Below are 144179 nucleotides of genomic sequence, written 5' to 3'. Positions count from 1 at the left end.
CTCAAGGTAATATAAAAAATAAGACACGTAACGATGGCTACCACACAGAGAATCTGGATTATGTTGTCTTTGATATTCGTAACTGAAGAAAAACATTTGATTACAAAAGCTGTTGAGTTATGCCAAAATGTATATTTTAAAAGTACCTTGACTTCAAAATTTGGATATAAGGATATGTTACTTTGGAAAAGAAGTTCTGCTTTTGTCTCCACAGAAAGCCAGAGGCTGTGGACTTGTTCCAGATTAAGATACATCAGGTTTCACCAGCCAAGACCCCCTGAAAGGTCTCCGATGACACCATGGCCCAGATGATCCAACATCCAGACCGGTTTCAAGGCAACTGGTTCACACAATACAGCCTCACGGACTACCCCATAGGTCTAAAATTTTCTTTGTATCCCCATAAGATACAGCGCCCCCCTCCAGCAGGAAGTAGTAAGAGATGCTACGCCCAAATTCCCAAATATACCAAGCTGGCTTTAGAGGTGGAATTGGCTCACTCCCCCTCTAAACCCAGACATATTGCTTTAAAAAAAAAAAATGGTTAAAAGATTCTTGTGTCCCAAATCAGAAGAGCCCTCTGGTGTGGGACAGAGAAAAACCAATATTTTTATTTAAAACAGGTTGATTATAAATGTGATCTCTTTCTAAAAAAGAAAAGGGGATATAATATAGATATATAGGAGGATATGGAGATGATAAGATAAAAGGGTAGATTAATGAACCTACTTTTAAAGAACAACTTGTTTAAAATGTTTTACATTGGTATAGATTTTAGTTTATGTTTAAAATGTTTTACATTGGTAAAAATTTTAGTTTATTAATACAAACTTGAAGTTAATTTTGTTATACTGTATATATATATTTCTATTCTTGTTTGAGGTATTATGTTTAACTCATTTAAAATTGTAATGGATGATTAAAAATAGATTAATAATCAGTCATCTATGATAATCATATTTGTAGCCATGTTAGTTAAGTCTTCTAGGTATACATAGATATATTTCAGATAGATAGGTAATCTTCAAACACTTCATAGACCTAGAGAATATGGCATTTAAATAACTTAGAATTCTGTTGACGTGAGACACAATTGCTCCTGGCTGCACCAATTGATCCCGAGAGAATGTTGGGCTTCTAAGACATTTCCATTTGGAAGTTTGTCTTTTTGGCACAAAATGGCCTACTGGGCAAAGAACTGCCCTTGCCTTGACGGCTGACAGTACAAATGCAATGCTGTCCTTTCTGGACAAGCGGGACACAAGGAAAGCGACCAATGTACTCTGCCAAGACAGGGTAAGATGGTCTCTCAGAATTCCTGCTTCTGAAAATGGTCTGTCAGATACTCTAGGCCTGTAGCCAATTTGAATGCACCAACAATGCTGAGAAACATTAGGTGACTGTCCAGGCTGCCAGCTGTCTTGGTCTACTCTTGCAAGATTCCCGAAAGTTGCTTGCATCCATCTACCATTTCTCAGGTACCATTATGTTCCTTCTCAGGTCTTTGATGTGGTTGAAGGCTAGATAGTCATATTTTCCTCAGTTATGATAAAAGATAAGTTAGCTATAAAACCTTAAACTCACAAATATAAGATAGATAGGACATCTTCTTTAATATTGTAACTATAATTCTTGCTCGGTAATTGTTTTGTTATATGTAATTTTACCATGTTAAAGTTAAAACCTTCCTTTTTAAAAAAAAAGAAGAAAGGGAAGTGCTGTGGATATCACTCTATGTAAATAAAACACTGATGGCAATGACCAGGCAGGAGGTAGGTGGGACAAGGAGAGAGGAGAATTCTGGGAAGCGGAAGGCTGGGGGAGAGACACTGCAGCCACCGCCAGGAGAAACAGCATGTGAAGTCGCCGGGAAGCCACCAGCCACGTGGCAAGGTATAGATTTATAGAAATGGGTTAATTTAAGATAAAAGAACAGTTAGCGAGAAGCCTGCCACGGCCATACAGTTCATAAGTGATATAAGCGTCTGAGTGATTATTTTATAAGTGGATTGTGGGGCTGCGGGGCTTGGGGAACCTGGAGAGAAGCCCTCCAGCTACAGGGATCCAAACTCAGGCCCACAAGCTTGCACAGCCATCTCCCTAGCTCTTTGTTTGCATTTTTGAATCAAAGACATGGTTTATCCTGAACATGTGTTGAAGGAAAACAAATAGGGTAATGAAATGATGCAACCAAGAGGCCACAGGTCTGGATTCATGCCCAGAGATCCTCCCAGCTCCCAGCAGTCTTCCCCTAGGGCTGGCCTGCTGACTGGCACTTGGAGATCTTGAGAGAAGCCTGTAGGCAATGTCTGGGATGCTGCATGTGGTGGTCTCAGGTTCTTTGACTACTTGTTTGGTTGACAAGCTGCTCCCATTGACATTGAAAGGCTTAGAATACAGATGCCTAAATCAACATCTGTTGTCCTGTGGACACCGTATGTGTCATGTACAATGCCAGCTCATGAGTACCTGCTCACCCAGCCCTGGTCTCTCACTTCTCTTCCCCAATTCCATGTTCAGGTTAAGAGCATCACCCCAACTTTCACCCCAGTAAGACCACTGCTTCTTCCTCTGATGCTTCTACATCAAATGGTCCAGCCCTGGATCAATCTGTCTACTGCCTATCTCGTGTCCCTCTCTTCCCTGACTCTGCTGACACTGGCAGTCTATGATCTTGTTGAACAGTTCTCATTGGTACCCAAGCTCCCTATCCCTGCTACCCCACTCAGTTCCACCCTGCCTGCTGCCTTCCAGACAATCTTCCCAGCACAGCTCCCATTTTGCCACTGCTTCGTGAAGACTCAGAAATTTCATAGAAGAGTTCTAAAATATCTTTTGAAAATAAAAGCACAACAAGCTGCTAGATATTTAATGTGTAGAGATTTCCACCCATGAATACGAAGGATCATATTGCCAGAGTACTTGTTAGATAACCTATGGTGCCACCTTACAGTGGAAGTCTAAGAGTTATCTGAGTAATGTTTTTTGTTTGTTTGCTTGTTTGTTTGTTTGTTTGCTTGTTTGTTTGTTTGTTTGCTTGTTTGTTTGTTTTTAGTATAGCCAGGGCCCTACACAGGCTGTCTGCTTTCCAATTGAAGGTGAATCTTCAATATAGCTTTCTAATTCTTCAGAGTCTCTCTCTCTCTCTCTCTCTCTCTCTCTCTCTCTCTCTCTCTCTCTCTCTCTCTCTCGTTTTTTTCAAGACAGAGTTTCTCTGTGTAGTTTTGGTGCCTGTCCTAGATCTCACTCTGTAGACCACTGCCTGGCAGCTTTCTAAGTAATGTTAACCAACCATATATTGTATACACCTGTAATCCCAGCTCTCAGATGGGGAGACTTCAGTTCAACACCAGCCTGGACTTATACTAAGTTACAGACCAGTCTAGACTATGTCACAAGACCCTGTTTCAAAAACAAAACAACAATAACAACAAAAGCTAAGAAAAAAATCCCTAAGTCTAGCAATTAAAAGCAACATTCAAGTATTTATACTGTACAATACATATATATGGATAAATTCTTTCTTTCTTTCTTTCTTTCTTTCTTTCTTCCTTCTTTCTTTCTTTCTTTCTTTCTTTCTTTCTTTCTTTCTTTTTCTTCCTTCCTTCCTTCTTTCTTTCTTTTTTCTTCCTTCTCTCTCTCTCTCTCTCTCTCTCTCTCTCTCTCTCTCTCTCTCTCTTTCTCTTTCTTTCTTACATATACAGTGTTCTGCCTGCACACCAGAAGAGGGCACCAGATCTCATTATAGATGGTTGTGAGCCACCATGTGGGTGCTGGGATTTGAACTCAAGACCTCTAGGAAAAGCAGTCAGTACTCTTAACCATCTCTCCAGCCCCGATAAATTGTTTCTGAATAAATAGATAAGATACCAAGCTAATGACTGCTTCCTAGAAAAGTAACTAAGAGTCAGGGATGACAGGGAGAGTTCTCTGTGTATCTTTGCTTCTGCTTACAGGTGTGCAAATGGTGTGCATTGGTTTAAAAGAAATGAAAGGAGGAAAGAAATGAAAAAGGCCTCTAGTGTTTACTACAGTACAAGATCAAGTCCAGATATCCTAGCATGGAATTCAATGGCTTTCCTTTTGATACTTGGGATGTCTTCAGTGGCCTGACATCCAGGCCACCTGCTCCTTTAAACACCTCCAAGTGCTCCACTGCTATTCCTAAATCAGGCCTTGGGGACATGACTGAAGTGGGTGGAGGTAGGTACTACAGCTCAGAAGGGATTCTGTGTTTAGGCTGCCTCCCTAGAAGGCAGAAGGACACTAGCTATTCCTTCCCCAAGCAATCTTTCCCAGAAGCCCCTGCTTTCAGGGCAAGGGCAAGACTCTCCTCCTGGAAGAGAAGTTGGGGCTTGTGGTGTAGAGAGAGGCAGCCTTGCCCCACAAAGCTGAGGAGACTTTGAAGAGGAAGGAGGTCATGCTTGGTGTCCTGCTGGCCAGCACTCCTCTGCCAGTAGGAACATAGCCAGGGCCCTGCACAGGCGTTCTGGTTTCCAACTGTAACATTTCTCTGATAGTTTGTTCTTTACAGCTACTTTTAATCCACATAAGCACCCTCTCCCAAGATCAAGTTGTATTTCTCTCTCAACTTTACTGTCCCAAACTAGCTTAATCTGCTGAGCACTGCCTACATTACATGCAAACTGTGACTCTGGCTATGTGAACTGGAGTGTTTGGGAGAGCCCCACATGACCCCAGGAGGGTCCTCTTATCCTTTCAGAAAACAGATTGTAAGCAGGTGGTGACGCACTTGGGAGGCGGAGCTAGGCCAGCCTGGTCTACAGAGCAAGTTTCAGGACAGGCTCAAAAGCTACGCAGAGAAATCCTGTCTTGGAAAAAAAAGAAAAAGAAAGGGGGGGCTTGCAAATCACTGGGGACAGAGAGCTCAGTTCTCATATGTAAAGCTTTTCCTCCAATGGGAAGAACAGGTCTCATCTATAAAGTGTTATTAGGCTACTGCCCTTCTCTGGCTGCTGTGAGATTTGAATGAATGAACATATGTGCAGAGTACTTTGAATAGTGCCAAGCTTAGAGCTATGTTACTCCAGGAGAACAGTGGGCACTGCTAAGAATTTGTTGGGTGCTGAAATTTAGCAAAGTCAAGCAGCTTGTCCAAGATCACAAGGAAGTGACCTTGATGCACAGCAGTGACAAGAAAGTCTGCCACTACTCTCCCACCTTTGAGACAGGGTCTCTTGTAGCTCAGGCTGCCCTTGAGCTCACACTCCTCCTGCTTCTGACTTCTGAGTGCTGGGATTACAGATGGGGCCTTGTCAGCCTTTGGACTCTTCTGTACAGAGACTTCAGTAGTTCATGGCAGTCTAAGACTTAAACACTGGCCTCTGCATCATCATTGCCTGTGTGAGGGATGGGCCCGGAACTCCCTGCCATGCCAGTCTCTCAGGGGACCTTGTATGCTGCTCAGTAACTTAGATTTCTGCCCTGGACTCCTAACTTGTTAGGTGCCCTGTGAGTTGACCTTGCCACTGTGGTCTCTGTGAAGCCTCAAGCAATGGCAGCCCCATCTGTGGGGTAGTGTACAGAGTGTAAACATCTTAGATGACACTCCAGCCCATCTTGGTGATTCAGCAATGGAAAGGTGCAGTTAACAGATTGAGTCAGAATGAGGCTTAAGACAGTGCTGGAGAAGCCAGAGGACAACTTTGTGGATTTGGTTCTCTTCTTCTACCTTAACATGGTTTCTGAGGATCAAACTCAGGTTGTCTGTCTTGTGCAGCAAGTGCCTTTATCTGTTGAACCATCTTAAGAGCTGTCAATTTTTAATTAACTAAAAATCATTTCCTCCTTTTTTAACTGAGCTAATTTGAAAAGCCTCTTTTAAGTCTCAGGTGACCAAGACTGTGGGCATATGTTGGTCTGTACTGGGAAGTCCTGTCTGCCACATCTGCCTACCTGTTCAGTCACAGCTGCCCACTCTTGCCTTGTAGACATGCTATTTTGGGGTAACTATCTGCATATTGGGACCTGTGGTATTAACCTCTCAAGATCTGGCTTACTGCTGGGAGAAGTGATCTAGACTGGAGGGAAATAATCTGGTTTCTGGAGAAAGACACTGTAGTGATTTGTATGAGAATGGCCTGCATAAACTCATATGTTTGGATACTTGGTCCCCAGTTGGTAGAACTGTTTGGAAAGGATTAGAAAGTGTGGCCTTGGTGGAGGAGGTGTGCCACTGGTGCGTGGGCTTTGAGGTTTCAAAAGCTCACACCATTCCCAGTTAGCACTCATCACTCTTTCTCTCCCTTTGCCTCCTAGTTGCTGAATAAGGATGTAGCCATTCAGTTACTACTTCAGCACCACTCCTGTCTGCCTGCTGCCATGCTCCCCACCATGATGGTCATGGACTCCAACCCTCTGGAACTGTAAGCCTCAGTAAACTCTTTCAACTATAAGTTGCTTTGATCATGGTGTCTCTTCACAGCAGTGGAAAAGTAACTAAGAGACATTAATTCATCATAAAGGCAATACAATGGATCCAATTTCCTCCTATGAGATCCTACCTCTTAAGTCCCAACCACCTTTCAGTGCCATCCTATTGGAGACCAAGCTCCAGCACATGGATGTTTGGGGGTGGGGGACACATCTAAATCATAGCATGTAGAGAATGTCATATGAACTAGGATTTCCTTTGCTGTCTATAGGAGATCATAGATCAGTAAAATATGTTGTGGCTAATTTAAAAACAAACAAATTTTAAGGTTTCCATTATTTTCAAAAATGTATAGGTGGACCCCTGGTTTTCAATTTACAAAGAAAGGGAACACTCCCCAGGAAGGTGAATTCCCATGCTGACTTTTGCTTGTGAAGGGTTGTGCAGTGGTATGGTTGCTCTGGATCCGGACTTTCATCAGGCAGTTCCCCATCAATCGCCTCAAGGACTGCATTTTCTTTCTTCCTTTTTTATTTATTTTCTTGCCCATTATTTTTGCATTTTAGGGAACAAAATATTAGGATTTAAAAAGGCTTAGAAGATAATTCTTGAAAACCCATATACCTACCAAACATATTAAATAATGAAACATTTATTCCATCTGAAGTTGATCCATTCTCCACCTTCCAATCTTTCTCTGTGGCTTGTTTCTGTAAATGTGTTCATGGTTGTACAGTATATGTATAAATCTCCAGGTGTGATAAAGTTCCTTTTGCATATGTTTCAAAGTTTATATATTGATTTTTTTGTTTGTCCTTTGGAAATTTGTCTTTTTAACTCAGCGTTTGAGCTCTTCCATATTTAATACACTTTCTTTTATATAGTTGTTATTTTTTGAGGTCCTTGCTACATCATCTAGTATGGCCTCAAACTTTCAACCTTCCTACCTCCATCTCTAGAGTGCTAGAATTATAAGCATATGCTTCCATGCTTACATTCTGACATGTGAAGATTCCAGAGTACACTTCTTTAGATGAACATGAAGTTGTTCCCATCTTTCTCTTTTACAAAAGCACTTCAGTGTGCTTCCTTCTACATCTGTTCTGTGCATATTAGAGAGAATTTTTTAAGATTTTATTTTTATTTTATATGTGTGTGCTTGCCTCCATGTATGTATATGTATCATGTACATACTTGATGCCTCAGGAGAGGGCATTAAATCTCCTGGAACTGTTGTGACAGATAACTGTGAGCCACCATATCAGTGCTAGGAATTGAATCCTGGTCCTCAGTAGGAGCAACAAGTGCTCTTAACTGCTGAGCCACCATTTCAGTCCCCTGAGAGGCTTTCTAAAAGGCAGTTTTAGTTGAATTGTTGGTTTATAATTATCCAAAAATCTTCTGTATAAGTAGATGGCATCAGATATTCTTTAAGTAGTGGTAGTAATCTACAGCCTCCTTGATGACATTTTTTCTTTCAATGCTAGGATGGAACCCAGAGCCTCACACTCTCCAAGTGAGTTACAGCCCTTAGTATTAGCATTCCACAGCAACACTGTATGAGATGAGTCTTTGCTTTTGATCATCACCAACACTTGCAGTTGCCCAACAAATGTTTGCTAACATTATATTTAAACTCACATTTTCCTAAAGAATAACAAAGTTGAACACCTTTGCATATTTTTTTAAAAAGATCTTATTTCCACAGACTGTCCCATGATTAGTTTTGAGACTGGATCATTTTGTGAGAAGATGGGGATGTCTGTGAAATGAGATCACCCAGAGAAGTAATCCGGTGGGGTGGGATGGGAGAGGTAACGAGGTGGGGATGGAGGCATCTGTTACAGAAGCTTCAGGAGAAGCCCCACAGGTTCCTCTCCTCCCTTAGGCCTGACACCTAGTCTACCAGGCGACCACTTTATTCTGGCTCTCCATGGAGGCCTCTACTCAGGGGACTTTCTTTCTACAGCACCCCCCCTCTGCATTTGCGCCTGGGCTTTCTCTCTAGATGGACTGTGGTGCGCCACAGGAACACCAGAGATACAGGGAGCCACAGACAGGCCCTTGTGGGCAGTGCTGACAGTGGTATAGGAAAAGAAGACCACCGACCCTTTGGAGCTTCTGGCATTCCTTCCTAACCTCAGCTTGAGCAATGTACAAGGTCTTCTTGATCCTCATGTGCACATGGGCAATAGAGAGAGCAGCTGAGCAACCAAGGATACACACTGTAGAGGCTAGGAGGCCTGGAGAATCCAGGAAGTGAATGTTAGGGCAGAGGCCAAACAGGGATGACTTGGGTCTGAGTGGCCACAGATTTCCTGGAAATCCTGATAATCAGGTCAGACCAACATGAATCCCACCTCCACCACTGTCCTTCCTGAGAATGTTAGAAACCTGGAAGGAGGGTGTTGCTAGGACTTCTGACTCCAGAGGGGGAAAGGTTATCAGGAGACATCCATTTTCTTCTTCTTTTTACCCACCTTGTGCCGGAACTCCAAATACCAAAGAAGGGGGCCATAGGAAAATTTCAGAGTGGGAATGTCTAAAACTACCACATGTGGACAGCCAGTGGTAAGTTGGGCCTGAACCAGACTCCAGGCATGGGGCTGTCATAGCTGCCAAACATGGGTCAGACAGAGCATGTGAGGACGTGTGAAATGAGAGGGCTTGACTTGCACAGATCCAGCCACACTCAGGTATAATGCTTTTCCAACTCGAGATCGCTCTCCCAGCCATGTTTTCGCTGGTGCTCATTGAGATGCCACGGTAGCACCATGGTGGGCTTCTCCCTTTCCCAGCCTCTACAAGACCTGAGTTTCAGTTTCTGTTTAGGTCTCATTTTCTGTTTTAGTTTTGGTTTCTGATGAGGCAGGTGAGGGAGATGTTGCATACCAGGCATCATTCAGCACTCACAGCTCCAGCCAATCAGAGGCATACTAGTATAGCTGCTGCTCGCTTGGCCAATCATGTTTAGGATGACATAATCCCTCCTGGTTGTCTATAAAAGGAGCCTGTGAGCTTCTCTGGGGGTGGTTGTCATTTTGTTGTGTGCAGGAGTTCTCTTGAGAAATAAATGCTTTTGCCTTTGCATATGTGAATGATGGTCTTTTGTGGGGTGATCTGCAGATCCTAACATTTGGGGGCTCATCCAGGATTTTCCCCCTGAGACCCACGACATATTGAGTGTTTAAGGAACCTGGCTGTTAAGTGAGAGCTCTCTGTCTTTGTTCATCTCTGTTATGTGTGACTTTGTAAGGCTTGAGCCGATCCTGGAGGCCCGGGTGAGCCGGGTGGACGTGTTAGTGGCACCCATGCCAGGTGGGTTAGTTACGTCTCAGACCCACCCAAGCAGGACTGGGTCCCACTGGAAATTGAGGTGGGACAGAGCAGGTTACTCCTGCCAGATAGGGCTTGCTTACAGAAAGAGAGCCATTGTCCTGATTTGGGTTCTTTTTTGGTGTGCCATACTGGTACATTGTGTGGTGTGTTATGTTGTCCTTCTGTGTTTTTGTCTTATGACCACTTTTATTCTCCTAGAAGAAATGGGACAGACAACCTCAACCCCTTTGAGCCTTTTGTCGAACCACTATAAGGACTTTCAGATTCAAGCCACCGACCTGGGACTTGTTGCCTGGAAAGGAGGCTCTCTATCTTTGCAGGAATGAATGGCCAACACTCAGTGTAGGATGGACTGAGGAAGGGACATGCGATCTCCCCACTATCTACTGGGTGAAGAAGGACATAGTCTATGGGTCACTGGGGCACCTGGATCAGGTTCCTTATATCACTACCTGGCAAATGTTGGTAGAGAAGCCCCCTAAATGGCTAAAACCTTTTCTGCCACCACCCCAGGCGGTAGTTGCAGTAGTGACAGAAAAGAAATGGAAACCGGATGGGGAATTCCAACTCTCGGCTCCTCTTTACCCTGTCTTACACCCTCAGGAGGAGACCTGGAGGAGGAAATTTTCTTAACACTACCCCCCTATCAACCTGAGGGCTGGCAGGGGATGGTGGGGAGTCCCAGGAGGAGTCAGGAGTCCTCCTTACATGTGCACCCATTTGTGGAGGGAGAAGCTGCCAGTAGAGGCTGATTCAGGCAGCAGCTGGTCCACTGGCCCTTTGGAACTAGCGACTTCTTCAATTGGAAGTTGCAGAACTCTAAGTTCTCTGAGAAGCCTACCAAACTAATTGACTTGTTAGTTTCTGTTCTCTTTACCCATCATCTAACTTGGGATGACTGTTACCAGTCACTCCAGGCCCTCTTCACCATGGAGGAAAGGGAATGAATCCTGACTGAGGCCTGGAAATTGGTCCTGGGCTCCAACAGGAGACCCACCATAAACCTGGAACTCATCAATGCCAGCTTTCCTTTGATCTGACCTGAATGGGACTTCAATACTGAGGAAGTTAGTGAGAGGTTGAAGGTCTACCACCAAACTCTAATGGGGGGTGGGTCTCTAGGCAGTTGCAAGGTGGCCCACAAATTTATCCAAAGTAAGTCGGGTATGTCAGGGGCAATAGGAGTCACCAGGGACCTTTCTAGAGAGACCCATGGAGGCTTATTGGACCTATATGCCCTTGGACCCAGAGGCACCACAAAACTGATTTGTGGTTATCCTGGCATTTGTCAACGAGTTGGCTCCAGACATCTGCCATGAGTTACAGAGGCTGGAGGGATTCAAGGGTAACAGACTAGCAGAACTCATAGCTGTGTCTGAGAAAGTATACAACAATAGGGAGACTCCTGAAGGTAGGCAGACTCAGGGGCTGGCTAAGACCCTGCTAGCAGCTTCAGCCAACCCCAAAGCAAAAAGACAGGATCTAAGGAGACTGGCTTTTGGGGGTTCAGCATGTAGGGAGACTGGGCAATAGCCTCATCTACAAAAAGACCAATATGCCTACTGCAAAACAACAACAACAACAACAACAACAAAAAACACCAAAAAAACTGGAATACTGGAAGAATGAATGCTCTGAATGACAGGGCTTGGGGACCAAGGTACTAGAGCTGGGAGAGCTGAGTGATTGAAGGAGATGGGGCTCGGCACCCCTCCTCAAGCCTTGGGTAACCCTAAAAGTGGAAGGGAGACCCATTGACTTCCTGGTGGACACAGCAGCATAAAACTCCATCCTAAAACAACCTCAGGGTCAAACATCACAAAAGAAATCATGGGTAAAAGGAGCCACAGGAATGAGCCATTATTCATGGACTACCCAAAGATTGGTGGATACAGGGAAGGGATGGGTAACCCACTCTTTCATGGTCATTCCTAAATACCCATACCCCTTGCTGTGGAAGGACATGCTGACCAAAATGGAGATCCACATCCACTTTGAGCAGGTTGGGGTCATGGTGACTGACAAAAAAGGGGAACCCCTCTATGTTCTCACTATGGCCCTCATAGATGAGTACAAGCTGTTCAGAGATCGCCCAGAGTGGAAAAGAGATGGAGGGGCAAGGAGCTTGCTACAACAATCCAGGAAATTCTCCAAGCCTGGGCAGAGATTGGATAGTGTCAGGACTGGCCAAACACTGGCCCCTGTGGTGGTACAACTGAAGGTCAGTGCTATACCATTTCACATCAGACAATACCCAATGCCCAGAGACACTAAGCAAGGGATTGCCCCCAGCATTAGATGCCTGAGATGCTAGGAATCCTTGTCTGGCACATCCATATCTGATGGGAACAGCAAAAGTCATAAGGCCAGCACAGCTGCTTGACAAAGATCCAGCAAAGCTGAGGCACATGATAGCTGCCATGCCGCCTTTGGTTTTCATCTCTACCTGTTGTATACTTGGGATACTTTTTTTGCGGGGGGGTTGAGACAGGGTTTCTCTGTGTAGGGATACTTTTAATATTTGTACAATTTGGGGACATTGGATTGATGGAAAATTTCTTATGAATCATTTATGTCTTCTCCCAGGAGTACTGCTTCTACACTTCCACAGGAAAGTCCCGATCATACTATCCCTCCTGCTTTTAGGGAGATATCCTTATCCACTTGAAGGTCTTCCTTATGCTTTGGAGAGTGTGACACCCATAAAGAAGCCAGAGGTCTCTTTATGAGGTTATGATATATTCTTTAAACATCTGTCCCTCAGGAACAAGATACTCAAACAAAGTAAACTTAAAAAGGTCAACAAGATTTGGTGGGCTAGAGGAGTTGGCCACAGATCAGATTGCAAGCCTCTTCCCACTATACACTCAGACAATTACATGGCATATACAGCAACAAAGTTAGATTAGCCGAGGTTACCTCTGAGCTACACAGAGACTTATATTGATGAGTAAAGACTGGAGTGGATAGATGATAAAAGAATGAGGTGTCAGGGCCTCCTTTTCTGAGAAAAGTTAGCACATGCACATTCACTGTAATATCATCTGACCAAAGAACAACAGAATGCCAGGATTATACTTATAAACAAATTCTATACAGATATAAAATAGAAACATTGTGTTATGTCAGAATTTGGATAATAACTGAGCAGCTTTGGCCTGAAGATATTTCTTGGGCACTCTGACCATTAAGAGTTAATAATACAATGATTGGGACATGGCAATATGCCCTGGCTGGCTTGAAGATTTTGTTTTGGTCTAGTGTCCTTGTAGCCACAAAAGCTACTGGCCTGAGAACAGACTGCCATGTGCCTCTACATTCTTAAAAATTAGGCTATAGGATTAATGAGTAAAAAATGATAACTCTGTTTATCAATGATGTCAAAACTTGAGGGAAAATGATTGGAAATAATAGCTCTGTTCTGTCATAATTTATTAATGATGACTAAAAGATGAGCAAGAAGAAGTGAAATATATCACTGCTTACTAAATTCTGTATAAAGAAGCACTCTGGCTGCTAGTCAGTCAGGCTGAAAGATTCTCACCACCACCATGGCCTGGCTACTGGCCTTCCCCCAACAACTTTTTACATCCTCTGCTGGGACCCATCCACTGCTAGAGATAGCTCCTGGCACTTGTCCCCTGCCAGTCACATGGAATACACCCCTGCTGCCAGTCAAAAAGCCCAAATCTACTGACTATAGGTCTATGCAGGACCTCAGAGAAGTAAACAAGGGGGTAGAGGACATTTATCCCACTGTGCTCAACCCATATACCCTTCTTAGTACCCTGCCACCCGAACAGGTTGTCTGTACCAGTGCTAGACCTCAAGGATGCCTTCTTCAGCTTGGCCTTGGCACCAGCCAGTCAGCTCTTTGCCATTGAATGGTCAGACCCAGACAATAGGTTCAACAGACAACTGACCGTAACAAGGCTTCCCCAAGGATTCAAAAGTACTTCCACTGTCTTTGATGAAGCCCTACACAAGGATTCAGGTGAGTACAGATGTGTCTACCCAAATGTCAGTCTGTTACAGTATGTGGATGACTTGCTGATTGCCGCAGACTCTCTAGAGATCTGTGAAACTGCTACTGAGGGATTGCTTAAAACTTTGGGGACTCTGGGGTACTGTATGTCTGTGAGGAAAGCTCAGCTCTGCCAGACTGAGGTAACCTACCTGAGGTGCATACTCAAGGGGGGTAGAAAATGGCCATCCAAGGCAAGAAAAGAGACCGTTCTAAGAATCCTCTGGCCCACAACTGTTGGGAGATGAAGGAGTTCTTGGGGTCAGCTGGATTCTGTAGTCTTTGGATACTTGGGTTTGCTGAATTGGCTAGACCATTGCATGAAGTACCCTGGGGAGGGACTCCTTTAGAACTGACTGAGCAAATGGAAGGCCTTCAACAAAATCAAAACAGTCTTGCTAGAGGCTCCATTATTGGCCTTGCCGGACATCACAAAGCCATTTCACCTATAAATGGATGAAAAGAAAGGAGTAGCCACAGGAGTCATAACCAAGACTCTTGGGCTCTGGAAGAGGCTAGTGGCCTATTTGTCAAAGAAGCTAGATCTGATGGCAATGGGATGGCCCCCATGGCTCCACATAATAGTGGCCATGGCCTTGCTGGTCAAGGGCTCGGGCAAACTGACTCTTGACCAGACCCTCACAGTAACTCTACCACATGCTATAGAGGATCCTCAAACATCCATATGATAGATGGCTGACCAACACCAGGCTGACTCACTAGCAGGCTTTGCTTTTAAATCTCCCTTGAGTCCAATTTACCTCTAGTAGTATTCTCAACCCAGCCACCCTGCTCCCAGACCTGGATGGCCCTTAACATGACTGCCAGGAAATCTTGAGCCACCTTTCTTATTAGGCTCAGAAGATGGACTTGCCTTCATCTCTCGTGTAACCCAAAAGCTAGTTAAGGTTATAGGAAGAAATTGAAAGCTTCATTGTGTCTATCACTCCCAGAGTTCAGGCCAGATAGAAAGAATAAATTGGACTCTAAAGGAGACCTTAACTAAATTAACCCTTGAGATTGACAGTGACAGGTTATCTCTCTTTCCTTTCACTCTTTTTCAGGTTCGCACTTCTCCTTACACCCTGAACTTAATCTCGTTCAAGATAATGTACACCAGACCCCCACCCTTATTACCCAACCTTAAGGCAGAATTTTTAGCTGAATTTGATGACCAACAGTTTATTTCCTCCCTAGGAGTCTTATTCCAGATGCAGAAACAGCTTTGGCCCCATTACGTACAGTCTATGAGAAGGCACCTCTGCCTGCTTCTCATGGGTTCTAGCCGGGAGACTTGGCGATCATCAAAAGACTACATGATAGACAACTAGAAAAGCAACAAAATGAGTGATGATGTGAGTTGCTCTTTAAGTAGTCACCTTGGCTAACAACTCTGATATCTGTTTTGGTCAGTCCCTTGGTCCTTCTGATGCTGGCCCTAACTTGTGGACCCTGAATAATCAATACTCTGGTCAAGTTTGTCAAAAAATCGAACTCCACAGTGCAGCTGCTGGTTCTAAGACAGCAGTACAAAACACTAGATCAGGACCTGGTAGGCCCTGACACAGAGACATCTCTAGGATTTGAGATGAACCTCTACTCAAGGAGGGAATGAGAGGTTACCGTAGCACCATGGTGGACTTCTCCCAGCTCCAGCCTCTACAAGACTTGAGTTTCAGTTTCTGTTTTGGTCTCCATTTCTGTTTCAGATTCGGTTTCTGGTAAGGCAGGTGAGGGAGATATTGCATGCCAGGCATGATTTAGTACTTACAGCCCCAGCCAATCAGAAGCATATTAGCTGCTTGCTTAGCCAATCATGTTTAGGATGACCCAATCCTCTCTAGCTGTCTATAAAAAGAAACTGTAAGCTTCTCTGGGGGTTGTTGCCATCTTGTTGCGTGGATGACCTCTGCATGAAAGAATTCTTCTCTTGAGAAATAAATGCTCTTGCCTTTGCATATATGAGTGGTAGTCTTTTGTGGGTTGATCTGTGGACCCTAACACTCATTATTCCTGTGTTTTCTAGACTTTAGGTCCTGTACCTCTGCTGAGTCATGAAACCCCCTGGACAGATAAGGAATACATGGCATGAAGAAACAGGAGAGAAAAGGTCCCATCCCTGGCCACTGAGGGGCTTTGATTTCAGTGTCAGTTTAGGTGTGATTTAAATGCGTTCAGCTTCAAAAGGAGATGACGTTACCACAGTCAGCATAAACACTTAAAAAATGATTTGCTTATTTTTATTTTAACTGTACTAATGTTTTTGCTTGTATTTATGTATGTGCACAGAGTGTTTGCCTGATACCCATGGGGGTCAGAAGAGGACATCAGATCCCCTAGAACTGGAGTTACAGATGGTTGTGAGCCATGTAGGTGTTGGGAATAGAAACCTGGTCTTTTGGAAGAACAGCCAGTGCTCTTAACTACTGAGCCATCTCTCCAGCCCCTCAACATGAACACTTTCCAGGCATTCCTGGAACTGGAGACTCAGTAATCCCTTGGCTCTTATGAAACTCATATACTTGATGATGATTTGCACAATGTTACCCACAGTGTTTAATGCTTTTGTGCATGTGTTGTCTTGATGCACTGCACAATGAAACTTCATTAAATGTGCATTTAGGGCAGCAATTGTATCATCTATTAACTTTTAAAGTCTTTTATCTCCTTTTGTCAGACATTATCAGTAACTACATCAGAGATGTTGGCAATGGACAAAGAAAATTACTTTAACATAGTTTTTACTACTTCATATAAATCTCTTGTTCTAGTGCCTCTTAATGACACTAAAGAAGCCATTGATTCAGCGACTTTATTATATTCGCCATCAATGCCTTTTATTAGAGACAAGTTGAGCCATCCATATTTGTAGCATCGGCACTGTCATCGGTCATCACAGCACACATTTTAAAATTTAAAATTGGTTAACTTCTTTAATACCTGTTTCAGTTTCCTTACTTTGCCTGGTTGTCAGCCAGTGAAACAAACTGAGTTGTAAAGATAGTTTCCTTTCCCATGGCATATTGCATTGGTTACACTCTCCACAGGTTGCTTAGTAAATTCACCATCACTAACATGCTTTGATTTTTTTTTTGCCCTCAAATACACTAACACATAACTAGTTTTTAACATATTTTTAAAATGTAACTTTCAAATTTTTGTTGTTGAAAAGACAGACTCTTTTGCTTTTCTGCTATTTTGTCCACATAACACAATCCTTGAGACACACTGAATTAGGTGGAATGTTTTTACTTTTCATGCCCTAAGTGTAAGTCTTTGAGAACTGGCACAAATTCATCACAAATTAAGCAGAGTATCTTATGATTTGCCACGGCAGTAGTCAGTCTCTCACTTTCTGTGGAACAATATCTTTCACCTGCAATTTCTCTCATTTGGGGTTCCGTTTTCTTTTTGAGAGGTTGTAGGAGCCATGTTGGTGAGTCAGGAGTTAGCTTTCTGGAGACAGTAGGGACAAAGGGCTTGAGGTATAACTATACACAACTTCTAGAGACATGAGAACAAAGAGAGAATTGTTTATTAACAGTCAGCAAGATGCTAGCCAAAGAGACTGGCAACTCCAGCAAGGTTGGAGACTAAGAAAGCTGGCAAAGGCCAGAGGCCTGCAGGTGAGCCAGGACAGCAGCCAAGAGAACAGGTCAGAGGTGGACAGAGGGCTTTAATGTGTGACGCCCCCAACTGGGTAAATGCTATGAAAGCAGTGTATCATCATCTTGTCGGCTATGCCAGAGGGGCATACACAGAGTGGGCCCCTCAAGCAATTCCAACAGAAATTGTCTCAGTCTTTGTGTAGTTTCTACCATAAGCCTCTAAATAGCCCCGGGTAAGCAACTCTGTGGTTTTTCCCCTCCTTAAGCCCCCCACCCCCCTATTCTCAGGAATTCCTCTCACTTTCTCAGGAGTCTGCTCTGCTCACTCCTCCTCTCCCTGCATCTTTACTCCTCATCAACATAAGATAAGAATTTGAGAGCTATCATCTCTGCTTAACCTTTGGTGATCACAGATCATCCAGTACCATAGTCCCTAGGTAAAGCCCATCTGGGTTGAGAGAGGCCCCTTCAGTGTCAGAGGTATGAATCTGCTGGAATGAAAAAAATAATAATAATTGATGGGCTAGTGGGATTGCTTACCAGGTAGAGGGACTTCATGCCAAACTCATGACCTGAGTTTGATCCCGAGTTCCCATGTGGTGGAAGGAAAGAACCGAATTCTGAAAGTTGACTCTGACATGCTCACCATGGCATGCCTACATTTACACACACACACACACACACACACACACACACACACACACACACACATTCTCGCATGTGCACATATACACACATTATACAAAATAACAGGCAAAGGTCTTTATTTTTTTGGTCAGGACAAATCTCTCCCACTCACATCCCCCAAGTGAGCACACAGAGGCTTATGTTAATTATAACTGCTTGGCCATTAGCTCAGGCTTATTACTGACTAGCTCTTACACTTAATTTAATCCATAATTCTTATCTGTGTTTAGCCATGTGTCTTGATACCTTTTCTCAGTCTGTCTTGTCATCTTGCTTTCTCTGTGTCTGGCTGGCTACTCCTGACTCAGCCTTCCTCTTCCCAGAATTCTCCTTGTCTGCTCACCCCACCTATACTTTCTGCCTGGCTATGGGCCAATCAGCATTTTATTAAACCAGTGTACAAGGCATTATCCCACAGAATTTCCCCTTTTCTGTCTAATTAAAAAGGAAGGTTTTAACTTTAACATAGTAAAATTATATACAACAAAACAGTTATCAAGCAAGAATTACAGTTACAGTATCTAGTCTATTTATATTTGGCAAATTTAAAGAAAATATTTTATCTATCCTATATTTGTGAGTCTAAGGTTTCATGTCTAACTTATCTCTTATCATAACCAAAGAAAATTATAACTATCTAGTGTTCAACTACATCAAAGACCCCAGAAGGCATTATCCCACAGCATTTCCCCTTTTCTGTCTAATCAGAAAGGAAGGTTTTAACTTTAACATAGTAAAATTATATACAACAAAACAGTTATCAAGCTGTTTTGTTGTATATAATTTTACTATGTTATATAATATAATATAATATAATATAATATAATATAATATAATATAATATTATCTAAGTAAACAGGAAGTGCTTTGTAAGCAACTTCCAAAAACCTGGAAATGACAGAAACAGCTACCTGCCTGGATAGTCATCCAAAGTTCCTCTGTAATGTTGGGGCATCCATCTTCAGCCAATAGTTCTTGAGTCTTTTAGTCACTTCTTCCTGTGTCCTGTAGAATATTTGACAGTTCTCTCTGCAAAGCAAGAACCTGAAGGACCATCTTGCCTTGCAAAGTTCAGTGGTCACCTTCCTATGGGTCCTACATGTCTGGTTTATACAACATTTTGTCAAGCAGTCCAGGCAAGAACAGTTTCTTGCCCAAATGACTAAATTCTGCCATGAAGAAGATAAACTTCACCACAATTTATTTATTTATGTATTGGTTTTCTGAGACAGGGTTTCTCTATATAACAGTCCTGGTTGTCCTGGAATTCACTTTGTAGACCAGGCTGGCCTCAAACTCACTGAGATCCACCTGCCTCTGAGTGCTGAGATTAAAAGCATGTACCACCACTGCCTGGCTATATTTTATTATGCAAATTAATTGGTAGGAAGATGAAAATCAGGGCCTGGGTCCCTGTACATATTAGCAGTTGCTGCAGTAAGAAGTGGAGAACCAATTGTAGAGCATGGTGGGTGACATTCCAGTTGTGTCCAAGGTATGGTAATACCTTAATCAAATAAGAATTCTTACCTGTCTTCTAGATAACATGAAATGCCTACCATTCATAATCACTGTAACTTGTTGGTATTTTGGCTCTTTTTGTGTGTGTGTGTGGGTTCCTCTACCCAGCTCCCAAATAAATCACACACGGAGGCTTATACTTAATTATAAATGCCAGGCCTTAGCTTGGCTTAGTTTCTAGCCAGCTTTCCTTAACTTGACTTATCCCATCTACCTTTTGCCTCTGGGCCTTTCCCATTCTCTTACTTCTATAAATCTTACTCTTACTCTCACTCTGTAGCTTGCTGTGTAGCTCCAGGGTGACTGGCCCCTGGAGTCCTCCTTCTCTGACTCCTAGCTCCTCTCACTCCTCCATCTCTATTTTCTCCTCCCAGATTTCTCCTGTTTATTCTCTCTGCCTGCCAGCTCTGCCTATCCTTTCTCCTGCCTTGCTATTGGCTATTCAGTTCTTTATTAGACCATCAGGTGTTTTAGACAAGCACAGTAGCAGAGCTTCACAGAATTAAAAAATGTAACATAAACAAAATTATCACACCTTAAAATAATATTCTATAACAGTGACTCACTTGCCAAGTCATCCCATAGAAAGGGTAGCTGATATTACTATTTCTAACACTGAACCATCAGAATCTATGGAAGGGGAACTCTCCTCTAGAAGTCAGAGTGCCTGACACATGTTATCTCATAGTGTCTCCAGCGTGCTGTGAGGCTGGTATGACTGTCACCACATTATAGGCAAGGAGGAAGAATGGCACAGACATTTGGTAACTTATCTGGGGTCCTACAACCAGAAGCTGGACTCTGAGCTGGGATTTGAATTCAGGGCTCTTTAATTTTACCCAGCTCTTCTCAGTCTTTCAAGATGCTTGAGGTGAGTTCACCCAGTGAGCTAATAGCCTGGGGTAGCTAAGCATCTCTCTCAGTAGCTGCCTTCTTCCTCCTACCTGAGGCACCCATGCATCACTTCGTCTCCCTCTCAGGTTACATGTCCATCGTGACTTCCCTTCCCATGGTGCAGTGGGTTTTCTTGCTCCCTGAGGCCCCATAGGGCAGTGCCAGATCTGAGAGCTATTGGGACAGAGTTATGCCTGGCTTCTCTCCTGGTCCTGGCCTCCAGCTTTGCAGAACAGGCCTCTTGGGATGGTTAGGAGGTTTTTGTCCACAAGCAGTCCCTGGGAACCTGTGCATCTCTCTTCAGGGAAATTTCCCTCTGGCTTGGGCTTTGCCTCTTTAGTGAAGCTTTGTTTAAAATGTGCTCCGGGGTAAGGGTAGAGCCTTGGTGTGCTGCATGTGTTTAGGTAGTTTTTATGTTCCTGATCATACTCCAGGCTAGGCAGCCCTGTTCTCTCCTGTCTAGAGAGGCTAAGGAGCCTAGCCTAGGACCTGAGGAATAGAACACTCGGAGCCGAAGCCAAGTTTTTCTACTTTTTTTTTTTTTTTTAAACTTTGGACTTGAGTACTAAATGGACAGGACAGTGGAAGCCACATTAGGTATTTAGAACTTCCAAAGACTTCATGTTGCCCGTTAGAGGCTTCCATTACCACTGGAAGGGCTGGAAGAGATGGAATGTGGTTATCAGTGACCAGTGGGCAGAATGAACTGAAGTGACACCAGTGGCAAAGCCACGTTTCACACGTTCAGGTTGCTATGAGGGAGTAAGGGCTTCTCCATGACCCTTCACCTTTCAGAGTCCCCATCAGCTCCTCTCCTTGTGGCTCTGACCTGGAGCCAGACTGGCAAGGGCCATAGGGTTTTGAGTTTCTACCTTGCTTGTATCACAGTGAAAGGGAAGCCAGTGAGGCCCAAGGAATGAATGCACAGTGGGGGCCTAGTCCATGGCAGGGCAATGGGGAAGTGAAGCAAGGGAAGACAGCCTACATACTGCATGGGGTCCAGGACATGTATTCACCCTCTACCAGATCCTCTATCTTGCATGACCTCAGGGAGAAGGATTCTCTCCCACTACGTTTCTCTGCATGCATATGGTCCCGACCTCTGTTCTTTTTTTTTTCTTTTTTCTTTTTTTTTTAAAGGTCAATGGCAACCAAGAGAGCAGGATGGTGGCAAACCCAGGTAGCACACTAGCCAATCCTTGGCTGTACAGAGCCTCAGTCTTTTTTTTTTTGGTTTTTCGAGACAGGGTTTCTCTGTGTAGCTTTGTGCCTTTCCTGGAACTCGCTTTGGAGACCAGGCTGGCCTCGAACTCACAGAGATCCGCCTGGCTCTGCCTCCCGAGTGCTGGGACTAAAGGCGTGCGCCACCACCGCCCGGCCTAGCCTCAGTCTTATGCCGATAATCTGAGAGGACCTGCTCCCCAGACATCTTCAGCAAGGCCATGAAAAGCTTGTCTACCACTTTGCACAAGTTTGAGGATGTGGTACAGGCATGGAGCTGGGCCCAGGCTGACTCCCAACCACCCCCAACTTCTATTTTTTAGTTAACACATTTTGGGGGCAGGTTTCGTTTTATAAATAATCTGATTGAAAGTAAAATAATTCCTGTACCCCCTGTCCCACCTTGATCTTTTTGTTTCTCCTATTCTCAGCATCTTGCTGTAAAATGAACATTTGTAAAAATTAGATAACCAACATCAGTATGTTCTTAAGTCCATTGTTTATATTAGGGCTCACACACATAGATTTTGGCTGAGGTACAACGACATGTACCCAGCATTTTGGCATCATAGTGAATCATTCCATTGTCCTAAAAATCCTGTGTTTGACCTTTTCACCTCTCTCTCCTTTCCCTCAGGTCCTTGTCAATCAACGACAGGTTTTCTCTTCCCCACTAGTTCAGCCTTTTCCAGAATGCCACAGTTGTTGATGATCCACTGGGCTACTGGGCAAGTGAGAATGAGGACAGCTTTTCAGCACTCTCTTGCTGCTGGGAGCATGAGTCTAAGAGGTCAGTGTCCCTTGACATGGTCTCCTGCTGAGCACTGTCATGTATAGCTGCTTACAATTGTCCTGAATTTCATTCAAATGGATGTGAACACCTGCATTTGACAACCGAGAAGGCTGACATCCAGGTGTATTATGGTCAGAATTCATGTGCTTGATACGGCCATAGCATCAAGCTGTCCATGGCAGCACACCTTCTCTTGGAACTACCGTTCTTCCCTGACTTATCATCAGCAAATATTACCATGCCAGATTTGTTTGTGGTCATCGGGCTTATGGTTGTGAGTGAACAAAGCAAGAAGGGGTTGGGACATGGTGGGTTTATAGTCAAATAGAGGAGACAGTGTTGACAACAGGCCATTGTACTGTGGTGTATGTTTACCACTGGATGGGGCACAAAGCCTGTAGGAACAGGTGGGGCATTCAGCCTCCATTTGGGGACGGCAGAGGAAATTGTGGGGAGAGCCCAGGATAGTTTCTTGAAGGATAAATTGGGAATCAACCAGCTTGAGGTTATGTCAGAAATCAACAAAAATAAAACGTTTCCTAAGTGAACAGAGTTCAGAAAGGCCGAGACCCAGGGTGTGGAATAGGGTTTGATGGTGTGAATGAGAATGTCCTGCATAGCTCGGGCATTTGAACACATGGTTTCCATTTGGTGGTGCTATTCGGGGAGGTCCAGGAGATGTGGCCTGGCTGAACGAAGTATGCCACTGAGGGTGGGTTTTGAAGTTTCAAAACCTCATACTGTACCCTGTTCTCTCTCTTTGTCTCCTGCTTTTGGTTCAAGATGCAAGCTCTCAACTTCTGCACCACAGCTCTGCCATCATGGACTCTTACCCTCTGGAATACTATGCTCAAATAAATTTGATCCTCTATAACTTTCTCTGATTATGCTGTTTTATAACAGTAATAGAAAAGCACATAGAAGCTCTGATAAGGATACCCAGCAAGAAAGGAGGGACCCATTGTTCCTCACAGTCTGAATGCAAATTATGTTTATGTGAATTTCAGTCTTGGGAGGATGAAGCAAAGATTTTCATCACTTCTCAGCCAAGCCAGGAACAGGAGGAGAGATCCTCTCCAAGGCCTGGGGTTGGCACCTGTGCCTGGTGGCTGAGGTTGACTTCATGGTAAGGGTTAATCTTGCTTGTTAGCATCACTGGATCTGGAGTCAGTTAAAAGGCTAGTCTCTAGGCATACCTCTGAGGCTTTTTTTTTGGGGGGGGGGTTAGGTTAATCTATGTGAAAAGACCCACTCTTCCAGTGGTGGCCCAGATGTAAGGTCTGAGGGAAAAGCTTTTTGCTTTTTTATTGCTTGCCTTCAAGTCTCCTTGGTGGGTTCATTTACCCTGTTTGTGAACTCATCTACCCTGTTGTTGCTGCTGCCCAACTTGATACCACCCTCTGCTGACACCAGGACATAGCTCTTCCAGCCTTCTGATGTGGACCCCAAACTAGTGGTTCTCCAGAAACCATCTAGGCCGTCAGTGCTGGACTGTGCCTGCTGACACATTGAGCATCACTGGCCAAGCAGCTATGGGGTTCTCAGCCTGTCCAGTGTGAAGAGAGCCACAAATCCCCCTGACTACACACCCATTCTGCTGCTTCTGTCCCTCAGAAAGCCCTGGCCACCACACCAAGGTTCTAAAATAACCTAAATCTGTGACACTTGTATCTTAATTTTGAAAAATATTCGTTTCTATTAGAAAATGCTCTGTATTTTCCTTTCTCTAGTTTTCATATGGTTTTATTGATGTTTAATTCACCTTTGTAGTTTTAAATCTTCAAAAGTAAAGACTAAATCTCTGAAAAATCAGCTCACCTCCAAAAACGGGGAGGGGGGGGAATTAACCAACTAACAACCCACCCTGCCATTTGGCACTCAGAAGCAGCGAGCATTCCTCTGCCCCCTCCTCACTGCCTGGGACAATCCTTAGTCTGCCAGGTTCTGCACACACAGAACTGGCAATATTCTTGTGCTTCTATTGCCCCAAGTCCCAGGAGTGCTGGGAATCTCTGAGGGATCGTCCTATTTGCCTTTTAATTTCTTCTGGTGATTGTGAAAATTCTGATTGTTATAACTCAAGTATTTAACAAAAGATCTTAGAAATGAAAACTAAGATTCTAATTAAACTAAATACATTCAGAGGCATCAGAATCAAGGTGGCTTTTAATCTGTTCTTGACCCTCCTGTGTCCCCCTCCCTCCTGAGAAAGCAAACCTAAGGGAGAGCTCTGCTTGGTCAGCAGGACCTGGACATTCTCAAGGAGAGCTACTTGAAGGCGCTCTGTGACTGTAGTAATGTGTCTGTACTGAGTCAACACCCCTCTTTCCTGGCCCCTTTATTATTGGCCTTGATAGATACTCTTCGCTTATATTTGCTCCTGTTTTCTGCTGGGCAGACTTTTTACCAGTGTGATAGAGCATTTGACCCCAACAACTTTAGAGAGGAACTGTTTGTTTTGGGTCACAGTTCAGAGGTTTCAGTCTGTTGTTGCAGGAAGGACACAGTGGAGCAGAGCAGCCCACATCACAACAGCCAGGAAGCAGAGAAATCGAGAATCAAGGAAGGGCCTTTGGTGAGACAGAGCCTTCAAGGACCCATCCTCGGTGACACTCTTCCTTTCGCACCCCCCAACTGTCTACTCAGACTCCATCAATGTATTAATCTATATATTAGATCAAAAAACTTAAGATTCAATCACTTTCCAGAAGCCCATCATCTGGCAGCCAGGCCTCCCACGTGAGCCTGGAAAGGGGATTTTATGTATTCAAGCTGTAGCACTTAAATAATGGATTGAGAAATACTTTCAGGAATGAAGATGGCCAGTCTGTTGGTGCCATGGCCTAGGGTAGGGGAGCCTAGAGATGTGATATTGAGCAGATGATCAAGCCACTTCCCCTCCTCTACTTCAGTGGACCAAGGACACCAAACTAGATGTTTACCTTAGAGCCCTTCTACAGGGAAATGTTCATTGATCTCCCAGCAGCCTCTTGGCTGTTGGCTCTTAGAGGTCACATTGATGTGTGCCTTAAGAAGGGCCAGTCATAGGTAAATTCAGCTTGGAGCCCAGGGTCTGTGAGATTGCAGTGGCATTGAAGCTGCTGGTCTTAAGCAACCCTGGGTAAATTGTCCTATGTGTATGAAATACTGAGAACTGATACTGATGGAATACTTGCCAGGAGAGGAACTCTTCTGAGTCCTTTCCATGTTATAACATATGGCATGCCCACCATAATATTGACCTTTTAAATCTGTACAGCTCCTCGGGCTTTAGTGTATTTTTAGAGCTGTTTAATCTTCCCAATTCCAGGAAATATATTATCACTCCTATTTTATCAGGGGGGACCTGGAGACTCTGAGGGAACACACAATTAGCTAAAGATGAGGCAGCAGCGATTCCTGTAGCGGGCAAGGGGCTGGGTAAAGGATTCCAGAGTCTCCATGGTTTCACCTGCTGCTCTACAGCCAATGGACTTGATCTTGCACCTCTTCAGAGCCTGACAGAACAGGAAGTCTTGTCAAGCCTCAAACCAAGTCTGTGGTCAAGCTCATAGTCCTACTGGGCTCTGTCCCTGCAGGTTTCCAACCTTGTCCCATGAGTTACTTGGACACAGCTCAGCACACCAGCCTTGTGCTGCTTGGTGGGGACCTGGCTGAGCTGAGCTAGTGCCTGTTGATTGGTGCTATAAAACACTACTAATACTCCTCTCTGTTCTGCTTTTCATTTTAGATCATGTTCTTGTTCTTAAGACTTCAAATCCTAGCACTTGTGAGACAGAGGCAGGTGGATCTCATTGAGTTTGAGACCAGCCTGGTCTACAAATCAAGTTCCAGGACAGCCAGAGCTACACAGAGAAACTTTGTCTCGAAAAAAACAAAACAAAACAAAAAAGACTTCTTTTCTCTCTCCACTACACTTGGTTGTATGGTGTGCTTTGATCCTGCAAGGAGGAGGTCTTTTGCTCCTCTCCTTGGCATGTTATAAAAGCCCCTTTCAATAAAGGACGAGACTGTTGGGTATTGATCCAGGCCCTCCTGGAGCTATCTTGTATTTCTGTCTTTCTTCTCATGGACTAGGTCTCTCTTTCTACCTAATATTTCTTATCCCTCTCTCCTTCCTAAGAACTCTAGAAAAGGTGGGAAAGGTAGGAGCTGACTGCCATGGACTCCCACAAAACCCCAATGACTTTATTTTCTATTGTGACTTTTTTAACTACTGCCAAAGTGAAAATGGTTTAAATGATGGCACCCAACACAAACATTTTTAAAATGAGTAAGACATTTGTTTTGAGTTGCCTTTTGCCTTTTTTTTTTTTTTGGTAAGGATGTATGTTGCATGTTTAACCATTATTAACTAATGTTGAAGATTTTGGTGTAGTTTGCCGTTGAACTACATCCTGGGCCCTCAATGTTTTGAGACAGGGTCTCTTCATGTATCTCACGATGGCCTCTAACTCTGGATCCTCCCCCTCCCCTCTTCTCCTCTTCCTCCTGAGTGCAGAGATCTTAGCCACTGTGAGCTGGCTATTTCATCTCTGGGAGACCTGGCTTTCAGAGATGACAGCATTTATAACCAGGAGTAAGCTGCAGTAAGTTGCTAAATAAACCATGTCTGAATGGAGGGACCTGCATCCTGGGGTCCTCTGTGCCTGTTCACCTTCCTTTTATGGATGCAACTGTAAATACAAAGTGTGCAAAGAGCACTATAGGTCTGTTCCTGTGGTGCCTGGCTGCCCCAGAAGTGTTCCCTGTTAGAGCCTAGCTACCTTGTCCAGGACTGCGGACTAGCACTATCCGTGCTGGCTGCTTTGGTGCTAGTTGCTGTGGTGATGTATGGTGTATCCTAATAAAATTTGCCTGAAGATCAGAGAACAGAACAAGCCATTAGATTAAACATAGGTACCAGGCAGTGGTGGCACACACCTCTAGTCCCAGCACTTGGGATCTCATGACTTTGCTCCCATTACTGTGAGGCACACACGCCTTTAATCCCAACACTAAGAAGGAAGTAATATGCCTAGGCAGAGAAAGGTATATAAGGCATGAGGAGACAGGAACTAAAGCCTTTTTGGCTGAAGGTGTTTTGGCTGGAGAGCTTCAGAGATGTTCACTCAGAGGATTCGTGGAGTTGGTGAGGTAAGACGTGGCAGTGGCTTGTTCCTTTGTCTCTCTGATCTTTCAGCATTTATCCCAATATCTCACTCCAGGGTTTTTTTTATTATTATTAAAAGACCATTTTAGAATTCATGTACTAAGTTGCCATTTGTCTTTTTCTAGAAAAGCAAGTGTAAGTGTCTTGTGAATTTAGTGACTAGTGTCATAACAAGGATGGTCATTTGTTATTCATCTTAAAATAGCACGCACATTTCTGTAGTGATCCCTGACATGCCCCCTCAGAGCTTTAGCTGCCCATCTGTCTGCTCTACTCATCCCCCTTTGGCTGAGCTGGTGGTCAAAGCTATAAAGCCTTGTATGTGCTAAGTGCTCTAACACTGAGTTACATGCCCAGCCTAAAAGCAACTTTACTTTAAAAATGTGCTGTAAACAAACAAAAAATGTGCTGTCTATCATGTGTCCACATCCTGTGTTTCTTGATAAATGTAACTCTTACTTTTTCTTTAGCTAATATTTTAAAACAATTCTAAGATTATTAAATCGTAATGTACAACTGAGAGTAACCTTGAAGAAGACAAAAAAAAAAATCAGTTAAGACATTATTTTTAAAAAAAGAAAAGGGCAGGTCATTGTGGCACATGCTTTTAATCCTAGCACTTGGGAGGCAGAGGCAGGCAGATTCGGGCCAGCCTGGTCTCTGGAATGAGTTCTAGGACAGCCAGAGTTACACAGTAAAACAGTGTTTCAGAAAAGAAAGCATCTTACAGGGGAACTGATAGAGAGGAGAAGCAACTGGGGTCTGTGCAGAGGGACCAACAGACAAGAGGGAGCAACTGAGACAGACAGTTTGGGAAAAATGGGATGGTTGTTTGACTAATGCTTACGTTGGCACCAACAGGCAAGTTAAAAAGCTCAGCCATTCAGCCAAGCACAGTGGTGCACACTAGTAATTGTAGCATTCCAGAGGCTTCGGCAGGACTCCCAAGAGTTCATGCCAACCTGGACTTTGTATTGAGTGCCAGGTCAGCAAATGCTAAATGGTAAGACCATGTCACAAAACCTTCCCAAATGCTAAATGAATCTCTTCTGCAAAATGGTTGGTTTTCTCCAAGCTATACAACTAACTGTATTAACTGTTGTAAAATGAAGAAAATTGTTATAGTATTAGTAGTGACAGATTATAACATTTTGTATTATAAAGTTTGTTTTTATAATAATTCTGTTTATGAGTATGCATAGTAAAAATGGGAACTCTGATGATAAAAAAAATCTTGTGGTGTGCATGGAATGTTATATATGCATACTCAAGAATGGCAGTTGATAACATAAAATCATATTTTCTTTTCCTTAAAAAAATATTTGAGCCTGGGAGCCCAATGAATTTCAGCTAACCAGAATCCTGGCTCCTGTTCTGTTGCCATAGGAGAGAATCCAGGGTGGGACAGACAGAGATTTATTCATTCTGTTTACAGAGGCCCTGTCATGTGCTCAGCCCCCATCGACAGGGTAGAGAATAAGGCAGACATAGTCAGGCCAGGCATTGGCCTTTGATCCAGGCACCTGGGAGGCAGAGACAGTTTGAAGCCAACCTGGTCTACATATTGCATTTCAGGCTATCCAGGGCTATAATGTGAGACCCTGCCTCAAAAACAATTAGGCAAACCAATAAGCAAATAAGCACAATCCTTGGCCTGAGGCATAAAGCAGGAGGAAAGGCAGAGACAGGCTGGAGAAGGGGACTGGAGTTGTCATGTCGGGGAGGACACTTGTAGAGATCCTGGTCATGTGAGCATGAGCTATGGAAAGAGGTATGTCATGCTGAGGAACTGAAGATGAAAAGACTCATGCGGGGACATAGACTTGAGGGCCAGCCAAGTGGCTTGAAATGGGAACCACACTGTGGTCAAGTACGCTGTTTTAAACATGGGAAAGCCTCAAGATGAGAGTGAGTCATCGTCATGGAAGGGTCTGATGGATGGAATGTGGAGAGGTTTATGAGGAAGTTCAAGGGTTGTGGCAGTGTGCTATATAAGCACCGTGTCTGTGGCTAGTGCCCACTCCAGTGATAAATGAGGTGGTTTTGTTTGGGATGTAAACCAACACTTTCTGTTTCAGTAAACAAAAGACTTTATTTGAATATTTTTAAAAATTTATTTACTTTTTTTTTTTTTTTTTTTTTTTTATGTGAGTGCTCTGGCTAGAGGGCATCAGATCCCATTACAGATGGTTGTGAGCCACCACGTGGTTGCTAGGAATTGAACTCAGGACCTCTAGAAGAGCAGCCAGTGCTCTTAACTGCTGAACCATCTCACCAGCTTATTTGAATATTCTTTAGGAAAAATATATAACTGACACATCAGACTCATTTTTATAATTTGGGGGGAATATAAAGGCTTCTTTTTAATGTTAATTACAGAATATATTAGCCCAAATATAGGAAACACATTATTAATGAAGACATTGGAGCCAGGAGTGGTAGCTGCATGCTCATCATCCCAGAACTTGGGAGGCAGAGGCAGAATAGTGAGTTCAAGGTTAGATTGGGCTACATAGTGAACTCCTGTCACATGTTTTGATTTGGAAAGTTCTGAGGGGTGGCGTGTGAAAACTGGACATTGGTAGGTCCATTGGTAGGTAGAAGGGTCAGGAGAAGGCTAATTCATAGGAGCCTAGAAGAGACTTCAGAAACAGCAAACACATTAGCAATTGCTAAGTTAGACCGAGGTCCTACGATTATTCACTAGATCAGCATTTTAACTCCTCTGAGCTTAACAATGTGGATAACGAAAGGCTGGGGAGGAAGGGGTAGAATGCTTTCGTCGGGAGAGATGATGGAACTTAAGGAGGGGACACACACAGTGAGGACAGACCTTGGGCTCAGCCACTGTCCCCAGATGTGGACGACTCCCTTCTGTGCCCCACCCTGTTTCTTTATCTTCTCAACCTTGGAGACTCCCAGGCAGGCTCAGGGTTCCCCTGTGGGAACAAAACAGCAATCTCAGACCCTCATGCTCCTGCTGGAGGGATCGCTTCCCTCCATGCTGCTCACACGCAAATCCTGGCGCTTACTCACACCGCACTTGGGCTGGGTTGGGAGTGAAGTTTAACTGTGTTTCTTTAGGAGTTAGTTGGGGACTTAGTGACCTCTGTGCCTTGGGGTCTGGGTCTCTCCATGCCCTAGCGCTAGGTAGGTGAGAGGTGGCATAGATTAGAGTGGCCAGTCAAGGGTCATTGTTACTGGGCCCACAGGAGGGTTGTAGGCAAAGCACTGTGGGGTTCTCAGGGCCCCCTCCCTCAGGTTTACTCATTAACTTCCAGTTTGTGGCCTTCCCTCTTCTTGGTGTCTCCTCAGCGTGGAGAAATTATTGGGGCGTGCCAAAGCAGTGTCCTTGCTCTTCAGGATCCCCCTGAGGTGAACTATATTACACTGGTCATGTCTTGTAAAACATGCCTGCACATGCAGAATTCAGCTACATCGATTCCCGTGCTGTGCTTACACACTCATATCTGAGTGTGGCAACATCTACATTTACCAGGAACACTTAGCTCAGTATTTCCTGAGCTTTGATTCCATAAATCCTGCCTGGGTCCTCGTGGGACGCTGCCCCAGGAGGGCAAAGCTCAGGGGCTGGACAAGTGAGCTGGAGTCCTTTGCACACATGAGATCACTCCTCCACTTTGGAGACATGTGATCCCAAGCCAACTAGATCAAAGGCCATAGATTCACAAAAGAGCAGATAATGAGTCCCCTGAAGGTGCCCAGGAACTGTCCAGTCAGGGTTTGGCCTGGTGCAGTTAACGCTAACCCTTCTGCATGACATCCAGCAAAGTGGCAGAGGATGTGTTGTCTGTAATGTACATGTTAAACCAGGCTCCAGACCCGTGGCCAGGTGTTTGACTTGGAGTAAGTTTGCAACCATTCTGTGCCGTGGATCTTTACTATATAAGGATAGTAATTCAAGTTCTGAAATAGCAGACTTGTGAGGAATACATTTAGAAATCAGGTTGGAGCCAGGCGGTGGTGGCGCACGCCTTTAATCCCAGCACTCGGGAGGCAGAGGCAGGCGGATCTCTGTGAGTTCGAGGCCAGCCTGGGCTACCAAGTGAGTTCCAGGAAAGGCGCAAAGCTACACAGAGAAACCCTGTCTCGAAAAACCAAAAAAAAAAAAAAAAAAAAAAAAAAAAAAGAAATCAGGTTGGTACATAAAAAGAACATATACAGTAGTGGCTCCCTGAGACCAGGTGTTCCATGGATAGCAGCCTATAGCATGCCCTTCTTCCAGGCTGGAGAGCATAAGCATCTTTGCCCATGTTTTCACAACTATGAAGACAGGTTGGTTCATGGCAGTTCACATTCATCATCTCTTTTACATACACTGACTCACACATTTGCACACATGAGCACACATATAAATACCACCAGGATGGAGCTGTCCAGAGTCTTTTAGGACTCTGGCGAGATGTGCCAGGACCTGGAAATCCTCCTGGGGCTGTGTGAGACATGGGCCCAGAGGACAGAGATCACAGAACACTGTGCAGCACTGAGGTGGAGGCGCAGGCTGGCAGAGAGGACGGAGCTCCAGTTCCTTCATTTGTTCAGGCTTCTGCTCAGAGGTGCTTCCTCCCTGTGGGATGCCCAAACTGGCTTCTATTATGACACGGCATAAACCAAGTCATGCTTTCCCTGTTCTCCAGTAGTCAGTAGGATATGAAAGATGTCATCTTGTGTCCTGAAGGTATTAGCTAGTTTTATATCAACTTGACATAAGTTAGAGTCATTTGGGAAGATCCTTGAGGAAATGCTACCTCCAGATTGGCATGTGAGCAAGCCTGTGATGCATTCTCTTGATTGATGATTGATATGGGTGGTCCTAGCTCACTGTGGGCAGTGCTACGTAGAGGGCAAACAGTCCTTGTGCACACAGATAAGCACTGGAGAAGCCAGTAAAAGTTAAATACACAAGCTTATCGCTTCAAAGGAAGACGTTACTTGTTCTCCCAGAATGCTGGGAAAGAATATAGTTTCCAACCTGGTGATCCGTTGCTATCTGTAGGGCCAGGCTTCACCTGTATAGCCCAGAATTTATGTTTCATTTATCTCAGACCTTTCCCCCTAAATCTTGAGCATTGCTTCTAGGCCATAAAACCCACTCTTATGAGTGACGTCACTTGTGCTTTACAACAGTCTAAGTGACTTTTATGTTATCTTAGGACAGGCCAGTCCTGACTCCCTCAGGCGTTATGTTTACCTCATTCTTCCAAGACCCTAAATCTTGGGCACAATCTCTGAGTCAACAGTACCTACCCATCTTTGTGAAAGATGTACTTTGTAAAGACTTTCAGTGTAAATATGCCTTAAGCTCTGCTATATCCACAGGACTGAGTCAATTTTTATCAGACCCCCCCCCCCCCCCCCCAACATTGTGCTTGGCTTAAATATGGCTAAAATTAACAACCTGGTGTCAGACTCTGAGTGTTTGAACTAGTGGCTGATTGTTTCTCTGCAGGTTGTAAAGCCTTCAGGGACCCTCCCACAGTCCACCCCTGGGCTGGTCACCCCTCCATGGCCTCTGCATCAGCTCCTGCCTCTAGGTTTCTGCCTTGAGTTCTTGCCTTGACTTCCTTTGATGATGGACTGTGATGTAGAAGTATAAAGTATAAGTCAAATTCTTTTCTCGACAAGTTGCTTTTGGTCATGGTGTTTCATCGCAGCACCAGAAACGCTAACTAGGAAACCTCCCAGGAGCTAGGTGAACTGGAGACATTTCAGCAGACATCAGCTGGGCCTTTTCTCACCCAGATCAGTTCTGAGGTCATCTGCCTGGAGTTAGTGGCAAGCTGAGCAGGTGGAGGACCCAGGCCCGACAGGGATCCCAACCCAGATGCTAATCACAAGCATCATCTGTGACCTGTATTCTGACCAGCCTGTTATAAACTGAAGTTACTTTAAAGTCCTCATTAGGTTTCATTAATTTTCCCAGGGAACTTAGGGAAACACCTATGTCTACCACTTCATAATGAGCAATGCACAGGGCAGGCGAGTGTGATGCAGTGCAGGGCCCCTACACCCTCTCTGGGATGTACCATGCTCTAGAAGTTGCCCAGCTCCACCGTTCCCTGGGAATCCCAGCCTTTTGGACTTCTGTAGAAGCTTTATTGTGTAGCATAGTTGATTCTGTCCTTAGCTCCTGGTGATCAGCTCAGCCCGTGTTCCTCTCCTCTCCCAGGAGGCTGCAGGGTACAGCCGGAAGCCTCAACCCTCTAATCTTGCCTTGGTTTCCCAGTGATCTCTCCCATCTTGAAGCCACCTCGGGCCCTAGACCCTAGCCACTCAATGACCTTCTTAGCACACTGAACATTCTAAAGGGGTTAGGTTTTTTCTGTTCTCCTAGGCAACTCTACAGCCAGTGAAGTTGACAATGAGGATTAACCATCACATCTGTAAAATGTATCTAAGAAGGCCCACCTACAAGGAGAAGGATGGAAGGGGGGGCGCTGCCCAAGGGCTCTAAGCTACAAACATGGGGGTTCTTTTTTTTTTTTTTTTTTTTTTTTGCTACCTATATCTGGATTTGCTACCTATATTCTGGATTCTAGTTATTTTTTTAAAAAACTTTTAATATATATTTATCTTTATTTTATGTATATGGGGCTTTAGCTTGCATGCATGTCTGTGAACTATGTGTATGCCTGGTGTCCACTAAGGCCAGAAGAGGGTGTTGGAACCCCTGGAACTGGAGTCACAGATGGTTGTGAGCTGCCATGTGGGTGCTGGGAATCAAACCCAGGTCCTCTGCAAGAGCAGCCACTTAACCACTGGGCCATCTCTCCAGGCCAAGGACTCTAGTGCTTTTGGGCGGCACAATAAGTTAGCAAAGTGTTCTGTGTTGTTAACACGGGTTCCTACAATGTGTATTTTAAGTGATTATGGGGTGAAAGGTAACTCATTGCGTGATGTCCCTCTGACCACACAACCAGCAGTTTGGCCATTTGTGGGCTTGGCTGGGGTTGGCTACACACCCAGTGGCTGGGAGCTGGCATATCCACAGAGTCTGGGCAGAGGTTTATGTAGCTATTGATTTCCTTTTTTTTTTTTTTTTAAAAACAAGATGCATGTCCTTGTGGCTCCTTTATACATGGAAGGAACAAGTTGTTCACTCAGGTGGTCACAGCAGGAGGATGTCACATTCCAGGAATATCAGCTGACACCCAGAGGTGATACCTTTCATCCTTGATGGCACCATTGATGGTCCACATATGATTTATTCATCCACAGCTGAGAAGCAGTGGACTTTAGTGACTTCTGATCTGGGCTGTAAGACAGTTATTCATGGCTTTGAGTACTCCTGGTAGCAGAGACCCAGCCCTCTTATCCTCTCTGGATTCAATGTGATTGAGAAGGGCCATGGAGGGGTATTACTCAGGTCTGAAGGATAGGGGAATATGGGCTTCCCTGGTGAGGACTCACAAAACGGAGAACCACTGGTTTCTTGCCCAAGGGCAAGTTCTCCTTGGGAGTGGACCTTCTGGCTGATGGGTCCCAAATAACAGTATTGACATCTGCAGCACAGGCCTGGAGTATCTGTGTGTCACACAGGCTAGCTTTTACTATCCAGTTCTGGTCTTGGGGACCATGAGGCAAGCGCATGATCAAAGACAAGTCAGGTGTGGAGGATAGCATGTGTCTCTCGGCTTGCTGGGCTACTCAGACTGATCTGACTCACCTCACTGAGGTATTGTTGAAGATTGGACAAGGCTATGATATACAAGGACACTATCAAATCACAATATCCCAAACAAAATCAAGGCATAGTTCAATTAAAAAACAAAAAGCATTAGAGTGCTCAGTACTCCAGCAGGCAGTGTACTGGGGCACCATCCTCTTCAGTGTTCCCACGTGACATATTCTTGTCTCTTTGGTCGGGAGCTGAGATACAGTTAGGATACTCTGCACAGGAGATGTATTCAGGGTAGGTGGAAGCAGAAGGAGTCCAGGCAGGCCAGCCACTGGAGCAGCTGGCACCGAACATTCCAGTGTCTTCAGCATAACATCTGCTTCCTTGGAGCTCAGTTTGGGGACTGAGTTTTTCCAGCTGAGTGCTACTTCGGATAGTGCATGCACTGTAAAGGGGCAATGGCGGGGAGGCAGGAAGACGGGTCTGATTTGGAGCAATGGCTTGGATTTTAAGAGCACTAGCTGCTTTTCCAGAGAACCTAGGTTCAATTTCTAGCACTCACATGGCAGCTCACAACTGTCTGTTACTCTAGTTCTATGTGATCCCATGCCCTCTTCTGATCTCTGTAGGTAGCAGGCATGCATGTGGTTTACAGACATACATGCAGGCAAAACATTCACATACATAAAATAAATAAAAGAATCTCAGAGAGGGAGAGAGAGAGGGGGGGGAGGGAGGGAGGGAGAGGAGAGAGAGAGAGGGAAGGAGGGAGGGAGGGAGGGAGGAGAGAGAGAGAGAGAGAGAGAGAGAGAGAGAGAGAGAGAGAGAGAGGGATAGGAAGATTTTTAGAGCTGAAATGTTACACTGACTACCAGCCTCCATCTTTCCTCCTCTAGTCTACTTAACTGGCCTTTTCTGAGCTGCTACCAGGTCTAGACACGGTGATAACTACTGGAGATACTTTTATGAAGCACATTTTCTGGATGGGCATGGTGGCACAGACTTGTGATTCTAGCTCCTTGGGAAGCTGAGGCAGGAAGATAGCAAATTCAAGGTCAGTCTTGGCAACTGAGACCCTATCTCAAAATGAGGAAGAACCTGGGGACATAGCTTTGTGGCTGGCACTTGCCTGGCATGCATGACGCCCTAGGTTCAACCCTCTGTACCATGGGGACATTCCCTCTGCTCCCTCAGGAGCTTGTATCACAGTCTAGAAGGGGGGTTCTGTGTAGGTATAAGATCTGGTGAATTACAAGGTAAGATGGCAGCTGTTAGATCATCTCTATGAGACTTTACTTAGGGAACCAGAGTGAGAGAGTGGCACTGTTTAAGTGAGGTCTGGAAGAATAAGCAGGACCTTGCATGTCAGTAAAAGGGAGAAAATCTTCATAGGGGATGAGCAATATGTGCACAGACTCTCTGGGGATTAGATACATCAAAGTCGAACTTGGCCAAATCTATTGTGATTTGGTATAAAGGGCAGTAAAAACGAAAAATTATTGAGAAATTATTTGTGCCATACACATGATTTAATATACTGTTTACTGCCACAGGAGGCTGTTTGGTTTTGTTCACATTTCCGTTGAAGAAAGCGACTCCAGAAGGAGGCACAATAAAAGATTAGGTGCCGGCCTAGCATATTGAATCAGCGCTGATGCACCCCCTTGTGGCAGGAAAATGTGGAGCCAAAGTCGAATCCAAGAGAGCTAGGTGTCTGCCCTTACTGCCTTGGTCTTTGATTCTAGCCTGGCTTTCACATAGATTATGCTTCTGTGACCTCGAGCAAGCCATTTAGCACATATAAACCATCATTTCCTTATCAGCGAGGTGAGAGGGTTGTCGCCATCTTGAGGGAGGGGTGCCCATGGAAAAACACCAGAGAACATAAATAAAACAGCACACAAATAAGGCATTGTGCTTGCTTCATTTTTCAGGTCTCGGAGTTTGACAGACCCAAGGTCCCGCAGAATCACCCGAGTCACTGCTTGCAACCCTCCTGGCAATAGCCAGCTCTTTGCTCACCCAAGGAGACGTGGGAACTTCTTAGAGGCTGGCGGCCAACTGTAGATCCATGGCCTCTTGTCTAGAGATGGAAGGCAGCAGAGCTGAAATGCAGTGAGCGGAGCAGGGATTAAAAAAAAAAAAAAAAAAAAAAAAAAAGGAGAAGCAGGCAGCAAGACATGAACAGACCTCTCTGGGGTTCCTACATCTTAGGACCCCAGCCCTTTTTTTGACACGGCGGGGATCTTTACAATAATGTAAGAGCTCACAGTGTTCTCTGGCTGCATCAGAAGGGTTGCCAATGACATGTTCATTTTGTAAGAAATAAGACTAAGATGGGAAAGCCTCACGTTCTGCTTTGTATGTCCCGTATGCTTTGCTCAGTTTCAGGAACCAGGGACTCCTCCAGGCTGACTCCCAGAAGGACATTTTATTGGCTCATGGAACAGGAAAGTCCAGAAAATGTTCTGGTTTGGGGCAAGTGTAGCAAGGACACTGATCTTGAAGACACTGTCTTTCCTTTGGCTTTACTTCTAGCCACCTTCCACTTCCTGGTGGCAACATAGTGACCAGAAACCCGAGGCTCATGGCCTACCCAGTTCAGCAATTCCTAGTCAAGGTTTGAAGTGAGGATGCATCTTGTTGGGTCAGCTGAATCATGTGCTCTCTTCTGAACCAATCGTATTAAGCGATTAGAAATTGGATTTGCCAGACTCATGTCACATCTTAATTTCTGTGCAGGAGGGTAGGGTCAGCTTCTCCAGGTCATGTGGCCAGGATGGAGGGCTTGCCGCTCTAAATTAAGAGGCTTTTGTTACAAGAAGGTTGAATGGATATGGATGCCAGCAGGCCTCTCAAGTTTGTAGATACTAAAATACAAAAAGAAATGGTTTTCAACTTCTAGATAGATCTCTAGGGAAACACATTTCAAAGCATATTTTAATTTGTTTTCAAATTATGCTCTCCAAATTCCCCAAATACCACAAGAAAAATGAATCCAGTAAGCCAACCATTCCCACAGTTCCCCACACTGGGGATAGAGCTGGGGATAAATGACATCCTTCCTGGTGGTGCGTGGTTTTGGACTCTTGTGGCACTAAGTAAACAGTAAACAAGTCAGCAGGCTATTCCAGAGCGGCACCAGGTGTCGACAAAGAGCTGAGATGAGGTTCCTTAGAGCTTGCTTCCCTGGGGGAGGCGCTGCAGAGGTTTTCCTGGGCCTGCAGCAAACAAATACTTACTTAGATAAGAAAGACGGGGTCGGGGTCGGGAAGCATGCTCAAGGCAGGAGGAACAGCTTTGCAGGAGGGCCATGCAATCTCGGGAGCAAACAGCACCATCCACACCGAAGATGGGGAAAGGTTCTCATCCCCTTCCTTCCCGAGGCGTCTGCAGTGGCACCTGTTTCTCCTTCAAGGCATGTGGACGCTTCTTCTCTCTCAGCAGCCCTTTGCCTAGGTATTTTCTCCCTCCACTCCGCTTTCTTCTTTCTTTGCTTTCTGACTCCTAAAGAGCAACTGAGGCAGCTAGTGCCATCTCCTCTTGCTTCTGCTGGGCCAGAGGTGCCTGTTGAAAATTCCCCCCCCCCCCCCCCCCGGTCCCTGCCCCTCTCACACTTGATGTGTGACTCTAACTTGCTGTACCAACAGGATGCCTTTCACACTTTCACACAGCAGTCCACCTTTCACACTTCTTCCTGGGCTCCTTCCTAGCCTAACGTAGCTGTTGTTTTCCTCAAGTTGACCAGCAGATGGCAGGTTCTTCCCAATAAATGCCTGAAGGCTCCTCTGACTCAGAACTGCAGTGATCTCCAGAGAATCCAGCACAGAAAACCCAGACCCCTGAGTCAGAGAACAGGAAAGAGGCCACTGCCACCGATCCACAGGGTCCCTTCCACCTTCCCACCCCTACCTCCTCCAGCAGCCTCTCTTTCTGGACCCATCTCAAAGCCAACAGCAGCTAAATCAGTAATGGTGAATTTATTTTAATTAATCAAAGTAGGGTCTCATCCTGCAGCCCAGGCTGGCTTTCAGTTTGCTCTGTTGCCCAGACTGGTTTCATACTCACAATATGGTCGACGCTGGCCTTGAACTTGTAGTCTTCCACTCTCAACCTGCCATGTGGCTGAGGTTCCAGGTATGAACCACTACATCTGGCAGATAGCTCTCAAAACCAAAACTGTTTCCATCCATGAGATACTCTGGTGCCAATTCTTAAAACTGTCAAATCCTAACTAGGGTTAGGTGGCAGCCTGGTGGCATAAACATTTGAGAGGCAAAGATGGGCAGGTTTCTCTGAGTTTGAGGCCAGCCTGGTCTACAAAGTAAGTTCTAAGACACCTGGGGCTACTGCAACATGAATCTTAAACGGTCTTATGAATAAAAAAAACCTGGAGCCAGATATTGGGGTGAAAACTGAAAGATCAGAGAAGCAGAGCAAGCCATCCACCAGTTCTTACTTCTACGAAATCCTCAGTCTCGAGACAGTGAGTTACTGTTTCCTCATGCCTTATATATCTTTTGTCCCGACATCTTTCTTCTAGAGATCCAGACGGCTCTCTGTCTCCAGAGTGATAGGATTAAAGGTGTGTGCTGTCACTGTCTGGCCTCTATGTCTAATCTAGTGGCTGACTCTGTCCTCTGATCCCCAGGTAAGTTTTTTTGTTTTGTTTTTGTTTTTTTTTTCAAGACAGGGTTTCTCTGTGTAGTTTTGGTGCTTGTCCTGGAAATCGCTCTGTAGACCAGGCTGGCTTTGAACTCACAGAGATCCACCTGGCTCTACCTTCTGTGTTATCTGCCCCTCCTGTCTTTAGCTGGGGGTGGGGATGGGGTGGTGGGGGTGTGGTGGGAATGGGGTGGGTGTGGGGTAGGGATAGGGTGGTGGGGGTGTGGTGGTGGGGGTGTGGTGGTTGGGGTGAGGGTGGGGTGGACCTCCCACAGGCTTCCCTTCTTCAAGGAAAAAAAATCAGGGTCTCAACTCTGCTCCATGGAGGACATTTTTCAGGGGCTACTTAGCTTGCTGCTGGGAACTTGTAGACACTTGGCCCAGGACCTGGTCCCTTTTTTGGACAGTGTGTCTAGCAAATGACAATTTTTTTTTTTTTATTTTAGATATCCTTGGGCTCGAGATCTTCAGTTTAACAGTATATATTTAGAATTTTTCAAAGGATGAGAAATATAACAAGATTTCCTTCCTTCCTTCCTTCTCTCCTTCCTTCCTTCTCACCCTCCCTCCCTCCTTTCCTCCTCTTTCACCCTAGCATCTTGCTTTGTATCCCAGGCTGACCTGAAGCTAACAACTATTCTGGCTCAGTCCTTCTTGCTGCCAAGTGCTGAGATGGGGTGCGCCACTGTGCCAGGCTCTGTCGAGGATGCCCGGCTTTTCTTACCGTCCTGCAATGCATTCTTGTGCTCTTTCTACTCTCCCAGGTATGCTCATTCAGCTGAGTCTCTGCTCCCTGATCTAGGATGAGCCCTGGTGGGTGCTGTGTGAGGTGGGAGATCATCTCTTCAGAAAGACTCCTTTATGCAGAGACCTACAGCCCCTCTGTATCATTCTGCTCTAGAATCTGACCTCAAGATCCCATCTTTGGTACCCTTTGATGTAGCACCAAAATATTGTCTTAGTAGAAATCCATCTCTGCTCTGCCTCGCATGAAGATGGGGGTTAAATTCAGCATCCTCCATTGGTAAGCATGCTGTATCTGCATTTGTTTTGGAAGACTTTGAAAGAGAGTCTGGCTGGGCTTTGCAGGCATCCTGAGGCTGTTGTGAAGATGAAGCAAAGGGCTTTATAAATGTCAAGTGGTATTATTAGCAGCAATTTGCATCCATAGAGGAATGGGGAGGGGCACATGATGCCAGGCACTCCAGGCATGTGTAAAGAGAACCTGCCTGAGTCCATCCCCTTGGAGAATCCATTTTACTACCCAATTGTCCAGTGACCACATTTCTACCTCCCTTCAGGGCAAAGAGAAAAACATCAGGTTTATTGCAGGCAGAGAAATGCAAGCAAATTTCTTCAGGAACAGCCGGCAGAGGGAGGCAGAGGGAGGAATCGGCAGGAAGAAGCAAAGCTGAGACCTGACAGGTCTAAAATAGAGCAAGCTCCTGTGGCCTGTGGGGAACATATTCCAAGACCCCCAGTGGAAGCCTGAGACAGCACCTGGCCCTGAACGCGCTGTTGTATGATGCTTCCCCTCTACCTACACGTGATGAAATGAAGTGCAGGAGTTAGGCACAGTAAGAGAATAACCACAATAAAGAATAATAAAACGGAACCACTCATATACCGTAATAAAATTGCCAGCATCCCAGCCCTTGCATTTTGGGTTATGATTATGGCGCAGAATAAGGGTCACTTGAATATGAGCACAGTGTTTCTGTTGACAATTGATCTGATCCCTAGCTGGTTCCTAAGTGACTGACAGCGGTGATGTCCAGAGTCAGGGAGTCCAAGCATTGTCACACTCCTCACAATGGGCTCCAATTAAATAAAACCTTCTAAAGTGTTTGCTTCTAGAGTCTTCCATCTAATATTTTCAGTTGTCTGTAGGTGACTAAAACTCGGGGAAGCAAAACCCCAACTGGGCCACAGCAAAAGATGTCCTGCAGGCCAGGTGCACTGGGCAGAGGTCAGTTGGGAGGTCCAACAGCACTTTGAAGCCAATCACGGGTTGCTGTTTCTGAGATCAGAGGTTCCACTCCTTCTGAACTCATTCATGGCCACAGTGGCATCAGAGACTCTGCTCCTTCTGAACTCATTAATGGCCACAATGGCATTAGAGACTCTGCTCCTTCTGAACTCATTCATGGCCACAGTGGCATCAGAGACTCTGCTCCTTCTGAACTCATTAATGGCCACAGTGGCATCAGAGACTCTGCTCCTTCTGAACTAATTCATGGCCACAATGGCATCAGAGACTCTGCTCCTTCTGAACTCATTCATGGCCACAGTGGCCTCACAGACTCTGCTCCTTCTGAACTCATTCATGGCCACAGTGGCCTCACAGACTCTGCTCCTTCTGAACTCATTCATGGCCACAGTGGCCTCACAGACTCTGCTCCTTCTGAACTCATTCATGGCCACAGTGGCATCACAGACTCTGCTCCTTTTGAACTCATTCATGGCCAGAGTGGCATCACAGACTCTGCTCCTTTTGAACTCATTCATGGCCAGAGTGGCACCCTTCTACAACTTTGTGATTGGTCACATACTCTGGGCAAGGTACAGAAGCCACTAAGGAATCAGCCAAGCCCTCTGCCTCCAAGTATGCAGTGCTCACTGTAGAGTCCTGTGCACAAGAGTGAGTTCTAGTCTCAGGCTGAGCATTTGTTCAATGCAAGCGGGGGAGGGGAAGGAACTCAAATTGCCCCTTGATTTCTGTTAAATGAATGAATGAATGAATGAACAAATGAGTTTTTTACTTTGACGTTTGTTTTTCTTACTGCCTTCTAGCCCCTACAGCTGACATTTTCAAGAGGAACACGGGGCCAGAAACGGGCTGGGCCTGGAGTAGCAGTCAATGACCTCAGCTCTGCTGTCCTGTGCTGGAGTCCGCTGTGGGAGGTCTCTGCTCCTCAGTTTCCTCACCCAACGGGATGCGGGTTGGAGGAAGATTCATCTCCTCATCTTCCTCCAGTGACAGGCTGGAGGAAGGTTATGCCAGCAAGCCCTGTGAGCTTTTAACACCCACTGGGAGCGGTGTCCCATGGCTCAGTCCTGGGATGAGGCCCTTTCATGTGGGCCTGAGGGAATGTTGGCTCCCTCAGAGTTCCCTGCTCAGGTGTGGTGGGAGCGGCAGTTGAATGGGACAGTTGAAGAGGAGGCTCCCAGCAGGCGGGACGAGGGGAACCGAGCCTGAGGTCTGCGGAGGAAGAGGCTGGTAAGAGCCATGGCTTCTGGCCGCTCTCCCTCCTCAGCTCCATCCCAGGAACTTGCTCATCCCCCGCCTAGGCAAAGCTCATCTCTCTTGCAATCGGTGCCCCCCAGTTAGTTCTGGGGGCCTTCTGTCACCCATCCTTAGGTCAGGCTGCAGGGACGACATGTAGGACCTTGTCTGGCCCTGTAAGAGGAAGCCTTGGTTTGGGGTTCCCAGAGGGGAACGAGGCCTGGGACAATTCTAGTTTAGGAGCCTTGTGGTATGTGAAAGAAAACAAAGAGAAACAAGACAGGATTTGATCATCGTGATGCACAGAAGCCTACATTGAAGAGTTAGGTCTTTCAGCCATGTGCATGTGCTCATGCATGCTCCCACAATACTGCTCACAATTAACCAAGAGATTGATTCTTTTGAAAAAGATCTTGAATTCACCTTGCATTACTACGTGGCTCTCATAGGTTTAAAACGAGAGTTCTTATCTTTTTGCAGTCATGGTAGACCATCTCTGTACTAAATGGATGACCTCATTTGGAGACACCGCCTCAAGCTATTATTTTAGGCTCTTTAGGGATGAGAGGTTTTGAGCAGACCGCCCTTGGCCTTTATGTTGCTTGTCTGTGACCTTCCCTCATCCCCTCCCACACCCCACAACTCTGACACCGGCTCCTCATCACTCAAGATTAATGTTTTAGGTTGGCTGACCATAGGGTGCTGGGGACAGCCAATATGGCTGATCAGTAGAAGGGAAGGGCCAGACTTGAGGAAAGCCATCTATAGCTTCTCCTCTGAACTAGGCAGCTTAGGTCTTGAAGGAAGTTGGGAGAGGGGATATGACACATTGGATACTTTAATTAATAATGGATTTATTGGGCTGGGGTGTAAAGCCTTGGGTTCAATTGCTAACACCAGAAAATTAGAGGGAGAGAGAGGCATGGAGGAGGGAAAAAGGGAGAGAGAAATGGAGGGGGAGGGAGAAAAAGGGAGAGGGGAGAGGAGGGATGGGGAGGGGTGCGGGGGAGAGAGAGGGTTTGTGGAGAGATGAGGACTGTAGCCTCTTATCTGGAAGGGTTTTTGGTGAAAGATGGAGCTGCCGAGGGTGGATGGAGTCCTGAGGAAGGACAGCCATTGTAGACGGGAAGCAATATCAGACGTCTGATCTGCACGTGCCCTTGTAAGTGTTCTGAGTTAGAGAGGCAAGATGTACAGAGCACAGGAGCAGGCAGAGAAGATGTTTCTTACAAAGCCTCCCTCTAGACATCTTTTCTCCTCCTGCTTTGAGCAGAGTCAAGGACACAGACAAACAAACACAGCATGAGGAGAACAACAGATAAGGGTTAGGCAGCCCAGAAGCTCAGGGCCAGGGGCCGGCAGTGGTGTTGCAAGCTGCCGCTCAGGGGAGCAGGGGCGCCTGTTTCTTGCAGTGTCTGATTACAGCTATGAGAGCTGTTGAGATTTTTTCTTCCAAGCAAGGAATCCTTTAAAGAAAATGTGCTACTCTTAATACATGTTTTCTGTGCACTGGAAAAAAAAAAATTGAACCATGCAGACCATATAAATGGACTTCTAAATTGTGTATGTTTGTGCTCTTTATTCTAAGTGGAGCCCTCTCTGCTTCTGCCTGCCCAGTATATTGAAGTTAGGTTAGGAACCCCCACCTGAAAACAGCAAGGGGCTCCAGGGATGGGTCACAGTCTCTTGCCAATCCTTAGGTGCTCCATCATGAATGATGGCTGCAGGGTCCCTGGCCTGGAAAGCTGCCTATCATCACGCCCTCCACCCCCATCAGCTGCTCCTGCCTCCCTGTGACTGCTGGCAAACAGATTCCTCACTCTAGGCAGCTTCCTGCTCCTGGCAAAGGATGGCGCGCCAGACGGAGAGACGTTACCCAAAGCACACTTCCTGATTTAAAGAGTCTCACTCCCCCCACCCTGGGCTGCCAATTTTAGTAAAATAGCGTTCCAGCTGCAGAGCTTCCACATTATCTTATGACATCTTAGCTCGGCAGTCCCTGTGGAGGAGTGTTCAAGGAAATGGCCTCCCAGTACCGATTTCCTGTGTACGGTCTTCTGTGGTGGGCGTCAGGGAGGTTGGCTTTTTGTGCTGGGCATCTTGGGATGTTTGACACCTTAGACAAGCTGCTGACAGGATCCTTCACCAGTTAAGAGGTGATCAAGAAACCAGAAGTCATATGTGAGGCAGGCTGAGTCTTGTCAGGATGGAAGAGCCAGAAGCTGAGACTGGACAAGGAAGGAATAAAGGCTGGGTGTGAGCCACCGCGATTGCCTTCAAATGGCAGAGGCATGTGTGTGGTCTTTCTGGTTCCTGAGATTCAAGCAAGGTTCACAGGGAAATGGCAGTCGGTTTCACAGAAGGAAAACAACGCATTCCCTCTAGGGTTCTTTCCTCTTAAAATGTTTAACTTTTCATTTTTAGATGATTTCAAATTCACAGAAAGGTGATAAGAATAATGATAAGAAATTCCAGCTATACTCAGACAAAATAACAAGCTGCTAGGATGCCTTTAATATTCTCTGTATGCATTATTTATTAGCACTGTCTGTGACCCCCGGACCCCTGTGCCCGCGCTCTATGCTAAAACTGCAGGTGTGCATCTCCATGCTTGGCTTTTACTATTATTATTGACACATTTGAAAGTCTCAGATAATTTGCTATATTTCCTCTGAATACTTATTTCTCAAGAATATGAATTCTTATATAACCAGAATCATCAAAATGATAAGTATCTTTAATCATTCCACAATCAAAATCAGGACATTCAACTTTAATCTAACGTGACTGCACAACCCACAGCCACATGCAAACTTCTTCGGTTGTCCCACTCATGTTCTTTAATTTTTTTTTTTTCCTTTTCAGCATGCCACACAGGACTGTGCATTGCTTTGAGCTGTCCCGTTTTGGTTTCCTCCAAGCAGGAATATTTCCTTGCTTCCTTTTTCTTCTATGATGCTAAGGTTCTCAGGAGCTCAGGCTAATTTTGTAGAGAGCTCCTGTGGGCCTGGGCTTCCCTTTAGATGAGATGATGCATTTTCTACATAAACACAATGTGAGGGCTGTCTGGAGCGATGGCTGGAGACTGTGGCCATGCTGGTTGAAGCATGTTGTCTTGGCCAGGAGGAGATTCTCATGCAAGAGGCTCTTTGCTGTGCTCAGTGTCTTCTAGATTCTGTAATACTCCTGAGCTCTTCCATCTTTTCTACCTGATTGCGCTCCTCCCTCTGAGCAGCTCACAGTGACCAGGGAGTGGACACGGAAAAGGCCCTCAGCCAGGGAGAGGTAGCAGGTCAGGGACCCCAGTGTGACTGTCACTCCTGCTGTGGCAGTAATGAGGGTGTGGCTGCAGGAGCAAGGCTGTGAATAGCGGCCGAGCCAGGCCCAGGTCTCTGCTTCATTTGGTGGTTGTAGCTGGATCACATTTGGTTGAGGAGACCAAGGTGAGAGACTTGCAGTGAAGGCAGGAAAGCCAGGAGAGGGCTACAGAGATGGAGCTTTGGGTAGAGAAGGCTGCGAAGGGCTTTCTGAGAAGCACCAGGGAAGCCTCATGGGAAAAACTTCCTGTGGCCTTTGCACAGGGACCCTGACAGACCGTTGGGTATTTCCTTTGTCTTATTCTCTCTCTCTCTCTCTCTCTGTCTCTGTCTCTGTCTCTGTCTCTCTCTCTCTCTCTCTCTCTCTCTCTCTCTCTCAGCTTATCATGTGTGCTTATTCACATAGGGTGATATGTGGGCCTAGTTCATTTGCCTTTAGTTTTAAGTGGTAATACACTGTGTTTGGAGTACACAGTTTGTCAAGCCATTTGCTTATCTGTGCATGTTGAAGATATGGCAAACGGCTGCTACAAACATTCTTGGAGGAGTCACTAAAGTATGTTTTCATGAGATTCCATTGTCTGTGGGCTGTTTGCTGGTGTGTGTGCTTTATATTGCATTTTGGTGTTGACACCAGTAAGCATGAGAGAAAAAAGATAACAGAGGCGGGAGAGAATTTGGGAGGGGAGTGAAAAGGAACTTGCAAATTTTAGGCTACTTTATGCACAATTGCTTAAGCAGGGAGACTGCATCATCTGCCAGGTGCATGCCTGATTGCTGTCTATGTTGATAAGATGATCTTGAACTTGACCAGATGATGCCAAATTGATTTATAAATTATTGGCACAATTTACTTTCTTACCAGCAGGGTTCCAGAATGGCTATACTCTTTACCTATACCAAGACCTACAACTTTTAGGCTTTATAATATTGCCTCTTGGAAGAATCAGAGGTAAATGTTATTGTGGTTTTAACATCACTACGGCTCAGAGACTGAGCATGTTTTCTTGTGTGTTTTAGAAAGAATTTGTTGTTGTTTTGAGATAGGCTCTCATTATGGAGAACTGACTGACCTCAAACTCAATCCTGACTTGTCCTCTCAGTACTGAGACTGCAGCTGTGTGCCACCACGCCCCTCAGTGTGGGGACTGCAGCTTTGTGGCACCACACCCAGCTTCATGTGTTCAGTGAGCTCGTCTGTCAGTTACCCAGCTACATCTTTTGTTTACCTTCCAAATTGAGTATTTATTCATTATTGCTCTATAGAAATCTTTCATAAATTCTATGCGCTAATTCTTTACAGTTAAAGGGTTGTATTTACATCAGCACGTTGCTTCTCTTAACATTTCATCAATGATGCCTTCTGATTGACAAGTTCAAGATTTCCATGTGGCGGCCTCAGTCAAGACTTCAGTTATGCTTTAGATTTGTCTTAAGAAACACTTCCTTCTCCAAAGCCCATTCATGTCTTTCCCTATATGTATGTCTTACCATTGGGGCTTTCCTTTCCCAGCCACTTTGCCTGTGTATTTATTTATCTCAGTGGTACTTTGGATTGACCCTAGGGCATGGTAGGCACCTCTAACACTGAGCTGTAGCTCCGGTTCTCTGCTGTTGTCATTACTTTTACTCTGACGTAGGGTTGTGCTAACCTGACCAGGCAGGACTTAAATCTGTGATCCTTCTGCCCCAAGCTTCAGAATAGCTGAGCTTACAGGCATCACCGCCACCACCAGCTGTACCTTCACGTTTAAAATGTGTCTCTCATAGGCAGCATATCACGGGAGCTTGCTTTTCTACTAACAGTCTCTTTATAGCTAATATAATTATTGGTATGCTTTAGTTTAAATCTATTAGCTTGCTTTTTTTTTTTGTCTTCCATTTATCTCTTATGGTTGTTGTTTTGTTTTTAAATTTTTCCATTCCTTATTGTCTGCTTTTAGGTGTTTGTGGGGTAGTCTACTATCTAGAGTCTCCCCGCTCCCCCCATGGCTTCTTAGCTTACACCTTACTTTGGTGTCTTTTTCTAGAATTTATGCTGTCCCGTGGTTTATAGTACAATGGTGCTATTGTGTGCTCATTTCTTCTTTCTTCGAGCATTTCTGTTTTAGACCTCTCAGATACTTGCCACTATCAATTCCAACGGACACATGTGCACCAAATAGGTAGTATGTACAGGGATGGGGCTAGGTGTTTCAGCACGGCTGTTAGCGAGAGAGACATGAAGCCCACAGTCTGTTTGGGTAAAAGGGAAAATTTCTCAGCAAAGCAGAGGTGTCATTTGAGCCTCAGAGTCTGGACAGGAATTGGACAAGTGAAGGAGGGCCAGATTGCTCCAGGTGTGTGCGCAAAGTCCCAGCAACAGTAGGAGGGATTGGCACTTTGTTCAGGGGACATTATTAATACATTCAGCCTGGCTGGAGCAGAGTGGGAGATTGTACATCTGGAGGGGGCAGGGCTCATATTAGCAAAAGGTTTAGCAACTTTGGAAATTTCTATTTTCTGATTGAATTAGGATTCTGGAGCTGTGTCTGTGGTATTCTGGTCATTAATATTCATTAACTGAATGAAGAGATTTTGAGCAGATCTACTGCACATAAAACATGTGCCTCTCCCATCCGATTTCATGTTTCAATTTCTACTTGGATTTTTCCTGTTTTAATAAAGCAGTTTTTGTTTTCTGATTTTGTTGTGAGGGAAAAAAAGTGTATCGTTCCAGAGGCATGCCTCTTGTGATATAGGACACATAAGCCATTTTTCCAGGGTTACCGCTGGAGGAAGAGGAGCAAGCTCCAGTTTCCCCAAGTCTGGACTGCCACAAGCAGGCTCTGCCATTCTCAGAGTAAGGAAGTCCTTCCCTTTTTCTAGCCTCAGTTTCCTCTTCATGATAGTGAGGAATCTGTCAAAGAGTCCATCTGCGGGGCCTCCTCCAGGGTGGGCCATTCCACAGCTTATCAGTCATTTACACCTTGATGAGAATTGCTTTCCTGTCTTTCTAGCCATGAGAACTTTCAGGGAGAACTCACGAGAAATTGAGCCCTGTGTGTATGTAACACTATGGATATGGCCTCCACTTAAGAGGGGCAGAAAGCATCTCAACACAGATTAGCAGTAAAAGGACATTTATTTCTTCTACCTGGGAAGAAGGATGTCACAGGAACTCAGGACAAGCTCATGGGTAGGCTCCAGAAAAGGACAGGACCTGATTAAAATAAGAAGAGCCTGCTGTGGGAACTCCACAAATGGTGCAGCTCATCTGTAGGCCAGGCAGACACAGAATATTTGTTCCTCACTTGAGTTACAGGTTTTTATGGTTGGCATTGGCCACAGAATCAATGGAAACATGGACTTGTCAAGATGTGGCTGGTCCAGAAGAGTGGCCTTGTTGAAGTTTTTTGCCCACTGGTTGTCTAGGTGAAGGGGACGTGGATGCATAAGCTCCTGGAAGGATCTGGACAAATAAAGGTGTGCATGTATGGCAGAATTCACTCACACTGAAAAAGCAAAACGGTTTTTTCTGAGATTGCCTTGCTGGACTGAGAACCAGCCTTGTCGATATCTTGACCCTCACTGAAATCTCACAGGAGGATCTAGGGCTCCCAGCCAGCTCGAGATTGGATGAGAAGAGGAAAGAGATAAGCCTACTCAAAATATAGGTGAAGGGGTGTTGGTGTGTCTGGCCACAGTCCTGCATAGATGCTGAGACTAATGGGTAAAACCACATCCAAGGGCTCAAAGCAAGTGAAGAGGTCTGGGCACAACAGTGGCTTTTTGACTCTACTCCCAATATCTCCATTTCTCAGTGAGCCTTCTCCATCTTCATCTGCAGAGTGAAACTGTCCCAAAGCCAAGAGCCTAGGGCTCCCCAATACCATCAGGATGGTGGGTGAAGGCCCCTACCTCTTCTCAGACCTGGATCGACGAGGCCAGCGGAGATCCTTTTTTGAGAGATATGATCCCAGCCTGAAAACCATGATCCCAGTGCGACCCTGTGCAAGGTGAGCCAGGAGGAAGACTGAGGTGGGCAGGGCCCCCAGGGATCCCAACCTTTGCTTTCCATGTGCCCCTCCTTATGTCTGTCCTTGTATTCATCCATCCAGCCACACAGACACTCATTTATGGATCCCTAACTTCTTGACTCCTCCTCTGACCAGAGAGAGGAAGACAGCTCATGTTACAGGAGCTTTCCTTGTGCAGGGATGGCTCATAAAGTTTATACACTGTTCATTCAGTTTTTTCCCCTTTCTTTCTTCCTTCCTTCCTTCCTTCCTTCCTTCCTTCCTTCCTTCCTTCCTCCTCCCTCCCTCCCTCCCTCCCTCCCTCCCTCCCTCCTCCTCCCTCCCTCCCTTCCTCCCTCCCTCCCATGAAAATCAACCAAACATGGCATATCAAGTTGCAGTGAGACTAGGCACTTCCCCCAGTAGTAAGGCTTGGACAAGGCAACCAAGTAGGAGGAATAGGGTCCCAAAAGCCATCAGAAGAGTCAGGAAGAGCTCCTGTTCCCACTGTTAGGAGTCCCACAAGAAGATCAGGCTACACAACTGTAACATATATGCAGAGAGCCTAGGTCGGTTCCATGCAGGCTCTTTGGTTGTCAGTTCAGTCTCTGTGAGCCCCCCATGAGCCCAGGTTAAGTTGGTTCTATGAGTTTTCTTGTGATGTCCTTGACCCCTCTAGCTCCTAAAATTCTTCCTCCCGCTCTTCTGCAGACGTCCCCAAGCTCCACCTAGTGTTTGACTGTGGGTCTCTGCATCTGCTCCCATCAGTTGCTGGATGATGCCTGATGACAACTGGGCTAGGCGCCAATCTATGAGTATAGCAGAATATCATTAGGAATCATTTCATTGACTTTTTTTTTTTTTGCCAGTTGTGTTTGGCTTTATCCTACATCTCTGGGCTCTCCAGCCTCTGAATACTGGCCCTGTAGGCAGTGTCAGGGGTGGCCTCCTCTCATGTCATGGGTCTCCAGCTGGACCAGTCATGATTGGCCACTCCCACAGTTTCTGTACCACCTTTTTCACAGCACATCTTGTAGGCAGGACAAATTGTAGGTGTGGCTGGGTTGGTGTCTTGCCTGGTCACAGGAGATGGCCAGTTCAAGCTCCATATCCCCGATTGCTAGGAGTCTTAGCTAGGGCCACCCTCATAGATTCCTGGAAGTTTCCATTACACTAGGTTTCTAGCTCATCCTCAAGATGCCCCCAAATTCCAATCATCCCCCCTCCACCCCCCTACCACCTGATCCCTTCTGTTCCCACCCACACCAGCCTCCAGTCCACCCACGATGTCTATTCTATTTCCCCTTCCCAGGGAGATTCACACCTCCTCACACCTTGAGCCTTCCTTGTTACCTAGCCTCTCTGGGTCTGTGGGTTGTACAACTAATATCTACTTATGAGTGAGTGCATACCATGTTTGTCTTTCTGTGTTACCTCACTCAGGATGATTTTTTTCTAGTTCCATCCATTTGCCTGCATTTTTTATGATTTTTTAAACAACTGAGTAATACTCAATTGTATATACCACATTTTTTTTATCCATTCTTCATTTGAGGGACATGCAGGCTGCTGCCAGTTTCTTGCTATTAGAAATAAAGCAGCTATGAACATAGTTGAGTAGCCTTTAGGTATATGCCCAGGAGTGGTGTAGCTGGTCTTGAGGTAGATGGATTACCATTTTTCTGAGAAACCACCATGTTGATTTCAAAAGTGGCTGTACAAGTTTGCACTCCCACTAGCAATGGAGGAATGTTCCCTTTACTTCACATCCTTTCCAGCATGAGCTGTCACTTGTGGTTTTGATCTTAGCCATTCTGACAAGCGTAAGATAAAATCTCAGAGTCTTTTTAATTTGCATTTCCCTGATGGCTAAGGATGTTGAACATTTCTTTAGGTGCTTCTTGGGCATTTAAGATTCCTCTTTTGAGGATCCTCTGTTCAGATCTGTACCCCACTTTAAAATTGGATTATGTGGTTTTTTTATGTTTAATTTCTTGAGTTCTTTATATATTTTATAAATTAGCCCTCTGTCAGATTTGGGGTTGGTGAAGATCTTTTCCCATTCTGTAGGCTGCCATTTTGTCCTATTGATGATACCTTTTGCCTTACAGAAGCTTTCCAGTTTCTTGAGGTCTCCTTTGTTAATTGTCAGTTTTGGTGTCCAAGCTATTGGTGTTCTGTTCAAAAATTTTCTGCTCTGTCAGTGCTTTCAAGGCTGTTCCCCACTTTCCCTTTTATGAAGTTCAGTGTATCTGGGTTAATATTGAGGTCTTCAATTCATTTGGACTTGAGTTTTGTGTGGGGTGATAAATATGGAGCTATTTGCATTCTTCTACATGCTGACATTCAGTTAGACCAGATAATTTTGGCTTCTTTGTAAAAATTCAGGTGTCCATAAGTATGTAGATTTACATCTGGGTCTTTGATTCCATTCCATTGATCCTTTTGTCTGCTTTTATTCCAATACCATGTGGTTCTTATTACTATTGCTCTGTAATAGAGCTTGAAATCAGGGGTGGTGCTACCTCCAGAAATTCTTTTATTGAGTAGGACTGTTTTAGTAATCCTGGGTTGTTGTTGTTTTGTTTTGTTTTTCCATATGACATTAAGTATTATTCCTTCAAGTCTATAAAAAATTGTGTTGGAATTTTGATGGGAAATCTTGCATTGAATTTGTAGATTGCATTTGGTAAGATGGCCTTTCTTACTATGTTAATCCTACTGATCCATGAGCATAGGAGATTGTTCGATCTTCTGATATATTCTCCAATTTCTTTCTTCAAAGAATTGAAGTTCTTGTCATGCAGGTTGTTCACTTGCTTGGTTAGAGTCACACCAAGATGTTTTATATTATTTAAGTCTATTATAAAGGGTGTTGATTCTCTGATTTCTTTCTCAGCCCACTTATTGTTTGTATATAGGAGGGCTACTTTTTTGTGTGTTTGTTTTTTTGAGTTAATCTTGTATCTAGGCACTTCACTGAAGGTGTTTATAAGCTGTAGGAGTTCCCTGGTAGAGCTTTTGGGGTCGCTTATGTATCCTATCATATCATCTGTGAATAATAATACTTTGACTTTTTCCTTTTCAGTTTATATCCCCTTGATACAATTTGTATCTCCTTTAGTTGTCTTATTGCTTTAGCTAGCAACTTCAAGTACTATATTGAATAGATATGGAGAGAGTGGACAGCCTTGTCTTATCCCTAATTTTAGTGAAATTGCTTTGAGTTTATCTCCATTTAATTTGATGTTGGCAATTGGCTTGCCATATTTTGCCTTTATAATGTTTAGGTATGTCCCTTGTATCCCAGCTCTCCCAAAGACTTTTATCATGAAGAGGTGTTGGATTTTGTCACAGGCCTTTTCAGCATCTAATGAGATGATATTGTGGGTTTTTTTTCTCTCAATTTGTTTATATGGTAGATTAGACTGACAGATTTTCATATGTTGAACCATCTCTGCATCTTTGGAATGAAGCCTACTTGATCATGGTGAATGATCTTTTTGATGTGTTTTTAGATTTGGTTTGCAAGTATTTAATTGAGTTTTTACATCAATGTTCATGAGTCAAATTGTTATGTAATTCTCTTTCTTTGTTGAGTGTTTGTGTGGTTTGGGTATCAATGTGACTGTGGCCTCATAGAAAGGATTTGGTAATGTTCCTTCTGTTTCTATTTTGTGAAATAATTTGAGGAGTATTGATTAGCTCTTCTGTGAAAGTCTAGTAGAATTCTGTGCTAAAACCATCTGGCCCTGGGCTTTTTGTTTGTTTGTTTGTGTTGTTTTTGTTTGGGAGACTTTTGAAATGCCTTCTATTTTCTTAGGGGTATTTATAGATCTACTTAAACTGTTTATTTGATCTTGATTTAACTTTGGTAAGTGGTATCTATCAAGAAATTTGTCCATTTCTTTTAGATTTTCCAATTTTGTAGAGTACAGGTCTATAAAGTATGACCTAACGATTCTTTGAATTTCCTCAGTGTCTGTTGCTATGTTTCCCTTTTCATTTCTGATTTTGTTGGTTTGGATATTCTCTCTCTGTCTTTTCCTTTGTTTGGATGAGGGTTTGTCTTTCTTGTTGCTTTTCTAGAAGAACCAACTCTTTGTTTCATTGATTCTTTGTATTGTTCTCTTTTGTTTCTGTTTTGCTAATTTTTCAGCTCTCAGTTTGATTATTTCCCGCTTGTCTACTCCTCTTGGATATGTTTGCTTCTTTTTGTCCTAGAGCTTTCAGGTGTGCTGTTAAGTTGCTAGTATGAGATCACTCCCGTTTCTTTATGAAGGCACTAGTGCTATGAACTTTCCTCTTAGCACTGCTCTCATGTGTCTCATAATTTTGAGTACGTTGCGCACTCATCTTAGAATTCATTGAATTCTAAGAAGTTTTCAATTTTTTTTTCTTATTTCTGCCTTAACCCAGTGGTCATTCAGTAGAGAGTTGTTCAGTTTCCATGAGTTTGTAGGTTTTCTGTTGTTTCTGTTGTTGTGGAAATCCAGATTTAATTCATGGTGGTCTGATGGGATACAGGGGGTTATTTCAATTTTCTTTTATCTGTTGAGACTTGCTTTATGACTAAGTATGTTGTCAGCTTTGGAGAAGGTTCCATGTGGTGCTGAGAAGGCATATTCTTTTGTGTTTGGGTGAAATGTTCCATAGATATCTGTTAGGTCCATTTGAATCATAATATCTGTTAGTCCCATTATTTCTCTGTTTAGCTTCTTTCTGGATGACCTGTCTGTTGGTAAGAGTGTGGTGTTGAATTCTTCCACTATTAATGTGTGGGCTTTGTTGTGTGATTTCAGCTTTAGTAATGTTTCTTTTACAAATGTGGGTGCCCCTGTGTTTGGGTCATAGATGCTCAGAACTGAGACATCATCTTGGTGGATTTTTCCTTTGATGAGTGTGATGTGTCCTTCCCAATTTTTTTTTTTTTTTGATTAAATTGGGTTGGAAGTCTATTTTGTTAGATATTAGAATGGCTGTACCAGTTTGCTTCTTGGGTTCATTTGCTTGGAAAATCTTTTTCTAACCCTTTACTCTGAGGTAATATCTATCTTTGATGTTGAAGTGTGTTTCTTGTATACAGAAGAAGGATGGATCCTGTTTTTGTATCCATTCTGTGTCTCTTTATTGGGGAATTGAGTTCATTGATATTGAGATATATTAGTGACCAATGATTGTTAGTTCCTGTTATTTTGTTGTTGTTGTTGGTAGTGTGTGTTTTTCCCTTTGGTTTTGTTTGTGTGCAACTATTTATTTCTTGTGCTTTCTTGGGTATAGTTAATATACTATAGTTGGAGTTTTCCGTCTAGTACCTTCTGAAGGGCTATCCTGTTTTAATTTGACTTTGTCATGGCATATCCTATTTTCTCCATCTATGGTGATTGAAAGTTTTGCAGGTAGTAGTTTAGGCTGGAATCTGTGGCCTCTTAGAGTCTGCAAGACATCTGTCCACACCCTTCTGACTTTTAAAGTCTCCATTGATAAGTCGGGTATAATTCTAATAGGTCTGCCATTAAATGTTATTTAGCCTTTTAACATCACAGCTTTTAATTTTCTCTCTCTGTTCTGTTTGTTTAGTGTTTTGATTATTTTGTGTCAAAGGGACTTTCTTTTCTGAACCAATCTATTTGGTGTGCTGTAAGTTTCTTGTATCTTTATAGTCATATCCTTCTTTAGGTTAGGACATTTTTCTTCTATGATTTTGTTGAAAATATTTTTCAGGACTTTGAGCTGAAATTCTCCTTCTTCTATTCCTATTATTCCTAGGTTTGGTCTTTTCATAATATCTCATATTTCATGGATATTTTGTGTCAGGGATTTCTTGGATTTAACATTTTTGTTGACCTTTGTATGTATTTCTTTTATCCTGTCTTCTACACCTGAGATTCTCCCTTCCATCTCTTGTGTTCTGTTGGTGAGGCTTGCATCTGTAGTTCCTGTTCACTTACCTAGGTTTTCCAACTCCTGAATTCCCTCAGTTTGTGTTCTCTTTATTGCTCCTGTTTCTACTTTCGGCTCTTGAACAGTTTTATTTACTTCCTTCACCTGTTAGTGTTTTCCTGTACTTCTTTAAGGGATTTGCTCATTTCCTATTTAGATTGATTTAAGGTCATTTTTTGTGCTTCAGCTATGTTGGAGTATCCAGGGCTTGCTGTAGTAGGATGGCTGGGCTCTGGTGGTGCCATATTGCTCTTGGTGTTATTGATTGTGTTCTTACACTCACCTCTAGTCATTTGGGTTTGGGGTTATCATAGGTTTAGGTGCTAATTTCTGAGCTTATCTTTGTTGGATGGATGCTTTCCCCCCTTGCTTTCTGTTTTCTCTCTGGTCTTCTGGCCCCAGTGGCCTGTGGTTCTGGTGACCAGCCAGCCAGTCTTTGTGTTCAGTAGTGTATCTCCACTGGGGTTTTGGTGGCCTGCGTGACCTCTGGGGTTTGGAGTGCTCACATTGCCTCTGGGGTTCTGGAGTTCTGGATAGTGGTATGGCCTCTGCAGTTCCTAGTACCTGGGGTTCCTGGGTTTCTTAGTACTGGTGTGGCCTCTGGTAGGCAGGAATCTTCTGCCATGGTTGTAGGCCAGGATATCTCAGTCTTTATTTTTTTATTTTAAATTTTCATTTATTTAACATAATGTCTTTATTGATTCTTCTGGAATTTCACATCACGCACCTTAATTCCGCTCACCTCCTGGTCCTCCCATATTCTCCTCTCACCCCTACAGCACCCCCTCCAAGAAAATTAAAAAAAAATCAAACCAAAGCAAAGCAAGCAAACAAACAAAAACCAAAACCAATCTCTTCATTTTTTCTTCTTCTCCAACACCTCTTCATTCATCCTGGTGGCATCAGGAGTGGTGTATCACACAGTCTACCCTTTTGTCCCATCAGCTTGACTGGCAAATGCTCACTGGTTTAAGGCCTCTGGTTTCTGGTACACCATCCTCACTAGATCCTCACCAGAACTCCTCTGGAATATCCTGTGGCCTCCTGTGGCTTGGAGATCTTGCCAGTATTGTTCTAGTCCCTTCACAAGCTCCAGCAGGTCCTAGATGGGGTAGATGCTAGGGTGGGTCAACCCAAGGCCTGGCTGTGGGCCCAGGTGGTGGCCAAGCTGGTCATTCTGGGCCACTGGGGCCATCTTCCTCAAATGAGGGGGTGGAGTCAGCTCCCATATGCCCATGCCATCAGGTGTCCATCTCCTGTGGTGAGGGATGACATCTCTCCTGAGAGCAGGGGTCAGCTCTCCTGTGAGGGTCAGGGCCAGCTCTCTTGCTGCAGTGTCCAGTGAGAGGCAGGGCCAGCTTTCCCTAGGCCAGCAAAAGGCAGGGCCAGCTCAGCATGGCCCTCTGATTTCATCATGCCTGCTTCCTATGGCCCCCTGAGGTGACATGGACCACAGACATAAACACACAGTTCATCTGCAGCTGGATCATGGACACAGACATGGCCCTGGGCAGCAACTTGGGCCCAGACAACATCCTGGCTCCAGGTGAAAGCACTGGCCACTCAGATTGAGCTGGCTCTGGCAGTATATCCTTGATTTTTAACAAACTGCCTCACTATTTATCAGCTGAAAGCATTTTTTTTCAGCTTACAATTATACAGGTAACTCATAAAATAAAGCAACCTGGACTGGCATGGTTTGGGTAGTTTATCTGGTCTTGATCAGATTTACTCAGGCATATGCTGGGCAAGGTGCCTGTGCTTCTGAGGGTTGACCAAAAGGAAATTGACTGGGAAAATAGAGACAACTGGGCCATGTAGTCACTCAGCCTCTAGAAGACTTCCAAGAAAATGAGTAGATGTAGTTGGACCTTTTTGTCAGGACCACCAGCTCCCCAGTAATGACATGGAGACTTGTTATTAATTATAAATGATAGGCCATAGCTTAGCCTTGTTACTATCTAGCTCTTACAACTTAAATTAGCCCATATCTTTTAATCTATGTATTGTATTGTCATGTGGCTCATGGCTTCACCTGTCCTCCAGCATGTCTTGCTTCCTCTGCCTCTCCTGGAGACCCCACTTTTCTTCTCCCCAGCATCGTCTGTGTCTGATTGACTGTCCTGCCTCTACCTCCTGCCTAGCTAATGGGCATTTAGCTTTTTATTAAACCAATAAGAAGGTGTCTTGGCAAAGACACATCTTCACAGTGTACAAAAAGATTATTCCACAACAGTGGATGCAGGCAGGACATCTTTAGACTTATGCTCAGGCCAGCACTCCACTTTTACTGCATTCTGCACACCAAAGTGAGCTGCAGGGCATCTCAGATTCAGGGTGAGGGAAATAGACTCTACCTTTTGCTGACATGAGCTGCAAGACAACACCAAGTGTCAGAGAGTCAGAGAGTAGGTCATTTCTAAACTCTAGGATAGTATCTCAGGCAGCCTGACTTCCAAACACATATACTCAGTAGTTTGGTATATTATTTTATACATCATTAACCACAAGACTAGAAACTGCAGCCTTTTCTGAGCACAGAGGTCCAACTGGCATCTCTTGGGATTATAGCATGTCTCAAATTTTGTTTAGTTTTGACAATCTCTCTCTCTCTCTCCTTTCTCATACACATATATTCCATTTTGGTTATATTCATTCCACATATTTTTCAATTTTTATGTTGTAAGTACCATATCCTGGGCTACCAACATGACATTGCTGATTGTGAAGTTGGAGAGATGTACAGTGGCTCCCCACTCCTGGATATTCCCACCACAAAGATAGTAAATGAATCTGAGGAACTCCTATAAGGATATGGACAGTGGTATAAATGCTCACTTCAACAGTGTGCTTGTTAAAATTGGAACAGTCTGTATGGACCCCATGCAGGATGACATGCAAATTAATGCAACATTCTGTAGTTGTTTTTTTTTTTTACATATAATCTAATAAATGTATTAAAAATTATAACAAAAAATGGTGGAAATAGGTAGTGCTAAACTTTGGGTATGGTTACCTTTGATTTCAGGACAATATAGTTAAATGTCTGTTACTCAAGTTTGAATATTGGCTGTGTTTAATGGCTGACCTGCATATTCCCTGAACATTCACCATCTGTTCTCCTGAACTGGGGTAAGCTAGACCAAGAACTACCCAAAGGGCTAATGAATGTAAACTCCAGGGTCCACACATGACTGTGATTATCATGGTGGTTACAGATTCAAGCCAGGGTATCAGGGCAATGAGCCCAGCACCCAGGAACATGAGAATACCATTTGCTCTAGGTTGGCACCCAATCCTGTGGATGATGCTGGCCTGCTGTCCTTTGCCACATTTTCCTGGCTCACACCTGTGATGATTCAAAGTTACAAGCACACGCTGACTGTGGAGACCCTGCCCCCAATATCACCATATGATTCATCTGACATCAACGCCAAGAGGTACCAGGGTCACCAAGGGGAGGGCATTGTAAGCAAGGGATCCCAAGAGTTCTTTTACATGCTTCTGTGTCCCCTGTGGAAACTGACACCTTTGGGAGCTGCTGACCCTTCTCAGTAGCTGTTCACTGAGATGTGGGTTGAAATGCCTGCACTTTGACCCGGTCTCTAGGGAAAGTATGGCTGGGTAGAAAGGACACAGGGAACTTCAGTGTGAGGCTGAGAGCTAGAGGGGCAGCACTGTGGACAGTTCATGGGGGACTTGCTTGACTTTGTGCTGTTTAGGCCTCACCTTGGCTGCTGCATGAAGCTCTAGGCATCATTTCTGGCTTTATTATTTTTTTAAAAAATATCATCATTGTATGTCTGCATTGCAAACTGCCTATATATTAACCAATTTTGACTTGTAAAAATGTACCACTGGTCTAAACTAATTGATGTTAGTTGTAGTTTAGCAACGTTTAAGCAGTAAAACTATTTCCCACCATGTTTCTGTTCCCCTACCAGAGGCAGGTACCATTAACATGTTGGTAACCCTGCTCAGATTTCTTTTCTACTCTCTGCAACCATAACCTGTGCAACCACTGTTTGCAGAAATGCCTCATCTGCTTTTCCTCTCACAGGCCACCTTTTTCTCTCTGTGAGACAGGCTCTTACTGTGTCATCTTGGCTGGCCCAGGACTCACTCTGTAGACCAGGCTGGCCTAGAACTCAGAGAGTTTCACCTGCCTCTGCCTCCCAAGTGCTGGGATTAAAGGTGTGCGCCACCATACCCAGTCCAGGCTATGCTTTTTATGCTGAAGTTAAAACATAGAACATGGAGCTGAAGAGATGGCTCAGTGGTTAAGAACACCAAGGCCCAAAGTTCAATTCCCAGCACCCACAACTGTATGGGATCCAATTCCCTCTTTGGGTGTGCAGCTGTATATGCAAACAAAACACCCATATACATAAAATAAATAAATCTTTAAAAAAAATTAAACATACTGTGAGGCTGCCACCTTGTTCTTTTCAGTTGAAAATTTATAGACTTCTCATCTGCACAAAAACTCCAATCTCATTCATGCTGTGCTTTTAACATGCTGAGTGTTTTGCCTGCATGTCTGTATGAGCATCATGCACATGCTTGCCGCCAGAGGAGGTCAGAAGAGAGTGTCAGATCCCCTGGAAGTGGAGTTACAGATTGCTGTGAGCTGCCATGTGGGTGCTGAGACTCAAGCCTGCCTGAGTCCCCTGGGAGAGCCACAAGTGCTCTTAACTGCCCCCATCTCTCCAGTCCCAAATTCCATTCTTCCTGATACTTGCATTGAAATGGGTTCTGAGGACCTATAATGCCCTGACCAAGGTCCTCAAAACTGCTACCTTTCTTTGTCTTGGCCACATGGTCCAAAGTATGACACATCCTGGAATATATACTGTAGCATGAATCTTAAAAGTTCTCACTGGATCCTCAGCTGAGCTTGTTTCCTCAGACTGGAGGCCTCTGAGTCCTCATCCAGAATGGGTCTCAGCTGAACTGTGCTAGAAGCCTGAAAGCTTAACCAGCCAAATAAATGCTTAACCAGCCAAATGCTTCTAGTTTCTGGTCCTCCTATGCCTTATACACCTTTCTGCTTTCTACCACCACTCCCTGGGATTAAAGGCTCGCTTTCTGAGATTAAAGGCGTGAGTCACCATGCCTGGCTGTATCCTTGAACACATGGATTTCTGCCTCTGGAATGCTAGGATTAAAGGCATGTGCTACCACTGCCTATCTTTTATGTTTAATATTGTGACTGCTCAGTCTCTGACCCCAGATAAGTTTATTAGCATGCACAATATTTGGAGGAACACAATACCACAATATACTAAAGGGGCTGAGTACAAGCTATGGTCTTGAAGTTGCTTCTAGGGGAAGAATTGCCCTGAAGAAATCTCAGCTACTGCTAACTTCTCTACAGTCTTGAGAAGGTTTCCAGGGAACCTGGAGGGGCTACACCAGCGTCTGTGTGCTGCTAGATTTTCCTTCTAGCTTTCTAGCTAGTGTTTCCCACTAGGGATTTTTTTTTTTCAATTGTTTCCTGCCCAACATCAACTGCCCCTTTTTTCTTAGCTGATTTCACTCAGGCAAGGAGATTAAGCACCAAATAAATGATGTGCCCAGCTTCACCCCGGGCCTCTCTTCTAGAATCTGAACTCCATAGGTCCAGCATTGGCAGCACTTGGATGCCTCACATATTTCAATATCTAAAGTGCAGGGTGTTTCGTTTGGGTTTGTATGAATGTAGGATTTTCTTTTCTTTTTTTTTCTTCTGCCCATGTATCGAATACATAGCTTCATCCAGGCTAGGCGAGAGTTGAAAGTTTCATTCTTGACCCTCAGCCCCACCTCTTAGTACTCTTCCTCTTTCCCTCTCCATTCTCACGGTTGCTAAGACTGGGAAACTGGCTTCTACCCTTGGTCCCCATTCTCTTCCCTCCCACATCTAATCCACCGAAGAGTCCTGTTGTCACCCCTAGCTACCTGTCCTTGAACCCCCCTTTAACTTGCCAGCACTGTGCCTCTGGCCTGATGCCCCTCACGTCCTGTGTGATCTTTTACCTTTGCTTTGAGTATCATACTGCTAGCAAATTATTTCACTGCACTGACCTAAAGACCAGCAGTTGTCTTTCTTGCTCTTAGAACATGGCACCACCGAGGTGCCTTCCTGAGGCCCGTGAAGTCTCACGAGAGTCTGTGCAGCCTTGCTTTCTAGCATCCTTTGCTTCATGTGCCATAGACCTGTTGTGCAGGACTCCTTTCAAATCTTTGAAATGGACAATGTTTTTTGCTTCCTTGAAACGAAGTCTTTCTGCATAGCCTAGTCTGACTTAAAACTTCAAATTCCCCTGCCTCAGCCTCCAAAGTACTTGGATTATAGGCACGTACCATAATAACTTGCTAAAAGGAAAGACAGCTTTTCCCCCTGGGAGAAGAACTTTTAACTCTCCATTGCCCCTGTCGTCTTATGGTTATATTAGGGATGTTGTAGCCGGAGCCTGGGGAAGGAAAGATTTGGGTGGTGCCTAGCGCAGACATTATCAGCAGCTGTGTTGGGCATCACCTCCTTCCCCACCCCACCCCTACTAGTTACCTTCCCCGGGGGAAGAAGAAGAAAGCGAATGAACATTACTTGCCCAAAGGCACCACTTAACGGGATGAGGCTGTGGCAGGCACCTTTGCAAGAGCTGACTCACCAAAGCAGTTCCAGATGATAGGTGACATGGACTGCCTGTCCTTTTCTCTTCCCTTTCTTTCACTGCAGATTTCAAATCCTCTGGGATGAAGAAATTAAGAGGGTGGGGCCTGAGCAGGCCTCTCTGGGCCGCGTGGTATGGAAATTCCAAAGGACTCGTGTGCTGATGGATGTTGTAGCCAACATCCTGTGCATCATCATGGCAGCCTTAGGGCCGGTGAGTGGGGCTGGCTCTTCTGAATTGTCTCCTAGGTCCCCAGCTGGGCAAAGCATGTCCTTAGTCACTTTCTCTAAGAGCTGGTGGCTTCAGTGCATTGTCTTTATTTCTGTGCTCCTTGGGGGTGAGTTTTCATAAAGCCAGTCCTTGTCAAGTGCAGCCACCACCACTGAAAGTAATGGAAAATTCTGCCTGTAAAGTCAGTTTGCTGTCGTTTGAGGCCTCTTGTGTGGAGCTCCATCCAGCAGCCCTCCCTTCTCTTCACCACACTGTTTTACAGACAGTTCTCATTCACCAAATCCTCCAGCATATTACCAGCATTTCCTCCGGACACATCGGGGTTGGCATCTGCTTGTGTCTGGCCCTTTTTGCCACCGAGTTTACCAAAGTCCTCTTTTGGGCCCTTGCCTGGGCCATAAATTACCGCACAGCGATCCGATTGAAGGTGGCCCTCTCCACGCTCGTTTTCGAAAACCTGCTGTCCTTCAAGACGTTGACTCACATCTCTGCGGGCGAGGTAAGCAGGGCTGGAAGGACCGTACACCTGAAAAACTGGTCCTCTTTCTGTGAGTGTGTGGGCTGTGCTTCCTGGGTGGAGCACTGGCCTCCTTTTCACCTGTTCGTATCCTGCCCATCACATCACCTCACCTCCCCTGCTAAGTGAGGAGGTGATGACTCAAAATACAAGAGGAATCGAGACAGAGGAGGGCTACAGAACTTGGAAAGCTGGCACTGAGGTCGAGGGTGATATTATTCAAGCCCTTTGATTATAGTGAGGACAATAAAACATTATAGAGCACACTATAGACATTTGATAAAACTGATGGACAAGCTAAGTATAGTGCATGCCTGTAATCCTAGTACTCAGGAGATGAAGAAGCACTGGAAAATTGAGGCTAGCCTGGGCTATGTAGTGAGAACTTGTTCCCTTCTGGAAAAAAAAATATTCCAATTGTGTAAGCTCTCTGGCACCAAAGATAGAATACAGAAACATATGCATCGTCCTGCAGAGTTGACATTTTCTTAAGCCCTTAATCTTTAGTAATAAAATCCTTGCTTCTTATTCAGGAAAAACTCCCTAGTCAAGGAAACCCCACATGGTATTTGGTGAAAGGACTCGTTTCTCTTTCCCAGTCACTCCTTCGTGTATTGCAATCATCTTATGTCAATTATGAGTGATTTCGCATGGAAGAAACAAGGGCTGGGGACAGAGCTCTGTTAGCAGACTGCTTGCCTCCCATGTACAGAGCCCTGGGTTCCGGCCCCAGCACCACATGAACCAGGTGTGGTGGTTCATGCCTGCAGTTCCAGCACTTAGAAGGTAGAGGCAGGAGGGTCAGAAACTCAAGGTCATCCTTAGCTACACTGCAAATCTGAGGTTGGCCTGGAATATACAAGACTCTCTTTTCTTTTCTTTCTTTCTTTCTTTTCTTTTTTTTTTTTTTTTTAAAAAAAAAAAGCAAATAAAGGAATTGATCTCACTTTATCTTAAAGAAGTTTGGAAGAAGGCAATTCAGGGCTTGGGGGAGGGTGGCTTTGGGAGCCTTCCCTTCATCTTCTTATCATGTGTCTCTCCTAACGACTCAGGATGGTTGCAAGAGATCCAACCACTCCAACCTTTTCAGAAAGTCAGCGGGAGGGAGAGAAAAACACAAATAATGAATCGTCCCGGAGCTGAGCTTAGTTTTCTTTACAAATTCTTCCCCAGGTCTCATTCTGCCCTTTGGCTTACACATCACTTTCAAGCCCTCAGTCATGGCCACATTCTGCACAAAGGAGGCAGAAGGGTGTCTCTCCTCCTCCTTCTCTTCTTCCCCCTCACCTTGTCCTTCGCCTCTCTCTCTTTCCTTCTTTGATGATTTGGAGATAGGGTCTCACTGTGAAACCCAGGCTGGCCCGGACTCCAGACCCTCCTGCTGCAGCCTCCCAGATGCTGAGATCACATGCATGGACCGCCATGCCCACAGAGCAGTCTTTCTGTTGGGAGTGTTGCTGCTTTGAGTAAAGACAGCCGTGTTAATAAAGACACAAATAGGGCCTCAGCATGTTACCAAAACCCAGCATATCTCTTTGCAGCTCTATTTTTTTTGGGTCTTCAATTCTAAGAAATTAGCCCTCCAAAGTCATGCCAGAGTGAGACCACACTACTCATTTCATTGATCCCTTGATGTGACCCACCTCCTGCCAATCAGAAAGCTTCCAGAAGGGTCCCAAGCCTGAACCTATGTGCTTTCTTTCTAGGTGCTCAATATACTATCAAGTGATAGTTATTCCTTGTTTGAGGCTGCCTTGTTTTGTCCTTTGCCAGCCACCATCCCCATCCTAATGGTCGTTTGTGCGGTATATGCGTTTTTCATTCTGGGGTCCACAGCTCTTGTCGGGATATGCGTGTACATTATATTCATACCCATCCAGGTAAGTCAGGGATGTGCAATGCAAAATGCTTGACATTTGTCCTTGGCATGCCCACTTTGGTGGAGTTGAGTGAAGGGCTTCATTTCTGCAGCATGCACCCAAAGGCTGAGCCTCTATGAACACAGGTGTTCCTGGCCCTGTGCCATTCCCTAAGAACTTGAATTCAAGTGCCCTGGGGAGGAGGGATGCTTGTGGAGTTTGCCAAAGTTCCTATTTTCCTGCCCTGCATCTTGGCACTTCATTCTATCACCTGACAGATTCCCAGTGGTTTCCTCCAGGCCAAGCCGACTGCCAGAGTGCAGAGGAAGGACTGGACTGAGCCTCCCAGCCAAGTTCCCTTAGAACTTGGTTTGGCGCTATCGTCTCATCCCTGGATTTTTAGGCCAACTGCAATTCAGCAATTCTCCCTGAACACAGTTGCTTGTACCTCGATTTCAGATGTTTATGGCCAAACTCAATTCAGCTTTCCGAAGATCAGCAATTTCAGTGACAGACAAGCGAGTTCAGACAATGAATGAGTTTCTGACCTGCATCAAGCTGATTAAAATGTACGCCTGGGAGAAATCTTTTATGAACACCATTCACGGTAAGATGAGCAGCTGCTTTGCAAAGCACTTACATGGGTAGAATGTACTCTTTGAAGGGGTTCCTAAGATTCTGCAGGGCCAGGCGCTGCAGCAGGGGGCAGGGCCTGGGCGCTGAGGGGACCTCCTAAGGTACTCTTGTAGGTCAGAGGATTTTTCAAGGCTTGTAGCAATTTTTTAATAGACCCAGACATCTGTTCTAATGAACCCAAGGGTGAGCAGCATATGGTTTCATGTTTTCTGGGGCACAGGAAGTCTAGTGCTGGCCAGTTACCCTTACAAAAATAATCACAAACATATTGAGCAGTAAAGTAGCTGTGTCAGGTTATTTCCTTGACTTAGAAGATGTTTACACACACACACACACACACACACACACACACACACACACACCACTCTCACACATATACAAATACTACACACACACCCCACACACATTCCGCACACACCACATGCACACCACACACAAACCATTCACACACACACCACATACATTCACACACATGCACACACCAACCACACACACATACACACATACACACATACCACACACACCACACACACACACACACACACACACACACACACACACACACACACAACACCTATCTGTCCTTGCTCCTAGTGGCTTTATTGTCCTTAAATGGCCCATTGACACAATGCCTCTTGAGCAGATATGAGGATACATTTGTAGATTTCTTTCCCCAGGTGATATTAAGCCTATTTCAGTCAAATCTAAATGTAAATCTGTTTTCCCTCCCAGCACTGCTGTTTTATTTAGGGCAGAGCTGGGGGAATCTATGCTTTTCTCCTCCCTTCCCCTGTCACCTCCTACTCCCAAGTCAGGCCCTAGAACCCTCTGGAAAGGATCACAAAGGGTAATGATGATCTGTAGAGTTTATGGCCTTTACCTCAAAGCAGCTTCCCTCCCCACACTCCAAGGATCTGAGGACCTCCAGAACTCTTCTATTGGAAGCAAAGCGCTTCTGGTCCTCAGATGGAAGGCCAAGAGAAGGTACCCAGGATTTTCCCTTCCGTGAAGACCCTGGAGGTCTATGGAAGAGACAGGCTCTTTTAAGGGGACGGGGGAGCCCCTCAGGAGAGTTTAGAAAAGAATGCTGAGTACAGGGGGTAGAAGGTCTCCTGAGTGACGTCCAGGGTGCCCTCACACAGGGTGTGGGGGGGTCCACGCCTGCTCCTCCTGCTGCCACACCTCCACCTGCATGTTCGGTGGCTTTGGTTTGAAGCAGATGTGTGGTGATGTATTGTGTCCCCAATATATTGTGCACCCTAATAAAGTTTATCTGAGGATGGGGGGGGGGATGCCAGCTACTATAGTAAACATAGAAGTCAGGCAATGGTAGCACACGTCTTTAATTCTATCACTGAGAAGGATCTCTGTGAGTTCAAGGTCACACTGGGAACAGAGCCAGGCTTGGTGGTACATACCTTTAATCCCAGCACTAACCATAAGGGTATGGAGGTCTGAGCTCGGCAGGAAGAGGAAGTGATCTGCTGGGTGGAGAGAGGAAATGAGATGGCAGAACAGAAAGGCGTATAGGCGTGGGCATACAGGAAGTAGGTCTCTTCGGCTGAGGATCTCCAAGTGGTGAGAACACCGCTGGCTTCTTTCTGCTTTTCTGATGTCTCAGAATATCTGGCTCCGGGTTTCATTAATAAGACCGTTTAGTAATTCATCTTACACAGATGCCCCACAGGCTTGTTCATCGCAAGTGTCGTTCCCTCTCTGACATAGACTCCAAAAACACCCAACTCCAGGATGCCCTGGATCACTCGAGAAGGGCTGCCAGGCTGTAGTCGACAATTCCCAACAAGCTTAGGTTCGACCGTCTCTGGGAGGATGTGGGAGACCCTCTCCTTGCTGTGACCGTCTCTGGGAGGATGTGGGAGGCCCTCTCCTTGCTGACCGTCTCTGGGAGGATGTGGGAGACCCTCTCCTTGCTGACCGTCTCTGGGAGGATGTGGGAGACCCTCTCCTTGCTGTGACCGTCTCTGGGAGGATGTGGGAGACCCTCTCCTTGCTGACCGTCTCTGGGAGGGAGGATGTGGGAGACCCTCTCCTTGCTGACCGTCTCTGGGAGGATGTGGGAGGCCCTCTCCTTGCTGACCGTCTCTGGGAGGATGTGGAGATCCTCCTTGCTGACCGTCTCTGGGAGGATGTGGGAGGCCCTCTCCTTGCTGTGACCGTCTCTGGGAGGATGTGGGAGACCCTCTCCTTGCTGACCGTCTCTGGGAGGATGTGGGAGGCCCTCTCCTTGCTGTGACCGTCTCTGGGAGGATGTGGATGGCCCTCTCCTTGCTGTGACCGTCTCTGGGAGGATGTGGGAGACCCTCTCCTTGCTGACAGTCTCTGGGAGGATGTGGGAGGCCTCTCCTTGCTGACCGTCTCTGGAGGATGTGGGAGGCCTCTCCTTGCTGACCGTCTCTGGGAGGATGTGGGAGGCCCTCTCCTTGCTGTGACCGTCTCTGGGAGGATGTGGGAGACCCTCTCCTTGCTGACCGTCTCTGGGAGGATGTGGGAGGCCCTCTCCTTGCTGTGACCGTCTCTGGGAGGATGTGGGAGGCCCTCTCCTTGCTGTCCTTCAGTACCTGCAGAGCTTGCACCGCTGAATGTCAACCTTAGCTGCGGGGACAGTTACAGAACTGCTGGTGTGGCTTCAGGTGGTGGTGACTCCAGGACCAGAGTCACGGCTACAGTCAGCTCTCAGGACCTTCCTTCATACTTAGGCATCAGCATAAAGTTGGGGTGAAGCTGTGTCTGTGTTTCCGGGACTGGTTCTACAACACCTGCTTCACGCTATGTGCTGGTTCAGGCCTAGACTTCCAGGTCCCAGGAGAGGACGGGAGGATTACAAGGCCTGTGGCAGCTTGGGCCATATAGTGAGACACTGGGTCCCTCAACTAAAAAACAACAACAACAACAAAAAAAACCCAAAGATAATGTCACGTAAACAAATAAACCTTGCCCCTAAGAGAGGAGAAAACCTGTCCCTCACTGATGGCAGATCCTCTGGCTGGAACATCAGCAACTCAATAGGCCCTTCTTTGAGGATGCAGAAATATTTCCTTCACACTCTGAATTTAATTCAATTTCATTTCATTTCATTTCATTTCATTTCATTTCATTCTGATTCCATTGGACTTAATTCAATGTAACCCAATTCAGTGTAGCACAAGTCAGTTAGGTTCGATGACTATAAATCAAAATCCTACTATTCGCAGACCCTAGGAGTTGCCCAAGTGGCTAGGGAAAGGGTTTCCACTGTAAAGGTTCAGGGAAGGCTGTAGCGAGCGTAAAGCTTGAAAATAGACCTGTGTTTGTTGGCTCCAGACACACCAAGAGCCCATCTGCTTCTCTCCATTCCACTACCACCCTGGTCCAAGCCAGTCTCCCCTCAGGGGTCATACAGAAGAAGAAGCAGCCCACCTCCCACTCCCAGCAGCCACCCATCTTGCTCCAGAGTAACATTTTAAAGTACCAGTCACTGCCTGCTCCCTGCTAGAAATTCCTCAGTGGTTTCTTATCTCACTTAGATGATTCAAGTTTAGATCGTTCTAGTGAAATCCTGATGTGTTCATTTGGCTCAGCAGGTCTGGCGTCTGGTGATCTTGTTTTCCTGTAACCTCTGCTGACTTTACTCTTTGTTCCAGAAGCATCATGCCATGCTCCTACATGCTTCAGGTTCCTTGTCCTGTTAGATGCTCCTTTTGTCTTTGTGTTGACCTTGGGTCTCCTCCGATCGCTGACTTCCAAAGGCCACCTGGACCAGCGCTCCAAGTGTGTTCCCGTCCTACCAGTGTTCCTTTATCACTTAGCTTTGGTTGTTTCTTTCTGATCACCCATCACAATTGGAAATTATCTTATTCAAGTTTTATTATCATTATTGCTTTTCTTTTGCAACAGTGTTTTAGGCTAGCTTGAAACTAGCTGTGAAGCCCATGCTGGCCTCCAAGCCAAGACCCTTTTGCCTTAGCTTCCTAAGTGGTGGAATTACAGGCATTTATTTCTATTTTTCTTTATTGCCTATCTTCCTCACTGGGAGAGGGCTGTGACCCTGCTTACTGTGTGTCCCCAGACCCAGGCACAGCACCTGTCCTACAGTAGACACCAAATTCAACTCCTGAATGATTGACAATTCTATAAGGTAAATTGAGGAGAGTACCCCAAAGGGCTGGGGGGATGAGGGCTTAAGGGGAAGTCCCCCGGTAGGAGCAAAGATGTGGACACTGGGTTCTTGAGGTGAAAGGCATGTGGACAGCAGAGCCCTGGATCCAATACTAACACGGAAAACAACTTCCTCCGCTGAGTAGGTCCTGTTGGGCGCTGAGCTAGCTTCTCCTTGTCCTCACAGCCAGAAGAACGTGGGACCTAGGGAGGCAAGAGGAATGTGTGGCGGCCACAGTGCCCGTATGAAAACCCTTTTGCACAAGAGGCTAGAATTAGATCGATTCCTAGCAAATCCAAGAGAACAGTGCAGAGTCCTGGGCACCTTGCAGATTGATGATGAGGAGGTTTTAGATCTGTCCCTGGGATACCTGGCAGGGGCCCCACTTTGGATGTCTCTAGGCTACCATACTTGCCCGTGGCTCTGCAATGTTCACAAATGTTCTTTTTCACTCCTTCCCTGCATCTAAACTCAGGGTGCTAGCATATAAAAATCCATCCATGGAGTCTGGGCAGTTGAAGGTCCAGCCACATGAGGCTCTTTGGGCCCAGATGGACCTTTCCATTCTGTTCTACTCCACACTCTTGCTCTGGTCTCACCTGTGTGCACGCTTGTCATGTGTAGTCCTTGTCTGACCCCTGTAGGTATCTGGCTTAGGACTCAATCTATGGAGTGTCAGGGCTGGGAGGGACCTTGGAAACCTTCAGCTTGCAGGAGTTCTGAGAGCCTAGCGCTGCTGGGTTCACATCCTGGGGTTTCAATATTTTATATTTCACCCTCATTTGGAGGAGAATCAGGCAGAAGTAATTCATGTCTTTTCACTGTTCTATTGCTGTGAACAGACATCATGACCAAGGCAACAGACATCATGACTAAGGAGAGATGATTTAGTTGGGAGCTTGCTTACAGTTTCAAAGGGTTAGTTAGTCCCTGATGATCATGGCAGGGAGCATGGTGGTAGGTAGGCAGGTATGGTGCTGGAGCAGTAGCTGAGAGTTTACATCCTGATCTGCAGGCAGCAGGGAGGGGATGGACAAGACTGGGCCTGGCATGGGTTTTTAAAACCTCAAAGTCCACCCCCAGTAACATACCTTCTCCAGTAAGGCCACATCTACTCCAACAAGGCCACGCCTCCTAATCCTTCTCAAACAGTTCCACTAACTGGAGACTAAGCATTCAAACATATGAGCCTATAGGAGCCATTCTCATTCAGATCTTTCTTTCTTTTTGCTTTGTGTGTGTGTGTGTGTGTGTGTGTGTGTGTGTGTGTGTGTGTGTATGTTTGTGTGTGGTTTGCAGTATGTATATATGCTTCTACATGTATGGGTGCATGTATGTTGAGGCCTGAAGCTGTTTGGTGGTATCTTCCTTGATCTCTCTTCACTATATCCATTGAGGCAGGGCCTCTCACTGAGCCTGGAACTTGCTATTCTGGCTAGTCTCGCTAACCAGCTTGCCCCAGAGAGTTCCTGCTCTGTCTTCTGAGTTCCAGGATTACAGACAGTGGCTTTTACTGCACAGATTTTATGTGGGTTGTGGGGATCCAAATTCTGGTCCTTATACTTGTGTGGCAAACATTTTTACCTGCTAAGTTTCCCCCCCCAGTCTGTGAATAATACATTTCTTAATGTTAGGATGTGGCATGCAAAATAAGATCATCCCCGATTGCCTTCTCTTTTGCAGATATAAGAAAGAGAGAAAAACATTTACTGGAAAGGGCTGGATATGTCCAAAGTGGAAACTCAGCCCTGGCTCCCATTGTGTCTACAATAGCCATTGTATCAACTTTCACCTGCCACATCTTCCTGAACCGCAAGCTCACTGCTCCTGTGGTAAGAGCTATCTTTAGATCAGGTCACTTTTGCACCCTATCCTTGACAAGCCCCAGGTGAGAAGCCCCTTTCCAACTTCACCATGCATGGTGTTAGAACTCTCAGTTGCCATATACCAAATGATGCCAGGATACTTCAATGAACTAATTAATTAAATGTAAACTTTGTTTTTGGTGCTAGGGTTTGAGCCCAGGGTCTTGTGCATTATAGATAAGCACTGTACCATTGAGTTATATGTCAGACTCTGATCTAGTTTGTATATGGGTGCTTGGGCTGACAATGTGCTCAGGAGAACCTGCCTGCTATTCTTATCTGTCCATGCAGAGCAGGGGTGGCTGTTAACAGTAGAACACAGCTTTGAGGGGAAAACAACCTAGGAAGCCTAGTGAGTACTCGACTGTTTTTCCTCCTGTGGTATGTGCTACACACAGGGGCCATTAGCTTGTTCTCTGGTAAGGAGAAATCAAAGGACTCGGGCTGAGGTTGGAGTTAGGGTTCCTCTGAGCTTGAGAACTGGGTCTATCCTGTTTAAATCTTGACTCTCCTACTCCCCGGTGATGACTTGCGACAGACCATTGGCCATACCTGGCCTTGGTTTTGTTATCAGTAAGCAGCCTGGTGGTCGTTCCTGTCAGTGTAGCTGGGAGAAGGGCTGAGTTGTCCTGCATAAAGCCCGGGGAGTCATGGAATGGGGCGGGGGGAGGGCTCTTACATGCTCTACACTACCTGCTCTCATCAGGCCAGGTGGGCGTGGGCTGAAGCCTCTGAGGGCAAGTGGGGTGAATGTAAAGCATGTGAGCTTTTGATTAGGGAATAGTGTAGTCAAAGATAAAGAAATGTTGAGCTAGAGGGAAAATGACTCTCAGATTTAAATGAAGAAAAGCCCAGCTAAGATAGTAAACCAAGTATTTGCAGGACAAACAGCTGGAGGAAAGTCAGCAGAAGGAAGAGAGAAGTGTGTGTGTGTGTGTGTGTGTGTGTGTGTGTGTGTGTGTGTGTGTGTGTGTGTGTGAATAAGTATAGTAAGTATGGAGAAAATAAAGAATTATGATATATAGAAGAAGATTAGGATCGAATGATAAGTGATGTGTGAGAGGGGGTATTTCGGTCTGGATCTATCAGCAGCTAGTAGAACGAAGCAAATGAGTGCATGGCTTTGTTGTGTTTTTTTTTTTTTTTTTTTTTGTTTTTTTTGATTTAGAGAGTTAGGACAAGATGTGATGGGGGTATCCATTGTTATCCCCTTAGCAATGTAGAATTAGCTCAAACCTGGGGCCACAGGGCTTGTTCGGCAGCAGACGTCACTTGGGATTTGCTGGAGGAAGTTGTGTTATTAATTTCTTAAATGGGGTAGAAAGAGGCTGACAGTTGAAGTCAGACATATGAGAAGATGGTACTTGAGAGATGAAATCATGCACCCTGGGGAGCCAGCAGAAAGGAGAAAGCTTCACTGAGGTTCTCCAGTATCCAGAGATACTGGATAGGGCTCAGAGGAAAAACCCTTACGGTCATTGATGTTAGAGCTATGTGCTCTGGGGAAAGATGCTGTGGCCCCAGAGGGTCAGATGCCACTGATTAACCTAGAGCAGAAAGTGAGTTAGTCGAACTGTGCAGGGCTTTGAATGAGCAGTCTTGGTTTGCATAAAGACATGGTGTGGACAGATATGTATGAAGTTATTCAGTTAGAGTATAAGTCTCCCTTCTGGATTGACAGACACAAGAGTATACATTTCCCACTATTTCTGTGAAAATTCCCAAAGCAAAATAGATTACAAAGCCACTGCCCCTACATTGCCAACTCATGGTTTCTGAGCCATGAAATGAAAAAGCCTTCCTCTGTGAATCCCAATTGTGCCACTGTTTCTTATGTTAGTAAGTATAACCCCCCATGGATATAGCAGCTTGGAGCCAAAGTGACTTGCAGTCCTAAACTCTCAATCCTCTCTTTCCTTCTTCAGGCATTTAGTGTGATTGCCATGTTTAATGTAATGAAGTTTTCAATTGCAATCTTGCCTTTCTCGGTCAAAGCAGTGGCCGAAGCCAGTGTCTCTCTAAAGAGAATGAAGGTATAACTAACATTGGGTGAGTAGGGAAGAGATCTCATTTCTGGAGGGAGGGTGATGCTTGGAAATGGAGATGCTGCTCAGGTCTACGGGAGGGCTGGGTCAGGCCTGCAGGTGTGTGGACATGAAGCTGGAATAGTTAGTGTGCACAGGAGAGAGTGACTGGTGAAGGTTTCGAAGGAGGTGTGGTCTGGAGGGAAAATGAGGCAGAGTCTAGTCACAGAGGCAATGTTCTTAACCTCCACAACTCATTCAAGGCAGGATTCTAATTTGCTCCAGCAGTGCGAATGGCCTTTACACTGAGTCTGTCCCTGGTTTGTCCTGTGATGAGTGTGGTGACATGCACCACCTCAGGGTCATCATTTAGTCACTATTTATCCACCAAAGAATCTGAGGCATGTAAGAAATGAAGAGAGAAAAGAAAGAGATAGTCTTTATCCTTCAGAGCTGTTGTTCTGGTACAAGACCAGGTGCTTCAGTAAGCTATGTCCATGGTAAGATGCAAGATGCAAGAATGGCATTTGATGGGTTTGAGGTAGAAACAGAGAAGGGAGAAGGAAATTCTTGCCCACAGGATGGCAGTTCGGTTGTCATTGAAATCTGGACTCATCTCGAGCACTCCGGGTTCCTGCACCCATTTTCTTGCTTCCAAATAGTCTAGAGCCCTGTAGAGACTCCAGTCACTGTCCTCTCGATGAGGAGAGACACTCTCTCTTATGAGATGGACTGGCAGACATTCCATTGCCACTTACAGGTACAAGAATCAACAGTGCTTCATTCACTGTGTATCACTGTACTGGGAAGCAAGGAAAGGTGTCCCGTCACCTTCATTAAAGTCTCCTCACCTGTCCTCTGAACTCACAGTGACGTAGTGACAGTCTTCCTTTTCCAAAGCTGTCCTCCTAAAATCATGATTCCACTCAGTTCCCAGAGAGCTGTTAAGTTACTCACATGCCACCCAGCACTGCCTGCATGGAATCAGTGAACCCTGCTCTCCCAGCACGGCACTTGAGCTCTTATCACTGGCGCCTCAGTTTCTCCACCTTTGTTCCACATCCTGTTTCCGCCTTGAGCTCTGTGATTCAGCAACCCGGATGGCTTATTTCATGTCCTGCCCACCTCCCAGACCATGCTCTGCAGCTCCCTTGTCTGCCACGTGGTCTCGACTCACATTTCCTGCTCTCTCTCTCCCTCTTCTTTGCCCATGTGGCAGGTGCCCGCACAGACTCAGTTCGGACGCCAAACACATGGACTTCCAGGAAGGGGACTCGTGTCCTTTCTCTGGCCATTACATTGTCGTGTTCTTGTCACACTTCACGGCACTGATCTGTTCATGTCCCCTTCTCCTCACAAACAGTTTTTTCAAGGTCAGGAACTATGCCTTATTTTTGTGTGCATTTCTGCTTTTTACCCCATAGCCTGACATGTACCGTTTAGTACCTTGCAAATGTTTTGTTAGGATGAGTGTGGAAGAGGACAAAGACACTAAACAAATGGACCTTGGTTTCACATGTATCAATGTCATACAGTGAAGCCCATCCCCTGTGGACAGAGGCTCGCTGTCTTGCCGATGAGGAAGAAATGTTGCTGGATCAGCATTCTCCAATGTGGGTGACCCACATAGGCCTCAGGGTTAAAAGACACCTGTCCCAGATAGTTTGAGTCAGTGGACTATTTCTGTTTCAGCACTCCCGGGGGAATAACTTCTGGTCAGTCCTGCATGTCCTAGGTAGAAATGCCAAGAATATAATTTGAAGTCATTAGAAGACATATGGGAGGATTCTTGCAAATGGATGACATCTGCCCATTTACTGTTGTCTCTTTAATCTTAGAAAATTCTCATAGCTAAGAGTCCCCCATCCTACATCACCCAACCAGAAGACCCAGACACTATCTTGCTTTTAGCAAATGCCACCCTGACATGGGAACAAGAAATCAACAGAAGTGACCCACCGAAGGCACAAGACCAGAAAAGGCGTATTTCCAAGCAACAGAGGTCGGAGCTATACAGTGAGCCACGCCCATCAGCGCAGGGGGTGCTGGCCTGGAGGGGCAAAGTGGCAGCCCCAAGTCAGTTCTCCACAACATCAGCTTTGTGGTGAGAAAGGTGGGTGTGCCAGTCAGCTTTGTATCACGGTAATGAAGTATCTTAGGCAATGAATCTAAGAAGGGCTAAGGTTTGGGAGTCTGGGGAGATGGGTCCTTGGTGAAGTGCTTGCCATGGAAACCTAAGGAGTTGAGTTGAGAGCCCCAGTACCCACATAAAAAGCAGGTACAGCTGTGCATGCCTGCAATTCAGCACTGGGGAGGCAGGGGCATGGGGATCCTTGAGGCTTGTGGGTCCCTGCAGCCAAACCAGGGTCAGGGAGAGACTCCATATCAACAGATAAGGTGAAAGGTGATTGAGGAAAAAACTTCACATCTACTCTGGCTTACTTACTGGGGGTGAGGTAAGAGGGAGAGAGAGGGAAGAGGGGGAGGGAGGGAGGCAGAGAGAGAGGAGAGAGAGATAGATAGAGTGTGTGTGTGTGTGTGTGTGTGTGTGTGTGAGAGAGAGAGAGAGAGAGAGAGAGAGAGAGAGAGAGAGAGAGAGAGAGAGAGAGAGAGAGAGAGAGAGAATTTTGACTTAGTTTTGGAGATTACAGTTCAAGAGTTCAAGATCAGACTGTGGGCCTCTAGGGTGGGTAGTGAAATAAATCACGTACATCATGTGCCAGGAGGCATAGAATAAAAAGAAGGGGGTTCCATGGTCCTTTTTGAGGGCATGACTGCAACGATCTGAACACTCCTTCTAGGGTGTCTGCTCCTAAAAGTCAACACCACCTGGTAACAGTGCTATGAACCAGTGCCCCTCCCTGTGAGGGGCGATCAGCACCCAAGCTGCAGCAGCAGGTGTGAATTCTGAAGGCATGGTCGACACCCTGCCTCCTTGTATTATGTAGCTATGGCTTTCTCAAGCCCCATAAAATTCAGTTTGAGCTGGAGGAGGTGGTGGGATGTCTCGAATCAGGTCCTCTGTCTTCCCTGTCCAACGTTATAATGAGCATGGACATGGCAGCATTCTCCTCCGACTTAGAGGAGATGGTTTTCACTGGGGCTGATTGCTTTCCCTGGAACCACTGTGTTTTTGTTTCATTTTGTTTTTGAGATTGAGTCTTACTATGAACTTAGGCCGGTCTCAAACTGGCCGTCGTCCTGTCTCAGCCTCCCTGTGCTGGAATATAGATGTGGGTCACCACATCTGCTGTTCTAGGTACAATGTTGTTTTCTGAAGGTTCTGGAGCTAGAATCCAAAGCCTCTTGTGTGCTTTGCAAGTGCCCAACCCTTGATCCTTGCCAGTTACAGTTCTGAATGGACAGTCCAATTCAGGAGGCTAGTCTCAAACTGACCAGCGTTAGTTAGTAGTGGCTTTAGAATTGTTTGTAATTTCACATTAGACTGTTGAGAGAGAACAATAACCCACCTATTCACCTGTCACGCAGTTAATGTTTTTAGCTACGTCAAACACTACTCCATTCTGTGACTGAGGCACAAGGCAGCTAAATGACAAGGGCGGGGTCACATGGCCAGCAATGTGGAGGAGACTGCACACTTAGACCACCCAACTCAATCTGTACTCTTTTTCTGTTTGTTTTAAGACAGGATCTCACTATGAGGTCTGGACTATTCAGGAACTCATCGTCTTCCTGCCTCAGCCTCTAGTCTGTATTCTGTTCCCCCTCTCCCTCCCCCAGCCTGTTCTTTTACCCACTACAAAATACCGCTTTTGCACAAAACAAGAGTGCAATGCTTTTGTTTGTTTGTTTGAACCAGCCTAGCGAGGGGGTAGGGCTGAGCTCACCAAGCCAGCCAGGCACCATAGTCCTTCCTTCCCTCAAGAGCGAGCACTGTAGAACCCTTAGATAAAGCTATGGATTTAGGGAGCATCTGGCCTCCTCTTGCTCCTCGGATCTGCATCTTGTTGCACTGGGAACATAATGATGGCGCTCTGAAGGTGGTGCTGATTCTGCAGCAGCAGGCTCAGCGTTAATCTTGTGCCTAGTGATGTAATCTCCCATCTCATTGATTGATTTTCCCTATGCAATCGCTGCAGAAGGACAAGCTCGGTAGCTAAAGACTGGCCCCTCTTGCAGCTAACAGAACCATCTGCCACACACTCCCTGGAAATGGTATCTAATGTTTGGCGGGCTCAGTGCCATGCAGCTCAAGTTTCAGTTGTGTTTTGCTCCAGTGAAACCACTGCTTTCTTGTAGCTGCCCCCTGCCTCTGGGGGCAGCACCCACATTTCTTCCGACAGCTCAGAAAACTGGTATCATCTAAGGGAGCTGTTTTTCAGTCCTCTAATTGCTTTGCTCCACACTATCTTTGCTATACAGAAATATCTGGATTTGTGCATCTATAGTTATCTTTGGGCCTCCAGCTCACAAAAAAAAAAAAAAAAAAAAAAAAAACACATGGAGACTTATTATTGATTATGAAAGCTTGGCCTTAGCTTAAGCTTGTCCCAGTAGTTCTTCTATCTTAAGTTGACCCATTTATTTTAGTCTATGTTCTGTCGTGTGGCTCGTTACCTCATCTCTCCATACTGCCCATGCTGATTCCTCCATGTCTGACTGATGAGTCCACCTTCGTCTTCCCAGAGTTCTCTGTCTGCCTGGAAGTCCCACCTATACTTATTGCCTAGTTATTGGCCATCCAGTCTTTTTATTACACCAACCACAGCAATACGTCTTCACAATACGCATCAAAGGCATGGGCAGCATTTTGTGAGATAGTTCCAGGCTCTAGCCACTTACAGCTACTTCACCTTGGGCAGATTGCCTCAGCTCCCAAAGAGCCTCTCTTTTTGCCTGTTCACTTCACAAGGTGGTTTGTGAGAACAGAGAAACTACATACAAAATGCTTAGCTCGTGGTGAGCTTCAACTGCTATTAGCAACCGCTGCTCTTTTCCCCTTAACAACCACAGCTAACTTAAGTGTTGCCCTTAGAAGTTCTAAATTCAGGCTGTCTGAGTTTCTCCAAATTTAGCTCCATGATTCTATTAGTTGCTATCCCCCAGGATGAGATCAGGGTATGCTATTCAGAGTCATAGCCTTAGCCTCAAGCCCACGCCTGGTGCAAGGTTCTTAATAACATTTGAGGAATGAGAAATAAATAATGAGACTCCCAGAAGATGCTGGCCTCCTGGGATTCATTCTGAAGAAAATAATGGACCTAGGAGGTTCTTACCCAGTCCCACAGAATGACCAGGACTCAGTGGAGGCTTATAGGGAGCCTCTCTGAAACTGGCCCTCACCAAGTCTCCATAGTAGCCTCGTCTTCTTGAAGTGCTACTGTGACTGAAGGGGTCAGCCTCACATACTTGCAGCTTTGATACTGCGGCTTCCCTGGGCAGTGACTCCATCTGTCCTGGTTGTGGTTTATACCCAGTACCTAGCATGGTGTGTGACATTCCTTAAAGATGAGTCAAAGAAGTTATTGATGACAGGCAGCAAGCCTCATGCTAGGTTTGGCAGAAGGTGGGAGCATATCTAATCTAGCCTGGGGTGGGAAAGGAGTCATATTCGGCTTCATACTGAATGCATCTCTGTTCTAAAGGGTTGCAACAGGTCTATTTGCAAATGTTCTAGATTGTTCCCCATGCCACCTCTGTTTAAACATAGAAGCAGACAGGCTATCTGCCTCTCTCTCTCTGGAGTAACCCCAGAGGCCTATGTGACCCATGCCTTACCTCTTTCAGGCATCACTCAATGTCACTTGTGACAAGTGCTGTCCTGGCCCATGTGCCTGGGACCTCTGAGTGTACTTGTCCACCTTCCATGCACAGAGTCCGAGACTGACAGGTGGTGAAGGGGTGCTGGAATATCACACAAACTATGCTCACTTTCCCAGAGTTGCTTGAGTTTCCCTCCAGCTCGGGGCTTCATTTGTCTTCTGGATGGGCTAACTTAACAGAATGTGGTTTATGGGTGTCGTTCTTTACCTGAGTCACCCCTTTCTCTCTGGTGCTACCTGAACCTCCCAAACAAGGTGCTCTCACTCTGATTCTCACGCAGCACGTGTTTCTGGGCCAGCACAAGTGAATCATCAGCTGTCTAGTTAATTGCCCCTGTACCTCCATCTCCACCCACTCTTTGCCCTGTCTATGATACGTGTTTGACAATCTCCACATTTCAGTTGTCCTTCTGTCTATCTCCAGCTAAAATACAATCTCTGTGTGGGTCAACACGGACTCACCTGTTATGTTCATCTTCTGGGTGGCTAGGGTTTCCCTGGGATCTCAAATGTCCCTCCCTCGTGACCCTGGAGTCAGGGTGACTGCTGGTGCTCAGAACAATGCCTGGTGCATCACAGGTACTCAGCGACAATTTGATGACTGAGTTGACACTTATACAGCTGCAAAGTCATTCTGTGGATATAGTGAAAAAACTTGGAGTTCTAAATTGAGTTGTTATGATAAAAGATTTCTTTAAAAAATGACTTCTGAAATCACTCTCTATATTTCAAAGACATCCCATGTCCTCCTGAGCCATATCCCCCTTTACCTGTCATTAGACTCATTTCCTCGGTCTCTGGGCACAGGACAACCCTCATATCCAGAGCCTGTGTCTTCTAAACTGGCACAAGGCTGTTTTACATCAATGTGTGAACAGGATTTCCAGAAGCCCTCTGGGTACTCTGCTTGCTGCATGAGGGAGGGCTCTTAATTAAAACTCACATCTCTGCATCCTTCCAAGCTGTGCATAGACTTGGGGGCTGAGGCTGCAGCTGCCACCTTGTAGAGGTGACAGTAGCCTCCTGTCCTGCCTGTCCTGGTCAGCATAGAGCTCAAACCCCCCTGACAATGTAGGGGGAGTAACTGTCTTATCTCTTTTCTCTGACAGGGGAAGGTTTTGGGAATATGCGGGAATGTTGGAAGTGGGAAGAGTTCCCTTATCTCAGCTCTCCTAGGACAGGTAAGTGTGTGGGGAGAGCTGGAAAGACCACATGACAGGAGGGGGGCAGGGTTTCCTTGCTGCAGACTGAGGGACTTAAGCAGCCTGGAGGCCAGTGGTCAGGTTTGGCCGCGCACGGTTGATGCGAATGTTGTTGATGATTCCCTTGGGTTGATGCATTTGGCAGCTCCATGCCTGGCTAGACAAGATTTTCCCACATCTTTGGGTTTACCTCCCGAGGACAGGAGTTAAACACTGATTGCTTCTTTGCCTTCAGCTCTGTGTTGGTCCAAATAAGTGATGGATCATTAAATCTGTGGCGTCTCCCATGGCTGTCCTGCTTTATAAAATCCAGAAAAGCAGCCTGGTGGAGAATGAAGGAACTGGAGGGACTCATGGCAACTTTTGATGAATTTTTGATGGTTTCCCAAACCCCAAGTCCTGCCTGGGAGCTTCGAGGAAGGGCGAGCGAATGAATGCACAGAGGCAGCAATGTGACCCCAACTGCTCCGAACACTTTGTATAGGAAGAGGGGTTCATAGATCTCGACCTGCTTCTGCCCCTTCTAGCTGTGAGGCCCTAAGTAGGTGGTAAAGGCGACAAACTGTAGTCACAGGTGGCCTTCATGTTGCCGTGTATTACAAGCTTCACCCTAAATGAATAAGACATGTTTTGAGGAGGTTGGGGAATTAACTCTTCTTTCTGCCTACTGTTGTTCCTAAAAGGAAGACTGATTGAGCTGAGGTTGCCTCCTATTGTTGAAAGAATTTGGAGAACCTCTGAAGGGAAAAAGAAATGAGGCTCAGTAGGGCCCCAACAGAATGGGGACTGAGTCTTATAAGTGCCAATGTGAAAGACTTCTTCTGCCTCCCTTGACTCTCTGTAGGGAGAGTGACTATGACTACCCTTCCTGGAGATGAGGAGGGCCAGGGTCTGGTAGGCTCTGGCCCCTATATGTGTGTGCTTCTGTGAGGACCCTAGAGTCAGTGGCGTACTGGGAGTCAGCCCCACGCTCCACCTATGAGCACAGCTCTTCTTCCAACAATGTAGGAGATGACCCAGGCTATGCTCAGACTTCCTGCATTGGGAAGTCTATTCGTTCACAGCTAGTTCCTTTTTGTAGTGTGTTGATATCTATTGGAAGGAAACTTGCCTCCTTTTAACATCTACCCCCTGATTTATCCCTCGGGAGCATCTCAGAGAGAAAATAGAGCCCATCTTCTGTGCACTGGTGAGGGAATCAGGGGCTTTCCCATGACCAGGGGAAAGGCAGAGTTTGTCTTCCTTGTATGCTCACCATTTCCCAAAGACACTGACCTCTCTGTCATCTACAAAATGGCCAAGGAGAGCTGTGGCGTGGGTTAGCAAAGGGAGTGTACATGCCAGCCAGAGCTGAGTCCTCAAGACCAATCACAGTGTCAGCTGGCTCAGCACAGCGCCTGGAAGGCACCTACTATTTCTAGAACTACTCTTGCTAATAATATCATCTCTTTTTCAAGGCTAACTCCAGGCCCCTTCAACCAGTCCCAAGGTTTTCAAAATAGCACTGCATCATGTGACACTTTCCCTGCTCAGCCACGCTGCCACCACCACCACCACCACCATCAGCCCCAAGTGTCATGCTTTCCCTACAAATCTCCTCTATGGATGGATAGGGTTGGCTATTTATCACCTCTACTGTCTACCATTATCTACCAGAAGCACATTTTGCAGGGTCAGCTTAAATGCCTATACATACTCAGTACCACAAACTGGGTCTTACATGTTTATTAATTGGATTGCTCAGTGTTACCAAGGTCCCAAAGTTCCACATGAAACTGGGTTTCCCACCCTTTTTGGAAAAAAAAGAAGAAGAGGAAGAAGAAGAGTTTTGGCCCCTTAAGGCCTGAATTCTTGCACGGTTACAGCTGTGCAACTTCTTTGAAGTGGGGCATACCAGAGCCTCCACCCCAGGAGTAGAGTCTATGCTCTGCTCCCTGGAACCTGGCTAGGGAGAGTTGGATCCACTCAGCACACCTGGCGAAAGGGGGGCACTCTTGTTACTCATCATTAAGGCATCTCGCTGTAGTTGGCCCAGGGTTGAGGTAAGTGTAGCCTGTATCCCCCACCTGGCAGAAGGACTCATTATTTCTTCTTCCCTAAATTTCCTGCCTAGCCTTGCAAGTGTCTCACCTAGAGACCCTGGACTGCACGGTTGGACTTACAGGATGTGGATGAGACATCTGTCAACCCCCTTATATCCATGTGACTGATGCTCATGCAATGAGAGAATGGCATTTGGGAATATGCCTTCTAAGGGCTCTCTGGTTACTGTTGCTCTAGATGCAGTTGCAGAAAGGGGTCGTGGCTGTCAATGGACCTTTGGCTTATGTTTCTCAGCAAGCGTGGATCTTTCACGGAAATGTGAGGGAGAACATACTGTTTGGAGAGAAGTACAATCACCAAAGGTATTATTAACTTGGGACGTGTCTGGCACTGTGGTAGTGGGCCCACCCTGCTTCAGATGCTGAGGCCACTAGGAATGGTCACAAAGTGGGTATCTTTAGTGAGTTCTGAGGAAACATTCATGGGATCCGCCCAGGAGCTGGGTTTTCTTTTTCTGACCCAGGAGTTCAGGAGAAGCATGCTGTTCTGCAGACTTGGGACCACATGACACTCCAAGAAGAGGACTAGTTGTCACCTCAGTCCCAGGGCAGAGTACCAGATGCTCTGAGGTCCTCCGAGCAGGACTTATGTTGTCTGACTGGAGAAAAATGAGTCTTGCGATTTTGATTTAGGCTGAGTAACTAAAACTTTGCTTGGGATCATGAGCAGAAGGCATGCAATTAGTCAGTCCTGACATGATTAATTCACATGGGCACTATCAAGGCATATTGTTGTTAGTGTCCTCAAATGGTCTAATGAAATAAAATCAAACTTCTGGTTATAAATCTTTGATATGTGTTGGGTCGTTATCTTTAAGCTCTGAGGAGTAATGTCTTCTTAGGTTTACTTGCCTTAGATGAGCCCATTACAACTTCTCTAGGGAGACACAGGTATTATATATCCTTTCACTGATGGGAAAGCTGAAGTCCAGAGAGGTGAGCCCACGAAGCTTGAGCTTTAGACCTGTGCCCTAGGTGCCAGCATCGCTTGAGGGTCACTCAAAAACATCCTCAAATGCCACAGAACTGAAGTAGGAAGAGTTGGGCTTAGGAATCCAGTCATGGCCTGGCCTTCTCTTATTATCTGAGCTCACAAACTCCATACCCTACGGGCTGGCACTGGTCAGCAAGTGTATTTCCAACAGGAAGCTGGTAGCTTTCTCCTGTTCCCCTGGTTGTGATGTCCTCAACAGAAGGCTCACATATGACAGGAAGTTCTGATCATTGGTGGGAGTCCACGGCATGAGCCAAACAGTTCTACTCAGTGTCTTGTGGCCACACATCCCTCTGCATATGCCAATGCCTATGTCATCCCTCCCTGGAATGCCTTTTCTTTCCACAGAAGCAGGCTGGAAGGACAATTACTTAATTTATCCATAAGGAGGTGAAGACAGCAAATATTAACCAAATGCCTGCCGTGTGCAGAGCACCATGAGAATAGCTATTGCTCCTCAGATGCTTGTATGAGTTACTTTAGCATTGTGTGACAGATGGCCTCACAGAAGCAACTGAATGGAGGAAAGACCTATTTTGGCTCATGGTTCCAGAAAGTTTCAGTCCACCAAGGCAAGGAAGGCACACTCTGTTTGTGGCGGTGGGGATATGTAGCAAAGGTGGTCATCAGTTAATAATGTAGTTACCCACCACCCTTAGTAGATGTTTGCAGCTTGCCAGTGGGACATAAGTTTCCAGCTCAGTGTGGGGTCCAGCAGCTGCTTGGACGGCTCACAAATGAGAATGTCACTAGGAATGCCAGGCATTCACAGAAGTGGCCAGATTCTGAGGCTATGGGTCACTGTGGTGCCTTGGGAACAGTTCTGTTCACCGTGGGTATGCCTGGAGTTGAGATCCAGAGAAAGAGGAAGTAGTGGACTGTCAGCTTCTCCCCTACCGTAGGACTCACACACCACTAGAAGCCCCAAGGGGTGGCATATTCTACTGGGGCCTGAGTGGGACTGTGCCCAGGAAGATGAGGTATTTGCCCAGCAGCTAGGCTGTGCAGAGCTCGCTAACTCCTAAGTCTGAACTCCAAGGCTGGAGAATGGATGTCACTGAGGAACACAACAGCCCCGGAAGCCCTGGAAGCCCCAGAGCCAGGGTCCATTTCCACTTTTCCTCTTTTCCGTGAAGTGACATCTTCTGTGCCTGATTTTCTCCAATATGGTAGGCCTGATGGTGGACAGAGTAGCTTTATGGAGCAGGAGGAGTTCATCAGGGGTGTCAGGGCTGACATTTGTAATGGAGTAAACTCTGTGATGCTCTACCACATACACCCCCTCTTCCATTCATGGCCTTGATTCAGCCCCTAGATGCCATCATCGACAACTCCAGCCCACATCTCGTTTCCCTTCTCTGACTCAAAGAGCAATGATAGCAGTTTGGCATCCCTAGGATTTCGTAGACAGTGGCAGCATTTTCCCTGCACAACAGGAACCCCGTAAAGGGAGGGATCATCCCTGAGTGAAGGAGAGACCCCAGGGGTTGAGGAGACACTGCCCTTGGGATAAGGCAACTTGCCTGAGAGCCTTGAGTATAGCAGCAGCAAGATCCTTGCCTTGTCCCCTCGACAACAGTGGTCCCTTCAGGAGCAGCCCAGGCAGCAGCAGTGCTGGATGCTAGTCTTACCATTCTGATCTCTGTACCCACAGGTATCAGCACACAGTTCATGTCTGTGGTCTCCAGAAGGACTTGAACAGCCTTCCTTATGGAGACCTGACTGAGGTGAGCAGAACCGAGTCCCATTTGCCCAGTTGACCCTGGCTCTATATCTACATGTCCCAGAGGCAGAAAGTCCCAAGGAAATACTGGCCAAGTTCAGTTTCTGCCTATCAAGAATTCTTCTTTGGGGTCCCCCAAGTGGAGGTGGGCCTGAGCCTGCTTGCATTTGACTCACCACGGTTGCTTTCACAGCCCACTTCCACCCTTCCCATCATCTCAGGAAGGGCTCCTGAACAACTGCTTCCTAAACTCAAGGTCCAGCTCTTCCTCCAATCAGTGGTCCAGAGTGCTCCCCATACATGGCAGTCTCAGGGCTCCTTCTTGCTCCCTGGCTGTATGCAGCCCAGGAATGCTGAGTCCCCTTCACACCTTGCCCCTAGGCTGCTGGTCCAAAGTGATGGCTTGGCCTTAGGTTTGAGCCTGCTGACTCAGGCGACTAAGAGCCATTGTGCCACCCTCCTCTCTCCCCGCAGGACATCATGCCTCTAGGACAAGCTTTCCCACAGTGCCCGCTCAGAGAACCTGCTCTTCTAGTCTCCCACTCTGCCTGTCAGGAGTGACTGGCCTTTCCCAATGCTCATGTGACTCTGGCTTCCCTTCCCAAGCTGTGTTTCTGCACCCCTGGCAGCCAGCTAAGGTGTCCAGCCACCTCCCAGCCTTTCAGGATCTAGCCTAGCTCCACTGAGGAAGACTCTGAAGCCCCACAGGTGGCACCAGTTTGCTACCAAGTGCGGCAATGCATGCTTCTTGGTTAGCACTTGGGAATGTGTCAACTGCTGTTCTTGTGTGTCTAGTGCCCCCTTCTGAAATGTGAGCTCCTGATTCACAGGCCACTTTTCTTACTCAGCACCCAGCACCCAGCAGCTAGCACAGTAGCTGGGCATCTGAGTACAGTGGGATTCACTCTGGGTGCAGGAGGATGGAATTACCAGAAAAAAAAAAATCATAGCAAGAAATGTCTACTGAGCATCTAACCCATGCCTCAGATCAGGGGCTGGGCCTTAGAGCAGACAGCACGTGTCTTATCTTCAGAGCACACACAGTAGCATACAAGGAAATGAACAGAGAGGTCCCTGGTCCATCTCCAGGTACTTTCCCTCCTTCCCTATCCATTCTTCTAGAGTTCCCTGCTTTAAAAAAATCTCCTGTGTGCTGTCAGTCAATGTACAGTGGACTGTGCACCGGGAAGCAGGAGTCATGCAGTAGACACCTCATTCTCAGAGTCAGAAAGAGCGGTGTCCAGTTGGCACTGTGATTCAGTGAGTGAGGGAATGGGAGTTCTTCCCATCAGCACTGTCTAGTGTGAGGGGGTGGAGACGCTTGAGTGCCGAGATAATCAGCCAGTATGTCTTCTCCCTGAGTCCCTGGGAACTTTTGGAAGCTCCTAGTATACAAGAAGTATAGGGTGGCAGGTGGACTTAATGATGGACTGTGCCATTATCCCTGTCTACAGATTGGAGAGCGGGGTGTCAATCTCTCTGGGGGACAGAGGCAGAGGATCAGCCTGGCCCGTGCTGTGTATGCCAACCGTCAACTCTACCTGCTGGACGACCCACTCTCAGCTGTGGATGCCCATGTGGGGAAGCATGTCTTTGAGGAGTGCATTAAGAAGGCACTCAAGGGAAAGACTGTTGTCCTGGTTACCCACCAGTTGCAGGTGACAGGGACATGGAGGGTTCATGAGGTCTTGGGATGAGTGCAGCGCTTGATGTTCACAGAGACTCCTAATCTGCCTGAACATGCCTTTCCCACCTGAAACTAGCCTTGCCTGGAGAGGGCAGGAAATGGAGGAGATGCTGGTGAGTCCTGCAGCCGCCTGAGTTTCCAGCCATCCCTGCCTGCTTTTCTCTGTGTATGACCTCTGTTGGCCCAGTCTTTGGAGTCAGTGGGGACAGGACCTTTCCTCCACCACAGAGTAGATTCTCCAGGATCAGTTGGCTCTGAGAGCTGGGCCATTGGTGCCAAGGAAATGAGGAGCCAGGTGGAGACAATTCAGGGCCCACCCTTTCTCCAATGGGGCCTGAACGGGTCTGAGGTCAAAGGCTCTTTGTCAGGGCATCATAGAAGCTCTGCTTTCTTTCCTCACCCAGAAAGGTGTGGGCTCCTGTGATGAGGGGCCCAAGCTCTGGAAACCAGGACTAGGGGCCCAATGATGGGGACAGATGCCAGGGGAAAATGGAGAATTTGCCTGCATGGTCAGAGGCCTTGTTGGCTCTGACCCACGTACAGGTCTGAATACTTGATGGGAATCGAGGACTCCCATCAGGTAAGCCAGGGTTCTTCTCTCATGCTCTCTCTCTCCTCTCTCTATGGCAAGTCCCAGAGATATGCTGTGTGTACAAATGTGCACGTGAGTGTGCATGCTCGTGTGCGAGTGCCCCAGTGTAGGACGCATCCCGCAGGCACTGGGAGGTGGCGCACGGGGGCCTAGGTGCAGAAGCCCTGTCTTCTTGTCCAGCAGGCCTGGTCTGGGAGCAGGAGGCGGGGCTCATTGCTTCTCGGTGAAGGGAAGGTTGAGCTGGTGAAGGTGTGAGGGTTAAGAAGCAAGTAGGGGGAGAGATGTCATGGTTAGACATGAGCTCAGAGGTCCTGAGTTCAGTTCCCACATTGCTCATTGTATGAATCCTTTCTTCTGGATGCAGGAACATGCAGACAAAGCAGATACATAATAAAAAAAAAAAAAAAAAAGAAGAAGAAGAAGCAAGTAAGGTTGCCATAGCTAGAGGACCCTGCAGTCAGTACGTTGGGACCTTCTGGCTGAGGCCAGGCAGACCATCCCAAAGAGAGAGGGCTTCTCGAGGACCCAGGAAACCCAGCTGCCCCGGAACCTCCCCAGAATGAGCTTTAAGTGCTGCAAGATGCAAAAATACATGACATATTCAAATTTTGCACATGTGGGTGTCCTGATTTCATCAGCAGGTGTGCTACCACTCTAGTAAACATTGAGTCGGGCTAGTTGGACAAGAACTCCTGGGTCCTCTGCAGGCCAGGACCAAGGCAGAGGAGAAGGCTGCCTGGGTTCAGTCTAGAAATGATTTCTGGCCTAGCCAGAGTCGTAAGTGTGACTACCATAGTTCTGGCTTGTGAATATTGTCTCTGGCAACAGCCTGCCTTGGGAAGCCCTGGGTCCCGGAGGATGAGGTTTTTGTCTTGACAGGTGTGAGATGGAGCTGTCCCTCCACGAGCCCTCATGGAGGGTAAATAATAGCCATCTTTGACACACACTAGTCAGTGGTATGGCCTTAGGCAAGCTAGTATTTTGCCAGATTCTCCAGCAGCATACCTTGCCAAGGTCATTTTAGCTCCCTTTTTTGCTTGTTGGAGAACACAGAGGCCACCAGGTGGCACCATAATCTCTGTGCTCTCCATCCCATTCTTTGTGGGGGAGGGGAGGAAGCCTCAAACTGCAGCCCTGGGGCCTTCCAGAACATTTCTTAGCTGCTTTGACCTCAGATGCTTTGGAGTAGCTGGTCAGGACAGTCACTCATTTGTTTGTGTGAGCAAACAAAGCAAGGCCAGCCGTCAGCCGCTGGTAATACTCGGGGCTCAGCTTCCTAAGCGTTTGCTGAACGTGGCTATGCAAAGCTACCTGGCATCACTAGAGTGAACTGAGGGCTTACTGGCAGGAGGGACCTTTGCTGGGCTTTTCCAAGTCTGGGCTATGGACCACATATAGGCAGAAAAACCTGTAGATTGTCACAGGTCCTAAGTGCTTCCTTTTCTTATCTGGAAAATCAATGACTTAACCAAGCTGCTTCTTTTCTTGAGCTGGGGGCTGCAGGAGCTCGAGATATTGATAAGATGTGAGATCAGGTTGTGAAACGTTAGAGGATGGTGTATGAAGTGCAAGTTTGTCTCTTGGGGAAAGATTCTGTCAGAAGGTGTCTCCATGGGGCACTAAGAGCCAGGGGCCTGCTTGGGCTGCCTGGGAAGGGGACAAGTCTTGGATAGGGGACACATAGAGACGAGAACTATCCGAGCTGCTAGATCTGCTCTGGTTGAAGCATTTGGGTACTACCTAACCCATGAGGTGTCCAACCATCAATGGCAGCCCCTGCTTCCAGGATTCAACTCAAGTGCAGCCGGGTGGGATTTGGCCTTGAATGGAGTGCAAGTTCAAAACGGGACTCTGGCTCTGGCTTCTTTAGGTGGAAGTGTTCCCAGTCTTACAGCAGCTTGCCTGCCTCTAGGAAGGGGCTTTCTGCCCTTTGATGGGTGGATCCAATTGGGAAGAGCTCTTTCTTCTTCCAAAATAAAAGAGAGTCCCTCTTAGCAGAATTCTTTAATCACAGGACTGACATGGACATGAAGGGTCTCAAAATCAGAAAAGCAGAAGTGCTTTGGGTAAAATGGGGTGCGTAATATTGTTCATATAGTTATTGTAATGTTAAAGCTGGTGGGGGTGTGGCCTGTGACCTGGTTTCTGGCCCCTGGCTTCTGTGAGGTGGGGCTCGTGGCAAGGCTGAGATCATGTTTCTTATCTTTACCAAACCATGGCCTCTATAATGGTCAGATTTCTTAGTAGGGTTGCTTATTCAGAGAAAAGAAGCAAAGGAAGGTTCAGTTGCTTCACTGTGGCAGCTGGAGTCCAGCTTTTGTACTCCAGAGTCTGGGGACCAGCTCAGTGGTTCTCCACTGGGGGCCCCTGGGCATTCGGCATTGCTTGTGGACATTTTTGCCTGTCACAGCTAGGGAAAGGCATTCTGCTGGTGGGTAGAGGTCAGGGAGACTGTGAAATAGCCTGCAGTGCACAGGTGAGCCCCCAAAGACAAGGAACTATTTGCCCTCTAATGCCAGTAGTGCCAGGATTGAGAACCCCAGTAACTCACTGCACCCAAGAGAGCTGCCTGGGTGTTTGGCATGCAGTCCTTCGGCTCCTAGTGAGACTGTGTCGTTGTGGGTCCCTGTGCTGTCCCCGCAGTTCCTGGAGTCTTGTGATGAGGTCATTTTGTTGGAAGATGGAGAGATTTGTGAAAAGGGCACCCACAAGGAGTTGATGGAAGAGAGGGGGCGCTATGCAAAGCTGATTCACAACCTCCGGGGATTGCAATTCAAGGTAACTGTGTGCCTGACTACCCGTGCTGAGTGGGATGTAGGAGCCTTGCCTCATGACTTCCGGCCTGGGAGAAGTCTGTCACTGCACTTGCAGAAGTAATTTCTTTTTCTCTCCAGGATCCGGAGCACATTTACAATGCAGCCATGGTGGAGACCCTGAAGGAGAGCCCAGCTCAGAGAGACGAGGACGCGGGTACAGTCAGATGCCAGTCCCCCTCCCTCACTGCCCCTGGATCCTGAGTGGCTACAGACCTTTTCATTTATTTATTATGCAATTTCTCATCCTAGTCTTGGCTTCAGGTGATGAGAAAGATGAAGGAAAAGAACCTGAAATGGAAGAATTTGTAGATACAAAAGGTATTTAGCGTCCTTTCCCACAGTTGTGTACCCTGGAGTGCATGCTGGGCATCGCTGTTGGGAGAGAAGGGGAACACAATGGCTTTTGCTCTGAGAAGCTCCAGCTGTGGTATCTTGTAGTGTGAGCTTGTGTGCTGGGAAATCAGCACCGTTGGCTTGATTAGATTGTGAAGCCTCTTGAAGACTAGTAAAGGCCATTCCTGGGTTCTTTCTGAGGACACTCCCAGAGACAGTTGCCTACAAGGAAAGCCTACCCTAAATGACGGCAGCATTTATTTTATATATAATATAAATATAAAATACAATCTGTTCAATCCATATAATGTTACTTGTATGTACATGTTTTCAGAGCTGGCCCTTTGGATAACTAATTGGTGTGCTCTCGCCTGGGAAGACAGGCACTCTTGTTGCTGTTCTTTGTGTAGAGTTGAGCTTTCCCCTTCCATGACAGCAGGTCTGTTGGTGCCATCCTTGTTCAAGTCATGAAACTGGACATTCTCAAAACCTTAGTTTCTTAGTCTACAAAGCAGGGAAAGAGTAGAATCGACTTTGGAGAGTCTTGCAAAATTTAAGTGAGAAACTGTTCATGAAGCAATTAGCAAAGTACTTGGAAGGTAAATGACCTTCAGAAGTCAGGCCTAGACTATTTCCGTGCGTCACTTCCACCTCTTCCTTCCCCAGAGGTCAAAGCAGCACATGGAAATGATCTAGAGGCCAGAGAAAGCCCGAGAGCCCCCACTTTCCACAGGGAGCCTTGAGCAAAGGTAGTGTGGAGGGAATCAAGGCTGGGTCAGGTTACACATCCATTCAACAAATAGGTTCTGGACATTGAACTGAGTACCAAGTCCTGAAATGGCCTGGAAGAGAAGAAGGCTGTGTTCACAGTTCTTGTTGTATAGCTTGGTAGAGGTCACAGGCAAATGAGCAGCTGTGGCAAACTGGGGTAAAGGTAATGGGGAGTTGACATGGGAATAACAGAGAGGCTATGGGAGGCTCCACAGAGGAGGCAGTCTTTGCGCTGAGCCTTTGGGAATGTGCAGAAGTTTTCTTCCTGGGGTAATGGGAAAGGGTGAGAGTTTGAGGGTGAGGTTATGAGAAAATCCCGGGGGAGAGGAAGTAGAAAAGAGACTGGCCAGGGCCAGCTCTTGAGGCTACCTCTTTTCCTTAGACTGTTAGTATCAATGCCTTGTTTCTAGGGCACAAACTCTGTCTCAGACTGTTTTGGGACAGGGAGGCAGAGTATGATGGGGCTTTGTCCATCAGGCACCTATGAAGTAGAAAAGAGACCATGTATAAAGTCCCCTCACCCCATCTGTCTGTCCTGTTACAGCAGTGCACACAGCCCAGTTGAGCTTGGCCACTCTCAATGGATAAGGACTAATTGTACACTCATTGGCTGCTTGAGGTTCAGGTCTGGGAGCCAGCACAACGCTGGACTCCTAGGCTAAGCACGTAGTGAACACCGTAGAGTCCTTGAAAGACTCCAAGTCATGTGCCTCGCGGAGCTGTAAAGAGGATCAAACATTATAAAATGAGCAAAGGCGTATTAGAAATGTGATGCATGTAGACAATAGGACAAGCGCCCTCAGCTGTGGAGGGGAGGGTGCAAAGGGGACATGCTACCTCACTGTGTGCCCACTCTGGCCATGCGGCTCATGGTCTTGTGTCTGTTGTCACAGCTCCTGCGCACCAGCTTGTCCAGATTGAGTCTCCTCGAGAGGGAATCGTGACCTGGAAAACATATCACACGTATATTAAGGCTTCTGGAGGTTTGGCATAAAACATCAGGTTTCTTGATTTAATTTGCATTTTAAAAATCTGTTTTTAAACTGTTGGGTTCATGTTTTTATGATTCCTTCACCAATTACTCTTTTTATGCTTATTCTAGCACTTGCTTATCAGTGCTTTTATTTCCCCCCTAAAACCTGAAGTCTGATAATACAGCCCTTTAAATGGAGTCATTTTTTATCTCCATTAAAGCTGCCAGGTTCTGTTTTATTGGAGCTGAATGGGCAGCAGCCAGAAGCCGTCGATGGTTCATACACACACACACACACACACACACACACACACACACACACTGATGGCTGAGCACAGTTGCAATCAGCTCATCATGCAAGAGACTATCTGAATGAGCAAGTCTCTTCCAAAAAGATGAGGGATTTGGATATTTGTTTAGAGACAGAGTCCATGTGTAGCCCAGGCTGGCCTAAACTTATGATCTACCCAAACAGACTTGTCCCACCGAACTGGACTCTTCACTTGCTCTTAATGAAGACTGACTTGTTTCTATTAAATGGAACATTGAATGGGCATTACATACCGGTAATCCCAGCCCCAGGGGAAGCTGAGGCAGGAGGATCACAATTTTCAAGGTGGCCTCAGTGAAATTGTTTGAGGTTATCTTGGGCTGTATAACAAGAGCCCATCTTAAGCAGACAAGGTTTTTCTAACAGGTTGACAGTTTGGTTATATTTCTAACCAAATGGAACAGATATCCTTATTGGCATGTAGGGGCCCAACATCACGACATCTTGAATCAACCTAGCACATGGACCCTCCAGATAGGGATTTTTTTTTCTCTGTAGGCTTTGGCTTTCCCAAATTCTAAGGGTGAGGCTCAGGGCAGGCGAATCTGCCGCTGGTCTCATGTCTGCACCGCTTTCTCCTCTGGCAGGGTACCTGGTCTCCTTCCTGGTGCTCTGTCTCTTCTTCCTGATGATGGGCAGCTCTGCCTTCAGCACCTGGTGGCTGGGACTCTGGCTAGACAGGGGCTCCCAGGTGAGTTTCCTTTGACAGTGCTGAGTCTGCAACTTGAACCAGATGGCTGCTCAATAGTGACACCGGGTGTGTTCCCTTTTGGTGACACCGAGGCCAGTTCCTGGGCTATATAATTCAAATTCTTGAGATCTTTTTCCATTTTCAAAAGAAGCAAGGCACTTGGAAGTCTCTATGTACAACTTCAGGTTTAAAGGGTTTGCTGGAAACTGATGGTTCTGATGTGTGGAGTCACACTTGTCCAGGGAGGGTAGTATCAGTGTGGTTTCCTCTGAGGAGGGACAGGGAGGGGCCTGGGAAGATGATCAAAGATTGGCATATCCCTGACCCTGAAAAGAGGAAGTGTGTCCTGTCATAGACCCCACCGCTTAGTGTCAGAAGGTTCTGCAGAGCCCTGCTCTCCAAAGGTGCCTTAGTAGGAAGAGGACCTAAAATGGATGTAGCCTTTGTAAGTGTGCCAAGGCCACCAGGACCTTCCATTTTCCCCAAGGCTTCCATCTTGGCCAGGGCCCTTCCTGGACAGGACCAATACACATACCTCTCCCTCCAGCTGGCTAGAGTCTTCCCCAGTTGTTGGGCATTGGTTTCAAAGCTTCTCTTGGAGCTCCAGGGAATGCTGTGAGGGTGCCTGCTCCTCTTCTAAGATTACATCTTATGGTACCACCTGGTTGCTATGACATCAAAGTAGGGATGCTTGGGTGTGGGGGAGGGGAGAGGCTGATTGACACAGCTTCCTGAGGCTGTTCTCACAAGCACAGGGCAGTGAGAAGCCTGTTGTGTGCAGATAAAGCAAGGACCATCTTCAAATATATGTATTCTTCCATGTCCCCACTCATGATGATTCTGTCCATTCCCCAGAGAACCTCAGATGTAGGGTCATGTGGAGCCATGCCCTAACCTCAGGGCTTCTTCAGTAGGCCACTGAACATGCAGCAACAGTGGCATGCCCCTGTGATTAGTCCTGATCCCTGATGCTGTGGGTACAACCTACAGCACAGCAGAACCTCCTGTACAAGCTGAGCCTTTCATCAACCAACCCCCCAGGGATGCTTTTGCCTCAGCAGATGCTCATCCATCAGCCACCTCTGGTTTACATTTCCCCCATTACTGTAATCAGCAGAATGGCATTTAGAAGAGACATGTTTGTTTGCTCCCAAAAGGCATCCTTGACTTTTAACACACAGCCCAGAGAAAAATGAAACTGTCAGTTTCTCAACAACAGATGATGGCCTCTCCAGAAATGCTGGTGAAGTTGTGTCCTCTCGCTGAGAGGGGTGGAGCCATAGTTTGTTGGGATCCCCTGAGAGCCCCATTTTTCTTGCCAAGGACTCCAGGGCAAAGCAGCAGCACCCTCACTGTTGACCCTTGGATACAGGCCAGGGGAGAGGATTGAGGAACTGGACCACCCTACATAGAGACCCCTGAATCTCATTAGTCGGCGGCTACCGCCGGGCAGCTCGGCAGGTGGGAGGGTGGCCCCAACTCTCTGTCCTGTCTGGGCTGCCCAAGGCAAGCCGGGCCAGCCTCTTAGAATCCAGAGGCCTTGTTTGCTTCTGGATCTTCTTGGCCTGGCATCACTGAAGGTTTCCTGGGGTGCGGGTGGCTTCTGTGACAGCTGCCCTACACCTGCTTATCTGCTACATTTTTCCCACCATGAGGTACCCCTTTGTGGAAGAGGCAGGAAAAAACTCAGATAACCCCCGAGGGACCTGACTTGATTTTTACCCACATGACTCATTCTTGATTCGAATTTAATTTTATTCTTCTAAAATCTATTTGTTTCATATATGTACGTAGGCGTTTGTCCATGTGTGAGTGTGTGGAGGCTGAAGGTTGACCTTGAGTACCTTCTCTTATCACTTTCTACCTTAATTTTTGAGGTTGGGTTTCTCACTGAATCTAGAGCTCCCTGTTTTGTCGAGGGTGGCTAGCCAGCAAGCCCCAGTGATTTGCCTGTATTCCCCAAAATCCTGGCACTGGGGTTACAGGCCTGTGCCACCATGCCTTGCTTTTACATGCCAGTTAGGGATCTGAACTCGGTCCTCATACTTGTGTGGCGATACTTTACTCACTGAGCCATCTCTCCCATCCCATCTGGCTCGTTTTTAGTTTCTTCTCTTTAGAAAGATTGTCTGAAATAGCCCCCTTCTCCCAATGGCATAAATTCTCGCTGCTTCTTTTCTGTTGTGCTGCAGGTCATCTGTGCACCCCAGAGCAATAGGACAGCCTGCAATGGTGACCAGACCCTGCAAGACACCGAACACCACATGTACCAGTTGGTATACATAGCAAGCATGGTGTCTGTGCTGACATTTGGCATTATCAAAGGCATTACCTTCACCAAAACTACACTGAAGGCATCCTCCTCGCTCCACAACAGGGTGTTTAACAAGGTAGCGCCACCGTGGACTGCAGGCCCACCTCGCTGCTCTGTCCACAGGGTGAGGCAGGTCCTTCAGTGTGCTAAAGATTGTGCTGAACTCTGGGGACAGAACAGCTCTCCCGAAGTCTGCCGTCTAGTTTGCACTGTGTCTTCTACTTGCTTGAGTACCATATAGGAAGTCTAATTTCAGAGAGCAATAGGGGTACATCATGGAGCCTTGGGCCAGAAGGACGGTGGGGGAAGATGTACATCATGCTTCTAAGAGTCCCGGCTAGTGAGGGCCTGGAGATGGGCTCCTGCTTCCCATTGCTGTAGCAGGCAGCAGCAGATGGTTGTGAGGGTTCTTACCAGAACACACAGGTATGTTTGTGGAGTGGACAGACAAGTAGACTTGACATTTTATTCCTCTGGGGCTCAAAATCCTTCCCTCCTCAGAGAGTATCTGGATCCCCGTCCCAGGAGGCACCTGAGATTTGGAGAGGAAGCCCCAAACATAGGCAGAATCTCTCCCACATTCACTCCTGGTGTGGTCTAAGAATGGGGGTTCCACCCTCACTTCCGTGCTTCGGAAAAATAGGTCTGGCCCCTGCTCTCACCTTCCTACCCTGCCGGACGCCCAGGAGCATTCCCCGACTCAGGTCACTCTGCTTTTATCCTCAGATCGTCAGGAGTCCAATGAGCTTTTTTGACACAACCCCCACAGGCCGGCTGATGAACCGTTTTTCTAAAGACATGGACGAGCTGGACATGAGGCTGCCCTTTCACGCAGAGAACTTTCTACAGCAGCTCTTCATGGTGTTGTTTATTCTGGTGATTATGGCTGCTGTGTTTCCCGTTGTCCTCCTGGTTCTGGCTGGCCTGGCAATCATCTTCCTCATTCTTTTACGGTAGGACTATAACACAACCTCAAAGGGGGGATACTCTACCCCACCCTGACACACGTGTGGAGTGGGGGTGGGCAGAGAACATGAACGGCGATGTGCACCAGCTGGGAGGCAGGGGTGCTGAGTACCTGCTTTCTTTTCTGACGGGAGAATCCTAGATTTGGGGCCCTGGCTAAACACCAGGTGCTATGGTGAGTTCCTTGCATACATGTGACTTTTAGGCCCCAGAGCGATGCTGGGAGGTGGGTGAGTTATTAGGAGGTTAAGTCCCTGGCCCCAGATCAGGAAACTAGTAAGAATGGTTGCCATCTGTCTGCTGATTCATTCTTAAAACCACTGGGCTCCGTGGGCACCCTCTGCAGTCACTTTGAATTTTGAGTAACAGCTTCCACTGCAGCTAAAAAGTGACGTGTAGAGAGAGGTGTGGAAAGGACTGGGGGCAGCTCTGAGCTTGCACACACTTGTCTGGAGGGAAACTGGAAGCAGCCTGCTTCCAGCTTCCGGGGGGCACAGTTACAGTGTTCTGCAGTGGGGGCGGTGGGATCTCTCATCAGTCACTACAGGGAGTACGGAGAGGGAGCAAAGCTGTGAGTCAGAAAGGTCTGCACCAGAACTCCAGCTTTGCCGCGAAGCTAGTCGGAGAGCCTTGAAATGCTGCAAATCTGTCTCTTCTCATGCAAAGTTCTTAGTCATGAAAATGCATCCCTTGTCTGTGTCAGAAGAGCACGTGAGATGAGGTGATTAAGTCCGTGCCCATTAAATATAGAATAAAATGGTAAGCAAACTCGAGAGATTCAGAGCGTGGGTAAGGACTGATGAGGACCAGATATGAGTGGCAGTAGCGAGGACAAGAGAAGTGTGGATGTGAGGGGTATTTACAAGGCAGTGTCATCAGGGCTTTACAAGTGGGAGGCTTTGGGGTGTCAGAGAGATTGGTACAACCAAGGACAGTCTGAGGTGGGGGACTGATGTGCCGAGGAAGTTGCTCTGGGAGAAGAAGCAGATGCTATCACAAATGCAATTTGCTTTTGGGTTCGGACTCGTTCATCAAGTTGGAGGCATACTGTGGCAGGAGACTGGCATGGGCACCCGATGGGAGCAGATGTGACCATGAGAATGAAGACTAGTGTCCTGGGATCCAGCAGAGCTGGGCTCTCACTGCAGTACCCTTGGTGTCGCTGAGAAAAGTACACATTTCCCAATTCAAGAGTTTATTGCGATGATGAGTAAACAATGTTTTCTGAAAGTCCATCGCAAAGGTAGAACATCGTCATGAATGTCGGAACTTGTAGTGGATCCCTTGAGCTGCTGTTCGTTTCTGTTACACTTTTGTTGGCCATTTGTTGCTGTCTACTCTATTGCTGCTGATTGACTAAATAAAAGCTTACAAGAAATCTGCCCAGCCTACCCTCTTCTTTGCTATAAATACAGCACAGGAGAGACCAGAGGAGAGCCTGACCTAATTATTCATAAGTTTACAATGAATTCACCAAGCTCTGAGCTTCCCTTACTCTGCGAGTTAATTTTAGCTTCGAGTCTGGAGGTAGGCTTGAGTCCCTTGTAGCCGGCAAACTTGGGGGCTCAGGGACATAGTTCTGCCATCATCAGGACTCTTGGGGCTTCCATTGTAAGGTACAAGACAGTACTCTGAACTCAGTTCCCAAGGAAGACCATCTCGATGTCTGTACAAAATTATCTTTGGAAGGCCACTCATTGGCAGCCAGCTCAGATCCCTCTTTCCCTGACTGGTCATCACCAACAGGTTGACTTGTGTTCAGGGGCTGCACAGTGTGAAATCTTTGGGTCTTCAAAGACGAGAGCTGCATACTGTACCGCGTGTCATTCTTGCTACAGGAAGCACTTAGATCTGAGACAAATGAAGTAATGGTGTAGCCCATGTCTCATACAACCAGACAGGGCATCCTGGAGAGGAGTGGCAGGCTCCTCTCTTCCAGTTATGACACTAACTTTGACTTAGCCGTCACAGGGAAGGCACAGTTGGGTTGCTTGTGCTGAGGGAGAGTTCTCTGAGACTAGACTTGGTGACCCTCTTGGATCCTCTTGCTTTTACTACAGCATCTTCCATCGAGGAGTTCAGGAGCTCAAGCAGGTGGAGAACATCAGCCGGTCACCTTGGTTCTCTCACATCACCTCCTCCATACAGGGTCTGGGTGTCATCCATGCCTACAACAAAAAGAATGATTGCATCAGCAAGTGAGTTGATGGCACCTGCTCCAGGGTCCCCCATCTCATACCCCATTCCAAGTGGGAGATCCCAGGCTTCTTTGGCACTGAGAGGGGAAATGTTAGGGACAGGTAAAGGGCTAGCAGAATCAGGAATTCTACTTTCAGTATTTGGGGCCCCAAAAGAGATATGATTCTGGGGTGGGGGGAAGAAAGGGGAGGAGAGAGAAGACATGCATGTGCCATGCGGAGGATGCACCCAGGGCCTTGTGCAATGCTAGATAAGCACTTCATGATTGAGCTGTACCTCCAGTTCTGCGTACATACCACTTTGTGTATTTATTTCTTGCTCAAGTATATTCAAATAGAGAAAAACAAAGTATACAAAATCACTCCTAGGTCTCAAATCCCAGTCTTGCTCATATTTCCATTACACATTATATGCATAATCATAAACTGAAAATCCCAAATCAAGCTGGAGAGATGGCTCAGTGGTTATGAACGTTGGCTGCTCTTCTAGAGGATTCGGATTCAATTCTTAGCACCCACATGGCAGCTCACAACTGTTTATAACTCAGGTTCCAGTGGATCTGATTCCCTCACACAGACATGCAGATAAAACACCAATGCACATGAAAAAAAAATCCATTTTTAGGGGGCTGAAGAGATGGCTAAGTGGTCAGGAGCACTGACTGCTTATCCAGAGGAACCTGATTCAGTTCCCAGCACCCGCATGGTGGCTCACAACCGCCTGTAATTCCAGTTCCAGAGGATCTGACACCCGTAGCAAAATACCAATGCACATAAAATAAAAATAAATATTTTTTTAAAAGAAGGAAAACCCCAAATCTGAAAAGCTCTGAAGTCCCAAACCTTTTGAATACCGTTGCCATGCCAAAAGGGAAAATTTCACACTTGACCTCATGTGACAGGCTGTAGCCAAGACACAAGCACAGTAAAAAATGTGTGAAAATTACTTGCAGATGCCTGTCCTGGTGACACAGATCTGTGGTCCCAGCTACTAAGGAGGCTGAGGCAGGAGTATCCAGCCTTGGCTACAAAGTGAGTTCAGAGCCAGCCTGTACATCTTAGCGAGACCTTACTGAGACTTAGCGTCTCAAAACGTTAAGAAAAAGACCTAGGTTGCAGCTCAGTGGTCAGTGCTGCTCAGCCTGCACAAGCCCTGCTTCGAGTCCGCAGCACGGCAGGATAAAAGAGAGCAAACAAGTGAATGACCTGCCACTTCTGTAGATAAACTCTTTATCCGTTTCAAAGCGTTCTCACTATGCATACACAAGTATTCCAGGAGTAAAAAAAATAAATCCCATTTGAGGCCAGAGAGACGGCTGAAGAGCGCTGGCTGCTCTTCCAGAGGCCCCAGTTTTGATTCTGATTCCCAGCACACGGGAACTCACAACCGTCAGGAACCGAGGTTCTAGAGGACAGGATACCATCTTCTGGCCTCCACACACACCACTTATGCTCATCGTGCCGGACATACAATCAGGCAAAACACCTATACATACACAATAACTAAGTTAATTAATTAATTAATTTGATTAAAAAATCCCAAATTGGAAACATTTCTGGTCGTAAGCATTTCAGACAAAGAGATACGTAACTTTCATGTTTCTTCCTATTCTTTTTCAACCCACAAGGTTTTCTTTTTAAAAGTTATTTTGAATATGATTTTCATAGTATTGAATGTTCTTTAACAATAAACACACATTTAAAAAATAATATTTTATTAATTCTTTTCGAATTTCATACAATATATTTTTTATCATATTCAACCTCCCCATCCCCAACTCCTCCCATATCCATCCTCCCTACCCACCCAGCTTTGAGTGTCCTTTCTTTTTTTATTTTTTTAAATCCCATCAAGTTCAAGTCATGTTATTCAGTCAGTTTTGGGATTGAGGCCTGTCTCTGAGTGTAGTCACCATGCCAGAGGTCACCTCATTTACCAAAATTGACTCTCTCTCCCAGTAGCTGCCAAATAGCTTCTCAGCTTGCGGTGGGATTTCACCACTGCTTGTGCAGATCTTGTACATGCCGTCACAACCACTGTGAGTTCACACGTGCGTCTGCCCTGTTGGGTCTGGAAGACACTTTCTTTGATGCTGTCCCCCAGCTCTGGCTCTCACAGTCTTTCCACACCCTCTTCCACAAGGTCCCTGAGTCTTGTGAGGAAGCATGTGGTGATTATGCCCCATGTGGGGCTGAGCATTCGGAAGTTGACCAGTCGAGGGTCTCTGTGCTAATTAATCGCCACCCACTGCCATGAGAAGCTTCCCTAATGAGAGTTGAGAGAGGCACTGATCTATGGGTATAACAAGCTCCTCCTGGACACGGTCTTGATATGTAGCCTAGACCAGTCTGTATTTTGCAGTCATACATCCACCCCCAAAGAGGCTGGGGTGACCGGTGTAAGCCACTATGGCCAAGTTCATAAAACTAATTTTTAAAGCCCACGTTTATTGATTTATTTGTGGATAGGCCAGTTTCCTTCTTTTCAAAACTTGAAGACTAGATTAGTTGAGTCATGTAGCTTCAGACTTCTAACATACTATAGAAAATATGTAAGACCCAACTTCTGAGTGAGATAGTGGACTAGAAGCCACAGCTATGTGACCCCATGAAGAAGAAGGATCAGAACAGAATGAGTATTCTTTCTTACAGCAGGAAAAAGAGAGGAAGAACTCCAGAAATCCATGACGGGAGTGACAGGGTACCCAAAAACCACAAAGGAATGGATGGGTGGCCCATGAGATAGAAACTGCTACTGTCAGCTCCTGGACCTTCTTAGTGATGGCAGAGAAAACAAAAGACTCCCCTGAAACTGTCACTGGGATCCCAGCCCTCAAAATTTGGCTGCTGAATGAGGGAGGGCATAGGGAAGGCCAACAGAGGGAAGGAAATGAATTATAATGACGTGTATCATCTTCACAGATGCCATGGTAAAAACGTACTATTTCTTCACTATTTCTTTGCTAACCTTAAAAATAAGCAGTTGTTCCAAATGAAAATCTACAAATAAAATTGGAAGGGATATCCAAATCGATAGATAAGCAAGTGTTGCCACAGAAAGAGAAGAGATAAGATAAAGCCTGGCACCATGACTCCACAGGTCATCATTCTTCTGCTGATGAGTCAGGAGATAAGGAAATATGAGAAAGGCCAGGGTAAGATGTTCAGAAGTGTCCTAGTAAAGAGAATGAGCTCCCTGAGAAAGGACACAAACAGGCAGATGAGGTCAACGTGGGACTCGGAGAGGACAGTTAGAGGAAAAAAAACCAAGAAACTGGCTGAGAAAATCAGCAATATGGGTGAAGAGAAATTCATCAAGCAAACAAAGTCAGAAACCAAACAATCAGTGATTCAAATAAAAACACGATGGAAAGGATTGCCAAGAGATGTGACAAGGCAGGAAAAGGGCACCAGAGATGGAGGGGCAAGGGTGGGGAAATCCTATACTTAAGATCAATAAGGAAAGCAAAGAGAATGAGCATGACCAGGGCAGCCAAGAACTCTGGGATGCTATCAAAAGACTAAGAGACAGGCGCTGACATAGAGCTAAGGGAATAATCCATTCAGTGAAATCATAGTGGAAAACCCACCCCCAACATCTAGAAAGAAATAGATATCTGAAGTCAAGATAGGTTCAATGCTCCAAATCGATATGACCACAGAAGAACTTCTGCATGACTTTGCAGGATGTCAGAAGTACAAAGCAAAGGAATAGCATTACAACTTTTAAGAGGAAAATGCCAGCTTACCTACAAAAGCCTAAACATAAACACCAGATCTCTTGTCAGCAACCCTCGTTGGGAAAGCATGGGATGATGTATTTCAAGCCCCAAAGAAAAACAGCCTCCAACCAACATTGCTGTGTCCAGGAAGGCTGTTTTTTAAAATTGATGCTGAAGTCAGGATGTCAGGACAAGCATAAACCAAGGCAGTTCATGACAGATGACAGACAAGCCAACACCGCAGAAGATGCTCAAAAGAATACTGTCTGCAAAGGAAGAGGAAAGCCTGGCGTAGCCACAAGAGCACAGGAAAAAGGAATCAGGGAGGCGGTGGCTCAGGCCTCTAATCCTAGCACTCAGGAGTGTAGGTCAAGAAATATCCCATCACTGGTTCATAGGTATGAAAATATACCTAGTGATTACAACCTGTTAAGTAACAGACTATAATAAGAATACTTGAAAATTATTCACACACCTTTGATCCCAGCACTTGGGAGGCAGAGGCAGGCAGATCTCTGAGGCCAGCCTGGTCTACAGAGTGAGTTCCAGGCCAGCCAGAGATGTTACACAAAGAAACCCTGTCTCAACCCCTTCCCCCCCAAATCTTGAGCGCTTAGATAAACAAATCCCAATACTAGCTTGTAGAGGAAAAAGAATGCACTAAACAATAATCCAATCAACTGGAAAACAGCCAAAGAAAAATTTACAGGAATTGGTAAACATCTTCTAATAATATAATCTTCAGTGTAAATGGCCTCAACTCATCAATTAAAATATTCAGACTAACTGACTGGGTTAAAAAAATTAGATTCAAATGGGCACAGTGGCACAGGCCGTTATCCTAGTATTGGGGAGGTAGAGGAAGGAGAATCAGAAGTTCAAGGTTGCCCATCTCAAAACAACAAGAAGAAACAAAAACCAACCCGCTCCCCATAGGAAAAATTAGATTTAGCTATCTGTTGTCACCAAGAAACACAGCTCATGGGCAAGGACACCCAGAGGCTGAAGGTCAAGGGATGGAAACCAATCTATTAAGGGGACAGAAGCAGGAAAGAAGTTGGCATCGTCATCCTCATGCCTGATAAAGAAGGCTTCAGGAGACAATTAGTGAGAAAAGACAAAGCAGGAGCCACATACTAAAAAAGTGACATGGCGATTATAAATACAAGCTGTGATGATTAATAGTGACTGTTCAGTGCAGTCCATATCGGCAATCTGATGGAGGCATTTTCCCAATTGAGGTTCCTCTTCCCAGATGACTCTAGATTGAGTCAAAGTTGACAAAAACAAAACAAAACAAAAACCCCAAAAATCAAAAACAAAGACAGAAACAAAACAAACAACAAACAAAAAACCCAACCAGGACAGGAGCCTGAATGTGCGGTCCCTAGGTTTTTTGAACTATTTTATGGGTAGAATGTGGAAGAGTTTGATCTTAACACAATGTGTATTCAGGTCACAATTTAATGACAGCCCACAGCATGGGTGGCAGAGTTTCTTCACAATCAGAGTTACAGTTACTTTGCTTTTCCTTCTCAAAGGTCTTGGGAAGAGAAAGGGAGACAGGGAAGTGGTATGGCCCGTGGAAACTTCATTGCCGAACCTCAGCAAGTAGACTCAATCTTTGTGCAAGTTCAATGGTAGGATCTCAGTCACACAGACTTGCCTAACTGCAGCATCCTGGGGACTATAGTCCATCCATGTCCAGAAGGGGAAGTGACAGAGGAGTTTGACAAATGTAGTTGTCTCTACCAATAAGACCCTTTTCACTATTCTTGAAAAGCTAATGTATGCTGGGCAAGATGGCTCAGTCCTGTAATCACAGTACTTAGGAGGTTGAAGCAGGAGGATGGTAAGTTTGAGATTAGCCTGAGCTACATGACAATACCCTGTCTCCAAAGAAAAGAGGAAGAGGAGAGGCAGAGGAGGAAGAGAAGAGGAGGAGGAGGTAGGGGAGATGAAGGAGGGTGATGTACACTTTCATTTTCATCCAGTCTAATCTCTTCTCCCGTTGTCGCCTCAGTTTCCCACTGCGGATCTCAATGTAGCCTTGACTTCATAGCTGGTCATTGGTCTGGCGAGCAGTTAGTCCTTGTTACTAGTTAGTTTGATGGGTTTGTTTGTTTGTTTTGTTTTTTGAGACAGGGTTTCTCTGTGTAGTCCTGACTGGCCTGGAACTTGCTCTGTAGCCCAGGCTGGCCTGGAACTCAGGGATCCGCCTGCCTCTGCCTCCCGAGCGCTGGGATTAAAGGCGTGCGCCACCACCGCCAGGCTACTGGTTTGTTTCTTGATGCTGTTTGTCTAGAGTCCTGCAGCACACAGGTCCCTCTGATGACTAGATCATGAAGAACCACAGAATCATTCAGCTCTTTGCCCTGAGCAAACAGAAGAGATTGACACTGTTTCCCACAGCTTCTTCTCCAGGCGCCTGGCATGGCGAGTTTAGCCTCACGTGACTGACAGGGCCTCTCCTCTTGGAACACTTGCCTTTGGGAGAGCTCTGACTTCTGACTTATATTGCACTTGCCACTAGACAAGTAGAAAGACTGTGGTATTTGGGAAAGTATTTTGACCAAGCCCTGGTAAAAACAGAACAAAGCAAAACCAGAAACAAGCAAGCAAACAAAAACTAACTAGAGTGGAGACCAAAAAGGGGGATGTGACGGTGTGTGGAATAGTTGTGTCTTCCAGGGATTTACGCTTGAAAAGGCTTTCCTTTACTCACCACAATTCCCACCAATTGCTCAAAAAAGCCCCTTTCCACTGGGTGGGGAGCCCTTTAGTGTGTCAAGGAATGCGACATCTCTCCCAGCTCGCCTAAAACTTCAGTCTATGATAGAAACTTTTCTGCCTGGAGGCGTTGTGAGGCAGGCCGTGCTCTGTGTGCACACGTGTGTGAGTGCGTGTGTACTAGTGAGCATTGGGCTTCAGAGACAGGACTGCAGTGGGGAAGCTGGCTGTGTTTTCTTTTAAACACCTGCTGTTTTCTCTGAAGTTCCCACGGCGGGGGGGGGGGGGGGAGCTAGGGAAGGGACCAGGAAGGGGTGTTTTCTGATGCTCCTTCCTGCTGACCCAGCTCCCTATGCAGACTCAGTACGGCAGGGTGAAGGCTCCAATCCAACTCAACCACACGCACCTGACGCTGGCTGTTTGCACTCTGCCTGGCAGCGCCCCGCTGCACTCCTCAGCTGTGGGAGCTCCTTGCCTCCTGTCACAGAGGCAGCTGGAAGGTCGCTTTCGCTCTGTGCCTTCAGCGCTTAACTGCCTGGACTGTCAGGATGCACTCTGCTTGTGTCTGGGGACCGGGTGGGAATGAGTGCCTCCAGGGTGGGCCTTTCTTGGATCTCCTGGCTCTTCCACCTTTCTGTCACTCTGCCCTGTGCAAAGCCCTGGGACCCAGTGGACATGCAACAGGGGCACAAGATGTCAGTTTCCTGTCCTTGAAGAGAACTCTCCCCTCCCCCGCTCCACCAGCCTTTTAAGCAGTGATTTGGTTGGCTGGTTTTGAGATGGGATCTTGCCATGTAGCCTAGGCTGGCCTTGGACTTCTGGCCTTTCTGCCTTAGCCTCCCAAGTGCTGGGATCACAGGAATGTGCCACTGTTGCTGAAGGGCTTCTCTCCAGGTTCCCCAAGCCCCGCAGTCCCACAATCCACTTATAAAATAATCACTCAGACGCTTATATCACTTATAAACTGTATGGCCGTGGCAGGCTTCTTGCTAACTGCTCTTTTATCTTAAATTAACCCATTTCTATAAATCTATACCTTGCCACGTGGCTGGTGGCTTACCAGAGTCTCTACATGCTGCTTGTCCTGGCGGTGGCTGCAGTCTCTCTCCTCCTTCTTCCTGTTTCCCCAATTCTCCTCTCTCTTTGTCCCGCCTATACTTCCTGCCTGGTCACTGGCCATCAGTGTTTTATTTACATAGAGTGATATCCACAGCATGCCACTATGCCAGACTCAAACGATGACCTTGATCTTGGTGAGGGGTGGTCGGTGGGGGGGGGGGCAGGCAAACACCCTCCCTTCCTACTCTACCACTACCATTGGCTTACCCCTGTCTTTAAGATCAAAGGAGCTACTTATAGATTTCTCAAGGCCTGTGGATACTGTAAAGCTAGAGTATGAGGTTTTCAACAGTTTTGTTCTTAGCTGTGGGCCCTAGTTGCTAGCTCTGGGAGAGACAGAGAGGGCCCACTTAGCACCCTTGTTGACTGCCACACGATACTTCTCAGTACTGTGTGCAAATCAAAGATACCTGTGGTGGCAGCAGGAACATGGACATATGCTCATTTTGGAACAGTCACCTTGTAAGAAGGCGTTCAAAACGTCCCGCCTTGACTCCATTAGGAGCCCGAATCTCCCATCAGTGCGAGCGGGACCTGAGCTCTCGTTTCCTCTGATTTTTCCACTTCAGGTTTAAGACACTGAACGATGAGAACTCCAGCCACCTCTTGTACTTCAACTGCGCTCTCAGGTGGTTTGCGCTCAGAATGGACGTCCTCATGAACATCGTCACCTTTGTTGTGGCCTTGTTGGTGACCCTGAGTTTTTCCTCAATCAGTGCTTCATCCAAAGGCTTGTCACTGTCCTACATCATCCAGGTAACACTGGTGCATGGTGGGACTTGACCAATGGTGTATGAGAAGGGATGCTTTTAGATGGATGCATCGGAAAACTCAAAAAGTGTTAAAAAACGGAGCTTTCTGTGTGCAGCATTGACATCTGGGGCGTTGTGTGGACTTCAGGCACAGCTGGCTCCTGGCTCCTGGTTTTGTACCCTTCTGTGATAGTTGTGCAGTGGGCGACAAATGGTCTCTGAGATCTACAGGAAGAGGAAACGGTGGGGAATATTTCTTCCCTTTACTGCTCAGCCAAAGCCCAGACTTCACTCTTACGGGATTGATTTAGGCGTCCAGGAACTGGCTGGTGGTTTGGCGGGAGTGACTGATTTGGGCCAAGGTGTGGAGTCCCATTCCATCTCAGACCACACAGCTGCTTCACAGTGGGACGAGGAGAGTCAAGCACAGCCCCTGGCTAATGAGTGGGGACAGGCTCTGGGCTGCTTGGTGCCTTTCTTTTTTAATAATAATAATAATAATAATAATAATAATAATAATAATACAATAATAATAATACAAGGAGAGCACACAGCATTCCCTGTCCCCCAGGCACCATAAATGACTTCCTTCACTGCTCTCAACAACTCTGTCTCTGTAAGTCTTGCTTTACAGATGAGAAAAATGAGATCTAGAGAGATTCACATCTGCCCTGCGTGGGCCATGATTTAAGCTAAGGTTGCTTGATGCCCGAATCTTGTCCCTGGGAATGTGCTTCTTAGGGTCCTGTCTGGAACCTTCTCCACTGAGTCTATGCATTTCAGGACAGATTTTCTGAATTTAAGGCTTTTAAAACATACTCTGTTCGATAGTGGGTTTGTTTATTTATTTTATTTCTGAGGCAAGCTTGAGAGCTTCCTGCCTCAGGCTCCCAGTGCTGGGATCACAGGCATTCTCTACCACGCTCCTCCCTGTCCCACAATGCTCTGGGTCCTTTCAGATGAAAGTCAAATCTCTTCCCAACTCAGAAAATGTTCTCCCTCCCTTGTTTTAGATTTGTTTATTTTTATGTCACATGTACGGTTGTTTTGCCTGTTTGTGAACCTCATTCATTCCAGTATCTGCAAAGGCCAGAAGGGGTGTTGGATGCCCGGGATTAGTTACGGATGGTTGTGAGACAACATATGGGTGCTGGGAATCGAACCCAGGTCCTCTGGAAGAGCAGCCAGTGCTCTTAACCTCTGAGCCATCTCTGGCCCTAGTGTTCTCCCTTTGCTTCCTCATTTGAACAGTTTCCTCCTGTTTTATTATCTGGGAATTTTCCTCAGCTTTGTGATCCAGCCATGCTTTTGAATTTTCAGTATGGCAACCATGTATCCACACATCAAATTTCCACATGCTCTCTTTCTTTCATGCGTTAAAAGACTCATTTTTAAGTGTCTGGAGCATGCGCCCTCCCAAGGATATTAATACTAACCCCCCCTCTTGTCTTTAATTTATGTCTGTTTTCTCCAGGGTCAGTTTTTCTTCTTGTTTATCCAGCTCCTGCCCTTTCCTGCCCTTGGTTTGTTTATCTGTCCTCTGTTAATCTGTACTTAAGGACGGGAGAATTGTTTTTGGCTTTTCAGGGTGTGGCCTTGTGGCTCCCCTCCTGGGATATTCTCTAACTCTGCAGGTGCTGGGGTGGGATTTTTTTTTTTTTTTTTTTTTTTTTTTAAATACATTTGCTTCCCTTTCTCAAAGCAGCCAAGGCATGGGCTGTAGGCACTAAACACTAGAACTAAAACGTTTTGTTTTGGTTTTCCCTAGAGTACCATTCTTAGAGCCCCATGTGTTCCCAGGTTGTCAACTCACTCTCTTTAGGAATGGTTGCCTGTGTGTGTGCACACATGTGCACAGGCTCTTGTGCACGAGGAACTTAGGGGAAAAGTGTGTACGTGTGGTTGGGGCAAGAGGAAGAAAGGCATGGATGGGTCCACCAAGAGAAGCTGCCTCTAGACAGACCACCAACCAGCCTGCCTCTTTGTGGCCCCCTTCTCACACCGGGAGCCTCTGGGTCTCAGTTCGAAACCACAGAAGCACCTTTGCCTTCCATTTTAGCAGAGGCTCTCATCTGATGCCCCTGGCAGAAACGTGTGATTTTCATGCATTGAGATCTCTCCCAGCATCTGGATGTGGAAGGTGTTCTTTCTGAAAACATCTCTGGCATCATTTTAACAGCATATTGGGATGGAAGTTATAGACAGTGTATAAACTGACGACAAGCCCGCTCCGTGGTGTGGTTAAGGGGAAGATTTTTTTTATTGTAGATATGAGAGACGTGAGCTAGAGTAAGTTTAGGGTATGGGTAGAGGTGAGAAGGGCTAGAATGCTAGGATAGTCTTTGAAATGTGCAACAGGTACAGGCCATACTGAGGGAGCCTGGATGCCAGCATGCACTTCGGCATGCTGATAGGTACCACAGGTAGTCATATGTCCCTTCTGCCAGAGGTAAGGGAAAGGACTAAACTTTTTGGTAGATGGAAACCAGCTTCACAAGTTCCTGAGGAATGCTGACTTTTATCTATCTGCCAGAAATCCTCCTATAATCCAGGTTGAGCTTGTTTCTGCATATTTGGACTGCCTTTTGGAGTTTGGGGAATTGAAGTTTTTTTTCGACCTAACAGAGACATCTCCAGTGCTCTGAGGTGGGAAAATGAATCTTGCTTGGGTAACCCAGTTTTCCCCATTGGTAGTGGATGTCTTCATTGGTGGCTCTTAAAGCATCAAGCAGATGAAAGCCTTTCTGTGAAAGCCTAGTCACTCACTAGATCTTTCTTAGGTTTCATGCAAACATGATGGCATTTCATACTCAAGTCTTGAGCATCTGTAGAGTTGGATGTCAGCAGGGGTGGTGGATTCCATTCCCTACGACACAAAGGGGCAGCCATGAGGATCCCAGTCTCCGTGGCCTGTCACGGTGCGCCTGTATAGCCTCTCACAAGTCCCCATCTAGACAGGTCTCAGCGGCTTACGGTGCTAAACTCTCACGCTTCAGTGGCCTTCTGGTCCCTCATGTCCCCTACCCGCCCCCTTACTTTTTGAACTAACAGTTGTAGTCATTCGAGGAGCTGCTGCAACAAATCCCCTAGAGCTTGGTGCCTTAAAACAAGAAGAATTTATTCTCTCCTCATGTTGGAGGTCTGGAGACCACACAGTGTCCGCAGGGCCGCTTTTCTCGTAGGCTCTAGGGAACTATTACGTTTCTGTTGAGCTTCCAGAGGCTGGTGGCATTTCCTGGCTTGGAACAGCCCTCTTTTAACTTCTGCCTCTGTCTCCTTTCCCTTTCTCTCCGGATCTCCCCCTCCCCTCTTTTTTTAATTAGGATGCTTGTTATTGTCTTAGGACCCAACCAGGCATGCAGGGTGTTTAGTCAGAGCTGCAAAGGTCCTTCTCCAAATGGGCTAACATTCTGGGATTCTAGAGATTTGGATACAGGCATTTGCAGTGGGGGAGAAGGCCTACTCCAACCTGCCCCAGTTATGACTTGCTCACCAATCTTGGAGTTAGGTTCTGGGGGATCCTGGCCTAAAGCGGGTCCCCTTGGCAAACTACCTCCCTCAGCCTGGATCCTGATTTCTTGTATCTGGGGCAGGTGTGTGTAACAGTTCTCCGGTTTCTGCTGGTGGTTTTCAAAGGCTTTTCTGTCCCTGATGGGGGTGTTAAGAAGTGGGAGTGGGATGCAGGGCCCCACCAGGTGGCAGCAAGGAGCCAACCCCGAGCAATTTGGCGGAGGAATCTCCTCTCCATGGCAGTTGGGCCTGGCTCACAGGAGTGATCAAGGTGGTGGGATGATTCTCACCATCTGGAGTGAGAGAGAAAGTGTAAATACCATTTGTTTTTAAATACAAAGGAAGTGTTTAAATGCAAAACATCCCAACAGGAAATGTGGCCTTCTGTGCCTGCCTGGGACTGCAAGCCTCTTTTGCATGTTGCCTGAGCCCAAGTAGGTAATTGGAAGTGGCAGACTTTACAGAAGTAAAACGATGGAGGCCAAGGGAGGAAGGAAGGGGACCCTCAGTAGCTGTCTGCTTCTTTCCAACAGCTCAGTGGACTGCTGCAAGTGTGTGTGCGAACTGGAACAGAGACCCAAGCCAAGTTCACCTCCGTGGAGCTGCTGAGGGAGTACATTTCGGTAAGGAATGAGTGAACAGCGGAAAACGGGCAGGCTCTTCCCATCAGGCATGTTTTGAATTTTCTTTAAGGATTTATATAAATTTTAATTGTGTGAGTGAGTGTGTGTGTGTGAGAGTGTGTGTGTGTGTGTGTGTGTGTGTCAGAGAGAGAGAGAGAGAGAGAGAGAGAGAGAGAGAGAGAGAGAGAGAGAGAGAGAGAGCATGGTGGCCAGATGTGATTGTGAGCCACCCAGTTGGGTGCTGGGAATCAAACTCTGGTCCTCTGGAAGAGCAATACATACTCTTAACCACTGAGCCATCTCTCCAGTCCCTGTTTTTCTCTTTTCCTCTTTTATTTTTTTTCAGTATATGAATGGGATCTTTTTAATAACTGAAGTCTGACCCGTTACCCATCCTGTTAAAACCTGTATCCACAATCCAATCCAAAATTCAGGGCCTCACTTTGGTGTCTGAAAATTAATATTTGATTCAAGTTATAAATAGCAAAAGAAGATCCGTTCACCTCTTCTCTGAAAGCTTTCGGTGCAGCGTAGGAGTACAACTGTTCTGAGAAAGGCTGTCTACGTAAACCCAGCAACCACTTTTGTGGGCCTGAGGACGGTGTTTGGCTCCCTTTACAAGCTTAATTCAACACTCTTAGCATTTTAAAATCTGGCACATTCAGTTTCCCTTTTAAAATGCCCCCATGACCTGCTTTAGCACACAAATCTTCCTGGGTGTGTGTGTCTAATTGAGCTTGTGAATGTAGTGGGCTGGGGAGTCTCGGGACAGTTCCATATGTAAGCAGAAAGCTTTTGACTTAAAATCGCATTTAAATTATTCAAGTGTACATTTTAAGTTAGACTCTCAAGCCCCAATTCTGTAAATACTCCAACTATTTGGAGCATAAAATAAGCAGATTCCTTAAACTATAAACATTGCTAGTGCAGTATTGGTTCTTTTTAAATATTTTTATTTTTAATTCCAAATCTTGTAGGGGTTTAAAATGCCCACTAAGAAGGCAAATGTTTTCTCAGCTAATTGAGGTCACTTATTGATTAGAGACTTGGGCTGGCCAGTCACCCTAATGTGCACCGCGGACTCCTCATAGCTGGGAGAGCCGTCATAATGTGAGGCAAAGGGCTGGTCTCCTAACGGAGCTGGCTTTGTGTTCATTTGATTGTGAGGTTTGGGGCGCATATGAAGACAGTTCAATTTTTTTTCTGTGAACTCTAAAGACCTTTGAGCATGCCCTTTCTCATTCTCTGTCATCTTCCTATCCCTAGCACCCTGGTGGCTTTTGTAGACACTGAAATTAGAGTGAATTCTGCAAATCTCAAGGTACACTCCAGATTTGTCCCACAGCTTCAAGGTCACATGGCTCAGTGTGAGCTGTCCCATGCTTATCCCCCTAAGTCATCCGCCCTTCCTTCACTAAGCTCCAGCACTACACGGCCTTTCCTTTTCATTCCTGGAGTTACTGAAGGTTCTTCTGGCTGCCAGGCTTTCCAGTACCTGTCCTCCATGTCTGGAAAGTCCTGGACAGAAACTCTAGTAGTTGTCATCCTTTCCGTATTCTGGGTCTCATCCAGTGCCACATCCTCAGAGACGCCTTCTTCAGCCCTCACATCATTTTATTCTGCTTGCTTCCACCTGCCAGACAAGTCACTTTCTGCATTTTACTACAATACTCTTTTTTATTACCTAATGTACCCCACTGAAATGTGACCTGCTTTTTGTGTGTGGAGTATCTCATGTAGCTCATGCTGTCCTGGAACTCTCAATCCCCCTGCATCAGCTTCCTGAATGTTATGACTGCAGGTGTGCAGCACCACACTGGGCTTGAGAACAGGATTACGGGTCTCACTCAGCACCACAGGCACCAGCATTGGCAGCTGTGGAATGAGTGAGCTAAGCTGGTGGAAGCCGGTGGCTGTCCAGTTGGTCAATGGCTGTTCTGCTTTTCAGACTTGTGTTCCTGAACACACTCACCCCTTCAAAGTGGGGACCCGTCCCAAAGACTGGCCAAGCCGTGGGGAGATAACTTTCAAGGACTATCGCATGAGATACAGAGACAACACCCCTATCGTGCTCGATGGGCTGAACTTGAACATCCAAAGTGGGCAGACGGTTGGGATTGTGGGAAGAACAGGTTCCGGTGAGGACAAACTCTGCATTTGTTTCTTTGGGGTTGTTTATTTGAATTTGCACTGGACGTGCTGGTTAAACCACATCGGAGAGATGTACACAAGTGCTGGATTCATTGTTATTTTCCCCTTAAATCTCTTTACTGTAAATTAGAGTTTCAGGTTGATTGGGTGTGGAGAGTTGGAAGCAAATACATAGTAGTTTTTGAATTAATTAAATGAGAATAATTCTGGAGAAATGAGGCCCAGAAGATGAGTTATGTGCTTAAAGTCCCTATAGGGACTGGCAGGTTAATGGTGTTAGGGCAGCTTGGTCCCCCAGAGTGAGTGATGTCTGCCTGCAAAGTCATCCACATGGATCCATTTCATCGCATTAAAAACTCCCTTAATTAAATGCTTGGACATGATGGAAGTGAAATCCGCTGTTGGATTGTTGTCCCTGCTCTTATTGTCCCCAGGAAAATCGTCACTGGGCATGGCCCTGTTCCGCCTGGTGGAGCCAGCCTCTGGAACCATCTTCATTGACGAGGTGGATATCTGCACTGTGGGTTTGGAGGACCTCCGAACCAAGCTGACCATGATCCCCCAAGATCCTGTCCTGTTTGTAGGTACAGTAAGGTAGCTGTTTTCAATCATCGTGCGTTACTGCTTGGAGACGGTGATATTGGGCCAACAAGTAGCTGAGAAATTGCCGGGCCATGGCTGTTCTTGGCAGTCTTAGCGCTCAGAAGCCTTGCTGGTGTCTGGCTTTTAGTAAAGATTTAGAAGGAGCAGAGGCACAGTGTCCTGAGTCTTGCTGGTATTTTAGAAACTATATTATTATAATATTACATCATCACATTGTTAATATCAACATATTATTTGTAGTGATATTAATAGTTTTAATAACATTAGCAATATTATCACTAGTGATTTTATTACATATTGAGTGAGCAGATATCATAGTTGGCCCAAACAACCCTATTTTATGCCTGTGTTCTGGCATTACATCATGGTTAGCAATGACCACTCTCAAAAGTGCCCCCGAGTGTGCAGTGGACGAAGTCATTGCCCGGCCTGTCTGTGCAGCGGGCTTTGGCATGTGCATTATTAGTTCATTCCTGCTACAGAACAGAAACTGATCAAGTACAGGAAGACCAAGGTTGTGACTTACACAGGGGGATCTGAGCATCTCAGCTGGTCCAGGGTGAAACAGGGAGGCTCTATAAAGCTGATCAGATGAGTGGTATGATATGCACCTCAAAACACTCGATTCACATTCGTGGGTGGGAGGAGGAATCTACAGCCATGCCTCTTGTTGTGGAGGCTGAAAGGGATGCTGGGCCAAGTTTCTTTTCCCCTTTCTTTGCCAAGAACTTGTATAAGGTCCATATGCTTTGCTGTGTGTTGATTCAGTGGACTCTGGTGTGGTTGTGCTTGGTCGGGGCCTCTAGGTGGGGTTTCTCACTCCTGCCTGCCTCCAAGGTCTCTGCTCCATCACTGAGGGTTGTGGGTCCCTGGTCTTGTGGCCTGGGCTGAACAAGCTCCTCCCATCACACCATTTCTTGTCCCTCAACATGCTATGGGGAAGAGAATGTGTCCTTACCCTTTACAGTTTCCAGAGGCCACCCATGGGCCTTCCTGACATCACATCTCCTCCCCATCCTCATCTTCACGGTGCTCACCACTGTCTCATCCTTGACAATCCAGCTTGCTTTCCTTTGCTTCATCACAGGTTCAACTTGGATCCCTTGGAGAGTCACACTGACGAGATGCTGTGGCATGTGTTGGAGAGAACATTCATGAGAGACACAGTAGGTCTCTGGGGCTTCCCAGCACCACTGCTCCAGATACCTGGCCCTGGGGCCAGCACTTGGCTAAGTTAATTAGCAGGAGTGACATACATCAGTGAAGTTCAATCCTTGCTTGCTCCTGATTATAAAAAACAACCACAGTACTATTTGTTAGCTCTCTGGTTCATTCAGACAATAGCTCTACATGTACCGTCATCTCTCTTGGTCCTCTGTGTAGCCCTCAGAGGTTGATACTCTTCTCCTTCATTTTCGAGGTGACAAAATTAAAGCTCAAAGAAGTGATATGTTCATGCCAGTGAGCAGCAGGATGGAGACTTGAATCCAGGCCCATCTGGGTCCAGAGTGAGAGGACGGCCATATTACTTGGCCTGTGGACCCACCAGCTTTATCAGAACAGAGTGATGAATGGGTGTAGCTTTTTTTTGTTCTGGGGTCACAAGTGTGACTGGTTTGAGTTACCTATGACATAAGACCTTGTCCTGTTAGAAGCTGGAAGCTGCAGTCCCAAATCCACTTCAGTGTGCTGTGATGGACAGACAGACTTTGTCTCAGCTTTCTTGGAAACACTCCTGTCCACTCTCTGTTTCACCCATGAAAATTGCAATCCACTTCCGTTTGCTTAAAGATTCTCTAGAAGTAGATGCCTGGTTTGTCCTTTCTGGTGAGTCACACTGGCTTTACATTATCAACGTCCCCCACATCCTGGCGCTCCTGGTGCCAGCTTGCAGTATTGAAATGATGGCTATTTCGCACCTTCTTTCCCATTGTAAGATAACGCAAGCTGATGAATGCAAGAGGAGGGGCAATCAATAAGACGATACAGGACAATTTTATAGATCATCAGCATAAATGTGTCATTTTCTGTGTTTTATAGATAATGAAACTTCCAGAGAAATTACAGGCAGAAGTCACAGAAAACGGGGAAAACTTCTCAGTGGGAGAACGCCAGCTGCTTTGTATGGCCCGAGCACTTCTCCGTAATTCAAAAGTAAGGAAACAGCATGGAAAATGGATTGGTCAAATTTTGGATATTCCCTGCAGTGCCTCTCAATCCAGGAGGCAGAGGTACACGCTTGTCTTTCAGCAAAGACAGAGCAATGCAGTAATTTAAAAACCGATCGCTTTCTCGTAAGACAAAGTTGTGAGGGGTAAAAATTGAAAAATAACAGCCATTTTCAGGAGCGGCAACTTCCTTATCTAGGCTTCCCCTTGGGAGGTCTTGCTTATGCATTCTCTCCACTCTCCTAGGAGGCTTGAGTTTGAAAAGTATTCGCTCAACTTTTTCCCTTTGTCCCAGAATAATTCTGAGACCTCAGACACAGTACCAGGACACCCAAGCCTTCAGAATGCTTGTTTATAAGATTTGAAAAATTTATATATATCTTTCCTGATGACTTAACCAGCCTTACTGATTCTGAGAAAGAGAATGACAGTTGTCATTATTATTGTTATTACTTTTAACAAATCCTGCTTTCTGGGGGCTGGAGAGATGGCTCAGTGGGTTAAGAATGTTTGCTGCTCTTCCAGAGGATCTGGGTTTGATTCCCAGGACTCACGTCATGTGGTTCATAACAGCCTGTAACTCCAGTTCCAGGGGATCTGAAACCCTCTTCTGGACTCTGCCAGCACTTGCATGTCTGTGTTTATGTACTCACACACAGACACAGACACGTCCACATAACAATTAAGGAAGAAAAATAAAAAGAAATCCTACTAGTCAGGTATTAATCAATGTGAATCCACTTCATGTGTTCTTAAGAGATGTTCACAGAAGGAAAGGGGACCATTTAGTGCCCTTGGTGGCAATATTCACTGTGAAGTAGCTATGAGGCTTCATGCTTTGTGTAAATAATAAGACATGAACTCTTTATATGGAAGGAAGTTAGGTAGGAAGGAAGGAAGTTTGGCAAGGTCAAGTATAGTTAGGGATTGAGGTTAAACCTTCAGATTGTAAAATCCAAACAGTGCTTTGGCAGACAGAATGATGTTCTTCTCAACTCCAAATTGATGTCCTTGTCATGTACTTGTATGCTCCCCCATGTAGCAAAAGGGACCTTGTTGTTATGAGGACATTAAAGATCTTGAAATAGGAAGATTATCTTGGATCTGGTGGATCTAATGTCAGGTGTATTTCCATGTGTCTCTATAAGAAGTATAAGAAGCAGGCAGGAGCATCAGAGAGCAGATGTGGTGGCAGGAAAGGGCTGAGGAATGCAGTTGGCCTGCAAACACTGGAAAAGGCAGAAGGAATGCAGCCTCCAGTCTTGATTGCAGGATTCCAGGTTCTGGAAATGTAAGATGTAAATTTGTGTTGCTCCGAGTCTCCAAGTTGATGGTAATTTATTTCAGCAGCTATAGTAAAGGAATACAAGTGCTGTCACCATGCCTACACTGGCTCATACTGTGTATGCACTGTGTCCTACAGAAAGCCCTCATCGTGTTCCTTCCTAGTTGCAATGTATGATTTTTTTCCTTCCTACTGGATTGAATAAACTACTTTAAGAGAGGAGAAAATACTGTCTTTACCCTCTAACAAATCCCTCTCAGGAAGATGAGGGGGTGCGGTTGGTCTTTATTTCTGGCCTTTTCTGTAGCTTTTCAAGATGGGTGCTTAGTTTATTGTATTTGCTTTTTCCTCATCTTTTAGGGAAGAACTGAGGCTATGCATTTTCCTCTTTGTACAGCTTTGGCTTTTACAACGCTTCTTCCTTAACAGATCATTCTCCTTGATGAAGCTACTGCCTCCATGGACTCCAAGACAGACACTCTTGTTCAAAGCACTGTAAAAGATGCCTTCAAAAGCTGCACAGTGTTGACCATTGCCCATCGTCTAAACACGGTTCTCAACTGTGACCTTGTCCTGGTCATGGAAAATGGGAAGGTGCAGGAAGTTCTGGTTGGCGTTACCTCCTCAAAGGCTTCCCCAGTTAGGGCTGTGGTATGTACATTTTAATTTTTTTCTGAAAATTTCAGTTCTTCTCTGATTTTTAGGTGATTGAGTTTGACAAGCCTGAAGTCCTTGCTGAGAAGCCTGACTCTGCATTTGCGATGTTACTAGCTGCAGAAGTTCGACTATAAAGGTCCCGTGGTTGCTTTGAGAGGAGGCAATGGATGTGTGAGAGCAGAAGCCTGAAGGCAGAGTCATGCAGCCCTGGACACAGCCCCTTCCACCCATGGAGCACAGGGTGAGCAGGGGGCTGAGATGTGTCCCTTGCTCTGCCCAGCCCTTTTGGTCACCTCCTGTGGCAGACTCGGGGTTGGCTCTGGATGGTGAAGAGTGCAGACAAAGCTGGGTTGGAAGCTGCCTCTCATCTCTGAAAACCCCAGGGGTCCCTCAAGTGTTCCCACCAATACTGCATAATGCCTGAGAATGGGAATATTCTAACTTCCTGGCAAAAACCAGTCAAAGCAAACAATGGGACAATGCCAAGATTGGAGTGTATGGAGGATTTCTCACTTCTGTTGCCAGAAAAGGAAAGAGAAAACTTTTCTTTCTGTTTAACTTCATTTCACTTTTATCTCAACTATGTGATAAGCACACAGATCCACAGCACAAAGACTGATGATAGTGTTCGGCATGAGATTTTTCAAAGAAATCATATTGTATGTTGCAGTTGATCTGTTAAAATAACCAGAAAGCAAAACTCTGGCGTTTCTGAATATATGACATTTTTATATCTTCTTTATTGGTCATTAAAATGCAATAAGAAACTAAATGACCCTGAAATGTTGCCTTGCAGTTGTCTCACTGAAGATGTCTGTTTGAGCTATTCCTTCCCATAGACCTTTGCTTCCATCTCCTTTGGTTCAGTAGTGAATCTATACAGTTGTTCACCAACCTCAAGTTTTTCTGTGAGGCTTATAGAAAAGACATATTCAGTAGCCCCAGTGTGAGTACTGCCAACTAGAATGGCATTTGTCATTCTCTGGGATTAAAGGCCCTCTTTATATTTCTGGTGAGCACGAAAGGTTCTTGTATCATTTGAATGAGGTTCCCTGCACTTTCTTCCCAGTCCTAGGCCACACCTTCGATATAACATGCAGCACTGTGGCCACCAAAGCTCCCCCCTGTTTCTTGCAAACATGGAGAAAGACAGTATTTGGCACTCAGGAACATTCAGGAAACATGTATGGTGGGCCTATTATGTCTGCCTTCCGAGTTCACCAGCATGATGGAAGATTAATCTGGGGATTTCCATCACACAAGTTGTGATGGTTCTTACTGGCCGTCAACTTGGCAGGACCTAGAATTATCCAGGAGCAAGACTGTGGGGGCATGTCTGTGAGGGGGTTTCTAGACTAGGTTAGCTGAGGTGGGAAGTGTAGGGGAAAAGAAACCCACCCTGACCCTGGAGCCCAGAATTAGGGAAGGATGGCTCAGGTAAGGCCAGTGAGAGAAACACAGTTTAGCTCAAATCAGAGCCATCTCTGCCCCTGTCCAACTGACTTGTGAAATCAACCAATCACAGAGCAGGACAGTAGGATCCTGGCCCTAGGGCCCAGGACCAGGGAAAGAAACACAGCCTGTGTTTGGGACCTGAGCCAGAGAAGTGAACAATTTATCCCCAAACCCAGAACCCAGGAAATATGCCCTGACTCTGAAACCAGTACCAAAGAAATACTCTTGGTCCCTAGAATCAGAGTCAGTGAAAGAAATGTGCCCTGACCTTAGAGGTAGTGCCAAAAAGCCAAGAAAGATCAGTGAAAGAAATAGTTTGGCTCTGAAATCAGGGCCATCTCTGCCCCTTGCCCACAAAACTGGCCAATCCCTGGGTAGATAAAAACTAACTAACCAATCACAGTTGACTCCGCCCTGCCTAGTCAGTTGTGAGCTGTTCTGTCCACCCTGGAAGAGGCAGCTACTCTCCTGGACTCCTTCTTCCCAAATAAACCTCTTTCTCAAAAGAGTTTTGGGTAAAGATTCACTGGTGTGCCGGGCGGTGGTGGTGCACGCCTTTAATCCCAGCACTCGGGAGGCAGAGGCAGGCAGATCTCTGTGAGTTCGAGGCCAGCCTGGTCTACCAAGTGAGTTCCAGGAAAGGCACAAAGCTACACAAAGAAACCCTGTCTCGAAAAACCAAAAAAAAAAAAAAGATTCACTGGTGCATTGAAGAACCTTGCTAAGATGTCCATAGTGGACTGAGCAAGGGGGAGCTGAACAGAAGAACCTTGCTAAGACATCCCATAGTGGACTGAGCAAAAGAGATTGTGGCTCTCCAGGAGAGGAGCAGGATTGCTGTGTCCTGCAGGGAGACCATCCCCCATCACACCAGGTATACCCTTCCTTGCTGAAGCAGTTCCAGGCCTGACTCTCCCAATAAGTCAGAAAAATTTCCTTTCCAAGGTTGGGCTGTTTCTTTGCAATCCCAGCCATCAGAGCTGTGCTAAAGAGCTTCAGGTGTCCAGGATACCTCGCCCTCTAGGGCTGAACTGTCTCCTTGCAGTTTCAGCCATCAATTTACTAACATTTTGGTGCTGAAACCCGGGACACCAAACCCAGAGTTTTTGCAGTTTGTTTACAGGAAGACCTACTTTAAGTGTGGGTGGCAGCATTTCATGGGCTGGGGGCCTGGACCAAATGGAAAGGGGGGCAGTGGCTGAGCACCAGCTTTCGCCTCTGCTTCCCGACTGCAGATGTTCTCTGGCCAGCTGCCTCCCATTCCTGCTGTCCCGCCTTCCCCAGCATGATAAGCTACATTCCCTTAAACTATACGTCAAAATAAATCCTTGATTCTTCAAGTTGCTTGGTCAAGCATTTCGTTCACAGCAATGAGAAAAGGAACTAATACAGAAAACTAGTACCAAGGGGTGGTACTGTTGTTGTAAGAGAACTGACCATGTCGTTTGTAGGTTTTGAACTAGTGTGTGGGAAGAATGTGAAAGAGCCTACAATTTGGGGCTGGAGAAACCCTAGAACGCTGTAACCAGAGTTTAATGGGACATCCTGGTTGGAGTTTGGAAGGCCAGAATGCCAAAAGAAATGAGGACTGTAGAGGCCCCGCTTATGGAAGTTCAGAGGAGGACTGGGCTAGAGACTATTCATGTGTTTTTGGCCAATCATGTCACTGCATCCTACTTGTGCCCTTAGAACTCAAGTGAGGCTGGATCAGAAAGTAAAGGACTAATTGTTTAGTGAAAGGAAGTTTTAAGAAAGGTTAACATTGGGGCTGAATTGAGAGAGCCTGAATTGAAAATGATGTTGAAGGAGCTCCCTGCTCAAAAACAACTGTCCAAGGAAGTGTGTCTCTGGGATCAGCACACAGAGGCCTCTGCAACTGCAGCCCAAAGGGGTCGGACTGCGTCTTAAGCTGGTAGCAAGACTTGGCAATGATGTTCACATGGTACTGTTTTCCATCGTTGATGGAAGTCAGGGAAGAAACTCAAGGAGGAACATTGCTTGTTGACTTGTTCTCTGTACCTTTCTTATATAGCCTAGGCCCTCTGCCTTGGGAAGGTGCACCCACAGTGGGCTGGACCCTTCCATATCAATCATCAATCAAAATAATCCCTCACAGACCTGGCCTCTAGCCAGTCTGACCAAGGCAGTTCTATAACTGAGCTTTCCCCTTTCCAGGTGTCCCTAAATTGTGTCTAGTTGATAATAAAATCTAACCAGTACAACCACTGTATATTTTCTGAAGCTATGTAACTTGCTTTTTTATTTTATAGGAGCTCAAAGCTAAGAGATTGCCTTGAATCTCTGAAGAGTTGGACTTTGAACATTGAAACAGTGTTGTAATTGTCAAAAATTATGGGGACCTTTGAAGTTGAAATGAATGCATCCTGCATAATGAAATGGTGGTGAGCCTAGAGGGACCAGACACCACAGGAGTATCAAATTGACAGGATAGATTTGTGATGGTTAATATGGAAAGATCTAGAATCATCAAAGAGTCAAACCTCTGGCCACAACAGTGAGGGAGTTTCTAGATTGAGTTAATTAAGATGGGAAGACCCTAAATGTAGGTGGCACCAACCCCTGTGTGGGACCCTGGACTCAACACAAAGGTGAGGTGAACTGAGCTCTACTTCAGGGTCTCTCTGCCTCCTGGCTTCTTTAACTCTGCTTTCTACTCCCATGTGTTCCCCACCATAATGTACCATACCCTTCTTAAGTTACTTCTTGCCGGGTATTTTGGTCACAACAATAAGAAAAGTAACTAGTAACATACCCAACAGCCAGTGTGGCAAAGGCTGTGCTGGTGAGGTTTATCTCAATCAGACAGTCTGCATCCTGTGACCGGACAGGCTCCAGGCTGGACTAGAGGAGGAGCCAGCGCAGCTGGCCTCAGGTAGAGGTCCTAGTCGAGTGTGTTAAAGCCCCTTTTCAGCATTTCCATTGGATCCTGCCATCAGCAGATGGGGTACCCTCAAAAGGATGTGGCTGAAAAAGATAGAAATGAGGTGATTCCTTTCATGGGCAGTGTTATGGCGATTGTGGACTTTGCGTGAAGGGGCACTTATATCATCAAACTCTGGACAAGTGTTTGGTAGATGCCCCGTAACTCCTTTGACAGGATCATCTGATTTGGCTGTCCCTGGTGGTCTTGGGAATCTGTGACAGCTGTGAGATGTGGTTGAAGGATACCTCATTTTCTACTAACTTTGAGTCCGACTGACAATCTATTTGTGACTTCAAGGAAGGGTTTTCACAAGGACGAGGGTAGGCTGCTCACTCAGACTTTGTAAGAGATGACTCACCTTCCCTGGCTCCTTCCTGCCCGCGCTCTTCCTGTTGTGCTGGCAGGAGAGAATACTGATATTGATCCCGATGTTTGCTGAGCCTTTGCAGTGTGCCAGCTACCATGATGAGCAGTTTTTCATGAATCACTTCGCCTAATCCTTACCTCACTCCGAGGAATGCAGGACGAGGTTTCCTGAGGACAGGGGTTTAGCTACAGGCACACAGGAAGGAAGGGGCAGAGATAGCATTTGAACCCTAGCCGATCTGATGCCAGGGCTTTGCTCCTAAATCCTCTTCCCCATTCTCCTGGGCCTGCTCAGAGGCAGTGACACTTGTCAGTATCACAGAGGGGAGAGCAACTTCTGGAAATGTGGTTGCTGACATACAGAACGTGGGATAAATAGCTTCAGTGAAATCCCTTGACTTCCCCCACTTACTGTCACGGAAATGTCATCCAGGGCTGGACTATGTTGAATGGCCTGTGATCTTCAAAGTAAGGTGTGGCTCAATGAATCCTTACCATGTCTTCGAAGAATATCTACCTACCATGGTCTGAAGTTATGTTCCTTATATGTTGAAACCGAATCAGAAGTACAATAATATGAAGAGTCTTGGCTTATAGGGAGATTAGGTTGTGAGGGCAGAGACCTCATGAGTGGGACTCGTGTCTGTCCAAGAAAGGGCTGACAGTTTGTTCACTACTTTAAGGATGGAGGACACATGAAAGCCAACGTCCGTGAAGTAGACAGCCCCATCCGATACTATTTCCCAGTTCCAGAACTATGAGCAATCAGTTTTCGCTGTTGACAAACTAGTTGGTCTATGGTGATTTGTTATAATGGCATAAGCAGCACTAGTATTGTCCTACTGATGGGGGGACTGAGGAACTGAGACAGTGACCAAGATTACCCTACTACTGGAATTTGAATAGCAAGCCAACCCCAAAACCTGTTTTATTAATGACTTTCCTTATGGCTGCTTCAAAATACATGGCAGAAATAGTTTAAGGGGGAAAGACTGATTTGGGGTCACACGGTGTTGGAGGGTCTATCATTACGTAGCAGGCACAGCATTTTAGTTCACCTCATAGCAGGCTAGGAAGCAGAAAGCAGGAAAGGAAGTGAATGGCTAGGGATACTATATCCCCAAAGACCCAACCTAGTGGCCTACTTTCTGTGGCTTTTCCCTTGTTTTCTGTGTTCCTAGGACCTTCCAAAATCATTTCACCATCTGAGAGGACCAAGTGTTTAAGCCATGAGCCTATGGGGGACATTACTTAGCCACAATGAATCATCTGCACTGTTACATTCCATTTAATACTGCTGGCAACCTGAGACCTTCAGGTGACAACAGTGTTCAGGGCTGGAAAGCCTATGTATTGGTCAGACTCAGTTAGGCTGCAGTAACAAAATGACTCCTTACCCCAATGATGGCTTATTTCTTGTTCTGGTGACAGGCCTATCAAAGGTCAGAGATGGTTGTCCTTTATCCTCTTCACTGTGTGAGTCAGGCTGACAGAGCAGATTGTGCCTGGAATAGTGTCAGTCTTGTGGCAGGGGACAAGTTGGGTGTGGGAATCAGAAACAATGTGTGTCGCTTTAGCCCATATTTCATGGGCAACGAAAGTCATGTGGCCACTCCTCAGTTCAACAATGTATGGCATATACTCATCTGCAGGATGAGCACCATAGGTCACAGAAGCCCAGCTTGCCCTTGTAGGAGATTGTCCTCTTATGTGGAGTGGCGCAAAGGTTCCAAACAGTATCACAACCTACCTCAGCCTGTGTTTGGATCTTGGTTCTGTTACTGTGTGACTGCCCTTCTCTGGGCTTCCATTCCCTGAGCTGAAGAACTGGGGGTTTAGATGGGTGGTTATGTCTTTTCAGTCTTGACTTTCAATTTAAGAGAAATGAGGACAATTTCCAGAGCATTAACCGAATTTAGACATTCAGAGGGCTCATCATCCCCCTGCCAATCTATTGTTTTCTCAAATGTTAAATGTATAAAGTTGAATAAAGGTGAGCCAAGTTTTTTGCCTTCTCCTGGCATCTGTTTGGATGCTCATTACGAAATAAGAAGTTCTGTGAAATTTTATTCTCATTTATCTTGGTGTTTCAGCTTTGCAATGCTATGATTCATGTGCCTACTGGGTGATCTTATGCCCAGTGTTATGAATTAGAACCTCTTGAATATCCTCAATAGATGCCAACAGAGAATGGAGGAAGCCACTTACATTGTCATCATAAATTAGTAACAAATTACTCATGATGTGATTTGTATTCAATTGTATCCTGTGTTTGAGAATAGTTGGAATATAACAGGGATGCAGAGTGACAGCCATAGGCCAACTCTAGCCAGTCACATTTTATAGAAATAAAGATTTATTGGAAAGCATCCAAACTTGTTTGTAGATAGACTCTCTGCAACAGCTTTTCACATTCTAATGGCAGAGTATGGTGACTAGACCAAATGTATGACCTCACAGCCAACACATTTACCATTTTGGCTTTTTACAAAGCAAGTTCACTGACTCTTGGTTTGGGCATGTGAGAGGAAAATGTACAGGTTGTTGGGGAAGACCATGGAAGGTTTACCCTGCATTGCCCAGTCTGCACGGGGTTTCTGAAGCTGTGGCAACTATCTTGTGAATCTGGAGCAATGGAGACAGGCCCTTGCTTATGATATTGACGTGCTCATTGCCAACCACACAGTCACCTTGCATCTAGCCCTGTTGAGAGAAGAAACTCTCCACTGCTCAAGCCATCCCAGGTTAGACTTTTTGTTACCTGCAGCTCCAAGTATCATAAGCAATGCAAGGGACCCAGGCTGTCCTTCCTGGGGCTACGCTGATGGTGACCAGAGGAAAATGGAACCACAGCCACTACTCTGCACTGAAGCCTGGCTTCGTCTAACTTAGATGTGGCGTAAAGGGGCATCAATTTAACACCAATTCACAGCCCACCCCAAATCTTCATTCCATCATTCCCTGCTCTGGCCTCCCACCGCCCTCCCTACTCCCCCTGCTCTGCCCTCCCCACTGCTGCCAGCCAGAGAGACAGCTCAGATTTTCTGTTTCTGTCCAAGTGAACAATTCTGAAGTTGATTCAGGATCATTGGTAAAACCACGAGCTGTTGTTTGCTAAGAGTTGGAATCACATTGGCCGGTGCAGCATGATTTAAAATGAATTGAAAAATGCAAGAGGTCACTTGGGGTCAGATGGATGATCAAAGAAATCACTTTTCTTTTGGCTCTGTGCAGAAGGTCACCTCTGGGTGAGGCTAAATGGAGCACTAAGATCTTCAAATAAACGCTGATCTCCACAGAGCGGCCCCGCATGATGTCACTGTGTGCCTGCTCATGGCGCCTGATGAAGAGCTGTGGTAGGAGCAGAATGAAAGGGCCAAGCCAGGCCAGCTTCTGCTGTTTTAGCACAAGACACGGCCAGGCTGGTCTTGACCCTCTGCTCCATGTGCATCTAGATCTTTCGGCCTCCTTCATCTGGCTAGAAGCACGCCCAGAGAAAGCTAAGCTTAGGCCATGGCAGCATTTTTTTTCTTAACAGCCTTGTGAAAAGCATAGAACTCTGAATTGTTAGGTATGCAGCTCAGCACCACCAAGTTCATTTTGTGGTGCAGCTACCTCCAGGGCTTTTCCATCTTCCCACACCGAAACCCTGCCCCCACTAAATGTCCCCTCAGGCTGTGCTTTGAAGGCTGGCTCCATATTTCATGTTGAAATTTAATCCCATGCTTTCAGGGGTGTGGGGGCGGCTTCAGAGGTGATCCAGCCAGGACAGCTCTGCTCTTTGATAGACCAACAGATTACTGTAAAGTCGCCACCATCAAGGAAACCTAAGAGGTGTGGCCCCTCAGCCCTTGACTTCTTGGCCCAATTATGAACTAAATACACATTCTTTATAAAACCACTCATTTTCTGGTATTTAGTTGTAGCAATAGAAGACAGAGTTACCCACTTGGGTGCTTTGTAATTCTTGTTGCTATGAACTTGAAGTCTAGTTGCTCATGTAAGCAGAGTCATAAAATGTTTACCTGGCTTGTTTCAGTTAGCACAGCATCTTTAAGATTCACTTAGCTGTGCATGTGTCAGAATTCCCTCTTTTGCTCAGGCTACCCTGGTCAGTGGTCAATTGTGATTTAGACTTGGATTTCCCTGATGACTAGCAGAAATGCACCCCCCCCCCCCCATAGGTCTATTGGTTTTGCATTTCTTTTAAAGAGAAATTGCATGCAGCATTCTTGAGTGCGCATTCTCATGGTGTCAGTTCGAATAAGGACTTAGAGACTGTAATTATTAGCTGTGGGCAAAGCACCTGGGAGGCCTATCATTAAGTTTTTTAAACAGCTCGTGAGCACCAGGCATGGTGGTGCAGGCATGTGATCCTAGCAGCCAGGAAGCTGAGGAAGGGGGACCACAAGACTGGAGCTATTCCACACTATAGAACGATATCTTTCCTCAAAAAGGAAAAACAAAAATACCACCACCAAAAACAAACAACAAACAAGCCAACAAACAACACACAGCCTCCTAGAGGTATGAATGATTCTTTCTCTTCACTGGAAGAGATGGTATGCCAGCCCCAGATTATCCAGATGTTAGGTGGAAGAAATTGGATTCTTACTCAAGAGATGGTTCTCAAACCTGGAAACCGGGGCTCAGAAAGTCTGAAACAGTCCCAAGTTCATCCAGAGACTGGCAGGGAGAAGGGGGATCCTAACTTCCAGTTTACTGATGTTTCCACGTACTTCTGTCTCTGACTGCTCTCCAGAAGGGGAAAAAATTAACTATTCTTTCCAGGCAACCGATCACATTAAATAAATGACTTTTAGGTGTTACAGCACATGTAGTACAATGCCTGAGGATGGTTAGAGCTAGATTAGATGGTGAGTTCATTCATTCAATATTTCAAGTGTTCATTATTCATTCACTCATGTAGAATTTTGGTGATCATTTGCTTTCCTGATCCTGCCTCTTTCCTTCATCTTTAAAAGGAGGGATGAGGGTAGGGATGTAGCCCAGTGGCAGAGTGCTTGCCTAGTATGCACAAGACCCTGTGTTTTAATCCTAACACTGCTAAACAAATAATCAGAGAGACAAGTGAAGGCTAGAAGACCTGAGGAGAATTCTGGAAAGGAGCAACATTCTTGTAGGGGATGAGGACTGGAAAAACCTGTTCCTGGTTGAGAGAAGCTTTACAGAAGACCTGGGAGCCTGGTGGGGGAAGACAGCCAGTGACTGAGAAAGGCTGGGGACTTATGGGGAAAACGTCAGGCAGCCCACTGTCTGCTTCTCCAAACACAGTTGGTAGCTGTCATGACTTAGATACAGCTCATGGCAGGAGGAGAGCTTTTGGGCATCATTAGTACAGTAGCTTATAAGAATCCATTAGCAATAAAGAGAGAGAATCTGTCCAAGGGAAAGCCCAGACAATCCCCCTGCAGCAGATTCAGGAAGGTCCAGGCAAGAGAAGCAGGACCAGTCACACATCTCGGGAAAGGATGTGCAGTGACACATCAGAATTGTGTTTGCCAGTCCTTAATGGTGCATGCCACCCCTGTGGGGCAAGACACACTTTGCTAAGCTCTCAGTAGAAACATAGGACAGCAAATCCCCTCTGGGGCATGCCGCTGTTCAAACTGTTTGCTGCTTTGATTCTGCTGTGATTGAATCAAGGATCATCTGTACAGCAGGATCAGTTCAGAAACAACAGGCCGCTCTATGCAGGAGCACATTTGGCTTGGCAACCAAATGGATTATTTGAAGTGGTCATAACGGCACTGCAATCCTCATTAAATTCCTCCGTTTTCTCCCATGGAGGGATTTGAGAGCCAAGTGTCCTCATTCTAAGCAAAGGGAACATATCTCTGTCTGGGCAGCAGGGCAGGAAACAGAAGGCATGGACTCTGTGGTTCCATCAAATGCTGCTAGTGGCCCTCTGTCCCATTCCTCCAGTGTTGAGCGCTTCAATGCACTCCCGTTCCTGCTGTGGGGACCTTTAATCCTTCCCAGTGGCCTGCTGGAGCTGGAGTGCCATAGCTGAGGGGAGGCAGCTGTCCTAAACACTTCTCTGTTCCTGCAGGCACCTTGGGCAGACTGGCTCGGCGCCCAAGTTTGGGGATCATTGTGAAGTGTGCTTTCCACTTCAGACTCCTCTGTGGGCTCAGATTAGTTAGCCCTGGCGCCTGTTCTCTTTCTAGACTTTTCATCTTTCTCATCCTTGTCCTGAAGTGCCCTGACCCTTCTACATTTTCCCTGGGAATACTTCCTTGATAAACTGTGAGCATTGAAATATCAAGTGTATTTCTGGGAACTCTGACTTGTCACAGAGGTCAAAGAAATCTGAGCTCCAACTCATGCCCACCATTTTCAATTTTCTAGGACCTTGGAGACCACCACTTTCCAACCTCCAGCTTGAAGCTAGGTTGCTGACACTACCAACTTTCCCCAGAGTGGGCCTGGGATCTAAACCAGGCCAATTGGAATGTCACTTCTCTGTGGCATTATGCAAAGTTTGGGCTGGACATATGACCCAAACTCTGCTATCTTTCAAAAAAAGACCTTAGCTGACACTAAGTGGAGGAGATGAATTATTCCTTTTGGATAGTGGGTAAATCAGACTCTTTTAGAAGCTTTAAGTTTCCAGATGCCATTTTTAATGTCACAGGGACACTGTCTAAACGGCAGGCCAATTCAGAAGAAAGCACACTGGAGAAAAAGAGAATGAGTTACTACTGTGTACAGTGGGCTACCTTCCTCTCTCGAAAAAGAGTCCCCTTCTTATTGGTAGATGTGTTAGTCAGCTTTCCATCAATACAACAAAATGCCCAAGGCAATCAATTAGCAAAGAGAAAATGGCTTATAACCTTGGAGTCTCCAGCTCATGATTGGTTGGTTCTGTTGCTTTGGGCCGCAGCCACAGCATCAGCACATAATGGCTGGGCATGTATGACATAATGGTTTGGGAACAAACAAATAAACAAAAGGTAAACAGAGAGGCATCACAGAGCCACAGACTCCTCAAGGGCACACCCTCAAAGACCGAAAGACCTTCTTTGGGCCCTACCTCTGAAAGTTGCCCCCTCTCAACACTGTCACTCTAAGAACTAGCCCCTTTACACACTGGCCCCTTGAAGACACCGAGGTCCAAACCGTAGGTGCTACTGCTGGTCTGCCCCAGGATGCTAACTCATGATGACCCTCAAGCTTCTTGGCCCCATGCCCACATACCAAATCCCCTTACTATACAGAGCATGTTATTTTGTACCCTCAGTGGGGAGAAGGACCCTCACTGGATGCCCAGGCCAGCCCACGTGGCCAGGATGGGAGCTAAGTGCCGGTTCAGGTCTAGGCTTCCCCTGATTACCTCTCCTCATCCTCATATATCAATCAGTCCTGGAGGCACTGCTTGGGCTGTTGGAGTGTCTCTGGGGTCTTGCCATCGGTCAGATACTCATTTAAAAGTCTTATTCATATTCCCTCATGGTTTCTCAGAGCAGTGCAGTGAGGGTGTGGAGTTCACTGATCCGTGAGGGTGCTATGTATGCCCACTTCTGGTCAGGTTCAAGATTCACGTCTTCCCTCTCTCATGGGATGAGTTCTGTTATGGTCTGAATATGAAATGTTCCCCACAGGCTCACACAGTGAACACGTGTTCCCTAATAGGTAGCACTATTTTGGGTGATGGTAGGAAATTCAGGAGATAGGGCACAGCTGGATGAAATAAGAAACTCAGAGGGTACCCTTGAAAATTGTACCTGGTCGCTGGTCTCATTCTCTCTGCTTCCTGGACACCATGAGGTGACTGACTCTGCTCCTCTGTACCCTTCACACCATGATGCTAACATGGCCCAGACACAACAGAGTTCACCAGGATGGGTTGAGGCCTCTGAAACAATGAGCTGAAATAAACCTGCCCTTATGTTATGTATGTTAGAAAATTTTGTCACTACAGCACAAAAGTAACTCACACAATTACCCTTGTAAAAAAGCTGATTGGCCCTTCTGCCATGTGAGGGTATGCCGGCAGCACAATCTATGAGGAAGCATCCTTACCAGACACTAGGCCCAATTTGTCTTGATCTTAGATGCCCAGCCTCTGGGCCCATGAATGATAAATTTGTAGTTTCCATGAATGTTTACTTTATTACAGGCCTGGACAGCCAAACATGGAGGAACAGGCAGGCAGGCTCAGTAAGTTACCTAAGGAGCTCACATTTTAAAAATACTACAAAATATTTTCAGTGCTACTTCTTTAGTTTCTTCCTATACCACAACAATTTCTGAAATTGGGATTGTCATCCCCCATTTAGTGTTTAAAAATGTAAATCATGAAAAGTTGAAATAAATTGCCCATAGCCAAACTTCTCCAAGTCAGAATTCATTCATGAAGTGATAAAAGCTCAGAAGTGAGGGAATTTTTCAAGTATTTGGCTCCCTCTACATCTTTTAACTAGTTGACAGACAGCTCCTAACAGAAGAGTGACGTTTGGATAAAAGGAAGTTGAGCAGCTTGGGGTCTGGAGTCTTAATCTTCTCAGTCCTCTTATTCTATCTACTATGTTTCTGACCAACGTCTGGGTGATCTCTTTCTTTTCCCTCTCTCTCTCTTTCCCTCTCCTCCCCACTCCACTCATTCCCAATTCCCTGCCTGAAAATGACTTTCTCCTGAATTCAAATACACAGAGGATCCATGGTAGCTACACTCACCTCTGATGAGTTTGACAGATGCCAGCTTACAATGGTTAATTTTCATTGTTAACTTACCCGGATCCAGAATCACCTAGAAGAACCTCTGTGTGTGTCTCTAAGAGCATTTCCAGAGAGGATCAAGTCAGCAGGGAAGAATCACTCCAAATGTGGGCAACACCTGTGCTGAGGGCTTGTATGGAACAAGAGAAGGGAAAGAGAAAGCCAGCATGGCATCTCTCTCCCTGCTTCCTAGTCTACCGTGATGTGAGCTGCTCTGCTTTGCCATGGCCTCCCCACTGCAATGGACCAAATCTTCTGAAACTGTGAGCCAAAACAAACCCTTCCCACCTAGAGCAGTTTCCTTGGGTATTTTGGTTATAATGACAAAGTGAACAACACATGGCTCAAAGTGAAATGTCAGAAGGATTTTTAAGTTTCCTTGACATTTTAAGGACTAGAAAGCCAAGGAGGGAGGCAAGGGCACAGTCAAGAGATCAGCATCTCCAGGGAACAATAAGGCTCCTACAGAGGAGAGAAGAGTACTCTTGCCTTCCTCTGCCGTTATAGATTGGGAGACTCTGGGAGAGATTTGGGTGGAATATTCCATCCATCACAGACAGACAGACAGCTATAATGTAAACCTCCCCTTATTGTGAGCAAGCAGAATCAGAGACTGTAGCCAGGGTGAGCTGGTAGGAAAAGGCCAGAGAGAGAAGCTATGTAAGTGAAGCTCAACTCACTGTAGAGAGAGAGGAAGGGAATCAGCAGGAGCTGTGCAAAGGCAGGCACTGCTCTCTCTCCCTTCTGAAAAGTGAACACGTGGGTGGACAGGCATCTCCCGAGTCAGTCCGTAGCTCACAGAGAATTAATGAAGGCAATAGCATTGAAATTCATTGCATTAATAGGCCTGAGCAGAAAGCAAGCTAAATTGACTTTCAAAAATGAGTCCCAGCTAAGGGCAGAAAGAAGATGCATGGGATAATAGGTGGGTGGGAAGAGGTGTTAGGGAGAGGTGGGAAGACACTGAGAAATGATTACCCAAAGCTCTTCATTTGAAGCCCTGGGTGACAGCAATCTCAGAGATGAGCTAGCTGATTAAACGGAAACACAGAACGTGGCAGTAATTCAAAGAGTTGGCACCAGAGAGAACACCAGAGAGAACAAAAGGAAATGTGGACAGAAAGTGAATGCGATGCTACATAATCATGTTTTACAGCTCGTCTCTGAAGCAGAGTCCCTGGGGTCAGACATTCTCCGGAGAAACACTTGGGCAGGGAAACACTGCCCAGTCACCGTGGCACCTGTGTTGCTGATGGAGACAGTACTGTACTAGGGGAAGAGAGCCAGGGCCAGCCAGGCTGGCTCTGATGCATTTCCATAGAGAAATGAATGGCTCATGAGGGCTTCCTGTACTCCAGGCTTCACAGGAAACTGAGTTCGTTCCAGCCAGAGCAATTGAGCCCAAGCCAGACAGCACAGTTTGGTGGCTCTCCTTCATCACCATTTCATAGACAAGGAAGGGGACTGACATTCCTACATGTAGCAGAGTCCACAGGCCACCAGATACTCCGTCTACTTCTCCCTCACCACCCCAGCCCCTCGCTGGAAGGAGAAGAATTTTTGCAACTCCCTTGCAGTTTTTGTAAGGCTTAAGTGAATGACATATCAACGTGGATGATTATGTGGAAGAACCATTCTGAATCCTTCTAGGTGACTCTTCTGCTCTAGCCACAGATGACATCTTAAATGGTGGACTCTCAACCTCTTGAGTTCATGAGTAGGCACATGAAGAACTCTCAATTCTCCTTCTTCTCCTCCTACTGCTGACTGACAAGAGGGGTGAATAAGAACCACATTTCTGACAGGTGAATTCCCAACTCCCCCAGAATTATCTTCACTGGGTTGAGGCTTGGTCTCAGTAGCGTGGCCCGACATATTCTAGTCAAATATTCTACCTAGCAAGTACCAACCACTGTCTAAGCTGACGCCTGAAAAGCAATCATGACATCAGTTAGCTGTCTCAAGACCTGAATAGTGAAATCCAGTAGGTATTTATGGGGAAGCTACTGAATTCCAGGCTTTGTGGTTCACCAGGTCACTGAGGAGAACAAGATCCATGGCTTTACCGGTCATCTGGGGTGACAGGTTTACAGAAACATAATGATGATGTGTGAGAAGATTTTTATAGAGGAGCCAGAGAGCTTCATGCCAGAAGCTTGAGGGTGATAGGGGTCAAGAGGACCCCCAGAGAAGTAGCATCCTTTGAGTCAGGCTTTGGACTTTGGAGGCAATTTACTATGTAAAGAAGACTTGGGGGACATCCAAGACTGTAGGATTGCAGAGGATCAGAACATCTGTCCACTCTGTGTGTCTCTCCTGTGCTAACACCTCCCACACACCCTTGGGGTCACCTTAGCGGGCACCCTTCCTGGAAGCCTCTCCACCTCTCCTCTTCCCACCTTCCCCTCCCTTCATCTCTGCTCTGGTGGCACTTGAGTCCCAGTTCTAGCAGCCTTTTCTCATTATTCCCTGTCTTCCCACTGCATTGAGGCCTTTCCAGAACAGACATTGTCACTCTATTTCTGAGCCCAGCAGTGACACTGTCCTATAATAGGTACTAAAATATATATGAAAAGGTAATGAAAAGGGGTAGAAAACCAACTAAAAGCAACTGAAGATTTTATCCCAGACCTAAAGAATTCTGGGTTCTGCAGCTTCATTTTCTAAAAATAATGAAGAAGCAAGGAAGGTCCACCCAGGCAGTGCCCAGGGACCTAGCCCATTGGGAGAACTCAACTGAGCTAGGAGGGGGCTGATCTTTAAAGTACAAGAGGGACAGCAGTTCACTGTGGTAAGGTCATGGAGGTCCCAAAGGCTATTGACTTCATTCAATCATCAGTGGGTTGGCTGTTGACCAGAAAATAGCATCTCTCTTTCCTATCATTTCTAATTTATCTAAGAGTCTCCATGGCTTTCTGGAATTTCTGTTAACACATTTCAGCTTCTGGGTGGTAAGTTCTAAATGTCACAGTTTTTATTGATGCTTCCTCAGCCTGAGACCTAAAACTGATCCTGTGTCCAGAAATCAACAGATAATGGATGAGCCCTTGCTGCAGCGAGTAGGGGAAGACCACTGAAGAGTCAGAAGGCAGAAAATACTGGAGCTGAGTTGTCCATAAAGAGTAAGGAAAGACAACCTGAAGCAGGTTGCTGTGGAAGTCCCACACCCATTTGTACTGGCTGTTAGTGTGTGTGTGTGTGTGTGTGTGTGTGTGTGTGTGTGTGTGTGTGTGATAAGCTGCTTACAGACCATGAGGCAGGATGTACCTCTGTGTAGCCTTTTAAGCTCTGATCCACAAAACCCAACCCCAAGGTGAATTGGAAGCAAAGAGAATCCAGCCCAGCATCAAAGTCACTTCAAGGTCATCATACCTGTCCTTGACACATATTTTTCCAGACACAAGGAGCACCAACATAGACCTCAGCTACTCTAGTACATTCCTCTCTTCTTCCACATTCACTTTTCTTAGTTCCTGAAGTGCTGTTAAACAATCATTTTCTACATTATGAATATGTATTACTCTCATTGGTTAATAAAAAGCTGACATGCCAGTAGCTGGGGAGGAAGTTAGGTGGGAAAGCCAAACTGAGAATGAAGGGGAAGAAGGAGGGTAGAGTCAGGAAAGATGTCAACCAGCCACCCAGGAGGCATAAATAAAAATATGGGTTAATTTAAGTGTAATAATTAGTTAGTAACAAGCCTGAGCTATCAACCAAGATTTATAAATAATATAAGCCTCAGTGTGGTAATTTGGAAGCGGCTTCTGGGTATTTGGGAACAGGCAGTTGGGAACAGGAAACATCCAATTCACTGAAGCATCTCTGGCTCACCACCCCATGCCTAGCATTCTAAGCCCTGCCCTCTGACTTAATCCTCTCACCTCCTTTCTTCTCTAGATTTTGAGTTTAAAGGGCTCATCTGCACACAAAGCCTCCTTGGAGGGGTGGAGACCAGACTAGTCCATATGCTCAACTCCAGTGAGGAAATCAGAAACATCTGGGAGCAATCTTATTAGAAACATCACATCCCATTATGTATTAAAGGATGGGACACAAGGGCCCAGGGGAGGCCCAAGCATGTGTATGTTGTGTCCAGACAGAATTCTCTGAACCTGCTATGGAATATCAGGTTTCCTGGGACAGAAACAATTTCCATGTCCTTCTAGAGGCAAAGACCCCCAGCCTACGTTGAAATTCAGAGAGTGCCATATGCTACTGGTGACTAGAATCCAAAGGTAGATTTGACCCAGTGTTTCACGGATGACTTCCCTCCTTGCATCCTCAACCAACTTTATTAATTGCCTGTGATTTGACAGCAGAGCACATTTCAAATTTTCCCACTGCAAGATATATCCTATTTTTGAAATATTGCAGGCATTACTGTGTCGCTTGAATACTTCCCAGGCCTGGAATCAATCCTGCTCTATCTAACCAAATGGTTGAGAAAGGGTCCCCTGCCACCTTCCATTCATCTCAGATGTTGATCTCCCACCATAATCGCTCCATTCTAAAGCATCTTTTTCCATAGGCCTCACAGTGTTAGGAGGTTGGTACCACTTCCTCATGGCAGACTCAAAGCGGGAGGGTTAATCCTGTCACAGCAGCTCAAGTTTTGTGTGGAGTGTGAATTCACTAGGAATTAGTATAATTCCCACACCACAATTGAAGTATGAGGACTAGAATTCAAAGCAGAAATCGTAACAGCAAATAAACCTGTTAACTGCACATGCCAGCTGTGTCTCAACAGGCTGAAACTTTGAGAAGAAAGTCCCAATTCTGAATATTTCTAGAGAGCCCAATATCTGCCAGCTGATATCTTTTCACCTTTACATCTTGATCATCTATTCCATTCTTGGCTTCTTCCCTCTCAGAATGCTACGACGGCATCAAACCATGCTGCCTGCCTGAGCCTGGTGTACAAACTTGTAATGTGAGCTGGGGAGGTTGAAGCAGGAGGCTAGGTTACCTAGTAAGACCTGGTCTCAAGAAACAAAGGGTGGGAGGTGCAGCTCAGTGGTACCACCCTTTCCTAGCATGGCCCTGGGTTCAATCCATAGCTCTGCAAATTAAAAAGAACATCATTCTCAGAGTATTCTCTAGGACCTTGGTCCCTCAAGGTGGACTGTGAGAAAGAACAGTGTTCTCCAGTTAAATGCACTTGGGAAAGGACTCAGGCTTCCTTGGAGATTTACAGCCCAAACTCACTGAGTTTGACTAATTTGAGTTCCCTGGAACCATTGACTGGGACAGAAGTTCCTGTGTCCTGACAGGTGACAGGAAATGAAAGCAGCCAGGTTGGGCTGCTTTCAGAGCAGGGACTCAGTCCTGCTGGGGGATATGTGCTGTACTGCCACCCCACCAAATGGGCAACTAGAGAGAGCACAGGGCTCCACATCAGTCACTGTCCTTCTGGTGGAGGACCTGCTCCCAAGGGATGATGGAAATGTAGCTGCTGAGAGTCGCACCAAGTCAGGGTGCAGAAGGACACTGACCATGGCCACCAACACCATGAGCCCAGCATTTTAAAAATCCATTTGATCACTGGACACTTTTTCCTTTTCTAAAGAGTATTAATTCATGCACAGTGTGGTGGTTTGGCTTCCATAGGCTCATATATTAGATATCTGGTCCCCAGTTGGTAGGACTGTTTGGGAAGGATTAGGAGGTGTGGCCTTGTGGGAGGAGGTCTGTCAGTGGGGGTAGATTTTGAGGTTTCAAAAGACTAGTGCCATTCCCAGTGTCTCTCTGCCTCATTGTGTCTCAAGATGTGAGCTCTCAGCTACTACTCCAGTACCATGCCTATCTGCCTGCTGTCCTGATGCCTGCCATGAAAGTCATGAACTCTAACCTTATGAAACTGTAAGATGAACACTTTCTTTTCTAAGTATCCTTGGTCATGGTGACTTACAACAATAATAGAAACATATCACAGTGACAAATATTGAATAAACCTGTTTCAGATCAAAACTTAAAGCTGTTGAATACGTTATAAGAAGAACTGGGTTTTTTTTTTTTTTTGATAGGAGAAATAAAAATGAAGCAAGTTCAAGAGAGATGGGGTAAAGTCTGAAGTATTGTCAGGCAGGCAAGAAGCCTGGGCCTTGGTCTTCAAAGCTAAGAGATTTATTTGGTTGGAAGAATTCTGTAATGGTGAGTTGGAGGACAGTGAAGGACTATATAATGGGTGGGTTGGGGAACAGTGGAGAAGTCTGTAATGGATGAGTTGGGGCAGAGTGGGGAAGTCTAAAATGGGTGGGCTGGGAGATAGTGGAGAAGTCTATACTGGGCAGACTGGGAGACAGTGGAGAAGTCTAAAATGGGAAGGCTGGGAGATGGTGGAGAAGTCTGTAATGGCTGAGTTGAGGAACTCTGGAGAAATATGTAGTGGGTGGACTGGAGGACCTTTCTGTGTGGTGTACAGGCATGTTTGCTGGATCAGGAATTCTCTGAGTGAGTAGGAAGGCGAATCTTGTATGGTTAGAAAGTCTTCAGGTTGGTTCTTCCTCCAAATGTGGATGGCAGGAAGAGGAAGCCACAGCACTCCAGTACCATTTCTAGTGATGGTTGTGTCTCTTGACTCCCCAGTGTACCAGCTACCATGACTTCATTTCTACTGGAGAGAGCAGCTTCTGGACTTTGGATAAAAGGTGGAAGACTGATGGGTACTCAAACTAAATGTTCCAAGTATGCACATTCACAGAACCTGGTCCCCCATGGTCTCTAGATAAGGGAAACCCTGGTCTTTTCATTGAATGGGCTTGAGAGAACAGGGGGGCTATAGATATACATATTTAAAAGGCAGTTTGATACTTTTAGCAAAATAATGGTAGTAAGTTCCCCCCATGGGGACTATGAACTTCCTAGTTCTGGGTGCTTGGTCATATTTACAGGTGTTTCCCCTTGTGGAGTAGGACTTAAATCCAACCAGAAACATTTGGTTACCCCTATAACATTCATGCCACTATAGCACTCATGGTATGTCTTGCCAGGCTGGTCACTATTGCAGCTCAAAGGGTTCACACTGACTTGTCTCCACAATTAGCTTGCATAGCATCTTCCAGTACTATGAAAGCTAGACTAGGAAGGAAACTCCCTAGTTAGCATCACTGCGATTTTTGCATGTCCTGTGACCAAAGTGTGTGATGTCCTCAGCAGTGGGGTCGTATTATCAAGTCCTCTGGAGCAAATGGCAGTAGCCTGCATTGTGTAATGTTTTGGAAGACACATTATCTCCTGTGTAGAACAATTCTAACTAAACTCTTATAAATGTCTATCTACTATTTTGTAAGCCAATTAAAATATAAGTGAAAATAATAAATTAGAATTAGAAGGTAGTGATCCTGCTTGGCTGAATAATGCTGATTCTAGAAGCCATGGATTATTAAACAAAACATCTATTGCCAGATGTGTGCTATCTTCTTATGAGCTATTGGCCAGAGAGGCCCCAGAGGTCTATTAAACAACACAGTCTCTTGATATTTTTCTCAGCTGCTCACCATTGAAAGGAATCCTACCAGCTTGAGTATGGTGAGAATATGGCTCTGGCAGGCCTTGCCCTTCTCCCCATTTCCTCCACCTTACTAAAAACTGTTAGGTTACATTCCTAAAGCTAGTCACCAAGGTCTATTCCCTTATTTGGCTACTTCCTCTTCTGAGGCTGATTACCAAGGTCCAGCTTTCAAAGTATTGCAGATTCAGCCATCAGAAGCCCCCTTTGGCTCACCTAATTAACATGCCTAGTTAAAATTAAGCACCTCATCCTAACAAAGGATTTTCCTTTTTACCTTTATAAACTGCCATTTTCCTATGTGTCACATCTGTCTCTTCTCTATTCAGAGGAAGTCTTTGGTACCACTCAGAGACAAATACCCCTGCCCTCTTTCTCTCCTTCCCTTCCCCTTCTCCCTTGTCCTCTCTCTCCTGCACTTGTCTCTTATTATACCCTCTGTCCCTCTGAGGAAAATAAATCTCCTTTGTGCTGAGAACTTGGCTTGGGGATCCTGAGTCAACACTTTTCCTTTCAACCAGAACTAGATGATATGACCCTAATGTTGATACACCACACAGCTTTGTCACGATGAAACTGAAAGCTTCTTTCAACCTGGCTAGCTTTCATAACGTCAGAAAGTATATGCAAGGCACCATGGAAGAAAAGGTATCACCAGTCTTACTCAACTGTGAATCTTATTAACCACAATACCAACCTGCTAGGCAAAATATATCCACGTCTGCAACAGTGGCATGACTGTTATGGGGTTACCAACCACTTTCTGAATTCTAATCTTTCTCTACAGGAAGGAGTTCATGCCTGGTATTTTAAACTCAGTCAAAACTCTACAGCTGGGGAGATCATTGGCCCTGGAAGAGAACTTACTACCGTTATTTAGCTAAATCTGCACAGTGTCAAATTACCGTCTAGACATTTGTGTTTTTATCGGTAGTCAAATGCTACTTTCACTTTTAATCAGAAAACCTTCTGTTTGTAATGTCCAGTGGTGAATATAGAGACTCTTGGATGCTTGGTGTACTGAGAATAAGGGATGATTGACAGCTCAGTTCAAAACAGGATATTTATACCAGCTCCTTTAAGGCATAGAGAATATTTAGGAAAAGGAGAAGGGGGCAAAATATTGTGTTCTGCCCAGTGCAATCATGAACTCATAGCCTCTGTGTACATAGCACTGGCTTTCACAAGACCGGACCTAACAACAGCCAATCAGAGGTGTGGGAGGGGATCATGAGGGCTTACTTCTTCACGAGGCTCAATTCCTGGTGAATTATTGTCATGATGCTTAATTCATGGTGAATTATTGGCCACTGATAACATTCTGGGAAGGGGGAGTCCTTATCTTCAAGTGTAGAACTATTGGGAAAATCTTAACTTCAACTGTATAACTCACCAGGCGCCACTGGATAGTTCCATACCCACAGTCGTCCAGACAGTCCTGGTTAAACCAAACAAAGCTACACAAATATGTGAAGGGATCTGTAATGAGGAGGAGATTTGACAGCGGTGGAGGAGAGATAAGGAGGTGAGAATAATCAGAATGTATTATATATAGGTATGAAATCATCAAAGAACAAATTCAATTAATAAAAACCTCTAAAATTTGCCTAAAGGTAACCTGGACGAGAGAGAAAAAAGTTAGTGAGTGTAATAAACAAAAAGAGTATTTCTTCCTCTACCACCATGTGAAAAATCCCAAAAGAAATCCCTAAACCTGTTCAAGCCTTCAGAGCATTAAGGAGACAACCACTTGTCAGTATCTTATCTCAGAGAGCTGGGCTTTTCTGAACACAGTTCTTAGGCTGGCCATGCTGACTGGGCTTTTCCGATAACAAGTTTTTCTTTGTTCAAAAAGTCAGAAAAATGGATTAGCCCCCTGGGAACATGCAGATTTGGTTTCCTTAATCTTCTAATGACTTTTTAAGAATGTGAAGAAAGCAAAACACAATAAAACTCACACTAATAATATAAGGAACTAGGGCACTTGCCAGGAAAATATAACAAAAGCAAATCTAATTGTGAAAAACCAGCAAGGCTTCACCCCCTGCTCCATCTTGAAAGAATGACCTCGGGTACTGTGCTACAGCTCTGGAACTTTGGGTCTCAGTTTACCCTGTCATTGGACATTGAACCCTTCCTTCTTCTGAATTCTTTTATTAATTTATTTTTCATAAGCAGATAGTACTTTAATCAGAACAATGAAGGGCAGCTATCTCTGAAGGAGTGGAAACCGTGGTCCATGCACAGGGAGGGTGCTTGGGGCCTTATAGGGTAGAAAAGGGAACATGGGGGTAGAAGATTCCATTTTCAGGGAGGGAGGTTGGTGAAGGGGACCCCTGAAAAGCAGGGGCTTCCTCCTGGACCCCAGATTAGGCACAAGCCACACCCAAACATCTGCTTTCACAGAGACATATTTATTAAATGGGGAAGAAAAGTTAAAGTGGTTGCTTTCTGACTTGGGCAGAAAAACAGCAGCAAATGACCTTGCCGGTGTGATTTTTAAGAGGAGAAGAAGGGAGAAGTCCATGTTAGGATGGGCTAGGATGCGGTGGTAAAGGAGATGGGGAAGAGGGAGAAGGGAAAGGGGGCAGGGGTATTTGTCCCACAGGGACAAAGGACTGCCTCTGGATAGAGGGAAGGCAGACCTGGCCCATAGGCAAATGGCAGTTTATAAAGGTAAAGGGGGAAAACCCATGTTAGGATGAGGTGTTTAATTTTAATTGAGCAAGTTAATTATATGAGCCTAAGGGGGATTTTGATTGCTATACTTCAATACTTTGATAGGTGGACCTTGGTAGTCAGCCTCAGGAGGAGGAAGTGGCCAAATAAGGGACTAGACCTTGGTGGCTAGCTTTAGGAATGTAATGTGACAGTTTCTAGGAAGGCAGAGGAAATGGAGGAGAAGGGCAAGGTCTGATAGAGCCACATGCTGGAGTGGAATAGTGTCCCTACAGTGGGTATGTTGATTTTCTCATCTGAAGCTTCCGTATTTTAATAACTTCCACAAGCTGTTGTCAGGGAGACATCTTCCTTGTCCAGAGTTTATCAGCTCACCTGAGGTTTTCAGGTCATTAACCCTTCATGCTAGACCCTGAAGACATATAAAGGAAGAGAGGTGGCCGGAGGCGATGTATTCCTTTAAAGAGACAATGCTCAGGTTGGCTCTGGAGGAAACATATGTCCCAGGGAGTGAGGGAAGATCTAGCTTGTCAGATGCTTATCTTCTCAGATTCATCCATTGTACAGCTGTTCTCCTCCCAATTGAAATGTTCCCTCCTAGGGGAAGGTGAGAGGGTCATAAGACTCAGGAAGTAGAAGAAACAGACAAGGCCCAGGGAATAAAAGAAACTGACAAGGCTCAGGAAGGTCCTGAAAGTTAGAATATCCAGAAGGACCCTCTCTAAAGTTATAAGCAGTGACAATTGCCAGGGACAGGAGACTCTCCAACTGGCTGATGTCCCTGCTAGGAACTCTGGAGGTTTCAGCTTTTGTGAGTTGCACTCATGCTGGGGTGATCTTTTGGGTGGTGCAACTGCCTCTGAGTCAGCCACGCTTCTGTCGGGAACATCTCACTAATACTCCTGTAAGTAACCCCAATAAATTCACCGGTTTACTAAGGTAGATGTGGGTGGAGATGTTTCCTTGGTGTGTTGCTGGTGTCCTGTCTAGGATGAACAGAGGTTTGTTCACACTTATCTAGGATACATATGACACAACAGCATTGTGTAGTTCACACAGTCTCACGGGAAGCCACACTTCCAATCCCCCCCCTTGTTCCTCAGGTGAGAGGAGGAGACAAACTGGTGGATTTCTTCCCATCTCTGCTTCCATGGTGTCTCTGGAGATGTCCCCTCCGTGGCTTCAGCTTCTATGGAAAGTCCTTCCCTCCATTGTCTTAGGTCCTTCTCAGCAGCCCTTGCAATGTTTCAGCTCAGGACCTGGCTACTTCTGCTTGGTGTAGCAGCCTCTCCATTTTAATTCCATCCCTTGGTGACGGGGGTTTC

At 46.0% G+C, this 144179-nt stretch overlaps 1 protein-coding gene across 1 annotated transcript; it reads left to right on the top strand.

Annotated features, from left to right (window-relative positions):
* The first annotated feature begins 42772 nt into the window (after window positions 1–42772).
* On the top strand, window positions 42773–119944 carry Abcc12 (ATP binding cassette subfamily C member 12). The gene is given in 31 exon segments (XM_028893987.2): window positions 42773–43157; window positions 50310–50478; window positions 59706–59861; window positions 63143–63290; window positions 63571–63807; window positions 65532–65705; window positions 66144–66291; window positions 72160–72308; window positions 74267–74374; window positions 76204–76414; window positions 76417–76478; window positions 81258–81329; window positions 83631–83755; window positions 86101–86173; window positions 87624–87827; window positions 91092–91226; window positions 91343–91418; window positions 91514–91582; window positions 93262–93351; window positions 94260–94363; window positions 96556–96753; window positions 97404–97630; window positions 99704–99841; window positions 107982–108168; window positions 112208–112297; window positions 114246–114435; window positions 114883–115042; window positions 116139–116217; window positions 117092–117205; window positions 118934–119098; window positions 119209–119944. Coding segments are annotated over 30 exon segments (4095 nt in total). The 5' UTR covers window positions 42773–43157; window positions 50310–50359; the 3' UTR covers window positions 119296–119944.
* The last annotated feature ends 24235 nt before the right edge of the window (window positions 119945–144179 follow it).

The sequence above is a fragment of the Peromyscus leucopus genome, chromosome 5, assembly GCF_004664715.2.
Source record: "Peromyscus leucopus breed LL Stock chromosome 5, UCI_PerLeu_2.1, whole genome shotgun sequence".
Lineage (NCBI taxonomy): Eukaryota > Metazoa > Chordata > Mammalia > Rodentia > Cricetidae > Peromyscus > Peromyscus leucopus.
This window is presented reverse-complemented; position numbering and strand designations above follow the sequence as displayed.